Source organism: Lagenorhynchus albirostris, chromosome 13 (genome assembly GCF_949774975.1).
Source record: "Lagenorhynchus albirostris chromosome 13, mLagAlb1.1, whole genome shotgun sequence".
Classification (NCBI taxonomy): domain Eukaryota; kingdom Metazoa; phylum Chordata; class Mammalia; order Artiodactyla; family Delphinidae; genus Lagenorhynchus; species Lagenorhynchus albirostris.
Window position 1 is genome coordinate 11,684,226 of NC_083107.1, and position 112,206 is coordinate 11,796,431.

General features: G+C 45.1%; 3 protein-coding genes and 1 pseudogene across 8 annotated transcripts; all 4 read left to right on the top strand.

Moving 5' to 3' along the window:
- Nucleotides 1-3,461: 3,461 nt before the first annotated feature.
- Nucleotides 3,462-46,825, top strand: TTL (tubulin tyrosine ligase). 5 transcript variants are annotated; one of them, XR_009544034.1, is made up of 7 exons: nucleotides 3,462-3,737; nucleotides 7,094-7,172; nucleotides 13,707-13,939; nucleotides 22,788-22,923; nucleotides 23,919-24,188; nucleotides 29,613-29,808; nucleotides 46,371-46,825. XR_009544034.1 is itself a non-coding variant. In XM_060168796.1 (7 exons), exons 1-7 carry the CDS (start codon nucleotides 3,581-3,583, stop codon nucleotides 46,393-46,395), a joined length of 1,044 nt encoding a protein of 347 aa, XP_060024779.1. In that variant the 5' UTR covers nucleotides 3,462-3,580; the 3' UTR covers nucleotides 46,396-46,825. The 5 variants fall into 5 exon arrangements, 3 of the variants coding, with proteins under 3 accessions (XP_060024779.1, XP_060024778.1, XP_060024780.1); XR_009544033.1 differs by lacking the exon at nucleotides 46,371-46,825 and adding an exon at nucleotides 36,337-39,792; XM_060168796.1 differs by having other exon boundaries at nucleotides 29,665-29,808.
- An 804-nt stretch (nucleotides 46,826-47,629) lies between these two features.
- POLR1B (RNA polymerase I subunit B) lies at nucleotides 47,630-71,277 on the top strand. Its single transcript, XM_060170042.1, has 15 exons — nucleotides 47,630-47,842; nucleotides 51,033-51,200; nucleotides 51,450-51,596; nucleotides 53,835-53,967; nucleotides 56,492-56,628; nucleotides 57,501-57,724; nucleotides 58,304-58,475; nucleotides 61,413-61,584; nucleotides 62,351-62,632; nucleotides 63,752-63,885; nucleotides 65,155-65,325; nucleotides 66,115-66,271; nucleotides 68,570-68,766; nucleotides 69,182-69,435; nucleotides 70,327-71,277. The coding sequence occupies exons 1-15, from the start codon at nucleotides 47,666-47,668 to the stop codon at nucleotides 71,207-71,209; spliced, it is 3,408 nt and encodes a 1,135-aa protein (XP_060026025.1). The 5' UTR covers nucleotides 47,630-47,665; the 3' UTR covers nucleotides 71,210-71,277.
- A 9,993-nt stretch (nucleotides 71,278-81,270) lies between these two features.
- On the top strand, nucleotides 81,271-85,685 carry CHCHD5 (coiled-coil-helix-coiled-coil-helix domain containing 5). 2 transcript variants are annotated; one of them, XM_060170043.1, is made up of 4 exons: nucleotides 81,314-81,762; nucleotides 82,894-83,034; nucleotides 83,123-83,288; nucleotides 85,515-85,685. In XM_060170043.1, coding segments are annotated over exons 1-4 (366 nt in total). In that variant the 5' UTR covers nucleotides 81,314-81,760; the 3' UTR covers nucleotides 85,572-85,685. The 2 variants fall into 2 exon arrangements, with proteins under 2 accessions (XP_060026027.1, XP_060026026.1); XM_060170044.1 differs by lacking the exon at nucleotides 83,123-83,288 and having other exon boundaries at nucleotides 81,271-81,762.
- Nucleotides 85,686-89,278: 3,593 nt separating this feature from the next.
- On the top strand, nucleotides 89,279-90,844 carry LOC132531526 (axin interactor, dorsalization-associated protein-like; annotated as a pseudogene).
- Nucleotides 90,845-112,206: the final 21,362 nt, after the last annotated feature.

Here is a 112,206-nt window from a genome sequence, read left to right on the forward strand (position 1 = left end):
TCTTCTGATGAATAAAAGTTCATAATTTTAAGGTTGCCATTTTATCAGTTTTTTCCTTTATTTATAGAGATTTTTGTGTCTGCTTTGAGAAATCTTTATCTAGCGGAAGATCATAAATATTTTTCTTCTTTCTGTTTTCCTCAAGCAGGTTTATTGCTTCACTTTTCACATTTAGATGCATTATATCACAATGAATCTGCAACTAATATTTTTCTTTTTGCAACTGATTTTTGTGTGTGGTAGAGGTCAAGATTAATTTTGTTTTCCAAGTGCACATCCATTGACCCAGCTCCATTTATTGAAAAGTCCATCCTTTCTCCTATTGATGCGCAATGTTGCCTTTGTTATAAACAAAGTGACTATATATGCATAGGTTCTTTCCATTGGTCTACTTGTTTCTCCTTGTACCAAAATCATAGTTTCATAATTACTATAGCTTTGTACTTAAATATTATAATTTTACAGTTCTTGATATCTGGTAGTGTTAAGTCCTCCAACTTTCTTGGTCAAGATTGTCTTTGCTATTCTTGGTCCTTTGCATTACCGTGTAAATTTTAGAATTGCCTTGTCAATTCTCAAAGACTGTTCCGTTTTCTATTTCCTTGGTTTCTTCCCTTCCACTTACTTTGGATTTGATTTGATATTCTTTTCATAGATGAAACAGATGACAATAGAGATGAAAGCTTAGATAATTGATTTTCAGTCTTTCTTCTTTTTCTAACATATGTTCTGTAGAATGTAAATTTCCATTTAAGCACAGCTTCAGTCTGCGTTCTACCAGTTTTGATACACCACATCTTTATTACCATTCAGTTAAAAAATTTTTTTTCATACTGTTGCGATTTCTTCGTTGACTCATGGGCTACTGAAGGGTTTTACTTGATGTCCAAGCAGATTGATTCCACTGCAGTCAGAGAAAGCGCTCAAAATTATATCAGTCCTTTGAAATTTGTCGAGGCTTACCTTATAACGCAGCATATAATGAGTTTTGGTAAATGTCTTACAACGTTTTGTCCCACTATTGTTATTGACTGTGTATCCTGCCTCCAAGAGAAGAAGGAGAAGGCAAGTGCAAATTCTAAGGTCCAGACTAGGAAGAAATGCACAGTACTTCATTTACATGTAGTAAATGAAGATATTTATATATCCACATGACCAGGCCTAATGCAAAGGAGCATGGGAAGCTGAATTCTCAGACAGGGTGTTCCCTCTGTAAGATAGCAAGAGAGCTGCATGCTGTCCCACACAATCTTCCAGCTAAGCAACTCCAGTTGGGGAAAAAAAGAGAGTCTTTCTCCATAGCTCAGGTAGAAAAATCCCGGAGAGAATCAGATTCGCCAAATTTGGATCACTCTCCTATGTTTCTCCAATCACAATGGCAAACGGGGTGGAGTAGTCCTGTTGGGCCAAGATGTTCATTTTCCTGTGTCCAGAATGGACAGTGTCAATCCCAACAGAATCACATAAATGGACTCCAAGGGGAAAGATGGATTCTGTTCTTAAGAAAAGGGGTGCTGTACAAGAACTAAAACAAACAAAAAAGATGTTCACTGCAAAGTGTAGGTGAGAAAAAGGAGAGAAGTACTACTGGATTTGGAAATTCAGAGGTCGCTGATGTTCCTAATGACATCCGTGGCTGCGGAGTGGCAGAGAGAGAAGCCAGCTTGCCGGGGTGAGTGGGTGATGCAGGAGGATTGAGTGAGTGAAGAGGACGGGGGTGGGGGGCACGATGAAAGTGGGTGTCACTTCCGGGATGACTGGCTGTGAAGAGAAGCAGCTACAATGTCTGGGCCTGAGTTCCCCAAAAAGGGGGCCCTGGTACAGGGATTTGAGAGCAAGTAGTTTATTTGGGAAGTGATCCCAAGAGACGTGGTATAGTAAACCAGGAAAAGGAAGGACTCCAACAAGAGAAGGTGCGTGAATGAGCGGGTTACAAGCTGTGGACAACGGGAACGCTTCTGCAGATGACCTCGAAGTAGGGTGTAGGATATATGCCTCCCTGCCGGTTCGTTCACTGGAGGGGTGAGGAAGCTGGAGAACTATCTACCAACTTTTTTTTTTTTTTTTTTTTTTTTTGCGGTATGCGGGCCTCTCACCGTTGTGGCCTCTCCCGTGGCGGAGCACAGGCTCAGTGGCCATGGCTCACGGGCCCAGCCGCTCCGCGGCATGTGGGATCTTCCCGGATCGGGGCACGAACCCGTGTCCCCTGCATCGGCAGGAGGACTCTCAACCACTGCGCCACCAGGGAAACCCCCTACCAACTCTTATTCCTCCTGGATGTCTGAGTGCTGGGGGCGGGGTTGGGGGGGGGTGGGAAATGTAACCAACCCGGCACTCCTGAGTCTGCCGCATTCCTCCTCTGAGCGAGCTTCCCTCCAGCGGTTGCCGAGCTGGAGGCTTGGGCGTAGAATAAGCGAGTACTCGCCGCTGGGAACATGGGCAAAATGGGAGAGAGGAGAGCGCCTTTACGATATGCTAATTAGACACCATGAGCACAGGGAGAGCAGGACGGGGAGACGTCCCAGGATGCTCTTTCTCTAAAGAGTAAAAGATATGAGGCGTGTGGCTGATGCGGCTATCTCATGCGGAAGTGTAGGAAGTTTACGGGAAATCTGATAGAGTCCTTTCTCTGTCCCTCAAATGGACCAAAAATCGTTTCCTAAAAGGAAGTCAGAGTGAGATCAGGGCCGAAGGGGCTTTCAAGAACCCCGCCACGCACACACTCGAAAGGGGAAATCGTTCCGGAGAAGAGAAAGCGAGTGACCCAACGCCGGTAAACCGCAGGGCGGAGTCCAGGGCTCCCCAGAGCTTGTGTGCAAGCGCCCGGCGGAATCTGAAGTCACCCCCTGGCTGTGTGCCACGCAGGAGGTCTCAGCAGGTGAAAGGAGCATTCGACCCAAAGGGAAACCAACAGCCACCGGAACGCTTCTGGTTCTCCGCCGTCTTTAAGCAGGAAAGCCAAAGAAGCGCATCTTGGACGCAGGATGGGGTCGCAGAACTTTTTGGTTTTATCCATAAAACGTCCCTTTGAAACAGTGGGTGGGAAGCTACCGGAGCAAGCCCCCTAGAAAGGGATCTTCCGCTGGCACCGCCGCCCCCCTCCGCCCCCAGCAGTGACCCTGGGCTCGGGAGGACTGCCCCACCCTCCGGTCCCTCTGGGGACCGGCTCCCGAGGCTGCAGCTTAAGCCGCGCGCCCCTCCTCCAGCCCCCGCATCCTCCGCCGCCGGCAGCCGGCTCAGGGAGGGTGCGGGGCGCGCCCCGGGCGCACAGACTCCCCCCCCGCCCGCCGCCGGGCTGGCCGCGCGGAATCACGGGCCGGAGGCGGGGCTGCGCCGGCGGTGGGCGCGGCGTCCGGGCTGCGCTCGCCGCTCGGGCCGACGCGCGGGCACCCGGGCGCGGGCCGCCAGGGGAACCCTAGCTGCGCGGGGGCCGGGCGCGGCGGCGCGGCCGGAGCGTGCGGGCGGGGTCGGCGGGGCCAGATCCCGGCTGGCGCCCGGGCGGTTCCTACGCTGAGCCGCCGCCTGGCCGGCTGGTTCCTGCGGCGGCTGCCGGGGCGGCCCGGTCGCGCGGCCCTTCGCCATGTACACCTTCGTGGTGCGCGACGAGAACAGCAGCGTCTACGCCGAGGTCTCCCGGCTGCTGCTCGCCACCGGCCACTGGAAGAGGCTGCGGCGGGACAACCCCAGGTTCAACCTGATGCTGGGAGAAAGGAACCGGCTGCCCTTTGGGAGACTGGGTGAGCTTCCCCGTTTCGCGCCCTCCCGCTCCTCCCGGTAGAACGAGCGCTTTTGTCTTAAGGTCAGAAACCTTCCACTCTGTCGTTCCTCGGGCGGATAAAAAAATGCATCCCTAAAGGGCTAAGGCCGTCGTTTTTCATGCCTTCTCGGGTCCCAAATCGAATTCGGGGCGGGAGTGTCGGTGCGGGCCCCCGGGACGGCGGCTGCCTCCTGACAATGACCCAGCCCTGCAGCCCCGGGGGCGTCGGCCTCGGGAGCGGGGAGCCAATGCCGCGCGTTCCCCGGATTCCCCGGTCCTGACGCCCCCAAATCGGGCAGGTCGGCTGGGCAGATCGCCGGGCGGGGCGAGGCTCCGCGGAGCCGGCGGCTGACCATCTTGCAAATTTCCTCCACGGGGGATTCCGCCCTGTCTGTGTTGGCTCGGGAGGGGAGCTTGTGTGTGTTGAAAACCCTGAGGATTCAGCTCCCCGAAGGCTCAGATAAAGCGGCAGGGGATTTGGAAAAGACCTCTGGATTGCGAAAACGGGAGCTTCAGCAGTGAGCCCAGCCCGGGGAAGGGCGGAAGGGTGTCTGATTTTAGACCTTCCCTTAGTTTCACCAAAGAACACGTTTTCACACTTGCGCATTGAATGCAGATTTTACGTGACCCAGGTTTCTCTGCCCTACTGTCTCCGAGGGAGTTCCCTTCATTGACACGGTTGAAGCTGGCGCCCCCATGCCTACATCTTCCCCTGTAGGAAGAGGCAGGGGGAAGGAGAGGACCAACGGCTCCTTTTTACATGACGTAATCCAGAAGTTGTGCAGCTCATTGCCATTTACATCCCACTGACCTGCACATAGTCTCACGGCCTCTCCTCCCTGCATAGTCATCCGGAATTGCAGCCTCACTCAGGGTCGCCGTGTGCCCTGCCAAAATTCCCCTGGGGTGGGCACCCCATCGTACTGCCAAAGATAGAAGGGGAGAAAATAATGAGGAAAAGTCATCTCTGCCTTGGAGGGCATCCCAGAGAGAACAGTTGTATGTCCAGGAGAGGAGACAGTTTTTAGAAATAGGTGTGGTCAGCGGGTTGGAGAGGTTGAATAGGCAAAGACTGAAAATAGCCATTTGGAACTGACTAGCCCTTGGTGAGCTGACAGAGCACAGTTGGGTGGGAGCCTGTAGAATTGTAATGATTTGAGGAATGAAGGGGGTTTCAGCCTAGTCTTCCTGATATTTTTTCTTTGAAATGAGACCATGGACAACTTTTTATTGTTATACAAATTTATGATGTGTGTTGGGGACTCCATGGAAGGGCTGATTCCAACCCCCAGAAACCTTCGAATACAGAGAATGGGCCTGGAGATTGATTCCCTTTTGTTAAACTGTCTCCCCAGGAAGCCCTCAGCGAGAAGAATATCTTCCCTGAAAGAAGAAAACCTGCTTACAGTTGAGAACGTTTATTTCCTCCTTGCTCTGTCTGCTCCCCTGCCTGCCTGACTTTCCTCTTTGGACTGGTCAGTGCCCAGCTGAAAGAGCTTAGGTGGAATCCTAAAATTAAAAACTGACAAAAACGGCTCTTTGCAGGGGTGATCGGCGTTGCTGTGGGGCTCAGGACTAGGGTGTAGGATTAGGGTTAGGAGCAGAGTCCTAGAAGGTCCGAATCCTAAGCAGGTACCATGAAGTCAGCAACTGCTCAGGGAACATTTGCTTTTTATGGGAAAGAAAACAGCATCCGATTGGGAGTTTGGGATTAGCAGATGCAAACTATTACATATGTATAACCGGATCACTTTGCTGTATACCAGAAACTAACACAACAGTGTAACTCAACTATAGTCCAATATAAAATTTAAAAAAAGAAAAATTCTAAAAAGAATGTCAGCCAAACCCCCCCATACTTCAATAAAATAAACATTTTTTAAAAGGTTAGCATCTTAAAAAACAAAGAAGAAGAAAAAACAAAAAGAAAAACAAAACAAAAAAACCAGCATCCCACAACCAGATGGTTATAATATGCCTTCATTGTTAAGGATATTTACCTTTCACACAGTTCGAAACCCAAGGAGATGGTCCAGCGGATAAAGGCCAAGGAATGCTGCTGCCTTGGTGATGTGAAGGTGGGTAGTTCAGGTGTGAACCAGTCCATCTGTCCAGGGAGATGGTGAGAAGCTAGTTAGCGCCTGAAACTTTTTATTTGATTGTATGCTGTTCTCAGATGAATTATTCTTACCTCTGGCATCTTCAGTTCAAGCTCCCATTGTTGGGTTCTACTTTGTGTTGCTGAAAACTGCATTTTGTTAAGATGTTAAACATAAATTGAGGCTTTTATAGAGATTATCATACTCAGTGAAGTAAGTCAGACAGAGAAGGATAAATATATGATATCACTTATATGTTGAATCTAAAAAATAGTACAAATTAATTTATTTACAAAACAGAAACAGACACACACATAGAAAACAAACTTATGGTTGCCAAAGGGGAAGGGGGGGGAGGGATAAATTAGGAGTATGAGACTAACAGATGCACACTACTACATAAAAAATAAACAAAAAGGATTTACTGGATAGCACAGGGAACTATATTCAATATCTTGTGATAACCTATAATGGAAAAGAATCTGAAATACATATATGTATAACTGAATCACTTTGCTGTACATCTGAAACTAACACAGTATTGTAAGTCAACTATACTATAATAAATTGTTTTTTAATTGAGGCTTTTGTTTTTATTTGTATCCTTTTGCCCTAATTTTAAAGAGGAGGGGGCATGCGGTACAATCTATGGAAAATGGGTTTCCCTGTGAGAGGACGCACAGAACATCCTCAGGGCTTCTGAATTTACAGACACGGCCTCTTGGAGCATCTAGTGGCCCTCCTAGAAGCTTGCACAGGGAGACATGCTTGAGAACAGCAGGATCGTAGTTCTCCTACCTTCCTTGATGACTGTAGAAAGCAAGGGTAGCAACATCAAAAGCCTAACTGTTTAAGTCCTTACTGTACAGAGATGACTAACTCCATATGTGTTAAGCCATGTGTGCAGTGCAGTGGGGATCCAGGAGAGGCGAAATAGAAAATACTCTCCCACCCAAAGAAGAAAAAACAGAGGCAGCAGTGGTCTTTGGCAGACCTACGATGGCGGTATCATAATAGCCACTGTGGGGAGGGTGAGAATTGCCAGTGAGACGCTGAGCAAAGGGGCGTAGAGGGGCCGGGCCACTGAATCGCTCCCTTTCCAACACCCAGTCCTGAAAGGGGAGAAAGACAAGCTAAGCGTGACCCTGCTCTCCCTCCTGCGCGCTGGTGCTGACATTGTCATTTCCCACTTGAGAAATTGTCTGTTCCCCTTCTGAGCCTCTTCTTCCCTTCACAGGTCACGAGCCTGGCCTGATGCAGTTGGTGAATTACTACAGGGGAGCTGACAAACTGTGTCGCAAAGCTTCTTTAGTGAAGTAAGTGTTCTTTAAGACCCGTGTTTTCCACTTTTCACCTGAACCTTTTGGGCTTTCATCCTGAAGCACTTAAGCAAAAGTGTGAGGTCGTCTTTAAAGGGAGAAGACACTTTTATTTAAAAAGCCAGCAAAGATCAGCTTTTAGTCCCAGTCCAAACTTGGCCGTACGTGCCTGTCTGTCCCTTAAGTTGAGGCTCCCTAGAAGCAGAGCCTGAGACAGGGCTTCTGGCGGAAGTGATTTATAAGGGGAGGGCTTGCAGGAGAAACGCGCTGAGAACCAAGGGCAGGGCATCTGGGGAAGACGTGAAGCGAGGAGGTGATTTCAGCTGAAGTCTCGCCTCTGCCTGACTCCATGGAGCAGCAGTGAACAGCCCCTCCACGTTCTCTACTCTGACGTCGCCCAGCCACCGGCTTTGGGCGGGACACAGCTTCCCCAGCGCTTCTAGGCACGGGCTGGTCCCCGGAGAAGAGGCGCGCCTAAGCCCCTGGCAGCCAAAGCTCAGCAGCCAGGGGTCCCTCAGAAGGGACACCTGGGCAGAATATACCGGTGTCTACCGCACCACCCACCTCTGAGCAGTGGGCTTACAGCCAGGTGCCGAAAGAACCGTGTCATAAGGCGGAAGGAAGCAGCCTTATACAGTGATAAGATCTAGGATCAGCAGCTTGGGTTTTAATTTCAGCTCTTAGCAGCTTGGGCAAATGTTCTGATCCCTCTAAGCCTCGGTGCCTCCCTCCTAAAGAGGTTGTGATGGACGTAAAGCGTGTAGCACGGTGACACAGAGTGAGCGTTTGACGCTATGCCTTAGTTTCCTTTTCTGTGAAACGAGGATGATAATAGCAGCTACCTCAGGGTTGTTGTGAGGATTAGTTGAGTTACTTTACAGAAAGGCCCGGAATAATGCACGTGTCAGAGTTCACACTGTATAAATGAAAGGTGGGTGTGGCCCCCAAAATCAGGTCTCCAGCATTCCCTCCACAGTGGCTTGTGAACATGTGTGTGTAGCCAAACGAATCATTTAGGTAAGAAGACACTAGAAGACTTGACCCAAAGCAAACGCTCTTTTCCCCAGTCGCACAGCTTTCCGGGCTCTCTAGCTGTTTACTAGTTTGAGTGCTGGTAGGAATATTTCCACCTTTTTGTTCCGACTCACTGCCCCCACTAACTTATGTATCCACTTCTTCCTGTGACGGATTTTCATGATTTACCAGCTATCCTGAAGGAGAACGAGGCTTTCTGAAGTCTTCTTACATATTTACACATTTAGAGTGCAAACAGTTGTTTCAGCAGAACTAGAAGTAGCACACGATTATTCATCCAGATTGTCCATTTAGAAATTTTTTTTTTTTAATTTTATTTATTTTTGGCTGTGTTGGGTCTTCGTTTCTGTGCGAGGGCTTTCTCTAGTTGCGGCAAGTAGGGGCCACTCTTCATCGCGGTGCGCGGGCCTCTCACTATCGCGGCCTCTCTTGTTGCGGAGCACAGGCTCCAGACGCGCAGGCTCAGTAATTGTGGCTCACGGGCCTAGTTGCTCCGCGGCATGTGGGATCTTCCCAGACCAGGGCTCGAACCCGTGTCCCCTGCATTGGCAGGCAGGTTCTCAACCACTGCGCCACCGGAGAAGCCCCATTTGGAAATTTTTATAAAATGCTTACTCATTCTTTATTCTATGATGATTTTTTTTCCTAAAGATAGAGGTTGAATTCTGTTTTTGAAGTAGAAAGCAGAGGGTGCTGTAAAAAGTAATGTTCTCTATATTTGCATACTTGGCAGCTATAATAGGGTGAAGAGAGTACAGAGCTGGAGTCGTGAGCAGGTCTGAATAGGTATCTGGACCTCTGTGACCTTGGACGGTACCACTCAGAATCTGTGGGGAGGGAGGTGATCACACCTGCCCTTTGCTGTTCTGCAGCACGCGGCGTGGTCTGTCATGACACCTTATAAATGACGACGTGACTTATGCAGACTAGGGGTTGTCATCATTCTCATAAGCTTCCTTCGTTCTCTCAGGTGTCCTGCAAGGGACTGTAGTAATTCCAGGAGGGAATGATTACCTTTGTCATTTTGTCTCTCTCCCATAGTTTGTATGGCTCAAAAGAGCTCCAGAAAGTTAAAAAAATGTCATCTCAGGTGGCAGTCAGAGAAGACAGCCAGGTTGCCCGTGGCCGTAGCAGTTAGTGTCGAGCCAGGACGGTTCTCCTCTGTACAAATGGGCCCCGTGGGCAGTGTGCCTGGGCATCCCTCGAGGTTCCCAGGGCCTTGATGGGGTTCCATGCTGGACCCTGTACAGTCTGTCATGCCTGTCACTTCCAGGAGCTTTAGAAATTCATCAGGGCCCCATGGCCATAGTCTCAGAGTGCTCAAGGGCTGTCCTCCTGGCCCTGATTCGAGCTTTCTTTTCCTCTTGTTAGCGTTTCTCACATCTCGTGTGCGATGCGACTAAACCTCCACTTGTGGCTGCTTCCCAAATGGGCCTTTTTTGGAAAGGGAACAAACGCTAGAGATTTCCTGTAGAAACTGGACTGGGTTCTGTACAGGAAGTGAGGGCTTCAGATGAAGGGCATTCTACAGACCAGTGCTGGCCAACAGAAATAGAATGCTGGCCACATGTGGCATTTTAAATTGCTTAGTAGCCCCATTAAATTGAGTGCAAAGAAACCGGTACAATTTATTTTAATAATGTATTTTATTTAACCAAATAAATCCAAAATGTCATGTAATTAATATTAAAAACAACTAATGGGATATATTCTTTTTTTTTCCTGGTGTGTATATTTTACATTTATAGCACAACTAAGCTCAGATATTAAATTTTCATTGGAAGTCCTATGTTTAGATTTCATAAAAATGTGTGGTTGAAAAGGTAGATTTACATACACAAGTCATTCTGACAAACGTAAAAGTTTTTCAATAACTGTATTAAATACCAGAATATAATTTTCCTTTAATAGTCACATGTACATTGACAAAGCAGGTTCATAACATGAGAAGAATTGACTTGACTTTGAAGCAAAAGCATATCATTTTTAAAACTATGTCCAAGCTAAGTAAATTCACCAACTCATGTGTTAACTCAGTATTATGAATATTGAATTCAGAGGAGGTATTGAATACATTGAAAAGAAACTCTAAATTTATCATTATCAACAAAGTGTTCTTCAAATTTTTCTTTAGTTTTTGCAGCCAGTTTGCATAGTGTTGTCTATTACAAGGAAAATCTTATGCATACTGAGTCATAAAACTATGTAAAATCATTATTATTGACTTATATTATGAAGTTGGAACACAAATTCTCACACCTGTTGGTCTACATCACAAGTAAGATCTTTTTTTCCAACTTCCTTGGAGCTTGAAATTTAGCTTGTTCATATGCAGCGTGGTTATAGGTGAAAAAATGTAAACCACACTGCATTTTTTATCTTTGATTATTGAATGAGGGAATAGTTGCATGAAAAGAACGATTTGACAAGCATTCCTCTTATTTTAAGAAACTGGAGTTTACAGTACGGGGAAACCTTGTAAAACTCTTCCATCTCTCAGTCAGTGAGCATTGGCAAAGAACACAGAATCATTAAATTCATCATCTTGTGTTTCTTTCATGGTTCTATACCTGCGAACCATTGTAGCATTTGCAAGCATATACTGAACCATTTCAACAACTGTATCCATACTGAGTGCAAATGTTTTCAGTATGTATCATGCGGGCTTCCCTGGTGGCGCAGTGGTTGAGAGTTCGCCTGCCGATGCAGGGGACACGGGTTCGTGCCCCGGTCTGGGAAGATCCCACATGCTGCGGAGCAGCTAGGCCCGTGAGCCATGGCTGCTGAGCCTGCGCGTCCGGAGCCTGAGCTCCGCAACGGGAGAGAGGCCACAACAGTGAGAGGCCCGCGTACCGCAAAAAAAAAAAAAAAAAAAAAAAATGTATCATGCAATGAAGCAGATGTTTCCAATACGTATGGTACAACAAAATAAAGCAATAAAGCAAACGTCAGTCTATTAAAATCCCAGTAAATCCAGATTTTAACCCAACCTAGCTGAAGTAATGTCTGTCATGATAGAAGCTGACTTTTCACATGTAGATGAAATTCTTCTTGGACAAATGTAAAAGATTAGGAAATATCCTCACCACGAGTTTACATTTTAGGCTGCAATTTGACAATAATTTTTTCCCTATATTTGGAAATCTTTTGAGGCAAAACATACAAAGTATTAATTGGGCAGCATCTCTTATGTCACTCAACTCATCTAAAGCTAAGGAAAAATATTTCAAAATTTTCCGGTTTTGAATCAATCTTTAATATTGTTAGAAATGCTTTGTACTCTATGGGCAATTATTGATGGCTTAACTAAAGATTGTTCACTTTTTATAAAATATCTTTTTAGTCTTTTCCTCAAAATAATTTCTATTACCACATTTCCATCTAAAAGGATGTTCGTTTTGCGTGTGTATGTAAGAATCCAAGCCACTTTAGAGCTGACCAAAGTTACAAGCTCAGATCCTAAGAAAAATATGTTGAAAGTTTTTTTGTTGAGTTTTTAATTCTGATTTCAGCCGCTAATTCCATTGCTTCTCTTTAGACTATTGAGAGGAAAACACCTATCAAATTCATTATGTATTTGGTGAAAATGTCTCCTTACACAACAAACTTCATTTTTCCTGCCACAGCACATCGTAATTGCCGTTTGTTAGGAAATTTGCGACATGTCTTCTTCTAGTGCTTATTTTTTTCTTTATTGTCTGGTCATAGTTCTAGCTTCTGCCTCCCCACTCAATTCCGTGTCAGTAGAATGCCTTTGTTTTAAACTTAAAAGTTTGTCCATACTCATTTTTTTAACTAGAAGACTAATTATACGTTATTTACCAATTATGATTTACCTAGCAATCTCTGTAACTTGGCTGTGTGCATAATAAACACATTATAATGTTTCATCAGTGCCTGGAAAAAAATTCACATGAGCTGAATCCATCTGTTGTCCCCCAGTAGAACAGTGATGCATTTATGTCTAATTCCAGAAGTAGCACACGCGCCTGACATGCACGCCACCCTCTAACAACAACATCTGAGGTCACATGGTAGTTAAAGTGAAAACATCATCTACCGAAACAGTAACGTTGTACTTGGTGGAAACATATTTTACAGTGCTTCAGCTTTTAAATGAAAACTAAACAAAACGGAAAATTCAGTTTCCGAGTTGCATTGGCCACTTTTCAAGTGCTCAGAAGCACTTGGAAACTCCACGTGGCTAGTGGCTGCCGTATTGGACAATGCAGATAGAGCTGAATGGTCAGTGAGTTAGAAATGTATTGATTTTTTTGTTCCTTTGAGTTCTTTAAGTTAAATTCCATTGCCTCTAACGTAAAAATAGCTTTATTTAAAAATCTCAGTTTAAAGTTTCTTTTCATTATTTCTGCCATTGGCTCGTAGGCTGGGTTTTGCTGATGAATCATAACCCAGGCTTTAACAGTTCTGTTCTAGATAGAAGAGGGAGTGCAGCTCAGGGGAGGCCTGTGAATGTCTTTGGGCGGGTTTCTCCCTCCTCTGATTCCTGGGGAGCAAGGGTAGGTTTTTTTCTTTTTATTTTCTTTCTTTTTTTCTTTCTTTTTTGGCTGCACCTCGCGGTTTGAGGGATCTTAGTTTCCCAACCAGGGATTGAACCTGGGCCCTCGGCAGTGAGAGCCCGGAGTCCTAACCACTGGGCCACCAGGGAATTCCCAAGGATAGGTTTAGAATTAGGACATGGGAGTGATTCAGGGCTTATATCCTGCTTGTTTCTTACTACCTTTGTGATCTTGGGAAATTCACTTCTCTGTGACCCAGTGCCTCATCTGTGAAACGTGATGCTAGCGCCTCCCCCCAGGGGTCTGATTGGAGAGGAGATACAGTGTGAAGCCTCTGTGTTTATTAAGTGCCTGCCCAGGACCTTTCTTTATATTCCCTTATATTATGGGGTTTGTTTTTGAGGGGGAGCAGGAGGTGTGTTTAGTTATGACCACTGGAGTCCCAGGTTCCATTAGAAAGATTCTTCCTTTATTCTGTCACTGAAGCCAGGCTGAGCTAAAGGCAAGAAATGAAGAACGAAAATGTCTTTAGATAATTCCGATTCCTGAGTGTTAGCCTTTTCTCTCCAGAGTTGGGCCAAGGTGGTATTTTTTGCTAGTAATCCAAATGGTTTCCTCAGTTCTCCACTTTGATTTTTTAGGGTGGGTCTAGCTCAGCTACAGCATGTTCGGTGAAAAGATGTTGGTTCAGAATTACTTCAAGCTAAGTTTCCTTAGAGATGCATTTTAAAAGGAGCTGAAGTTCTGGACTTTAAGCCCCTTTTGAATTCACCAGAGCATGCCTATAAGGTCGCGGGTAACAGCTGTGAGCTGCCCCGTGGTGCCTTGGAGGTCTGCCCCGTGAGTGGGATAAAAAGGAGACCTAGCCCTGGTTGTGCCCGGCTTCCTTCAAGAGCTCTGGGGCAAAGCACTGGCTGTTCTGAATAGAGGGACGGAGGGTACTCAGAAGGGAGACTGACCCTCTGTCATCTGCCAGGCTTGTCAAGACCAGCCCAGAACTGGCTGAGTCCTGCGCATGGTTCCCCGAGTCCTATGTGATTTATCCAACTAACCTCAAGACCCCAGTTGCTCCGGCTCAGAACGGAATCCACCCGCCAATCCAGAGCTCAAGGACAGATGAGAGAGAATTTTTCCTGGCTTCTTATAATAGAAAGAAAGAAGATGGAGAGGGCAACGTTTGGATTGCAAAGTCATCAGCCGGAGCCAAAGGTGAGTCGGCACTGTTGCCCCTTCTCCCTTCCCTGTAGGTTCCCATTGTGTTTTGTTAGATTCAAACGATGTCTTTAGATGTGTGGCTATTCTAATCTGAATCCTCGGGGGTGGAGACCTCGTTTCATTACATAGTTTAAAATATCTGCGTGCTGGTGACTTAGAAACGTGTATCTCCAAATCAACTAAAATAGAATAAAATAAAATTTTATAAAAAAGTGAAATAAAGTAAAATAAAATAAAAAAAATAGAAGTATCTCTAAAATAGAATAAACTCGAGCTGAGGTCTTTCCCTTTAAGCTCCACATCCAACAGCAGGCATTTTCAGCATAACATGTCTGATATAGAACTCTTTACTTCCTTCCCAACTTCACCCGCCCCAGCCTACTCCTCTTTCCGTCTTCCCATGGAGTATATGATTCCACTTCTCACCCAGCCTCTCAATCCCCAAACCCAGGAGTCCTCTTTGGCTTTACAATCTACACCTAATGCATCAGTAGGTCTTGCTAACTGTACCTTCAAAATAAAGTCTGCAATGGACTTTTTCTTGCCATTCCCACTGCTCTCACTTAAACCAAAGCTCCTTTTCTCTCTATTCTGGGTAACTGCAGCACCTGCTCACAGCAGCTCTCCTGCTCTTGGACAGAGTGATGTTTCAAAAACAGAAACGTGATCATGTTACTCCCCGCTCAAGACTTACCAGCTGGCTTCCCAAGGCAACTAGAATAAACTCGAGTCCTGCTGGAAGTCTCCGTCACTTGATATTTGCCTGTGTCTCTGATCTCATCTCTTATTCTTGGCCTTGCTCCCTGTACTGTAGCCATAACACCTGCCTAGCATCCCTGAAATACTCTAAATTCATCTCTGTACCTGGAATGAGCTTTCATGGACTATTTTTCATTTCTCAGCTCAGATGTTGCCTTGTCAGAGAGGCTTTTCTTTTTTCTTTTCTTTCTTTTTTTTTTAGAGAGGCTTTTCTGATCTAAAATAACCTCTGTGCCCATTGCTTTCTATCCTTTCTCCTGCTTTATTTTCCATCCTTGCACTAACCTCTTCCCAGCACTCTATTACATATTAGTTTATCTGTTCATCTCCCCCATAATCCTGCACACTCCATATAAACACAGACGTTCTGTCTTGTTCATCTCTGTACCCTCCCCATAGGCACTTAATAGAGGTATGTTGAGTGAATGCAGGGAAGGCATAAGGTATGTCATACTAACTCAGGCTTAAAATGTAGGCAGCTGCCAATGTAATGATCACATAGACACGGTCCATCTCTGCAACTACCATCATATGCTCTCTTAAAACCCACTCCATGTTGAACTTACTTCTTCTTTCATTGCCTTGGAAGACCATCTGGCCATTGGTACTCATTTCTGTCCCCGGTCCAGTGGATCTCACCTTCTTTTCCACCAACCGTGAGACAGGAGGGCATCACCTGGAATCTCCTGAAAGTGGGAGAGTTGGACTCTTGCCACAAGCCAGGTACCTCACCTACTTCTCCCTCCCCTCCTGGGATTTCTTCTCCAGGAGAGTCCCTTAGCTTTGTTCTAATAGTAAGTGGGGGAATTGAAGGAGGAAATAGTCATCCACAGTATTCCAGATTCCTCCGTTGGATCGGGGCTGGAATCAGGATGGCCATTATGAGACTATCGTGTGTCCTTGTGTCAAGGACTTGACTGGTGCTGGAACCATGAGTGAGGCAGGGCCCTGGGTAGAAGGATCTGTCAAGTCGTGGCAGTGATCCCACCTAGGTGGTCCCTGGACCCTCACCAACACAAGATATAGAGTGATTCTCAGCAGCAGAGGGAGGTCATAAAGAGAGAATAAAATGCCAAACAAGACGTTTTGCTTTGGGAGTTGAGGAGATAAGTGGTGTGGATTTGTTTTGTTTAGGCTGAATGAATGACTTTTATTCTTGTTAAGCAAATACTTAGTGCCTACTACATGCTGGGTGTAGTTGGCTTAACTTCACCCTATATCCAGATCAAGCCACTGTTCACCACCTCCACCCCCGTCTCGGATCTGAGTCACCTTCACGTGTGACCTGGAGCATTGCTCCCTGTTCTGTTCTTGGCCATTCTGCAGAGTCTACACGAAATACAGCAGACAGAGATCCCGTTAGAGCACAATCAGACCATGTCACATCTGTCCTCAGCACTGTCTCTGGGGCCAGGACAGCACCTGGCATGCTGCAAAGGTTCAATATATGTATTGAGCGAATGAGTGAATGGATGGATGAATGAATAAGAGAAGTAATGAACGTTTGGAGGGAGATGAAGAGATAAATGAGACGGACATGGTTCTCTTGCCCTCAGGGACCCATAGTCTAGTCAGAAAGAAGGCTAATGATGCATTTATTTCCAGATTAGCTAAATGCTGAGATGGAAACAAAGAACCCGAAAAACCACTGTGACTGCGACCTTGAAGCTCCTAGAAGAACCCCAGCTTCATAACTTAGTGAGGATATAAACAGATATCCTCCAGGTATAGTTAGGATAGAAACGAACGGTATAAGAAACAGTTAAGAAACACATGGAAACATGCTACGCTGGTGTACAAAACTTACAAAATCAATGTGGATTTTACGTATCATTTTACATCTACAAAGTAAGAAAACAGAACCCTTCAGTGGTTGTGTTGCTGAGTTTGTTGTGAACTGCTCCCTCCCAGTGGCGATACACAGCCCTTTGAAGCAGCAATAGGATCACACAGAGCGAGGGTCAGAGTTCCTTTGCTTTCGGCTCACTCATCTCATTCCTGAAAATTTACTCCGGGGAGATAGTTAAAAAGTAACAAGGGTGATCTACAGCAAAGACCTTTACCATTGTGTTACCTGTAATAGCAAAATTGTATTTAGGAACAGCCCCGTTGTCCAGCAGTCAGTAAACGTGTCATTTTTTACATCCACACAATGGGATATTTCCTTGGCCACTAGCATTGGGAAGTTAATGCAGATACAGTGAAAATATTGACTGTATGAAGTGAAAAAAGAATATGAGGTGAGTTTGCTGTGATTGAACCTATCTTTGCCATATTACATAAAGGAAGGTAATATGAAAAAATGAAAAGCATTATGTTAGGAAATAAGATGATGGGTAGTTTCAGGGCACTTGTAGGAAAATGCTGTTTTCGGATGATGATTCTAAAAAGAGTGTGCAAGGTGCTGTGGAGCGGGAGAGACTGAAGTCTGATCTGAAGAACTGGCAAGTGAGAATGAAGAGGAACCAGCGAATCTGAGTGCGGTTCTTAAGGGAAATGAAACAGAATGAATTATGTTCATCCAAAAAGAGAGGAAGGGATGTTTCCCAAGTTGATTTGCTGCTTCTTGTTTAAGAGGCTAACCAGGTGGTGGAGGGAGTGATAGAAATGGGGTAGTTGAAAACGGGGCTGGCTTTTAGGAAAGATGAATCGTTAAATTAATTTGCCGTACAGCAGAAATTAACACAACATTGTAAATCAACTATACTTCAATTAAAAATATATTGGAGGGCTTCCCTGGTGGCGCAGTGGTTGAGTCCGCCTGCCGATGCAGGGGACACGGGTTCGCGGAGCGGCTGGGCCGTGAGCCATGGCCGCTGAGCCTGCGCGCCCGGAGCCTGTGCTCTGCAACGGGAGAGGCCACAACAGTGAGAGGCCCGCATACCGCAAAAAAAAAAAAAAATTTTTACTGAAAGCATGAGACCCAAGTAGAGATGAGCTGTGAATCTAAAGTGTAGGGGGGTGACTTCCCTGGTGGTCCAGTGGCTAAGACTCCGCACTCCCAATGCAAGCGGCCTCCAGTTTGATCCCTGTTCAGGGAACTAGATCCCGCATGCCACAACTAAGAGTCCACATGCCGCAACTAAAGATCCTGCACGCTGCAACTAAAAGATCCTGCGCGTCTCAATGAAGATCCCGCATTGCCACAACTAAGACCTGACGCAGCCAAGTAAATAAATAAATATAAAAAAAAAAAAAGTGTAGGTGGGAGGTCCTAGAACTAAAAAGTGAGTCCAGCAAGGTCGCAGGATATGAGATCAACACACAAAAATCAATTGCATTTCTACCTCTGTCACCTATTTATGCCTTGCTCTCCGCAATCTGGCCACATCCCATCTTGTATGCTCCAACCTTATTTTCTTTATGCAATTTCCTTACGGACTATTTCTTATTGAAAATTAATATCTCTAATGCTAGTAGATGGAAAAATAATGGGAAGAAAGTAAGGAGACAGGTACTTTTTAAAAATAAATTTATTTATTTATTATTTTTGGCTGCATTGGGTCTTCGTTGCTGTGCACAGGCTTTCTCTAGTTGCAGCGAGTGGGGCCTACTCTTTGTTGCAGTGCACGGGCTTCTCATTGTAGTGCCTTCTCCCATTGCAGAGCACGGGCTCTAGGCGTGTGGGCTCAACAATTGTGGCTCATGGGCTCTAGGGCGCAGGCTCAGTAGTTGTGGCGCACAGGCTTAGTTGCTCCATGGCATGTGGGATCTTCCCAGACCAGGGCTCGAACCCATGTCCCCTGCATTGGCAGGCAGATTCTTAACCACTGCGCCACTAGGGAAGCCCTATAACTTTTTTTTTAATAGGAGTATAATTGCTTTACAGTGTTAGTTTCTGCTGTACAATGAAGTGAATCAGCTATATGTATACATATATCCCCTCCTTCTTGGACCTCCCTCCTCCCCCCCACCCCATTCTACCCATCTAGGTCATCACAGAGCACCAAGCTGAGCTCCCTGTGCTATACAGCAGGTTGCCACTATCTATTTTACACATGGTAGTGTGTATATGTCAACCCTAAGCTCCCAATTCATTCCACCCTCCCCTTCCCCTCTGGGTCCACATGTCTGTTCTCTACGTCTGCGTTTCTATTCCTTCCCTGCAAATAGGTTCATCTGTACCATTTTTCTAGATTCCACATATACGCGTTAATATACAATATTTGTTTTTCTCTTTCTGGCTTCACTCTGTATGACAGACTCTAGGTCCATCCACATCTCTACAAATGACCCAGTTTCATTTCCTTTTAAAAAGTATTATCATTAAAGAAAACTTAACATTAAAAGGAAATGGAAAAGTTACCCGTAGCCTTACCCAGTTCCTAACATAATTATTTTTATTTTTTCATATTAGTTTCTTTTACATATGGGCAAAGACAGATTCAATCCCGGTGAACTCATTTCATATCTTTTTCATTTCATACTAACAATGAACATGTGGAAGCCAAAGTTAAAAATACAATACCAGTTACAGTCACCCTAAAGAAAATGAGATGCTTAGGTATAAACTTACCAAAACACGTACAGGGCCTATCTGCTCAAAATTACAAAACAACTATGAAAGAAGTCAAGGAGGACCTAAATAAACAGGTAGACATATCATGTTCATGGATTGCAAGATTCAACACAGTAAAGATGTCACTTCACCCCAAATTGCTCTATAGGCTTTAGGTGATTGGTGTCAAGACCTCAGCAAGGTTCTTGTGTAAACATAAAGCTTCTACTAAAATTCATATGGAAAGGCACAGGCCCTAGAATAGCTTACACAATATTGAAGAAGAAAAGTGGGAGGAAACACTGTCCCTGATCCCAAACTGTATTGTAGAGCTACAATAATCAGTACACTGTGGTATTCTTGGAGGGGATAGAAATATGAATCAGTGGGACAGAGATGTACCCACACATTTATGACCATCTGATTTTTGACAGAGGTGCAAAAGCAATTCAATAGAGGAAGGATAGAGTTTTCAACAAACGTTGGTGGAGCAGGTGGATAGCCACAGACCAAGAAAATGAACCTCAACATAAACCTCACCCCTTATACAGAACCGAACTCAAAATGGATTGTGGGCTTAAATGTAAAATATAAAGTTAGTTTTCAGAAAAAAATAAGAGATAAAGCTAGGCAAAGAATTCTTAAACTTGATACTGAAAGTATAATCCATAATAGTAAAAACTGATCAGTTGAACCTCATCAAAATGAAAAACTTTTGTTCTGTAAAGGACCCAACCACGAGGATGAAAAGACAAGCTACAGACTGGGAGAAAATACTTCCAAGCCTTATATCTGACAAAGGACTCATATGTAGACTATACAAACAATATTCAAAACTCAACAGTTAAAAAAGGGGGGGGATCCAATTAGAAAATGGGCAAAAGACAATGAAAACATATTCCATTGAAAAGGTTCTACAGATGAAAAATAAGTAAATGAAAAGATTTTCAATATCATTAACCATGAGGGAAATGCAGATTAAAACCACAACGAGCTATCACTGCACTCCTAAAATGGCTAAAATAGGAAACGGTAACAACAGCAAATGCTGGCAAGGGTCAGGAGAAACTAGATCACCCTCCCAGTGCTAGTGGGGATTTAAATTGGAAAGTTCTTATAAAACTAAACCTGAAATTATATGACCCAGCAACTCCACACGTGTGGGCATTTGTCCAGAGAAATGAAAACTTACATTCACAAAAAACTTGTACATGATTGTTCATAGCAGCCCTATTTGTAATAGCCCAAAATGGGAACAGCTCAACTGTCCTTCAACAAGTGAATGATTAAACAAAGCGGGATGAATTGATCCCATAGAATACTACCCAGTAATAAAAGAGAATGAACCGTTAATAAATACAACCCCTTGGAGGAATTTCCAGGGGAGTATCAGTGAAGAAAACAACTTCCAGGGATCACATATTTTATAATTCTATTTATGTAACATTTTTGAAATGACAAAATTGTAGAAATGGAAAACGGATTAGCGGCTACCAGGGGTTGGGGAGTGGGGTGGGGGGAGGTACTTGTGGCTTTGAAAGGGCAATATGGGGATTCTGTGCAATAATGGAACTGTTCAGAATTGGAGAAGATATTTGCAAATCATATAAGGTACCTGTATCCAGAATATATAAAGACCTCTTATAACTCAGTAATAAAGACAAATAACGCATTAAGAAATGAGCAAAGAATCTAAATAGACCTTCTCAAAACAAACAAATGACATAAATAGCCAATAAGCATGTGAAAACGTGCTCAACATTCCAAGTCATTAGAGAAATGCAAATCAAAACCATAACAACATACCACCTCCCTCACAGCCACTAGGATGGCTACAGTTAAGGCAGAATACAACATGTGTTGGCAAGGATGTGAAGAAACGGAGCTCTTGCCGCCCGTTGCTTATGGGAATGTAAAACGGTACAGCTATTACCAAACTATTTTGGAAAACAGTTTGGTAGTTCCTTAAAAAGTTAAACAGTTACCATATGACCAACAATTCCACTCCTAGGTATATTTCCAAAAGAGTTGAAAACATGTCATATGTTTTCATATGTTGAAAACATATGTTTTCCACACGAAAACTGCAGTACACATCTTCATAGCAGCATTATTCATGAGCCAAAGATATATGTATATGTATAACTGAATAACTTTGCTGTACACCTGAAACTAACACAACTTTGTAGATCAACTATACTCTAATATAAAATTTTAAAAAAAGAGCCAAACAACAGTGGAAACAACCCAAATGTCCATCAATTGATTGAACAAAATGTGATCTATCCATACAATGGAATATTTAGTGATAGGAAGGTGGAATGGCATATTGACACATGCTATAACATGGGTGAAGCTTAAAACGCTATGTTAATGAAAGAAGCCAGACCAGAAAGGGCCCCATATTGTGTGTTTCCATTTATATGAAGCATCTAGAATGGGCAAACCCATAGAGACAGAAAGTAGGTTAGTAGTCCTCAGGAGCTAGTGTGAGGAAGGAATGGGGAGTAACTGCTTGGTGGGTGTGGGGTTTGGGGGGAGGTGAAGAAAATGTCCTAAAATTAGATTGTAGTGATGGTTGCAAACCTCTTGAATATGCTAAACACCATTGAATTTTACACTTTACAAGGGTGAATTTTGTAGGATATGAACACTATCTCAGAGCTGATGCATCATTTATCTAATATTGATGGACACTTTATATTAGAGTAGAGTTGATTTACAATGTTGAGTTAGTTTCAGGTGTACAGCAAAGTGAATCAGTTATACATATACATATATCCACTCTTTTTTAGATTCTTTTCCCGTATAGGGCATTACAGAGTATTGAGCAGAGTTCCCTGCGCTCTACAGTAGGTCCTTATTATCTATTTTATATATAGCAGTGTGTATATGTCAATCCCAATCTCCCAATGTATCCCTCCCCCCGCCCTTTCATCCCTGGTAACCATAAGATTGTTTTCTACATCTGTGACTCTATTTCTCTTTTGTAAATAAGTTTATTTGTACCATTTTTTTAGATTCCACATGCAAGTGATATCATGATATTTCTCTTTCTCTGAAGTAAGTCTGACTTCCTTCACTCAGTATGACAATCTCTAGGTTGATGGACACTTTGAATGTATCCAGTTTTTTCTAATACAACGCTGCAGGAATGTTCTTGTACATTTGTCTTTCTGCTCTAACCACCTGATGTTTCTACTAGATATAGTGTTTCCAGTCGGTTTATTGGTCATAAGCAGCATACAGCCTTTACTGTGGTAGCCAGTGACCAAAAGTAGAGCAGCCTTTATTTATGGTGCTTAGACCCTTTGAATATCCATAAAAATGAAATTTCATGGAACCTGCCATGACAGTGTTTACAGTCCTACATGGAGAGAGGGTTGATAACCCTGGTGCTTTTGTGGGGAGAGGGGACAGTGAGAGAGATGGAAGGAGGGAAAGGATGGAGAATGAAAAGCGAGTCGGCCAGTAACAGCCTCCTGTCGGTTTTTACCTGCTGTCAGAATTTCCTTTCTGGCTTTGCAGAGAGCTTTTCCTCTTGGGGTGAACTGGACTGATTATGGTTTGCTTTTGCCCTGTTAGGTGAAGGCATCCTCATCTCCTCGGACGCTGCGGAGCTGCTGGATTTCATAGACAACCAGGGCCAGGTGCACGTGATCCAGAAATACCTTGAGCGCCCCCTGCTTCTGGAGCCAGGCCATCGCAAGTTTGACATCCGGTAATGCTTCCGCGTCTGGAGTTTTTGTTTTACAAATCTGGAAAAAATGCAGTGGTGTGTGATGCGGAGGGTGACATGGATTATAGGGAAGTATTGGACTTCGTTTAACGTTCCCCAAGTTGAGTGCAGCTGAACAGAACCGAGCTTCTGTTTTTCTTTCACTCTTTCTCTTGTCTTTCTAGAAAATGTTTTTAAGATGATGAATTTTCTTTTTTTTAAGTATTCTCTTTCATGAAGATGACTTGTGGATCCAAAGAAAGGATATCAGTGTGTGGGGCTTGCTTTATGAAAGCAGCAGAGAGATATGCATAGAACACCTAATACAGCCACAGCAGATCAGGTGATCCTGCCAAAGAGCGTGTCCTCACTCTATTATCCGTGTCCCACTTTTTAAGGTTTTCATGAACACACCTCAGGGGTTTGGACTTTACCTTTGCGAGCAAAGGGCCTGCAAGGAGAAGGAGGTTGCGTGGTGCTTTCAAAAGCTGAAAGCCCTGCCCCAGCTTGCCCTGAACCTTGCTGTCATCTCCCCATCCAGGACTCTTAGTCACTTAGGTGCCTTCACGTTGACTTGCTGCTTCTCGAACACCAGTGCTGTCAGATCAGCTTCAGCAGAAAGTCTTCTTAAGATAACTAAAAGAGCAGACATGGCAACTGGAGGTTTCATAGATTAACCGTAGAAACCAAGCCACTCAGATCTCTTCGAAATGCTGTATCTTTTGAATGGACCAAAGTCTCCTTGTCAGTTACGGTGAAATGTTTTCTTTGCCTCATCATGGTGGTAATCCACTATCTTGGCTAACTGGCATGACTTGCCTTGTATATATTTTTTTTATTAATTTTTTCTGGAGTATAGTTGCTTTACAATGTTGTTATGGCATGCCTCGTAGAACATACCTCCTTCCTCTGTTTCCTCCCAGAGAAATCAAGGTGTGGGGATGAAATATATAATATGCAGAAACTTTGGGTAACTTGAATATTTTGTTGACTTGCAGAAGCTGGGTCTTGGTGGATCATCAATATAATATCTACCTCTATAGAGAGGGTGTACTTCGGACTGCTTCAGAACCGTATCATGTGGATAATTTCCAAGATAAGACTTGCCATTTGACTAATCACTGCATTCAAAAGGAGTACTCGAAGAACTATGGGAAGTATGAAGAAGGGAACGAAATGTTCTTTGAGGAGTTCAATCGGTACCTAACAAGTGCTTTGAACATCACCCTGGAAAGTAGTATCTTACTACAAATCAAACATATAATAAGGTAACTTATTCCTATCTCTTTTGGTTAAATGTGTGTTAAAGGAGCTTTGGGAGTTTGTGCCTTTCAAGGAATGATTCCATTTACATTGTCTAAGAACAAAAATTATTTGTTATATCCCTTTATTATCCTTTTAATATCTATAGGATCTGTAATGCTGTCACTTTTTTTTCATCCTTATGTTGGTAATTACCTCATGTTGGTAGTTTATATCTTCTGTCTTTCACTTGGACAGATTGGTTAGAGGCTTATCAATTTTATTCATCTCTTGTAAAAGTCAGCTTTTGGCTTTATAGATTTTCTTTGTTGTTTCTGTTTTCAGTTTCTTTGATTTATGTTCTTAATTATTTTCATCCTTCCGCTTTTGGGAGGTTTGATTTGCTTTTCTTTTTCTAGTTTCCTTAAAGTGCAAGGTTAGATCATTGATTGGAGAGATTTATTTTTTTATAAAGTATAAGCATTTAAGGCCATCAGTTTTCTTATAAGTACTCGTTAGCTGCATCCCACAGATTTTGCTATGTCATGTTTTTGTTTTCATTTTATTTTTATTTTTAAAAATTTTCTTTATTTTTGGCTGCTTTGGGTCTTTGTTGCTACACATGGGCTTTCTCTAGTTGTGGCGAGTGGGGGCTACTCTTTTTTTTTGTTTTGTTTTGTTTTGTTTGCAGTATTCGGGCTTCTCACTGTTGAGGCCTCTCCCGTTGCGGAGCACAGGCTCAGAGGCCATGGCTCGTGGGCCCAGCCGCTCTGCGGCATGTGGGATCTTCCCGGACCGGCGCACAAACCCATGTCCCCTGCATCGGCAGGCGGACTCTCAACCACTGCGCCACCAGGGAAGCCCCTTTTTTTTTTTTTTTTTGTATTTTTGGGGGCTACTCTGTTGCGGTGAGCGGGCTTCACATTGTGGTGGCTTCTCTTGTTGTGGAGCACAGACTCTAGGTGCGCAGGCTCAGTAGTTGTGGCTCTCAGGCTCGAGCGCAGGCTCAGTAGTTGGGGTGCGCGGGCTTAGTTGCTCTGCGGCATGTGAGATCTTCCCAGACCGGGGCTCGAGCCCATGTCCTCTGCATTGGCAGGTGGATTCTTAACCACCGCGCCACCAGGGAAGACTGTTTTCATTTTATTAAAATATTTTCTAGTTTCCCTTGTGACTTCATCTTTGACTGGTGTTATTAAGAAATTTTTGCTTAATCGCCAAGTATTTGGGGATTTTCCAGGCATTTTAATTTCATTATGGTCAAAGAAAATACTTTGTATGGTTTTACATCTTTAAAATTTGTTAAAGTTTGTTTCATGGCCCAGAATATGGTCCATCTTAGTGAATGTTCCACATGCACTAAAAATAATGTTTATTCTGCTATAGCTGGGCAGAGTGTTCTATAAATGTGCTTTAGGCAAAGGTGGTTGGTAGTGTTGTTCAAGTCTTTCACATCCTCGATCATTTTCTGTTCTACTTGTTCTGTACATTATTGAAAGGTAAAATATTGACGTCTCCAAGTATAATTATGGATTTATCTATGTCTCCTTTTAGTTGTTTTTTTCTTTTTTAAATAAATTTATTTATTTTTTGGCTGCATTGGGTCTGCTCTGCTGCACGTGGGCTTTCTGGAGTGGTGAGTGGGGGCTGCTCTTCGTTGCAGTGTGCGGGCTTCTCGTTGCAGTGGCTTCTCTTGTTGTGGAGCACAGGCTCTAGGTGCACGGGCTTCAGTAGTTGTGGCACTCAGGCTCAGTAGTTGTGGTGCACGGGCTTAGTTGCTCCACAGCATGTGGGATCTTCCTGGACCAGGGCTCAAACCCATGTCCCCTTCATTGGCAGGTGGATTTTTAACCACTGTGCCACCAGGGAAGTCCCTCCTTTTAGTTTTATTAGGTTTTTGCTTCGTACATTTTGAAGATCTGTTGTCAGGTGCATATGCATTTAGAATTGTTATCTCTTTGAGGGCAATTGACCTCTTTATCATTATGTAGTTTCTGTCTTTATCTCTGGTAATATTTCTTATTTTGAAGTCTATTTTGTCTGATATTAATACAGCCACTCCAGCTTTCTTTTGATTAATGCTATGTCTCTTTCCATCCCTCTACCCTTCTTCTCTATTCTATTCTATATTTAAAATGGGCTTTTGGTAGACATCATATCATTGGATTTTGTTTTCTTTTGTTTTTAATCCAATATATCATCTCTGGTTTTTTTTTAATTTAATTTAATTTATTTTTTTATACAGCAGGTTCTTATTAGTCATCAATTTTATACACATCAGTATATACATGTCAATCCCAGTTGCCCAATTCATCATCATCTGTTTTTTAATTGTTGTGTTTATACCATTTAAATTTAAAGTAATTACTGACTTGATGGGATTTATGTCTACCATTGTATTATTCATTGTCTGTCCCTTCTTTTTTGTTTGTTGGTTTTTCATTTCCCTGTTTCCTGCCTTCTTTTGAATTAGTTGAACTTTTTTAGAGTTCCATTTTAATTTTTCCACTGAGTATTTGGCTGTATCTCTTTGTATTTTTGTTTGTCTGTTTGTTTTAGTGGTTACTCCAGCGTTTATTATACACATACTTAATATATGATAGATTGTCAGGTTGGATTAAAAAATAAAAAAAGACCAAACTATATGCTCTCTACAAGCAACGCACTTTCAATATAAAGGGAGAAAACTATGCTTTTCCATTTACCCAGATATTTGCAGTTTCCTTTGCTTTTCCTTCAGTCCTCAAGTGCCAAGTTTCATTTCCCTTCAGACTTCAGCATTTCTTCTAGAGCAGTTCTGCTGGTGATAAGTCCTCTTAATTTTCCGTCATCTGAGAATGTCTTTAGTTTACCTTATTCCTGAAGGATTTTTTTCACTGGAGTTATACAAATATAATGTCAAGCAAAAAATTACAAATTGGTCCTGTTCATATAAATTGAAAAACAAGCAAAATTAAGTAATACATTATTTGGAGGAATGTACACATGTGGTAAAAATCTAGAGAGAAACAAAGTAATGATAAACACAAAATTCAAAATAGTGGTTAACTCTGGAGGGGAAGCGGGAGGGCCCCAAGGAGGGGGTTTAAAGGTATTGAATTGTAAGTATATGGGTAGTCATTAGTGCTACATATATTTTAAAATCACAAGTCATTATTTTTGTTATTTGTATAGTTAATATCCTGTTAGATTTCCCCATACATTTTAACCCTTTATGACCCCAGGTCACTAGTACATATGACTGTCCTTTCCCCACTGCGTTTTGGTGTGCCTTTGTTATAAATCAGGTGGCCGTTTATGTGAGAGTCTGTTCCTGGGATCTCTGTTCCGTTCCGTGGTCTGTTTATCTGCCCTGTCGTTACCACCCTGTCATGATGACTGAGCCTTTTTCCTTAATGTATTCTTACACAGAGTCTAACAGAATAATTACGGGGCTCAGAGTTCCATCTCTTCAGGGATTATATGTGGTTAGAATTCTGACACCAGATAAGTCAAGTATACTGAAGAAAGAATTCATATTTTAGGCAGAAGATTTATTTGATATTTGATATACCCCCTCCTCCTCATTGTTCTGCACTTCAGAGAGTGTTGCTACATTCGTGCTATTAACGCTCCTCACGGCTCTCATGTTCCTTTTTTCCCCAGCTAGCTTCCCCCAAACTTCCCACTCCAGCTGAAAAAAAAGATGTACTATATAAAGTCTCTGATGATGAAAAAACATTCTTTAAAGTGAATTATTAACTTGAACTCCCAGCAGATAAAACAATATTTCGTTTTGATTTGGTTCTTGCTTTCAGTTTTTCCTGTAAGTGTTGGAGTGTAATGTTTCTTTCCATTTTTATCCTTCAATGTTGTTGGTTTTGTTTTGTTTTTTAATCATGAGCACCTATTAAATTAAAAATTTTTTCTAAATTATATTTTAAAGGGCATTTTAATAAAAACAAAAGTTAAGGGTATTCTCTCGTAGAATAGAGATGAAATATAGAAAAAAATGTGATATGTGGCTTGCAGGTTAGGGATGAATGGGAAAAGAAATTTTTATTCCAATTGGTTCTTAAGTGACTAACTGTCCAAAGTGATTTTGAAAGGTTTAAACACATCTATAGAAAGTTTTTCCTCTTCGAGAAAAAAAGGAGGAAACTGATGCTTGGGGTGGAGGGAGGTTGAGGGGAGCAAGACCCTGGTGCCAAGTTCACAGAAGCCTCAGTTCTTCTTTTAAAGTCATAAGCCAAAGCTACTTATAAGGACACGTCTTTTTTCTTTTTGGCCATACAGCACGTGGGATCTTAGTTCCCCGACCAGGGATCAAACCCGCGCCCTCTGCATTGGAGGTGCGGAGTCTTAACTACTGGACCGCCAGTGAAGTCCACTTCTATTTCTTCTTCCCCTTCTTCTTTTTCTTTCTTTTTTTTTTTTTTTTTAGGACACATCTTTTTTCTTCTAAATATACAGCTGTGTAGAAGGACAGCTATCTCTGGTAATCTTAGAGTCATCATAACATATATTGCATTTACTAAGAGAAATATTTTGCCCCAACATCTAGTTGAGGGAAAAATCAGTGAAGAGAGCTTCATAAAACAGAAATGGCCTAGGTTTTTTCTAGGATGGTTGTACTAGATAACAGTTCTTTATTATTCATAAACAATAGATTCATGATTATCGTAATTAATGATAAATTCATAAAATATGCTTACATTTATTAGATGCTTCCTAGCTACCAGAAGTCATGCCAAGTTCCTTATGTAATTATGTCATTGAACCATCTCAGCACTGGGAGTAAGTATTATTTTTACCCCAACTTTACGGACAATGAAGTCAACACTTGGCTTAAAGAGGTTAAAAAACTTGTCCGAGCTTCTGGCTTCAGCAGCCTGACCTCAGGCATCATGTACTTTTCCATTATGTCTCTGAGATTCACTTTCAGCTTTTCTGCGTCACTAAAATCCTCCATTTTTTGCGAACAGTAGTTGATCCTAATATTAAATCCTATTCTGTATGTCAGTATCTTGTTTCATTATATAAAGCTTTAAAAGCAACTATTTGACACTTGAACTGGAGCTAGTGAAAGAAATGAACGGAGTCAGCATTCTTTTTGCAAATTCTGCTCATCACTAAATGGTGGTCCATTCTTTTAATATAGCAAAAATACGTAGAAATGTTTTGCTTATTATTATTATTATTTTTTGGTTTGTTTTCCTTATTATAAACAAATGTGGCGGCAGTCCACCTGTTGGAGGAGTCCACATTTGCAGGGACCACGGTGACTCAGCGCTTGCTGGGAAAGCAGCCACTACTTGTAAGAACAAGAGTGATGGCAGAGTTTTCTAACAGATAACTCACATCATCTTGAATAATCTATTGGTAATGCATTTAAAAAAGAGAATTAAGCCAAAGCCTAATTTTCATCAGCCCATTCGACGTAAAACCATCCAAGCACCTCTCTCTCCCAGCAGTCTTTCTCCCTGGACCACCCCATCCTCAGTGAGCGCCCCCTCTGCCCTGCAGGAGCTGCCTCATGAGCGTGGAGCCCGCCATCAGCACCCGACACCTCCCTTACCAGAGCTTCCAGCTCTTCGGCTTCGACTTCATGGTGGATGAGGAGATGAAGGTCTGGCTCATTGAAGTCAACGGCGCCCCTGCTTGTGCTCAGTAAGCCCGAACACCACTGGGTTTTTGTCTGTTTGTTTGCTTTTATCTACAATGAGGTTTACTGCATTTCATGCAGTTTGAAGTCCGTGCAGCAAAGGAGACTAGCACGATTTTTAATGCATTTAAAAATAAGGGCTTCCCTGGTGGCACAGTGGTTGAGAGTCCGCCTGCCGGTGCAGGGGACACAGGTTCGTGCCCCGGTCCAGGAAGATCCCACATGCCGCGGAGCAACTAAGCCCGTGAGTCATGGCCGCTGAGCCTGTGCGTCCGGAGCCTGTGCTCCGCAACAGGAGAGGCCACAGCAGTGAGAGCCCCACGTACTGCAAATAAATAAATAAATAAATAAATTTTAAAAAATTAAATTAAATTAAAAACGTGGGGTGGGAGGCAAATACACAAAGTCCTAGTCCCCTTGAGTCCCTGGAAGAGAAGGGTTCGGGTTAAAATGCGTGGGAAGTTACTTCTGCAGGGGGAGTAGTCTGTCTTGGCAAGGTGGTGAGCTCCTGTTACCTGGGTGTCCAACCACTGACCCTTTGAGTGCCGTCAAGGAGGATGTACCAGCGACGGGAGGGCTTTGGGAGGACCCCGGCCAGCAGGGGGCTTTGCTGAGTCATTTCTTATCCCTTTTCCTCCCTGTATATGTTGAGCAGTTAGCACCTGTGGGTGGTGGATGCCGTGAGAGTTCTAAACAAAGCTAGTAATACCAGCAGCGACCCTGTCCCGTGACAAGGTGATGAGTCAGCCGCGTCCTGTGAGTCAGGGAGAAAGTGATGACCAAGCAGTTCAGAGGCTCCCTGGGCAGGAAGTGGTCTGAGAAGGTACCATGGACATCGTGGAGCTGAGGCTGGGGTGTAAGAGGAGAGTGTCATGTGTGCTAAGGGGGCGGGAACCCAGAATCCAGTGGGACCTTGCTCTGGGCCAGGCTCTAGGGGAGATGCACAGATGAACAGACCCTGCCCTCGGGGAACTTCTGTTCCTCCTGGGAGGAGCCTGGCTGCAGCATGGCATGAGTGTCGGGGGTGAGGAAAGTTGAGGGTCAAAAGGTGAGTTGGGGCCCCACTGTGGGAGGCCTTACGTGTAAGGGAGTCATTTGGACTTCATCCTCAAAGGCTGTTGGTTCCTCTGAGGATCCACATTCATTAGTGTCAAGACCCTTTCACGGTTCCCCACGTCCACATCTTGGAGAAATTGAGGTGTGATCTTCCGACGGCGTAGGAAAAAGCCCTGCACCTCCAAGGGGCAGCGTTAACACATAAGCAGTTCTCTCATTTGCCACCTGCTTCGTGGCTGTGACCTGGCAGCTGGGATTCCGTCTCATTCATCCTTGCCTGCCACTAATGAATACCTGTTAGATACCCCTAACCCGCCAGGCCCCGGACTGGGCTCTGGGTCACAGTCGTGAGCAGAGAGACCCGGGCCCCGCCCTCAGTGGAGGGAGACTGGGCGAGACAAAGGACAAGACAAATATAGATTACAAACTGGGACACACCCTTTCATAGGGTAAGAGATGTTAGAAGGTAATATAATTGAGCAAAAAGTCCCCCTGGGAGGTGATGTTTGGAACCGAGATCTGAAGGAGAAAGGAAAGTTAAGGAGACCAGCGGTGGAGGAGAGCAGAATGTTTCACATCCTCCCTTCCCCAGGTCCACAGGGGTGTCCATCTTCTCCCGTCCTTCCTGTCAGAGGTTTGTCCCTTCCTTGTGCTCTGGACCCGATCCCCTCCCTCCAGGCAAGAGGGCGGGTTGAGGATGCCTCCCTCATCTGCTTTCTCCCTCTTGGCTACATCGTTCCCACCAGCCTGTGGCGCTCAGCAGATTTCCCCAGCAATTAGGAAAAGCCCTCCTCTGAGGCCCCGCCCTGCTCCCGGGACCACCCCCTCCCAGCCCCCTCCACAGCCACACTTCTGGAGAAGCCACACGTGCACACGCTGTCTCCTTGTCCTCAGTCCGCATCCACGCTCTGGTCCACTCCGGGCTGCCTCGCATCCCGGCCGCTGCACAGAAACTGTTCTTTCCAGGTCCCCAGCCAAGCCCATATTGCACTCCAGGATTTTAAAACCAGCAAATGATGTCGCAGCCCGGAGTTGCAGGCCAGTATCTGCACCTGTCTTCCTGGCGTCCTGCAAGGATGTGTGTGGATGTCCAGTAGGCGCCCCACCCGGCCAGAGTCGCCCATCTCACTGAATGTCCAGCCCCCCCCCTCCGCCCCCTGCTTTCCAGGTGACCGAGACCCTGCCCCTGCCTTTCCATTACCCTCAGGTTCTGTCCATCGGGGCCTGGTCAGTTCTGCTTCCAGCCCTCTGCTCCCCCCGCCCACTGCCCTTGCTGTCCCAAACATCGTCCTCCAGCTTTGCTTTTGCAGAGAGCCTGCTAATTGGGTCTGTGCTCTTGCCCCAGTGGAGTCCGTTGTCCCCTGAGCAGCCAGAAACCAGGCCCTGCTGTTCTCTAGCCTTCCCCCTGCACCTGGGACCGAAACCCAACTCCCCTCCACCTGCAGGGCTACTGCCCCGCCTACCTCTCCAGCCTCACCCAGAGCCTCGTTTCCCTGATGACGCTTACCTGCTGCGGGGCCTTTGGCTTGCTCTTACTCTACCCACCCCCAGCCCAGTCTTACCAAGGCTGCTCCTAGTCTGTCGAAATGGCATCTCCAGGAAGCCACCCCTGAATAATCCCATCTTTTTTAAAAAATTTATTTTATTGACGTATAGTTGATTTACAGCGTTGTGTTCATTTCTGCTGTGCAGCAGAGTGATTCGGTGATACATATATAGACATTCTTTTTCATAGTCTTTTCCATTATGGTTTATCCCAGGACATTGAATAGAGTTCCCTGTGCTCTACAGTAGGACCTTGTTGTTTATGCATTCTGTATATACCAGTTTGCATCTGCTCACCCCAAACTCCCAATCCATCCCTCCCTCCCCCCTCCCCTTGGCAACCACAAGTCTTGAACAGTCCTATCTTTGACTTTCTCCAGCCAGAGCCTTGGTAGTTTACTTCATTACACTAATTGCTGTCAAATCAACCCATTTTTGTTTTCTTTACAGAATGTATGTACCGTGAGGGCAGTAGCCTTGTTTTTCTTGTTCTCCTTGGAGTCCCAGCACCTGGCACCGTGCCTCGCACATCCTAGTCTGCAAATAGTAGTTGGATGGACACGGTGTGTGTTACTGGTTAACACTCTTACTCACCTGAGTCAGTAATTGTTTAGGTTTTATTTACATAGAGACATCTTTCTATCTTCCTAATACTCCCTAATGACATTGGTGCTTCAATGCATAGAATTTCTTTATCATTAGGCCCAAACTTACACATCAGCCGGGATGGGGTGTCAGGGAGCAGGGAGGTTCTGTTTGCGCACTGTGAAGAGCTTTGGGAATGTTTAAATGGCAGCTTTAAGTGTTTAAAGACAAGGATGCCATCATGTCTTGATGGTGAGTCAAGGCCCAGAATCTAAAATGCAGTCAGGCATTCAAGTATACAAGGTAAGAAAGTGATAAAATAACCCCACTGTCTTGTGGGCAAAAGTGATTCTGTTTCAGTTTATTCCTGAAGCTTATGAGCTGTTCACTAAGTGTTTCTTCTCCAGGGTAGCTCTTTGATTCCAAGTGTAAATTATCCTAGGTCAAGATACAGATAATCTGGTGCAGGCCCTCATAACTGAACGCTTTCCGTAGACGTTGGACCCTTTATTTACCATTGGTCTTAAGGGCTTTGGCTCAAGGGTGGACCTCCAGTCTCTGGATTGGAAAAGGTGAATCTGCCTCTTTTGTTCTGCATAAGGATTGAAGGCTAGGGAGGGCAGAGAAATGGCAACTTCTTAGTTCATTTGGAGTGTCGAGTAATGGCTTTGACCTCTTTCCCCAACAGTAGCACCCCACAACCTGGTGGAAACTCACCTGCTCTCTGAGGTGCCTTGCAGGATCAGGTCATGCTGGGCCCCAACAGAGGCCTCTGGTGATGAACCCCTGGGCATCAGGGTTCACTGGCTTCTCTGGGCTCCATCTCACCAGCTCCCACACAGCCACTCACTGTCTGTTGGATTCCCTCCATTCAGAGTCCTGATGCGAGCAGTGGGGTCCAGGGAAACAGTGGGGATTTTAGGAACATGTAAAAATGAGCGTCCTCAAGGAGTCGACTGGAGGAGGGAGACAGACACTGCCCAGTTAATTATTATATGAATCATACTGTGTTACAGTTGCTGTAATAGAAAAGAAACAGATTCCATCTTTTTATTTTTTGGCCGAGCCTCATGGATTGTGGGATCTTAGTTCCCCGACCAGGGATTGAACCCGGGCCCTCGGCAGTGAAAGCGTGGAGTCCCAACCACTGGACCACTGGGAATGTCCCTCAGATTCTATCTTTTAGGTTCATGATTTTGAGTGGGGAGTGTTCTTGGGTCCTTGCTTCCAAAAGGACGAACAGTGGGGAGAGGGTCAATGGAGATGGTGACATGATGGCGTAGTCAAAGGAAAGTCTTTTTTTTTTAAATTAATTAATTAATTTATTTATTTATTTTTGGCTGAATTGGGTCTTCGTTGCGGTGCGCAGGCTTCTCATCGCAGTGGCTTGTCTCGTTGCGGAGCGCGGGCTCTAGGTGCGTGGGCTTCAGTAGTTGTAGCACGGGGGCTCAGTAGTTGTGGCTCGCGGGCTCTAGAGCGCAGACTCAGTAGTTGTGGCACACGGGCTTAGTTGCTCCGTGGCGTGTGGGATCCTCCCGGGCCAGGGCTCGAACCCGTGTCCCCTGCATTGGCAGGCGGATTCTTAACCACTGCGCCACCAGGGAAGTCCCGGGAAGCCTTTGTTCAGGAACCACAGTTTCCATTGTCGTGTACATGTTAAAATAGGACTTACTCCTCTTGCTGTATGAAAACCAGCAGGATGTTCAAAGGCCCACTCTTGCCTGTATGTCAGGTACTTCCTACACCAGAAATAGCGAAGATATGAGTTGACCAGGTTGAAGCTGTGTCCTCCCCTACCCCAGTATCCCCTTTGGAAAATGCCTTCCCGAGGTAGCCAATGACAAGCATCACGAAACACCAAACACGGTGTATTTTGATGGTTGTGGCTCTTGGGGACTTGCCGAGTCCCAAGTTTAGCAGCCGCTGTCACTCCCTTGCTGGCCCCCTGGTCACTATCCCTTCAGAAGTGGGAGGTTGAGTGGTGTGGCACACCAGACTGTTGAAAATGGGACTCGATTCATAGACAGAAGGGGCAGAGGCTGGGGGACTGGGGAGGGGGAGAGCGGGAAGAGCAGACATCCAGCAGGAACGATGAAGGTTAGCTGGCAGTTAGGACTTCCTGAGATGGACAACGGAAGCATGGCTTTGCGTGAGCTTTCTTCCCAGAGGGCCTTACCAGAGGTTAGAGCATACAGGTTCCAGCTGCAAGGGCAGTAGAAGGGGCTGGGAGGGGCGGGAGAAAGTCTCTGTGATGGGGTGGATGATAGCAGAGATTTGCCATGGCATCAGGAGGGATGGGAATTCGCTTGTGAAGATTTCCTACCTGGTGGAGGTTGGGACATAGCATCTTCCGGAAATCAGGGCAGTAAAGACCTCTGTTCCTCCAGGTCGCGCTGGCCTGGGCTCCTACCCTCGGCTGCAGCCACCTGGATTCCAGATGTGTCTTGAGTGAGTTGGGAAGGCACGTCAGGCCTGGAGCGCCACCCCAAATGTGGGTTTTCTCTTTGGACCACATGTCTCTGGTTTTCCCCTGTGTTAGAGACAGTCCTCCGAGAGCTGGCTCTGGGGCCTCACGTGCTGCCGTGTGAAACGGGCGAAAATCCTATAGACAATAAGTGAGTGGGGAGCTCGAGGGCCTCATCGCTTCTCTGAAGAGGCTGGATGGGAGGTTTTCCTCCTCAGCTTTTCTGCTATGGTGGTTCCAGACCCCTGCACATGGCCTCAGAACCCTGCATGGCTTGGCCCCTGCCTTGTCCCTAGCCTCGCACTGCAGTGGTCCAGTTCCCCAGGTGCCCTGAGTCCTCTCTCCTCAGTGGGTACCACTCCTTCCATTTGCACTGCCCCTCTTCTCTCTCCGCATCTCTCCCTCATTCTTTGTGTGTGGCTCCCCCTCCTTCATCCTGTTTCCCATCCCATCATCCATTCTCTGTCCGACGTGATTCCCTCTCCGGGTCTCAGCTGAGCTGTCACTCCGGGGAGTCTTTCCTAAAGGCCCCGTAGCCACACTGCGTGGGCACTTTCCCTGGGGAGAGCCTGCGCCTCCAGGTGTCCCCCCCCCCAGACAGGCAAGACGGCCCCCGTTCTCTTTGGAATTGCCTGTGTTCCCTGCAGTTCAAGTCAGAGCAGGAGTCGTCTTGTCTGTGCGCCTGCAAGACCTTCCAGAAATATCTGTCGAGTGGCTGCTTTCTCTTCCTGCAGTACCTCCTGCAGGATTTGCATGGTCAGCAGACACCAGTCTTAGAAACGTGAGGTGGAATTTCTAGGGCGGATCCTGGTGAAAAAAGCGTTGACTTTTCGCTCGCACTTTGATGAGCGTCCTCAGTAACAGCTCTTTGAACCCGTTGCAGGAAGCTCTATGCGGAGCTGTGCCAGGGCATTGTGGACATAGCCATCGCCAGCCTCTTCCCGCCCCCCGGCTCGGGGCAGCAGCCGCCCCAGCCAGCCGCCTTCATCAAGCTGTGACCGAGGGAGGCGCTCGAAGCTGCCTCGGAAGAAGCACGAGGGGGCGCTGCCCCGGGGGAAGGAGAAGTGTCCGAGTTGCTCGTCATCAAGCCAAACAGGAGGAAGAGAGACAACCCGCAGAGACGTGCTGGAAGAAGAAAAGGCAGCTTCCCCGAGGAGTGGTCGTTTGCCCAGGGGTTCCCAGGTGGAGCTCTTGGCACTGCTACTGAGATTCGAAAACTGCAGCAAATTTCGCCAATGGGAGAGCAGGCTGTTCTTCTGAGGGGCAAAACACAGGGATGTGCTTAACGTTCTCATCCTTTGAAAAATCTGATTTTTATCCTAAGGTAGTGCTGTGAGCAGCGCCTCTCCTGCCCGGGGTGGCAGCCGTTGGATCTGGTTGGTGTCTGTCCACCTGCTGCATTAGTGCCTTAGCTCTGTGCCCAGCTACAGCCTCCTGTCTGGGGCAGGGGCGGGATGCGAGAGCACTTGGGAGGTTGCCAAGGGTGTCCCCCGCTAGTCCCACGGGCATCTGCACAAGCGCGCACCGACTGTCCTGGGTGCTGGGCTCTGCGGACGCTGCCTTGCCATCAGGGGGCTTGCTCTTCTTGGTCCTGATGGCATCCGGCTGGTCACTGGCCAGGGATGGTGTGGGCTGGGCACCCAACAGCAAACGCTGCTCTCAGCCTGCTCTCTGCATGTTTTAGAAACCAAGCAGCAAGTTTGCTGCAAACCCGTAAGCATCCAATAAGCATGAGAGAGGAAACAACACAACGTCCTGCTTTACTTAATAGTTGCGTAGGGGAGAGTCTTTGAAATATGATTCTCAGTTCTCTTTGTTTTAACCAGAATTCTACATGCCCTTTGGCCAAGTTCCCTTTCGTTCTGTTTTTTTTTGGGGGGGGGGTTTAACTTTTGTAAAAACCCTTCTAGGGGTCGGGAGAGGGTAGAATTCCCCCCCTCCACCCCAGGGGGCTCCTCCCCACTTTGTTTTTCTTGCTCTTCTAGCACCTTCTGTGGGAGCTGGACAGGCAGGTTTTGTTCCAGGGAAGATTCTCCGTCTGCTGCGCCTCTCGACATCACGGAGAGGCTCTGAATCAGTGTGTGTCTCGCCTGAGTGGGAGAGTCTCTTAAAATGGGGAAGATGGGGTTTCAGAGCCGCGCTCAGCATCTCTTAAGTCAGCAGAGGTTAACGGCGTCCCGTTAGATGTAGTTTCTGCTCACAGGATGGACGAATTTTCTGCAGACTTTCCAGGAGGCCGTGTCACTAGCGAGAGGAAGCCCCGTATGCCATCTGTGTCCACCGTAAGATGAGTGAACGGTGCGCTGGGAATCGGAGCAGACGCACTGAACCGGCTCCCCCCTCCCCAGGGCGCGGCGGGGTCTTCCCTCTGGCGCGTGTGTGCTCCGTTATTCGTCCCTACTTGGCACAAGAAAACAGTTCTGCAGCCAGGGCAGACTTTTTTTTTTACAAAGAGAAGAAACGGCAACACCTCAAACATGATGAGATGTGGTGGGAGCTTAACAGTGAAAAAAGGAATCATGATGGAAATGATTCAATGGCTGCAGCAGTGTGTGTGGGATGTGAAAGTGTTATGTCCGGGCTGAAGTGGAGGAAGGGCCAGCTGGCTCGGCCCTCCCGGGTGTTTGGAATTACAAAATAAACGTGCGGGCGGTTACCCAGAATATATAGATAATGAAGTTTCCATCCAGAGCGAAATAAGACAGTGTTAAGGGAACTGTGAAGGCCCAGCACAGCTGATGGGTTAGTGCTGGGGGCTTCTGAGCAGATCGTGGTGAGGTGCACACCTACGTAGAAAGTGTAGGGTGATGGGGAAAGCGTGGAGGTTTTTGTAGTGCTGTCACATGCGAACGCAGATTTGTAATGATCTTTTGGATCTGAACTGCAGGGACGTTCGAGAATTTTCTCTTACGGTGTCTCTTACTGGTGACAGAGCTAAGAATCCAGGTGTAGGAAGTCTGTGGAACTTGATGGATTTTCTAAGAAACCTGAATCAATAGCAATATATGTGAGGGAAGGAAGGCTTTAAAGAGAAAATTCTGCTTCATTCCTCACGTGGTTTCGAATAAGTATCTATTTTATGCATTTATTTCTGACCAGGTGGAATGGCTGGCTCAGAACTGTTCCATATCCTTCCACGATGTCCTTGACACAGGTGGTCATGCCTCGCCCGCAGTCAGTCTTCATACCTGTGGTCTGTGTTCGTGTGTCCAGTTGCTGGGGAAGGAGGTGGTGTTTTGTGGAGGCGTTGATTCTGATCTTGACTCTGTCATTGGCTGCACGGCATCAGAGGAGCCCGTGAACCTCTCTGTGCCTTAGTTTCTTATCTCATGGAAGAGCTTGTTGCCTGACCCAGGGACTACTTCAAGGGCATTTAGTGAGGACACATGAGATTAGGAAGGCTGGAGAACCTCCAGCACCAAGGTTCTCAATGCTGGCTGTTTGCTGGAATCACTTGGGAAGCTTTTAAAGAATGTCGGTGTCCACACCTTCCCCCTCCCTCACCCCTGACCCATTAAGTCAGAACCTCAGGCATCAGCTTGCTTTGGGATGCCTTGAACCACTGACTGAGAAGGAAGGACAAACACATTATTACCTTGGAAGAATCAGCTAAGGTTTAGGGCTTTAAAAAAAATTCCTTCTAGAAGGCTAGGCGTTCCTTTAAGAATGACCGGATGCTGACGTGATACAGCGAGTGCCGTCCAAGCAGGTTTTCCTTTGCTCCCTGTCACAGCCTTTGGAAACTCAGCTGTGCTTTCATCTACTTAAACAGTTTGTGAAGCCTTGTCAGCAAATATAAACAGACATGAATTTATAAATATGCTAAATAGGTGTTAAGATTATAAACAAATTATGGAGAGAAAAATCCCCTTCCCTCCCTCTGGACTCCCGTGGTAACTATAGACTCCACTTCCCCAGGACGTGGAAGTGCCTCGGTGTCTGTCTGATACAGTGGAGTGGGTGCTGGTGGACTTACCAGCTGACGTGATGTGTCACGAGTGCCTCAGGGTGATCATCCCAGACTGGTGACATCTGGTAGTGCTGGAAATGGATGGGATCCGCAGGACCCGCAAGCAGCAGCGATGCTACAGAGGGTGTTGCCATTAAGAATTGAGGTCGCGTCAAGCAGGGGTGCATCCAGCCCTGCTGTGGGTGGTGGGGACTCTGCCAGAGGAGACTAGATGCCAGAGTGGGTCCCCACAACACATGGGTGCCATGGAGAAAACTGTCTCTGATCCTGGACACAGAATATGTACCTAAGAGGAAATGACTCCTGACACAAGGCGATTTTATGAATGTTTAAAATGCCTGGAGCATTAAAGGAATCATATTTCAAGCATTTCTCTGCCCTTTGGTTCTGTCATCTTATTGCGAGTGTTGACTGTCCTAGGATATCACTGGTTATTTGAATGCATGATTCTGTTACCCAGAGGTAGGCATACTTGTTCTATAAAGGGCCAGGTAGTAAATATTCTAGGCTTTGCAAGCCAAACTGGTTCTCCTTTGCATATTCTTCTTTTTTTCCCCCAACTCTTAAAAAATATTAAAACAAAGCCAAAAAAAACTTAGCACACAGGCCATACAAAAACAAGCACATATGCGGCCATTGTTTGCTGACCCCAGAATGCTACTCAATACGTAAGCCAACAGATTGGCCTTTGAAACTGTGATGAGCTGCTCCAGGGTGAAGCATTGAAACAGTTCCAGCTGCCAAAATCCAGCCCATCATGTCTCACATGTCATGTGTATTGTCTGAATCATGCTGCAGGTTGTGAGGTGAGACCCCTGGTTGTGAAGGAGTTATGTGTGCTTTAAACATGGGGGTAGAGGGGCTTCTGAAGTGAGGTTCGTTCCCCAAATAGCTAGAAGTTCAAGAAGTCCTTACTAAGACTTCACTAAGGACTTCTGTGTAAGTCCCCATCTTAGGGCTTATTTTATGTGACGTGTCTCAAGAGTGTGCCCAGTGTGAGCAGCCTTTTCCCCTAGGTGCATTTGTTAAAAATAATTAGCAGCCGTTGTTTAACATCTCAACTTCCTGAGATGGCTTTAGCAGCTGGAACAGAGAAGCCGCTGACAAAAAATTTAGAAGGGAAAGATGGGGAATAAGATGTCCATAAAACGTTTTGAAAAGTTTCAACATATTCCTAAAAATATGGAAGGACACACACAGGTGTAGGGCTGTGTCCATGCCCAGGGGAGACCTGAATTCCCTGGGCTTTCACCTCTGTCTGACTAGGAGGATCTGCACAAGCAGGACAAGCAGACTAAGGCAGAGCTGTAAACTGAAAGGAGACAGAACGATGTGTCACCAGAGAGACAATATCATTAAAGAGATAAATTGTTTTTGAAATCGAACAAAGAAATTTTGGCATTGAAAAGTATGATCATGCGAATGAAAAATTCAGTAGAGGTGTTCAGTAGAGGTGTCCAAAAGCAGGTTTGAGCTGGCAAAAGAAGGAATCAGTGAATCTGAATTCAGTTGAGATCATCCAGTCTGAGGAACAGAAAGAAAAATGAATGAATAAAAAAATGAACAGAACTCCAGAAACATGTATGTACACCAACATATACGTAACAGGAATCCTAAAAGAAAGGAGGGAGAGAGAAGGGGGCAGAAAACAAATTGGAAGGAGCAGTGGTCAAAAACTTTCCCACTTTGAGGAAAACCATTAAAATGCACCCAAGAGGTTCAATGAACTAAGTAGGATACATTCAAAGAGATCCGCGCCAAGACACATTGACCACTAAGAAAATAACTTTAAATATATAGTAAAAAGGACAAGGGAACTAGAATGTTACACTAGAAAATATATATTTAACAAGAAAAGGCAGTAGTGAAGGGATGAGGAGGTAATAAGGCATTTACAAAGCAAATAGCACCATGCAGACAGAAATCCTACCTTATCAGTAATTTCATTTAAATGTAAATGAGTTAAACACTCCAATCAAAAGGCAGAGATTGGCAACGTGGATCAAAAAAAAAAAACATGATCAAACTCTGCTATCTACAAGAGACACCTTTGATTCAAAGCCACAAACAGGTGAAAGTAAAAGGATGGGAAAAAATATACCATGCAAGCAGTAACTCAAAGAGAGCTTAGGTGGCCATACTACTATTAGACAAAATAGACTTTAAGAAAAAAAATTATTACAGGCAAAGAAAGACACTTTATAATGATAAATAGATCAATCCATCAGGAGATACAACAATTATAAACAAATGCACCTAGCAGCAGAATCCCAAGATACATGAAGCAAAAACTGGCAGAACTAAAGAGAGAAATAGACAATTCAACAGTAATAATTGGAGCTTTCAATTTTCCATTTTCAATAATGGATAGATGATCAACAAGAACATAGAAAACAACGTAAACCAACTAGATCTAACAAATATCTATAGAACACTCCACCCAACAATAGCAAAATATACATTTTCCTGAAGTGCACATGGAACTTTCTCAGGAATAAACCATATGCTACACCATAAAGCCTCAGTGAATTAAAAATGATTGGAATCAAACTACATATGTTCTGTGAACACAAATAAAACAAGAAATCATTAACAAATCTGGGAAAATCACAAGTGTGTGGAAGTTAAAAATGCCAAAGGAAAGAAGTCACAAGGGAAATTAGAAAGTACTTTGAGAGAGATGAAAATGAAAACACAACAGGGCTTCCCTGGTGGCACAGTGGTTAAGAATCCATCTGCCAACGCAGGGGACACAGGTTTGAGCCCTGGTCTGGAAAGATCCCACATGCCGTAGAGCAACTAAGCCCGTGCACCACAACTACTGAGCCTGCGCTCTAGAGCCTGCAACCCATAACTACTGAGCCCGCGTGCTGCAACTACTAGAGCCCGTGCTCTGCAACAAGAGAAGACACTGCAATGAGAAGCCCGCCCACTGCAATGAAGAGTAGCCCCCGCTCACCGCAACTAGAGAAAGCCTGCGTGCAGCAACGAAGACCTAACACAGCAAATAAACAAAAAAGAAAGAAAACACAACTTACCAAAACTTACGGAAAGCAGTTAAAGCCATGCCTAAAGGAAAACATATCTTTAAATGACTATATTGTGAAAAGATCTCAAATCAGTAACCTAACCTTCCACCTTAAGAAACTAGAAAAAGAAGAACAAGCTAAATCCAAAGTAAGTAGAAAGAAATAATACAGATTAGAGTGGAAATAAATGAAATAGAGAATAGAAAAACAATAGATAAGATCAATGAGACCAAAAGTTGGCGTTTTGAAAGATCAACAAAATTGACTAACCTTTAGCTAGACTGACCAAGAAAAAATAAGGAATGAAAGAGGGACATTACTACAGCACAAATAGAAAGGATTATGGGGGAACCTGATGAACGATAACATGCCAACAAGTTAGATAACTTATATGAAATGGGCACATTCCTAGAAAGACACAAAACTGATGAAACTAACTCAAGAAGATAAATTCTGAAGAGACCTAACAGGAGATTGAATTAATAATAAATAATATTTTCACAGGGAAAAGCCCAGGACCAGATAGCTTCACTCGTAAATTCTACCAAATGTTTAAAGAGGAATTAACACCAATCGTTCACAAACTCTTCCAAAATATAGAAGAGGAGGGGACACTTTCCAACTCATCCTATAAGGTCACTATTAATACTTTAATACCAAAACCAGACAAAGACATCACAAGAAAAGCAAGCAACAGACCAATATCTCTTAGGAATAGAAATGAAAAAATCTTCAACAAAATACTAACAAACCAAATCCAGCAACATATAAAAAGAATTATAGATCTTCCTTTACTTACGATGGGTTATGTCCCAGTAAACCCACTGTACGTTGAAAATACCATAAGTCAAAAATGCATTTAATACACCTTACCTAGCAAACATAGCTTAGCCTAGTCTACTTTAAATGCACTCAGAACACTTACATTGGCCTACAGTTGGGCAAAATCATCTAACACAAAGCCTATTTTATAATAAAGTGCTGACTATCTCATGTAATTTATTCAATACTGTAGTGAGAGTGAGACATGGAATGGCTGTCTGGGTATGGAATGGTTATAAGAGTATTGGTCGTTTACCCTTGTGATCGCTTGGCTGACTGAGAGCTTCAGCTCACTACTGCTCCCCGGTATCATGAGCGACTACCATACTTCATATCCCTATCCCGAGAAAAGATCAAAATTCAAAATTTGAAGTAAGTTTTCTAATGAATGTGTATCGTTTTGCACCACTGTAAAGTTGAAAAATCCTAAGTCGAACCATTGTAAGTTGGGGACTGTCTGTCTATACTGCTGTATACACCATGATCAAGTAGGATCTATCCTAAAAAGTCTACATTCATTTAACACACAAAATTCAATCAATATAATCATTTTTTATGGAACAAAAAATGATCATATCAATATACACAGAAAAAGTATTTGACAAAACAACACTTTCTTGGTAAAAAAACTAGGAATGAAATGGGAACTTCCTCAATTTGATCAAAGGCATCTTTGGAAAAACCCACAGCCTACATCATATTTAGTGGTGGAAGACTGAAAGCTTTCTCCCTAAAATCAAGCATAAAACAAAGATCTAATCTTGCCACTTCTATTCAACATTGGATTAAGGGTTCAAAAGGAAGGGAGGAAGGAAAGAAGGAAGGGCATCTAGATTGGAAAGGAAGAAATATAACTATCTCTTTTTGCATATGACAAGACCTAACATACAGAAAATCCTAAGAAATCCACAAAACCTATTAGATCTAATAAATGAGTTCACACAAGATCGCCAGAAACAAGATCAATATACAAAACTCAATTGTAGTTCTAGACCCTACAAATGAGCAATTTGAAAGTTAAATGAAGAAAACAATTCCATTTACATCAACATCAAAAAGGTTTAAATACTTAGGAGTAAATTCAACAAAAGAAGTTCATTTGTACACCAAAAACTACAAAACATCTTTGAAAGAAATTAACACCCAAATAAATGGTAAGACGTCCCATGTTCATAGGTTGGAAGATAATTATTGTTAAGATGAATATAGACCCTAGATTGATGTACAGATTGAATATAATCCCTATCAAATAGCTCAGCTGCCTTTTTTTGCAGAAATTGACAAGCCAACCCTAAAATTCATATGGAAATACAAAGGATCAGGAATAGCCGAAGCAACCTAGAAAAAGAAGAACAGAGTTGGAGGACTTACACTTCCTGTTTTCAAAATTTATTACAAAGCTATATTAACCAAGATTGTATGGTATTGGTATAAGAATAGACATACACATCAAGGCAATAGAACTGAGAGTCCAGAAATGAACCATCATATTTATGATCTTTTTTTTTTTTTTTTTTTTTTTTGCGGTACGCGGGTCTCTCACTGTTGTGGGCTCTCCCGTTGCGGAGCACAGGCTCCGGACGCGCAGGCTCAGCGGCCATGGCTCACGGGCCCAGCTGCTCCGCAGCATGTGGGATCTTCCCGGACCGGGGCACGAATCCGTGTCCCCTGCATCGGCAGGCGGACTCCCAACCACTGCGCCACCAGGGAAGCCCTGATCAATTGATTTTTGACAAGGTGCTAAGACAGTTCGATGGGAGAAAGAATAGTCTTTACAACGAATGGTGCTAGAACAAAATATTCACATGCAAAGGAATGAAGTTGGATGTCTCTCTCACACCATATACAAAAATTAACTCAAATGGGTCAAAGGCCTAAATGTAAGAGTTGCAGCTAAAAAAACAAACAAAAAGACACAACTCAGAAGACAGCATAGCTGTTAACCTTCATGATCTTGGATTAGGCAATGATTTCTTAGATATGATATCAAAAGCACAAGCAACAAAAGGAAAAAAATAAACTAGACTTCATCAATATGAAAAACTTCAAAGGACACAACCAGGGAAGTAAAAGATAACCCACAAAATGGGAAAAAATATTTGCAAATCATATATCTGATAAGTAGTATAGAAATAATACAAAGAAGTATGACAACTCAACCATAAAAAAGACGACCCAATTTTAAAATGGACCAAGTATCTAAACAGACATTTCTCCATTGAAAATATACAAATGGTCAATAAACACATGAAAATATGCTCAATATCACTAGTCATTAGAGAAATACAGAAATAATAATTAGATACTACTTCACATGTACGAGGGTGGATATAATTTTTTTTTTTTTTTTTTTTTTTTTCGCGGTACGCGGGCCTCTCACTGTTGTGGCCTCTCCCGTTGCGGAGCACAGGCTCCGGACGCGCAGGCTCAGCGGCCATGGCTCACGGGCCCAGCCACTCCGTGGCATGTGGGATCTTCCCGGACCGGGGCACGAACCCGTGTCCCCTGCATCGGCAGGCGGACTCTCAACCACTGCGCCACCAGGGAAGCCCTTGTACCGTTTTTGTTTTTTTTTTGTGTGGGGGGGGTGGATATAATTTTTAAAAAACAGAGAATAACAAATACTGGTGAGGACATGGAGAAACTGGGATCCTCATACATTGCTAGAGGGACTGTAAACGTGTACAGCTGCTTTTGGAATAATTTGGCAGCACCTCAAAAAGTTAAACATGGAGTTACCATATGTCCCAGAAATTCCACTCCTAGCTGTAATACCTAAGAGAATTGAAAACTTATGTCCATACAAAAACTTGTGCATGGATATTTCTAGCAGCATTACTCATAATAGCCAAAGGTGGAAACAACCGAAATGTCCATCAACCGGTGAATGGATAAATAAAATATGTATCCATACAATGGATTCTTATTCAGCAGTGAAAGGAATGAGATACTGATACATGCTAAAACATGGATGAACCTTAAAAGCAGTGGAGAGATAGTAAGGATGGTCGACGCTTTTTGTGTTCTGAAGGGGAGAATTCCTGTGGTAGCTGAAGTGGGACAAGAGATCAGTGAGCTGTTTTTTTGTTTTAACAGCTTTTCCAGCAGGTTTGTATGCTGATGGAAATGACTGCTCCTGCCATCATCCCTGCATTCTCCTGCCCTCCAGGAGACCCTGACCAAGGGAAAGGGAATGAAGGAAGTTTTCCTTAAAAGAAGCAGACGTTGTAAAGGGAGAGAAGGCAGAATTTAGGTCACAGCTGCACGGATCTTGGGAGATTTGATGATGTCAACATAAGACAGAAACAGAAGATAACTTTTTAAAAGTGATATAAGAGGAATTTCCTGGCGGTCCAGTGGTTAGGACTCAGGGCTTTCACTGCCAGGCCGTTTCAATTCCTGGTCCGGGAACTGAGATCCTGCGAGCCACACGGCATGGGATGGGGGTGGGGGAGCAATAGAGGAGTGAAAATTACCAGCTGACCCAGGTAAAGGTGAAACTGGGGAAGGAGGACACTTTTTGGAGTGGTGAATTAATTCATTAATTGTGGTGATGGCTTCATGGGTGTATAAATAGGTCAAAACTTATCAACGTGCACACTTTAAATGTGTGTAGTTTATTGCCTGTCAATTATACTTCAATACAGAAGAGAGCTGTGACACACACACACATACACACCAAAGATGAAAGACAGCTGCAGGCAGTCCCTGATAACGTCCGTATTCTGGGGAGATAAGTACTTCATAGGACTTACAGATCCTCAAAGGATCTTAAGGCTGCAAGGCCCCTCGGACACCCGCCTTCCCACCCCGCCGGCCCCGCCTGGCTCAAGACTTCAGTCCAGACGACGCGGGGAGTGGGTAGAGAGGGCGGACCACCGCTTGACCGTCCCAGTGATGAGCCTTCGACTTCAGAGTTGGGTAGAGAGCAGTCAGTTTGGTGCCCGACTGCTTTTTCCTTGAAGCCAAGACTCCGGCTGGGTGTCACCCCAAGGGTCTGCATCAGCACTGGATCGCAAAGCGGTCAAGGGAAGAGAGGGAAATCTTTGAACACCGCTCTCGGCCGGCCCTAATAGCACGAATGAGAGCCAAAGAGGTCACACGTGGAATTGCCCGTGGAGCGGATTCCCGCCTTTGGCGTCTCGCGGAAGGGGGATATGGGAGGGGGCGGTGGAAGAAAGGAGGCCGGGCGAGTCCCCCACTCTGCACAGGTTTCAACTGGCCCATTCGCTCCACGGTATTGGTTTCAAGTCGACCCCGTAAAATCGGAGGACCCAGGGCCGGAGGAAAAAGAGGAACTACATTTCCCAGCAAGCCGAAGGCGCCCGGCGCCGGCCATGCTTTCCGGCGCGTGTGAAGCTGTTGCCGGCATCCGGTGTGCAGGCGGACTCATGGATCCCGACGGCCGATGGCGGCACCTACCCAGCGGGCCCAGCCTAAAGCACTTGACCGACCCCTCTTACGGGATCCCGCGGGAGCAGCAACAGCCAGCGTTGCAGGAGCTGACGCGGGCGCATGTCGAGTCCTTCAACTACGCTGTGCGCGAGGGGCTCAGCCACGCGGTGCAGGTGAGCGCGGCGTCCTCAGGCGAACCCAGGCTCCCCTCAGCTCTGGGTTCGCCTGCGGCCCTAGCCCCTGCTCCAGGCGGGCGGAGGAGAGGGGGCCCGGCGAGGATAGGGGTGGGGGGCTTGTGAGGCGTTGGAGGAGGGCCGGGGGAGAGGTGATTGAGGCTCGGGGCCTGGGAGGGGGAGATCCAGGAGGCGGGGGGAATGGGGCACATGCCGCGGGCAGGGGTCCCAGAGAGAGGGCTGGGAGGTCGCAGTATAATTTCAAATAGTTGTAACTCCTTGACCGTGCTAGGTAGGCTCAGCGCGGGTCTGTGTTGAGGAGGGTATCAGTGAGGCATAAAAAAAAGGTTCCGTAGGAACCATTTGGTCCACGGGAAGTGATTGGTACCATCATTACACAGCATTTGCTCCACATTAAAGTGATTGGTCTAGAGGGTCACGGTGCCGGCGTTCAGGTGAAGATGGTGGGGGGAGGGTCTCATTAGTAAGCATCCCCTTGTCTCCAGGCACTGGGCTCTAAGGGTGAGGAGGTGGAACTGTGAAGGCAGTCGGTGCCGGTACACTTGAGCACTGCTCGGACAAGGGGCGGCCGCATGGTACTCGGGGAGCACAGGGGAGGTCCAGCTAGTCCAGGTGTACAAGAATTGAAGAGGAAAGTGCGTTCCCTCCAGGGGATGTGAAGGAGCAGCGCTCAAGGGAACTCTACCCTGTGCTTTTGTTGGGTAGGGCTTGCACGGTGGGAGGGGTGGAGAGAATGGGGAGAGCTGCGCCAGTCTCCGATGGTCCCAGGACCCCTTTCCACTCCTCAAGTTCTTGAGCGATTCCCAAAGAGCTTTTGTGTACTCTATTAGAAACTGAAATTGAGAAATCTTAAAAATACTAATTCATTGAAAAAGAGACCAATTTTATATTAACTTTTTATAAAAAATATTTGCTAAAGCAAAAATGAAATTAGTAGATGAATGATACTTTTGTGTATCTTTTTAATGTTTGGCTTATTAGAAGACAGCTGGATTCTCAACTCTGCTTGTATAGTCAGTCTCTTTTGATATGTTGTTTTGGTTGAAATACATGAAGAAAATCTGACCCAGATAACGACGCTGCAATTTAGTTTTTGAAAATGTTGTTCCATGAAGCACAGTAAGGTAAATGACTAATGTTTACAAAACCAAGGGGAAAATAGCCTTCACCGGATCTTGTTTTGCCCAGTTTCTTTGGAGTAGATTTCCTCCATCTGTGAGTGCAAGTTGATATGTCTGTCACGTTTGTGAATTGCCTACTTGCTAAAGTTTATTTGTAACCCCCAAACCAGTACTCGCCAACATCTGCAGGGACAAAAAATTTGAGTTGCCCATTGTACAGCCATCCCAACTCAGGTACGATAAGGCGACACTCCTGCTTTCTTGTTTCAAGTTCTTATACTAAAAATAATGAGATAGTAAGAGAGAGATGCTCATTTTTTTCCAGCAGATTCAAAGTGTTCTTTTCAAAGTTTCTTCCGTTTTTCACGTTCTTATTATGTTCTTTTTGTTGGTGATTTTGCTGTTTAAAACAGACATCATGTGTAGTGCTGAAGTGCTGTGTAATGTTGCTAAGTGTGAGAAGGCTGTGATGTGCCTTCAGAGAAAATGTATATTAGATAACCTTTGTTCAGCCATGAGCTAGTGCTGATGGCTGTGAGATCAGTGTGAATGAACCACGGTATGTATTAAATAAGATGTTCCTAAGTAGAAACACATAAAGGGAATTCCCTGGTGGTCCAGCGGGTAAGACTCTGTGCTCCCAATGCAGGGGGCCCAGGTTCAATCCCTGGTCAGGGAACTAGATCCCACATGCATGCTGCAACTAAAGATCCCGCGTGCTGCAACTAAACACGCTGCAACAAAGATCCCGGGTGCTGCAGCTAAGAGCCGGTGCAGCCAAAATAAATAAATGTTTTTTTTAGAAAAAAAAAAGAAAGAAAGAAACCCACATAAAGCAAGGTTATGTATTGATCAGTTAATGAAATGCTGTGATCAGAGACTGGCAGGAACCTAACTTTGTATTTCCCCTGAGAACAGAGGTTCAGAATTCACTGATTCAGCGCTTGCGGTGACTTGATGGGCCGTAACTATCTTGAATAATGAGAATTGGCTGCGTTGAGATATAGATAGTGCAGCAAATGGCTGGAGAAAGTGAATCTTCTAATCTCCTTTTGTAAACTATTGCTCTATCCTGAAATAGGAAATATGTTAAATTTTTATTTTAGAATAAAATACTGAATTCTAAAATAACAGCTTTAGATAAAATTTTAAAGTTTAGAAAAGGTCAGTTGAACTCACGTGAGGCGGAAGAACCTCCCTCGTATTCTTAGCTCCATTTTTGGCATTCTTGCTATTTCAGCACTAAGGCCAGGAGGTTGTTTAGAGTTAATACGTAGGAGAACTCAGTGATGCCCCTTCCTCAGTTCAGCAGCGCTCCCCCCGGGGAGTGGTACAAAGAAGCAACTGCTGTGGAAGGGGAAGAACCACCGTGACCACCACCAACCCCTTGCATGGCTCTGGCTTCAGTGTGAGGCCACCGTGGAATGAAATGTACAAAGATCAGCCTAAAGAATGGCATTATTAGAGTGTCTGTTGCTAAATCAGTAGGGTGTGTCTGTATCCTTGCTCTGTTGGCAGGAGTCCCATTTGTCTTGCATGCAGCGGGTACAAGGTACAAATGGGAGGGGTGGGGGAGAAATTAGGAGTTTGAGATTAACATATACACACTACTATATATAAAACAGGTAAACATCAAGGACCTACTGTATAGCACAGGGAACTAACTATACTCGATATCTTGTAATAAACTATAATGGAAAAGAAACTGAAAAAGAATAGATGTGTGTGTGTGTGTGTGTTTATTATATATAAGAATAGAGAAGTCAAGCACTTGGTTCAGAGAACAGCTTTGTTCTGTACACAGCTGTATCCCTAGAACCTGCTACAGAATCGGACATGTAGTAGACAGTCAAAAAAAATCTTGTTAATGCATTACAGTTTTAGGTACTTAGGATATGAGTAGACTGGATGTAGCTTTAGCTGTTTTTCAGATGTGTCACATTAGCATTATAGCCATCAATGCTTATAGAACACATGGGATTTGAAAGAGTCTTAGAGAAAAAATACCTTGGAAATGCAAGCAGCTAACAGTGTGAATTGTGTTTCAGGCCATCCCTCCCTTTGAATTTGCTTTCAAAGATGAGCGGATCTCTCTTACTATTGTGGATGCTGTCATCAGTCCACCCACAGTTCCAAAAGGGAGCATCTGTAAAGAGCTCAATGTTTATCCAGCAGAATGCCGGGGCCGAAGGAGCACCTACCGGGGAAAGCTGACGGTGAGTACAAGAGACAGTGTATGACTTGCACACTGTACATGTTTGAGAATAAGCCTGGTGCCTAACACAGTTTATACCAGAATTCTACTTTCTTAGTGCTGTCATCCAAGAGATGCCATCTTTTCAATCTGAAGCATAAAATCATTTAGTGTATGGTCTTCTGCCTAATCTCTTCAAATACTCATCTTGTAGATCTGGATATTTCCTTTTGTACGAAATAATTTTTTTCTCTCTCTTATTTTCATTTAGGCCGATATCAGCTGGGCAGTGAATGGAATCTCAAAAGGAATCATTAAACAGTTCCTTGGCTATGTTCCCATCATGGTGAAATCCAAGCTTTGCAACTTATACAACCTTCCTCCAAAAGCCCTCATCCAGCACCACGAGGAAGCAGAGGTACCTACAGGGGTCCCATGCAGTCAAAGGCCAGGTGACAGTAGAAAGCGCCGGAGCTGGGAGAGAGAGAACGGGAAGCTTGTCGGGAGTGGGGGAGGGGTGTCCGGATTTCTTTCTCTGCTTCAGTCTCTGGATAGGTAACGTGGGGCATTGATGTTTTGTCTGCACACTGCATAGGCCTCATAATGAGTCTCACATGAGACAATGTATGAAAAAAAAACCACTCCAGTTAGAGAATATGATTATTATGGGGAAAGAATTGGTAGGTTTTTCCTACCAACTGATACATATTTAGATATGTATTTGGTTTTTTTAAAGCTGTCTTAACCCACATATCTGTCTCAAATGTCTGCTTTACCCACAGTCAGATTCTGTGGACGTATTAAATGCTTCATATACCTTCCATTCAAGCCCTGTTAGGTGGCTTTGCAGTATTAAGTTGAAGTAATCAAGACATGCAAAAACTACAAATAGAACTACCATATGACCCAGCAATCCCACTACTGGGCATATACCCTGAGAAAACCATAATTCAAAAAGAGTCATGTAGGGCTTCCCTGGTGGCGCAGTGGTTGAGAGTCCGCCTGCCGATGCAGGGGACACGGGTTCGTGCCCCGGTCCGGGAAGATCCCACATGCCGCGGAGCGGCTGGGCCCGTGAGCCATGGCCGCTGAGCCTGTGCGTCCGGAGCCTGTGCTCCGCAACGGGAGAGCCCACAACAGTGAGAGGCCTGCGTACCGCCAAAAAAAAAAAAAAGAGTCATGTACCAAAATGTTCATTGCAGCTCTATTTAGAATAGCCAGGAGATGGAAACAACCTAAGTGTCCGTCATTGGATGAATGGCTAAAGAAGATGTGACACATATATACAATGGAATATTACTCAGCCATAAAAAGAAACGAAATTGAGCTATTTGTAATGAGGTGGATAGACCTAGAGTCTGTTATACAGAGTGAAGTAAGTCAGAAAGAGAAAGACAAATACCGTATGCTAACACATATATATGGAATTTAGGGGGAAAAAATGTCATGAAGAACCTAGGGGTAAGACAGGAAGAAAGACACAGACCTACTAGAGAATGGACTTGAGGATATGGGGAGCAGGAAGGGTAAGCTGTGACGAAGCGAGAGAGAGGCATGGACATACATACACTACCAAACATAAGGTAGATAGCTAGTGGGAAGCAGCTGCATAGCACAGGGAGATCAGCTCGGTGCTTTGTGACCGCCTGGAGAGGTGGGGTAGGGAGGGTGGGAGGGAAGGAGACGCAAGAGGGAAGAGATGTGGGAACATATGTGTATGTATAACTGATTCACTTTGTTATAAAGCAGGAACTAACACACCATTGTAAAGCAATTATACTCCAATAAAGATGTAAAAAAAAAAAAAAGACCAGCAGACTCTGCTTACAACAGGGGGCTGTGTTGTGTGGTGGGAAGAGGGTTTTGGTGGCAGATCTGGGTTTGACATCCAGCTGTTCCGCTTACCAGTCCCGCACCTTTGGGAAATTTAATCTCCCTGAGCCTCAGTTTTCTCTTCTGAAATGGGCGTATAGCTCTCTCTCATTATTATGGGATTAAATGTTATGCTGACAAAGAGCACTCAGCGTGATATGCCTGCTTCATAGTAGCTCCTTATTTATTACAGAAACGTTCTATTAACTTATTAAAAATTAAATAGTAAAAATATTTTCCTATTTAGCTAATCCAAATTTCTGGTTTCCAGAGCTTTCATACAGTCAAAAGCTTTTTAACTTATTCAAGAAGCCATACTTGTCTGGAAGCTAAACGATTACTGTTTTCATCTTTAGACTTCTCTTTGGAGTAACTTGTTTTTGTTTGTTTGTTTTGCGGTACGCGGGCCTCTCACTGCTGTGGCCTCTCCTGTTGCGGAGCACAGGCTCCGGACGCGCAGGCTCAGCGGCCACGGCTCACGGGTCCAGCCACTCCGCGGCATGTGGGATCTTCCTGGACCAGGGCTCAAACCCGTGTCCCCTGCATTGGCAGGCGGACTCTCAGCCACTGCGCCACCAGGGAAGCCCTCTACAGCCGTTTTAATGTGCTTAAGAAGACTTAATAAAGTCTGCAGTTTCCAAGGGATCCACAGTTCCTCTTGCCCGAGTGCACCTCTTCTGCGCATCTGTTTACGAATGACGGTGGTGATTGCAGTTGGTCAGTTTCATGTTTACGGGTGGTTATATATCTTTGTTTAACAGATTTTAATTCGTCTCTTTGGCAGGAAATGGGAGGCTATTTTATAATCAATGGCATCGAAAAAGTCATCCGAATGTTGATTATGCCTCGCAGAAATTTCCCCATCGCGATGGTAAGACCAAAATGGAAGAGCAGAGGGCCTGGCTATACTCAGTATGGTAAGTTGTAGTGATTTTTTGGAATGTTCTTTTAGAAAAATTTAAGCTATTTTATTGGGTCGGCCAAAAGGTTCGTTTGTTTTTTTCCGTAAGATGGCTCTAATAGCAGTTAGTTGTCTTAAACTTCATTCGAAACAATTCTGTTAGATTGTATTTGACAGCTGTCATATCAGCGTGCATTTAAAAAAAGACATCAAAATTAGTGAATTTTTGTGTAGCCATTTTAATATTCAAGATGAAAGAAAAAAATCAACATTTTTCAGCATATTATGTTTTATTATTTCAAGAAAGGTAAAAACGCAACTGAAACGCAAAAAAATATTTGTGCAGTGTGTGGAGAAGGTGCCATGACTGATTGAATGTGTCAGAAGTGGTTTGCAAAGTTTCGTGCTGGAGATTTCTCTGGACGATGCTCCACAGTCGGGTAGACCAGTTGAAGTTGATAGCGATCAAATCGAGACATTAATTGAGAAAAATTAACGTTATAGGACTTCCCTGGTGGCGCAGTGGTTAAGAATCCACCTGCCAATGCAGGGGACACGGGTTTGAGCCCTGGTCCAGGAAGATCCCACATGCCACGGAGCAACTAAGCCCGTGTGCCACAACTACTGAGCCTGTGCTCTGGACCCCGTGAGCCACAGCTACGGAGCCCACGTGCCACAACTACTGAAGCCCGCGCACCTAGAGTCCATGCTCTGCAACAAGAGAAGCCACCATAATAGGAAGTCTGCACACCACAACGAAGAGTAGCCCCCACTTGCCGCAACTAGAGAAAGCCTGCGCACAGCAACGAAGACCCAAGGCAGCCAAAAATTAATAAATAAAATAAATAAATTTTTAAAAATCAACATTATGCCACGCGGGAGATAGCTGACATACTCAAAATATCCAAATCAAGTGTTGAAAATCATTTGCATCAGCTTGGTTATGTGAATCGGTTTGATGTTTGGGTTCCACGTAAGTTAAGCGAAAAAAACTTTCTTGACCTTATTTCTGCATGCGATTCGCTACTGAAATGTAATGAAAACATTCCGTTTTTAAAACAAATTGTGATGGGCGATGAAAAGTGGATACTGTACAGTAATGTGGAACAGAAGAGATCATGGGGCAAGTGAAATCAACCACCACCAACCACACGAAAGGCCGGTCTTCATCCAATAAAGGTGATGTTGTGTATATGGTGGGATTGGAAGGGAGTCCTCTATTACGAGCTCCTTCCGGAAAACCAAACGATTGGTTCCAACAAGTACTGCTCCCAGTTAGACCACCTGAAAGCGGCACTCGACAAAAAGCGTCTGGAATTAGTCAACAGAAAACACATAGTCTTCCATCAGGATAATGCAAGACCGCATGTTTCTTTGATGACCACTCAAAACTGTTATAGCTTGGCTGGAAGTTCTGATTCACCCTCCGTATTCACCACACATTGCTCCTTCGGATTGCCATTTACTTTGGTCTTTACAAAATTCTCTCTCTTTTTTTTTTTTATAAATTTATTTTTGGCTGCGTTGGGACTTTGTTGCTGTGCGCGGGCTTTCTCTAGTTGCGGTGAGCAGGGGCTACTCTTCGTTGCAGCGCACGGGCTTCTCATTGCAGTGGCTTCTCTTGTTGCGGAGCATGGGCTCTAGGCACGCAGCCTTCAGTAGTTGTAGCACGTGGGCTCGGTAGTTGTGGCTCGCGGGCTCCAGAGCGTAGGCTCAGTAGTTGTGGCGCAGGGGCTTAGTTGCTCCGTGGCATGTGGGATCTTCCTGGACCAGGGCTCAAACCCGTGTTCCCTGCATTGGCAGGTGGATTCTTAACCACTGCGCCACCAGGGAAGCCCCAAAATTCTCTTAATGAAAAAAATTTCAGTTCCCTGGAAGACTGCAAAAGGCACCTGGAACAGTTCTTTGCTTAAAAAGATAAGTTTTGGGAAGATGGAATTATGAAGTTGCCTGAAAAATGGCAGAAGGTAGTGCAGCAAAAGGGTGAATACGTTGTTCAATAAAGTTCTTGGTGAAAACGAAAAATATGTCTTTTATTTTTACTTAAAAACCGAAGGCACGTTTTGGTCCACCCGATATTAAAAAGTAGATGCATCCAAACAGAGTCTTTGATATTTTTCTCCCATATATGTATAATTTTTTGTTTTTCTGTTAAGCATTTCTGTGTTATAATTTCATAGTGGGAAACCTTTCTACTGTGTTCAGTTTTTTTTCAAACTGAATGAACACATGTATTTATTTTACTGCTTACGGTGCTGAAGGATGCTGACTTGGCCAGGTGTAGGTACAGGCCTCGGAACTCTTCTGGTTCAGGGTATGTGGCACTCCCCTCGGTCTCTGGCTGACAGTGACCTGGCCTCTGTTTGATCACTCTCCGTGACAGTGGCTGGCTTCACAAGATAGCATTTTGCATTCACGAGCCCTGTAGTTAAACAATTTATTCTTATAATTGAGCTAAAAATCAGTCTCTAATTGTAGCCATGCATGCTAAGTGGTAGTGTTGCTGAGTTTCTGACCATTTGCTCTGTTTGTTTAAATAGGAGTTTCGATGCACTGTGTGAGGGAAGAACATTCCGCCGTCAATATGAACCTTCACTACTTGGAAAATGGCACGGTTATGTTGAACTTTATTTACCGGAAAGAACTGTTTTTTTTTCCTTTGGGATTTGCACTTAAGGTGTGACTTACTGAATATACTTCTCTCGTTAGGGAGTGAGTCATTGCAAGTGGTGTCCTGTGCAGGATGGATATAGGTTGTCCTCATCAGAGTTCATGCTGTGCTGGCATCTACTACTGCTCCATAATAAGTTACCTCAGGGAATTTCCCGGTGGTCCAATGGTTAGGACTCCTCGCTTTCATTGCCGAGGGCCTGGGTTCGATCATTGCTTGGGGAACTAAGATCCTGCAAGCCACGTGGCGCGGCCACCAACAAAAAAAGTTAACTTAAAAGGCAGTGGCTAAAACATCGCTAAACATTTCTCTCACAGTTTCTGCGGTCAGGAGTTTGGAAGTGGCTGCAGATTTGGGCAGCTCTGGCCGGGGTCTCCGGAGGTTGCCGTGAGATGTCAGCGGGGGCTACAGTTGTTTGGAAGGCTTGCCCGGGGCTGGAGGATCCCCTTCCGAGGCGGTTCCCTCATGGCTGGCAAGTCACTGTGGGCTGTTGGCAGGAGGTCTCAGTTCTTCTCCACGTGGGCCTTTGCACAGGCTGCTTTGAGGCAGCTGTCTTCCCCAGAGAGTTAGCCAGGAGAGCAAGGCGGGAGCTGGAGGGCCCTTGAGACCCTGCCTTGAGAGTCATGCTTCAGCTTTTCCACCATGTTCCATCGGTCACACTGGGTTGTGGATACCGGGAGGTGAGGATCGTGGGACCATCTTGGTGTCTGTCATACAAGCATCGCCCTGATTTTGAAGAGCTCACTTAGATTCAGCGATAGCGGAGTGCTAATTTTTCTCGGGTATTAAAAAAAAAAACAAAAACAGAATGGTTACTAAATGATTAAGATGGTTTAGTTATTAGCAATTTTAAAAAAGAACCTTTTTTTCTTTTCTAGGCACTTGTCAGCTTTTCCGATTATCAGATTTTTCAGGAGCTCATCAAAGGAAAGGAAGATGACTCTTTCTTTAGGAACTCTGTTTCTCAGATGTTAAGGATTGTAATGGAAGAGGGATGTTCCACACAAAAACAGGTCCTTAGCTATCTGGGGGAACGCTTCAGAGTAAAACTCAGTCTTCCTGACTGGTACCCAAATGAACACGCTGCAGAGTTTCTCTTCAGGTATGTGTGCTTTTGTTTATTGGGGGTGGAAGGTGTCCATGCTTCCTTGTATTGATGTAGCTGGGGCTGGTGAGTCATCTGGGAATCAGAATGGCCCTGGGGGTAGGGTTCTGGCTTAGAGCAAAGTAGGGCCCAGCTTTGTTTCTGCAGTCATCCTCGCCTTTTTTTTTTTCTGGTAGCTTCATACCTTGTGTTGTACTTTAAAACTTTTGAAATAACTTCAGACTTCCAGAATTGCTGCAAAAATAGTACATTGGACACTCTCGTTCACTAGTTCTTAATATTTTTACCACTTTGCTTTGTTGCTTTCTCTGCATATCATCAGCGTTTTTCTTTCTGCATCCTTGAAAGTTGCAGGCATCACGTCCCTTTATCTCCCCAAGGCTAGGACCTGGTCTTCTGTAACCACTGTGTAGTTATTAAAGGAGCCCTGCTCTAGACCAGCGCTGTCCCATCTGTATCCACGAGCCACACGCTGAGCATCTGAATGGCCAGTGCAGCTGAGAAGCTGAATTCAGTAGGACATCGAGTAGTATCGGCGGCTGAATCGTTCTAAGCTTTTTCTTTCTCTTTTGGCAGCCAGTGCATCTGTATCCACTTGAAATCCAACACTGAAAAGTTTTATGTGCTTTGTCTCATGACCCGGAAGCTCTTTGCTTTAGCCAAAGGAGAGTGCATGGAGGAGAATCCTGACAGTTTAGTGAATCAAGAGGTCCTGACCCCCGGGCAGCTCTTCCTCATGTTTCTGAAGGTAAATGCAGGCTGCTTCACCCCAGAGCAGTCGTACCTCTTGTGGGATGACGTGGCCATTTCCAGCAGTATTGTTTCCTGCACGTTTAAAATTTCTCGTTTGGCCATTTTATGTAGTCTTTTTTTTTTTCTTCTACTTTTTGTTTGTTTGTTTAGCAGTAACGGACTTACAGATCTTAGCTTGGCCAAGTTCAGAAATGTCTTTAATGTTTTTATAGAAGCTAAATAAAGACACTATCAAATCTTGGTCATAACATTAATGATAAAGTGTAACTGGCCTATATACACACATCCAGTCAGTCGCCATTATTCACAGAGTCTGTACTTGTGAATTCACCTACTCGCTAAAATTTATTTGGAACGCCAGCAGTGTCAGCACTCCTGTGATCATTTGCAGACATGCACAGGTGCTAAAGAACTGGAGTTTCCTGATGTTCATGGCCCCAGCTGAGGTCTGATGAGCTGTAAACAAGGATCTCTACTGCCACGCTTTTCACAGTTTTGTGCTTTCTGTTGGTGATTTTGCTGTTTAAAGTGACCCCCAGGCTCAGTGCTGAAGTACTGTCTAGTGTTCCTAAGTGTAAGAAGGCTGCGACGTTCCTTATGGAGAAAACACTTGACAGGCTTTGTTCAGGCATGAGTTACGGTGCTGTTTGCTCTGAGCCCAGTGGTAACGAATCAACAGAATAAACTAAGGTGTCTCTCAACAAACACAAAAAACGAGGTCATGTATCGATCAGTTGACGAAAACGTTGTCAATGACCAGAGACTCCCTGAAGTCTAACCCTGCATTTCCCCTAGGAGCAGTGCTTCTGTGCTCGCCAATGCAGTGCTCACAGAGACAGGATAGGACACAATTACTGTAAATAATGAGAACTCTGTGTGTGTTGGGAGAGAATGTTGGCATGACACAAAAATAATTGTATAAGCAAGTTGACTTGGTAGCATTTTATATTTTGAATATCATCCCTAAAAAAGATTTAATCTAAGAGATAACAAAACAACGGCAGGGAAGATGGAGAGGACTGAAGTAAAAATCTCCAAGTTCCTAATCTGGTCAATAATTAAATTCTTACTTGAAGGTAATAACTTTTGTTTCTGTCTGCTCTGTCTATAAAATTAGATTGAGAAATTTTGGTAGTCTAGCATTTCCCTGATAAAAATTCAAATCAGGCAGAAGTTTCAGTCACCTTTAAAGACTAATTTACATTTCCCTCCTTAAACTGAAGCATGTGGGTTCGTTGCGAGCTGGGCATGTTAGAAGTACCTTCACTTGCACGACATTACCAAGGTGACCTGTTTCAGCAACAGAGGAAAGGAAACTTGGGACTTTTTCAGAGAATTCATTGCTTAAAAGTGTCTGATTTCCTTACCTTTGCCTCCGTTATACTCAAGCTTTTAAACCTCTGAATTCGGGACATGAAAGCAATCTTCAGAAGGTTCACGACAGTGACCTGATACGAATGACAGGCTTGTATAACCATCTCAGTGAGTGTTGCCACAGAGACTGAGGTCCCTGTGATTGGGTCCGAGGCTGCTTAACAGGGTTGGGGAGTGAGGGATGCTGAAGCGATTCCGCTCTGAAGTGTGAGAGCAGATGGGGAGATGCTGTACCTCCTTCTCAGCGCTGCGTCGCTCTTCATAGGCTTGTCCGCCCATCTCTACCTTAGCCCTTTTCCCAGAGAGGCTGGTGAGCCTCATGGGAAGGCTTCCTGGAGGGCTCTCGCTTGCTTCTGCTTGTACTGAGTGTGCAGACCGCACAGACAGGTCCACAATCGCTCACCTGCAATTCCAGATCCAGAAAGTATGAGAACCAAAAAAAACAATAAGAGTTGGCATCAAAACCTGATCCGAACCAACAGGAGGCTGTTTGTAACTTGCATTTGCTCTACTTAGTATGACAGTTTGTGTTTCAGGGTAGAAACGTGTTCGATTATGAGCCCGTGCCTCAGTCTCCATCATGGGTATTAGGTAATAAAAGGTCTGTGTGCCTGTCACCTTTCGGAAGCCTAAAAAGTTCTTAATACTGAAGTACATTTGGCCCATGGGTTTTCAGAGGTCCTGTAATGCCGTGCTTCCTGAGGAAGAGTTTGTTGTGAGGCTGAAGTAACCATGCAGAGCGCCAGCTTGTTGTACGTGCCCAGTAAATGCTAGCTAACCTCGAAGAGACCACGGGCAGGCCTCTGACCCAGGAGGAAAGTTTAGCTCACTCTTTCCGCCTCCCCGTCTCCGGTTCCAGAGCATTTTACCCACATCTCTGTTCCTCATCTCTGACTTCTTTCCTCTTTTCTCTTTTGTTTTCTCTTCCTTTTCCATTATGTTTCAACTTTTATATGAGAAGAACGTGTCGGTCTTTCCTACTGGCTTGTCAGTCGGGTCCTGTGTGTTGGGTGTCATTTGGGGACTTCGGGCTGCTGCTTTGTCTCAGGGCTTTGTTGTTGTTGCCTGTTTCTGGGGTTGAAGGTCTTGCGATTGTTTGATAAGAGCATTTGAATTAAAAACTTTTCTAAGGCCCAGGCAAACCAGTTTCTGTTCTTTTCCATTAGTGTGGGTAATCTCGACTGGGAGCGATTTTGTTCCACCCCAAGGGACCTTTGAGAGTGTCTGGAGGCGTTTTTGTGGGTAAGGGCCAGGGATGCTGCGGTAACATCCCACAGCTCACAGAACAGCCCCTCGTCACAAAGAACTATCCAGCCAGCTGCCCACAGTGCCGAGGCGAACCTCAGCACTGCGGAAGTCTGTATCTTCTGTCTTAAGAAATGCCTGAGCTGCAATAGTACTTTGAAAAGCTGTTTTTTCAGGTTTATAGTTTAGAAGTTTTCCGTGTCAAACGTACGAATTAGTGGGCTGTTGTTATGGATGTGCAGGTTATGTAAGAGTAAATATCCAACTTGTGCTCATTAAAATACCTAAAAATTTAAAGTTTTTCTTATTTCAGGAAAAATTGGAAGCTTGGTTAGCATCTATTAAAATAGCTGTAGACAAGAAGGCCCAGAAGACCAATGTGTCCTTAAACACTGAAAATTTGATGAAGATTTTTACTCTGGGAACAGACCTTACAAAACCATTTGAATATCTTCTTGCTACTGGGAATCTACGTTCTAAAACAGGTGAAATTAAATAGAGAGGCTTCATTTAGTTATGATTTTCAAATTATTTGCTTAATGTAGATTTATATATTGCTGAGAGAGATTCTTTTCAAAAGTGAACTTCTTACTCGTTAAAGACAGATTTCATGTTGTAAATTTTGACAGGTGTATATTGGGCTGTAGACAGTCTGTCTGTATAGTTGAAATCTAATTTTAATGATCAAATGCATTTCCTGCGCCTCTTTCTAGAAAACTAAAGAAAGCTTAGATCTCTGAGGAAAGGTTAACTAGATGGGTTGTCTGGGAGGGTTGTCAGACGTGCGCATCCCTAAACCAGTTGTATTAGAATGACTGGAAAACTTTAAAAAGTGGTTATTGAGGGCCCGGAAATCTTTTTTTTTAAACAAATGATACTGGTGCAGATTCCTTAAGGGCTAACAAATGCTTGTGTGTTATCCAGCCCTCTTGGATGAATCCCATTTAATTACTTGCTGTTTTATTACTCATTTAATGTTTTCCCACAAAGGAGATAGCATAGAGGAGATGGAGAAACTGTCGAGGCTAATACAGTTTGTGAAATCTGGGGATTTTTACTATGTTTTTAAGCTCTTCCCCTCACCAGAGCTGAGTAAACTTTGTGATAACTGAGTAAACTTTGTGATAACCCACTCTGTGATCCCTAGTGTACTCTGAGGTTTTATCTTATCAGAGCCTCCAGTAAAAGATAGGCTTTTTTTTTTTTTTTCCTTAAGTTTAGCCCATTTTCAATGACATTTGTTTTATTAAGGTCTCGGCTTCCTGCAAGATTCCGGACTTTGTGTTGTGGCTGACAAGCTGAACTTCATACGCTATCTCTCCCATTTCCGCTGTGTGCACAGAGGGGCAGATTTTGCCAAGATGCGGACCACCACAGTACGCAGGCTGCTGCCGGAGTCCTGGGGTTTCCTTTGCCCCGTGCACACCCCCGACGGGGAGCCCTGTGGTCTGATGAACCACTTAACCACCATATGTGAGGTCGTCACACAGTTTGTGTACACAGCATCTATCCCAGCTTTGCTCTGCAACTTGGGTAGGTGGTGTACAGCAGTCTTGTCTTGTTTGCTTGTGTGGGTTTTAACAGGTGCAAAGCTATTAAGTTGTGCTTCTTTGGGGACTGAGCAGAGAATTCTTGTAAGGGCAATGGGTGAAACACTGTGGATAACCTGTGACATTTTGTAAAGCACTTGCTATCTCCAGAAGGTGTTGATGGCTCATGGAAGAGCATTCTTTATTTAATTAGAGTCGATTCTTGGTATTTGCAGTACTTCTGTAAAGTCACCACTGGCACTGAATTAGCAGATACTGAGCCGTTGTTCCTGGGGAAACAAAAGATTAGGTTCCCGTGAGCCTCTTGTCACAGCGTTTTCATCAGCTGGTACATAGTCTTGCTTTATGTGTGTTTCTGTTTAAAGACGCCTTATTTAATGTATATTGTTGATTCATTAATATTGAGCTCTCGGCCAACAGCACTGTAACGATGAGCTTATCTAACACGTTTTTCCATAAGGCGCAGCACGGCCTCATGCTTAGGAACCAGCACTTTCACACTGTGCTTGAAGGCCATTATAAACAGCAGAATCACCAACAAAAGCACAAAGATGCAAAAAACATGGCACTGAACAGAGTGCGGAAAGGACGCTTGTTTACAGTATGAGCTGAAACAGACAGCGCGTCACCTGGTTTGAGCTCAGCTGGGAACACATGTATCCGGCGATTCAAAATTTTCACTGCATGTCCTCAAATGATCAAAAAAGCGCCACTAGTATGGATATTGGGGTTACAAATAAAGTTTAGCTAGTAGGCAAATTTGTGATATGTGAACAATGAAGATCAAAGGTAATTAGATTTTGGGGAAAAAGTTAATATGTTTACATGGCTCAGAAAGCAAAATACAAAAGGTGCACAGGGAAAAGCCTCCCTTAAACCTCTGTCCCCCTGCTCCTCTCCTCACCGGCAATTAGAGACAGTAGATTTGGGGGGTCCTTGCTGAAATGATTTAGATATTTACTCAGGCAATACAAAAACATTCCGGTTTAGAGACAAGATGACTAGATAGCTAAAATGATGAAGCACTTGTTGAATGTGGAGGGAAAGTTAAATGTTGGGAAAAGCATCCTGATGTGATCATTCCGTTTCCTCGCTTCACCAGGCGTCACTCCAGTTGATGGAGCGCCACATCGGCCATACAGCGAGTGCTACCCTGTCCTGCTGGACGGTGTCATGGTTGGCTGGGCGGATAAGGAGCTTGCTCCTGGCATTGCCGATTCTCTCCGACATTTTAAGGTGATCTTGAGTCTCTGTGAATTGTTCTGTCCTTCCGTCTTAGGTTTTCAGTCATTTTCTAGTTGTTCAGGTAGCCCCAGGTCATTCTCGAGTGTCAAGGGGTCTGGAGGTCAGAAGCTAATTACAAAAGTGCCCATACATTCCCTCTGGTGGCAGCATCTTGCCTTGTACTGACGTCATCAGTTAGGGTCAGTGACAGGTATTTGACCTGTACTTTTTTTTTGGTGGTTTCATTGAGGCCCTAGTCTATTAATCTAACACACTTTTAACTTTTTTTTTCTTGGTAAATACTAGTGGCATATAGGGGACCTTGAAATATGGACTTTATATTTCAAGTAATATTGAAACTATACAAGATACAAGTCGTAACCTGTTGCCTTCTGGGTCCTGAGATACCTTTTTTTTTTTTTAAAGGCCGTTCCATGCAGCACGTCGTTCTTAGTTCCCCAACCAGGGATTGAATCCGTGCTCCCTGCATTGGGAGCGCAGAGTCTTAACCACTGGACCACCAGGGAAGTCCCTTGAAATACATTTTTTTTTAAGTAGAGGGCTTCCCTGGTGGTGCAGTGGTTGAGAGTCCGCCTGCCAATGCAGGGGACACGGGTTCGTGCCCCGGTTCGGGAAGATCCCCCGTGCCGCCTTTTCACTGAATACATTTTAAAATAACACCAGTCATCTGTACATTATTTATTTATTTATTGTTTCAGTATTTATTTATTTGGCTGTGCCAGTTCTTAGTCGAGGCACACGGGATCTTCGTTGCGGCATACAGGATCTTTTAGTTGCGGCATGTGACCTCTTACTTGTGGCATGTGGGATCTAGTTCCCTGACCAGGCATCGAACCTGAGCCCTCTGCAGTGGGAGCTCAGAGTCTTAGCCACTGGACCGCCATGAACGTCCCCAGTAATCTATGTTGTAGACATCAGAGGATAGAATTTCATTTAGTATGTCTACACACACATCCTTGGTTTACCTTTTCCCCAGTCTCAGTTGTACGCAGTTTGCCTGATACTGGGACTGAGCCCCCAAGAAAGTAGGGCCTTTGCCAACTCTGGATATGGGGCGAACGGCCATCTGTGTGGGGTTGAGACTGGCAGGGCACTAGGTTTGTTACCTGCAAAACTGATTTAATTCTAAAGATGTTGCTTTTCACATTTGATCTGCTTCTCCACTATACCCACCTCCTGGATGGCAGGGGAGATAGATGTAAAATACTTCATTTATTCTTAATTGAACTCTTTTTTTTTTTTTTTTTTTTTTGAGAACAGGTTTTGAGAGAAAAAAGAATTCCTCCCTGGATGGAGGTGGTCCTGGTCCCCATGACAGGAAAACCAAGTCTGTACCCAGGATTGTACCTTTTTACCACTCCTTGTAGACTGGTGCGGCCTGTGCAGAACTTGGAATTGGGCAAAGAAGAACTAATTGGAACTATGGAACAGGTACATAGACTATGTGTGATTGTATAGTATGCAACTTTCAGAGACTTAGTAACTATTTCTTTTTTAAAAGTGTTACTGGGGCTTCCCTGGTGGCGCAGTGGTTGAGAGTCCGCCTGCCGATGCAGGGGACGCGGGTTCGTGCCCCGGTCCGGGAAGCTCCCACATGCTGCGGAGCGGCTGGGCCCGTGAGCCATGGCCGCTGAGCCTGCGCGTCTGGAACCTGTGCTCCGCAGCGGAAGAGGCCACAGCAGTGAGAGGCCCGTGTATCGCAAAAAAAAAAGGTGTAACTGTTATAATTACAATTGGGGCATTTGAAAGAAAGTCAAAGCTTATTTTCTGCCTCTTCTGTGACCAGCATGAAGCAGTTTTCATGCTCATCAAACTTGAGAGAGGGTTGGCAGTCACATGACTTGCCTTTCCCATCCCGCTCAACTCCCCACGTTCCTTGGCAGCCAGCTCTGCCTCGGGTGGTGAGACTGAAACGTTCCGTTAGAACCGCTCTCAATCTTTGCCTACATTTCTGCAGTTGCAAACTCTGGGCTTTGTGCTACTTTAAAAAAAATGTTCCTCCTTCCTGTCTCCCTTCACGATTGGACCAGGGTAGATTTAGAATGAAGTGTGTAAGGCATGTGGTATTTCTAACTGTGGATCCCTTCAGTGTTCATGATACTGGGTGGGAAGTTTTTCTTTCAAGTCTGTGAGAACTAAACTCTGAGAGATAGAGCTAATACGTGTTAGCAGTCACAGTTATTTTGTATGTTGAACTTCCTCGTCCTTCCTCTTTTCCAGATCTTCATGAACGTTGCTGTCTTTGAGGATGAGGTTTTGGCTGGCGTTACCACCCACCAGGAGCTCTTCCCTCACAGCCTGCTGAGTGTGATCGCCAACTTCATCCCTTTCTCTGATCACAACCAAAGTCCAAGAAACATGTACCAGTGCCAGATGGGTAAGGTGGAGGGGAAGGTGGTGGTAGTCACAGAAGAAAAGGCCTTGTAGTTTCTTTTTAAAATTTATTTATTTTATTTACTTTTTATTTTTGGCTGGGTTGGGTCTTCGTTGCTGCACGCTGGCTTTCTCTAGTTGCGGTGAGCCGGGGCTACTCTTTGTTGCGGTGCGCGGGCTTCTCATTGTGGTGGTTTCTCTTGTTGTGGAGCACAGGCTCTAGGCGCTCGGGCTTCAGTAGTTGTGGCTTGCGGGCTCTAGAGCGCAGGCTCGGTAGTTGTGGCACACGGGCTTAGTTGCTCCACGGCATGTGGGATCTTCCTGGACCAGGGCTCGAACCCGTGTCCCCTGCGTTGGCAGGCAGATTCTTAACCACTGCGCCACCGGGGAAGTCCCTTAAATCTGTTTTAAAAAATTAAATCTGTATGGTTTTCTGCCATTATTTCTAAAAATATTGCTTCTGCCTCATTCTCTCATCTCCCGAGACTTCAGTTATGCATCATATATGTTATGCCTTTTAGTGTTGTCCCATAAGCCACTGGATTTTTGTTCTCTTTTTTCAATCTTTTTTTCTTCAGATTGGATCATTTTTATTGATCTATCATATTCACTGTCATCTAGTGCATTTTTATTTCAGAAAGTTAATTTTTTAGCTTAGAGCTTCCATTTGTTTCATTTTTATAGTTTCTGTTTTATCTGAGAGTCTGATCTTCATTCATCGTGAACATATTTTCCATTACATGAGCATAGTTATAACAGGTATTTTTAAATCATCGTCTGCCAATTCCAACATTTGGGTCATCTCAGGATCAGCTCCATTGATTGCATATTTCTTGAGTCTTGGGCACGTTTTCCTGTTTCTTTGTATGTCTAATAATATTGGATTGGATTGTGGACAGAAAATATGTTGTAAAGACTAGATTCTCTTCTGTTCCTTGGAAGAGGGCTGGTTTTTAGATTGCTGGAAGTCAGCTGAACAGCTGTTGAAGTGCACTCTTCAGCCTTAGGTAGGCTGCCCATGTCTGTCCCACCACACATAGTGCTGGACGGAGTCCACCAAAGATTTGGACTCAGTTTATATGCAGAATGTGAGGCTCTCCCTTTATGGTTCTCTCCTTTCTGAAATTTCCCCCCTTACGTTTCCAATTGCTGTCGTGCTCTGAACTCTGCTCCTTGATTCTTCAAGCCAATAAGACTGTGGGTTTCTGAGCTTTAGCCGCTACACTGACTGAGCCATCCGGTAAAAAATTAAAGAAGAAACAAGACATTAAAAACTGAAAAAACTGGAAATTCACTCTGAAGTTGCTTTTGTCCAAATGTTAATCCCTCTCTAATTTCTATTTTTTATTACATTTCAGTGCTTTCAGGTAGTGTGTATATGTATGTAGTTGATTCTCTTTTCTGGATTTTATACTTACATGTTGGGGGTGATATTGTAGGAATATCTCTCTATATACTGGAAACTAGAAGTCTCCCTTTTTAAAAAAATTCCCGTGTATATATTTATTTATTTTAGCTTTTAAAATCATTTTGGGTTTTTTTTGCGGAACGCGGGGCTCTCGCTGTTGTGGCCTCTCCTGTTGCGGAGCACAGGCTCCGGACGCGCAGGCTCAGCGGCCATGGCTCACGGGCCCAGCCGCTCCGCGGCATGTGGGATCTTCCCGGACCGGGGCACGAACCCGTGTCCCCTGCATCGGCAGGCGGACTCTCAACCACTGCGCCACCAGGGAAGCCCTAAAATCATTTTGTCTTGAATTGATTCTCTGTACTGTAAGGTAGTAGTACAAAGAAGCGTCTTACCTGCCCCCGTACCTACCTCACTATGCACAATTTACAAATACCAACATCTTACTCTGTGTGTGTGTGTGTGTGTGTGTGTGTGTGTGTGTGTGTGTGTGTGAAAGTAATCTACTTAGGTAGTAGTTACTGTCACTCCATCTCTCCCCCCAGTAGTAGTAATATCCTGTAGTTTGTATATATCCTTTACATCCCCTTTTTATGCTTTTATTACATGTGTATCCATAAACTAGGTCTAGAATTGGGATGTGTGGCAAATGTACATGAATGCATCATATTAAATGTCATTCTGTACTTTTTCTCATTCAGCATTGTTTTCACGGGTCATGTTGATACACACTTGTCTACTTCATTTTCACCCCAAGTATTAGTCTGTAGTAAACATAACCAGCATGATTAATTTATTTATTCATTCCCCTATGATGAATATTTAGTTTCCAATTTTATATGTCACCTTTATAATCAAGGAGGAAAAAACGAAATACTAATTTTTTTCCCTTTGTAGGTAAGCAGACTATGGGCTTTCCACTCCTCACTTTTCAAGACCGGTCAGATAATAAACTGTATCGTCTTCAGACTCCACAGAGCCCTTTAGTGCGACCATACATGTATGATTATTATGACATGGATAACTATCCGATTGGGACAAATGCCATTGTTGCTGTTATTTCTTACACTGGCTATGATATGGAAGATGCCATGGTAAGTTCTACCAGGAGACGTAGTTCCATCCTTCTTCGTTTTTAACTTCTTTGTTTACCATCAGATCACTGAAGGAGTATTTCTTGTGTGCCCGAGTGCCTAGTATTTGGTGCATGGCTATTCTGTTAAATAGTTAATTCCTGGTCTAAGTTAAAAGTGACAAGCCTTGAGGGATATCACTAGATATTCATATGCATATAGCCTGCCTGTTTGAGTGCATGGTATGAGTAGATGTCGAATGAATGTAGTCTTGGAAATATCTACCTTTATTGTGTCTGGATTTTAATAGCATAGGTGATTTAGGAAATGTGGATAGTTTTAAAATCAAATGCCTAAACCAGTTGTAATTCTAACCGGGTTTATTTTGAAAACTCTCATTTGGTCTCAGTCTCTTAATGATTCTTTGACTTCACAGATTGTGAATAAGGCCTCTTGGGAACGAGGCTTTGCCCACGGAAGTGTCTACAAGTCCGAGTGTATAGATCTGTCTGAAAAAATCAAACAAGGAGATGATAGTCTGGTCTTTGGAGTCAAACCTGGTGACCCACGGATTCTGCAGAAGTTGGATGATGATGGATTACCATTTATTGGAGCACAACTGCAGTATGGAGATCCATATTACAGCTACGTAAACCTCAACACCGGGGAAAGCTTTGTGATGTACTATAAGTAAGTTCGCATAACCAGTGCTGTTTTTTTTGTTTGTTTTTTGTTTTTTCGGCACACGGGCCTCTCACTGTTGTGGCCTCTCCCATCGTGGAGCACAGGCTCCGGACACGCAGGCTTAGCGGCCATGGCTCACAGGCCCAGCCGCTCCGCGGCATGTGGGATCTTCCTGGACCGGGGCATGAACCCATGTCCCCTGTGTCGGCAGGCGGACTCTCAACCACTGCGCCACCAGGGAAGCCCACCAGTGCTGTTTCTTAAAGGCTGTTTCTGAGTGAAATTGCTGGAGGTCAATGCAAGTTATTTTTCAACAGGAGAATTTTTGGAGGTAGCTTAGTTATTAACTGAATGGACATTCAGTTAAGCGGTAGCTTAGTTATTATAAGCGGTAGCTTAGTTATTAACTGAATGGACATTTCTTAAATGAGACAGAGTTCTGTGGTCTGTTGTACTGCCTTTGTTTTTCTACTTTTCTTGTCAGTCTACTACAATTGATCAGTTAATCTGTGATTTATTTTAAAACTATATTATTCAAACTTGAGCATCTCTCTTGGACATGTTGTTAGTAATGTTTCCCAGCTAAAATATTGAGTTCATTATACCTCTTAATAAAAATAAAATTTTTAAGCTTATTTTACAGCTGTAAAATTGGTTTCAGTAGTAGGTCTTCAGCTGCCTTTCTTGCTAGTATTCTTTCAGATGAACACAGTTCTCTAGTGAACATAATCAGTAGCCCTATTCATAAATATACTTTTAGGGATACCAGCTCTATCTGTATTGGAGAATAGAGGTGAGAATAAGTTCTGCAAATATCCTTTATGAAGCGCTAACTATATCAGTAAAACTTAGTATCTCTATACATTTTGACATTTTGTCCGGTTTATTTTTTCCTAGGAGTAAAGAAAATTGTATTGTGGATAACATCAAAGTGTGCAGTAATGACACTGGAAATGGCAAATTCAAGTGTGTTTGCATCACGATGAGAGTCCCTCGGAACCCAACTATCGGGGATAAATTTGCCAGTCGTCATGGGCAGAAGGGCATCTTGAGCAGACTGTGGCCAGTTGAGGACATGCCATTCACTGAGAGCGGGATGGTTCCAGACATTCTGTTCAATCCTCACGGTTTTCCATCCCGCATGACCATCGGTATGTTGATTGAGAGTATGGCAGGGAAGTCTGCAGCTTTACATGGTCTCTGCCATGATGCTACGCCCTTCATCTTCTCAGAGGAGAACTCGGCCCTGGAGTACTTTGGTGAGATGTTGAAGGCTGCTGGCTACAACTACTATGGCACTGAGAGGTTGTATAGTGGCATCAGTGGGCTAGAGCTGGATGCAGACATCTTCATAGGTGTGGTTTATTACCAACGCTTACGCCACATGGTCTCAGACAAATTCCAAGTTAGGACAACAGGAGCCAGAGACAAAGTCACTAACCAGCCTATCGGGGGAAGAAACGTCCAGGGTGGAATCCGTTTTGGGGAGATGGAGCGGGACGCCCTTTTAGCTCATGGTACATCTTTTCTCCTTCACGACCGGCTCTTCAACTGCTCGGATCGGTCTGTAGCCCACGTGTGTGTGAAGTGTGGTAGTTTGCTCTCCCCGCTGTTGGAGAAGCCACCCCCATCGTGGTCCACCATGCGCAACAGGAAGTACAACTGTACTCTGTGTAACCGCAGTGACACCATCGACACTGTTTCCGTGCCTTACGTCTTTCGGTATTTTGTAGCTGAACTGGCAGCTATGAACATCAAAGTGAAACTGGATATCGTTTAACTTGACGCTGGCCTTTTGGGTCAAGATTGCTATCAGATTAAAACAAAATGTAACTTTAGTTCATTGAAGCTGTTAATAGTTACTCGAGTTTTTCAAGGTTAAGAGTGCTCAACCAAGACCTGGCAACTAAGAATGCAGAGTTTCTGAGTTGCTCTGGTATAATAACTGCTGAAGATGACTTTCAGTGTATTTGTTGCTCTTTAAAAGTGATAACACTGATAAATAGAAGGATATTCAGGGGAAAGTCTTTCCACCCCCAGGTTCTTCATATCCTGCTTTCAGCAGGCAGTGACAGTCAAACATTTATTTGTCCATGTAGAGCAGAGCAGCCCAATAGAAATAAACAGTGTAAGCCATATATATGTAATTTTGTATTTTCTTAAAGTAAAAACAAAGGTAGAAAAATTTTTAGCAGCTTTTTTGAGGTGTAATGGTTATACCAAAAACTGCACATATTTAATGTATATAATTTGGTGCGTTTGAACATGTGCACACACTTGTGAACGATCACAATCATGGTAATAAGTGTCACCTCCAAAGGGTTCCTTGTTCTCCTGGGGGTGGTTGGTTTGGTTTTGTTTCTTGGTGTTTTTACGGTAAGAACACTGAACTTGATATCTACCCTATGGACTATGGATAGAACACAGATGAATATATCGCCCCATAAAAAACAGTTGTTCAAAAGATCGATAATGTGTCTCCAGAAACTGGGTCTTGGTGTAACAAAAAATAATGTATTTATTGAAGGAAAGAGCAATAAAACTGAATGGTGTGTGTAACATGTTTATGAGTGAATGGCTGCTAAAACACATAGAAAAATACAACTCAAGACTGAATTCTATATGTGACTAGAACAAAAATGTATCTAAAAAGAGCTATACTCAACACGGAATGATATGAAGTATATCTATGAATGGACAGTTTGTATAAAACAAAATTGTCTACTCAAAGGAAATACCTGAACATAAGAACGAATGACATTTTTTAGAATAAACTATTGTAGATTGGGAAAAACTATACACACAATTATATGCTGTGTATCTCTATGAATGGAATGTTGGCAGAACAATAATATATTAACATAAGACATTTCCATATACATACTTGAATTATACTTTTATATCTCCCTGAATGAAGAGTTTATGAATCTAAATGAATGTAACTACTGAAAGGATTTATACGCAAAAGAGAATGATGCAAAATATATCTATACATGGAACGTTGGTAGAAAACAGAAACAAGAGGAGGTGTCTACAGAGAGAAAACGCCTATGTACAATGCGTATTGTGGGTCCCTGGAATAAAATGTGGTTAGAATGGAAAGGAATATATCCACTCAAAGAAAAGCGGTGTACACAACACTGAATGATAGGTTACTTGTCTCTGAACTGAATGTTGGTATAACAACAACGAGTGTATCTAATGAGAATGAGTGATGTGTTTTTATCTATAAATGAAGTGTTTGTGAACACAAATGATGTGTCTGGAGTATGAGAATATAAGCAGTTGTACCTATTAAAAGGAAGGATTTAGAAATGAGCCTGAAAGGTTTTCCCCTGTGAATGGATTGCTGGCAGAACACATGGGTGTCTGCTGAGACAGACTGCCATATGCAGCACTGATGATTTGTATCTGTAAATGGGGGTTGGTGAACCCAGATGAATGTATTTGCTCAAGTAAGAATGGTATATACAAGATCTGTACGTGCGTGTGAAATTCATGTGTAAATATATATAGGTATATAATCTTAATAAATAGGAGAACAAGCAAAAAATCTACTTAAAGGAAAAATATACTCAAAAGATTGAATTAATGTTATGCAACTCTATGAAAAGCGGAGAAAAGTACCTTCAATGGGAAGACAGAGCTAAATGTAAAACTGAATAAGTTACTTATAACCATGAATGAAGTGTTGCATAATTAAAGAATTTATTATGAGTACCTTAAATGAAAGAAGTAAATACACAATTGAATGACAGATTTTGGTTCCTGGCAGTACCCGTCCCTGGGTCCTGCTAGAAGTCAGACCTCCAGGCCCAGCCCACTTGGAGACAAAGACAAATCTGTGGGGTAGATTCACAGCACTCAGTCCCTCTGGCAGTCAGGACACTAATGAGAAGCCACTTGTGACTCCTTCCCATCTGTCTTGTGGTAAAAGAGGCCACATCACAGGACTGCAGTGTGTCTACCAGCTGAGGAGGGCCAAGGACTGCTGGCAACCACCAGAAGCTGGAAACAGGCCTGGAACAGATTCTCCCCGTCTCCCGAAGGAATCAACCTGCCAGCACCTTGATTCTGGACTTCTGGCCTGAACTGTGAGAGAACACGTTTCTGCCTACCTAGTTTGTGGCAGACTGTTCAACAACCTCAGGAAACTTCCACAGCCGAAGCTCAGTGCCTGGTGGGGCACACCGTTGAATAGCATGGGCTCTAACTGTGACATTTAGGTCCCTCCATTGGGATCAGTGAGGGGGAGGTGAAGGGGCCCAGACTGGCTGTCAGAGAACCAAACCACCTAATTAACCCTTCCCATGCTTCCTTTTTCCTTCCCACGAGGTGCCAAGTTCTGTTGGAAACATCAAATGCACTTTAAAGGCTAAGCAGGGGGAATTCCCTGGCGGTCCAGTGGTTAGGACTCTGCACTTTCACCAGCAAGGGCCCAGGTTCAATCCCTGGTTAGGGAACTAAGACCTTGCAAGCCTTGCGGCACGGCCAAAAAAAAGAAAAAAAAATGCCCTGCATCTGTGACCGGTTTCTGTGCGCCTCCTTTGGCCTCCTTTTGGCCCACAGCTCTGGAGGACCTGGAGGAAGGAGTAGGGCACTGGGACCCATTCATCAGCTGCTGCTTATGAAACTAAGCCTCGCACCCCGTGAACCTGCAGCGGGTAAGGAAGGCTCGGGCAGTGCTGAGGAGGGGGCCAGGCCCACGGGAGCCCCAGCAGCCCAGTGCACGAGGAAAGGAGTTGCACTGGGTGGGCGGCGGAGGTCTTGTCTAAGACTGGTCCCCAGGAGGGAGCTGCTCCCCTGCTCCCAGGGAGCAGAAGAGTCTGAGTCCGCCCTCATGAGGGCACCGCGTCCTCCTCACCTGCAGCGTGCCTGCCATCACTCAGGAAGGCTGTTTCGGTAGCTTCTCTAGGACACAGCCACAGCTTCCACCTCTTCCCCAAAACCTCCTCTGCCCGGCACCTTAATACAGGCCTGAGAGCACGGCAGGAACCTGCAGGTATACCCTCCTCCAGGCCTCCCGGCCCTGCCTAGACTGGCAAACGGCTGGAATCCAGAAGCTGGAGTCGAGGATGGAGTTTTTTTTTGTCTGCGTTGGCTCTTCGTTGCGGCAACCGGGATCTTTTTGTTGCGGCGCTCGGGCTTCTCTCTAGTGGCGTGCAGGCTCCAGGGTGCGTAGGCTCTATAGTCTGCGGCACGCGGGCTCTAGTTGATGTGTGTGGGCTCTGTAGTTGCAGCGCACGGGCTCTCTAGTTGTGGCACGCAGGCTCAGCAGTTGCGGCGCGCAGGCTTAGTTGCCCCGCGGCATGTGGGATCTTAGTTCCCTGACCAGGAATCGAACCCACGTCCCCTGTATTGGAAGGTGGATTCTTTACGAATGGACCACCAGGGAAGTCCCCACTGAGGATAGAATTTATCACAGTTCCGATTTTAAACTAAAGGGCCTACGATGGAGAAAAGGGGGCAAGAGACCCCCTCAGAGTATGTGGTTTCCCCTAACAATTTCCTGTGCCACTCTTTCCACAGGAGGGGAGGCCCTGAAGTTCTACGTCACTGAGAAAAGGTGGAAGGTGGCTGGCAGGGTGTATCCGCTCACCGCTGTCCTCACACCGGGAGACTTTACGTGTGCGGGGCTCCTCAGGAGTTGCCTCCCCTCCAGCATGCCCTACAACCTAAGATCAGGAGTGTGGAGCTTCCAGAAAAGACAGAAGGAAGCCCAAGGGTTGAGGGTGGTGGGTGAAGCCACCCGAGAGGAGAGGAGCCTGTGGGGCCAAGAGACCCTCTCCTGGTCTACAGAGCCTTCTCGAAACACCCCGTCAGGAAACCACCTGTACGCCCAGGCACCATCACAGGCTGCCTCACAGCCCCTTCAAGGGATCAAGGGTCAGCACTCACTTTGCTGCCAGGTCGGAGATCATCTGGTCAAAGTCATGTCTGTGCTGCCATCCGTGACGGCCCTCAGTCTGGCCAGGGATCGAAGCCCTGAACTAAAACTCTCTCTGAGTCAGTCTACAAGTGCATCCTCCCATCATACAACACTGCCCCTCACCAACTCTGACACGCGCTCCCTGGAAGGCGCTATGTCTTCCTGTGTCTAGCTGATTTCACCGAGCAAACACTGCATGATCTACTTGATATGTGGAATCTAAACAAGTAAAACTTCCCTGGTGGCGCAGTGGTTACGAATCCGCCTGCCAATGCAGGGGACGTGGGTTCAAGCCCTGGTCCTAGAGGATCCCACATGCCGCGGAGCAACTAAGCCCGCGCGCCACAACTGCTGAAGCCCGTGTGCCCAGAGCCTGTGCTTCGCAACAAGAGAGGCCACTGCAGTCAGAGGCCCGCGCACTGCAATGAAGAGTGGCCCCCACTCGCTGCAACTAAAGAAAGCTGGTGCACAGCAACGAAGACCCAACGCAGCCAAAAATAAATGGATAAATAAATTAATAAAAACAAACTCTGTGGAGCTAAAACATAATTTAAATAAATAAATAAATAAAATTAAAAAGTCAAACTCATAGGAGCAGAGTAGCCAGGCCCAGGGAGTGGGGGAAATGGGGAGATGCTGGTCAAAGGGCACAAACTCAGTTATAGGATGAGTAAGTCCTAGAGACCTAATGTACAGCATGGTGACCACAGTTAGCAATAATGTATGATGTACCTGAAATCTGCTAAGAGAGTGGATCTCAAATGTTCTCATCACACACACACAATGGTAACTATGTGAGGTTGATAGGGATAGAGAAGGATAATTAAATGGTTAGTTTAGAAATCCCACTAGGGGATTAAAGAAAGGGAATTTTAAGAGTCTGGGAGACTCTTGTAAGCTAATGACACTCAAGAAAAGGATCCAGTAATCTAGCAACAATCTACTCTACCTTGAAGGAACACCAGGCACACTCAAGCCACAAACCCTGACAGCTAGGACACAAGACAATAGGGAACTCCCTGGCGGTCCAGTGGTTAGGGCTCTGCACTTTCACCGCTGAGGGCCCGGGGTTCAATCCCTGGTCGGGGAGCTAAGATCCCACAAGCCATGTGGCATGGCCAAAAAAACAACAAAAAACCCACAAGACTATAGATATGGGGTCTATGTCTTGTTACATGAAATCGGGGAGTTAGTGGTCCTCGAAAAGTATCATTTCTGCATGTAGCCAAGACAGGACTTTGTATAGGTGAAAGGGTAAAGAAACTAGGTGAAAGGGGACATTATACCGAAACCTGAGATGAATTACCATATTTTAGTATATGTCACCACCCTAATATACATAGGATTTAAATAGCACCATGACGGTCTCAGACCATATAGGGTTAAAGGAGGGACTAATGATGTAAGCCTTGATGTCTACCCAAGAATGAGGAAAAAGGTGGTCTTCGCCCCTCCCCATTTTCTTTGATTATAAAAATGGAGCCCTCTTTGCTCTTGCGGCTGTGCCTTGCCTGCCCGCTTGTCTCTCTCACAACTGTCCTATGCTAATAAACTCACTCTTTGAATGCCACTTTACCTCACGCTGAATTCTTTCTGCATCAAAACAAAAGAACCTGGGGCTTCCCTGGTGGCGCAGTGGTTGAGAGTCCGCTTGCCAATGCAGGGGACACGGGTTCGTGCCCCGGTCCGGGAGGATCCCACATGCCACGGAGCGGCTGGGCCCGTGAGCCATGGCCGCTGAGCCTGCGCGTCCGGAGCCTGTGCTCCGCAACGGGAAAGGCCACAGCAATGAGAGGCCCACGTACCGCAAAAAAAAAAAAAAAAAAAAACTTATCTGCCCTTTGGCCTCCCCTCTCCCCACCGCACTGTGCATTGTGCATCTGCATTATGCATTGACCAAACCTCCCCCCTCAGCAGAAATACCTACTCAACCATAAACAGCAATACTCTCCTAGCATAAATAAGACAACTCCTTAAAAAATTACATTCCTTCTTGATCTTATAAAGGGTCACAAGACCCACTGTGATGGTGCTCAAATCTGGAATTATGTAAACTGTCAATATTAAATCCTTTAATGTACAGCCCTCTGCCTCAAAAAACTTATATAAACTGTGTCTTGACTTCTAAAGGGTGGAACAGTTCTCAGAACTTTCTGAGATGCTCCTCCCAGGTTATTATCCTCAAATTTGGCTCGAATAAAAATTTCCAGGGACTTCCCTGGTGGCACAGTGGGTAAGACTCCATGCTCCCAATGCAGGGGGCCTGGGTTTGATACCTGGTCAGGGAACTAGATCCCTCCTGCATGCCACAACTAAGAGTTCACATGCCACAACTAAGGAGCCCGTCTGCCGCAACTAAGACCTGGCACAACCTAAATAAATATTTTTTAAGAATAAAATAAAAATTTCCAATTCTCTTTTAGATCAACTGATCAGTTTTTCGTCAACAGTGAATAACTGGATCTCATGTTACTGTCAACAAAAAATTAATCAGTGGTCAATCTAAGACATGGAAAATGTTACTGAAGCCAACCTGAGGGTTATAACCCAGGAGACAGTCTTTCAGGAAGTTCTGAGGACTGTTCTTCTTGTTAGAGGTCAAGGCACAGTTATATAAGTTTTTGAGACAAAGGCTTATACATCAAAGTAACATATTGACAGTTAACACAGTCCAACAAGGAGAGTAGTGGGTCATCGCGATTGCTTACAGGATTGAGAAAGGAATGTTATCTCCTAGGAGTTACTCTGCTGGTGCCAGGAGGAAATCGCTTTTTTTTTTTCTCTTTGTCAAGTAGGCATTTCTGTATCCTCTTAGGGGATCTAGTTGATGTATAATGCAGATGCCCAATGCACAATAAAAGGGAGGGAGTAGTGGCTCAAATGGGCAGAGAGAGAATTTTGTTTTCCTTTTTCTATTTTGAGAATTTTATGTTTAAATATTTTCTTGTACTGCCTTAAAAACAATTTTATTTCATCATTATCCTCATGCAATCCTATGAGCACACTGTTTCATTCATTCCACTATTACTCTGCCAGGCCCCATGCTGTGGGGTAGCCAGCAGTGACCATGATACAGATACAAAGTCCCTTCTCTCATGGGCTTCACAGGGCTTTGAAGTAGGCAGAAAATAAGCCAACAAATATATACAATAATAATTGTAAAAAGTAATAAACAGAACCAAAATTAAAACAGTCAGGAGGTCAGAAGGGGGCGCACTCACACCCTAACACATAACTGAACCCAACAGGAAGAGATTCCTCTTCTTCCCTAGCAAGAGCTCAGCCAATGAGACTGTCAGGACTTAGCCAATAAAAAGCCGCTAAACTTCAAACTCCCAATCCCTCCAATGGACTCTGTTTACTACGGTCCTCCCAATTTCCTTTTCTCCTCTTTAAAGGAGCTCTCCTCTCCCTGCTGTGCTGGGACTTGCACCTGGCTTGCTATGGTTGCAGACCTGTTAACTGTATTTCTTTACTGATCTCGAATAAACCCACTTTTGCTGGAGAAATAACTGGCAGCCTATTTGTTTTAGGTCAACATAACAAACTCTGATAAGGCTAGAAAGAAAGTACAAAGTGCTCCGTACCAGGTGCTTTGCATGTCATCTATGTTTCTACTCACAAGGAAATCCTGAAACATCTGTTACAAGGAAACTGAAACACAGAGAGAAGTACTCTGTCCGAGATCTCAGGTTCAAACCCAGATCTGCTTCACTCCAAACCCTAGGGTCACTTGGGTCCCCCTTTCCTTTGATTCCTAAAGAGGAAGTTAGTTACACTCTTGAGCCACGGGCCAAAAGGCAACTAGAAGTTTGGAGGCATGAGTGTCAGACGTTTGAAACCCTTCCCTGGAGGAAGCATATTACCTGGACTTTGGGATAAGACTCAGGGGGAGGCATGGGACAGGTTAAGATTTCACTCTCCCAGGAAGGGAAAACCTGAGAATTTAGTCTACATTTGAAGCCAAAGAGAAGAGATGCTGACGCTGTTCCCTTCCTCTCTTCCAGGCTCCATGCTAAAACGCTCACATATACTATATCTTGTGAAGAATTTCACTGTTATCATCCCCATTTTACAGACGAGCACACTTGCAACCAAGGAGGACCCTTTGGGGCCCTCCCAGAACACACTTCCTCCCCATGTCCTCTGCCTACCTTCTGTCTGTAGAAAAACTTTAGCCTCCTGGGTCTTCCCCGAGTTCCAAAGAGGAAATTTAATCAGAGAAGTGAGAAAACGCAGAAAGGAAAACCGTCAAACAAGACAAAATAATAATAGTTTAGCCATTAAACAAAGTCAAGGCCCTTTAGTTCCTCCTCAGGGGCTACAGATAATATTCTGAGCCGTGTCCTTTGAGCTGTTTTGCACATACTGAAACCCTCACCAGATGGAGGCACGTAGACCCCAGACTGGTTGGAACCAGAAAGTTGATGATACTAACTCCCACCAACCAATGAGAAGAATGTCTAGAGCTGATCACACACCTCACAACCCCGCTCCCTCACCCTTTTTTTTTTTTTTTTTTTTTTTTGCGGTACGCGGCCTTCTCACTGTTGTGGCCTCTCCCGTTGCGGAGCACAGGCTCGGGACGCGCAGGCCCAGCGGCCACGGCTCACGGGCCCAGCCGCTCTGCAGCATGTGGGATCCTCCCGGACCGGGGCATGAACCCGTGTCCCCTGCATCGGCAGGCGGACTCTCAACCACTGCGCCACCAGGGAAGCCCTCTCACCCTGTCTTTAAAAACCTCTCCCTGGGAACTCTCTGGCAGTCCAGTTGTTAGGACTTGGAGCTTTCAGTGCCCTGGGCCCGGGTTCAATCGCTGGTCAGGGAACTAAGATCCCTCAAGCTGTGTGTCGTGGCCAAAACAAACAAATAAAAAAAATAAAAGAATGACAGAGCCGTTGCAGGTATGACAAAAACTGGCTAGAACCGATTAGGCCCAAGATGGAGGAAGATTCAACTCCCAGAAGACCTTGAACCTCATTATACACTAACATATGCAAATGACATGCCCACAGGTGCCAGGACAGTTCTGAGGCTGACCACAGGAGGCCAAAAAGTGGGCAGGGACCCAATTCCTGGAAATCCCCGCCCCTTCCCCTAAGTAGTTAGAATACTCCTCCCACTTGCCTAAGAAGTTACCCAGCCCATAAAAACTAACCACCCCATGTTTCCGGGCCACTCTCCCCTTTTGAGATGGATTGCATTCTGCTTACAGAGTGTATTTCTCTGAATAAATCCACTTCTTTCCTATCACTTTGTGTCTCATTGAATTCTTTCGGCAACCAGACAGAAAAAACCTGAGCTTCTGTAAGTCCTGATACCAGGTGTGCGAGCTCAATGAAAAGACAGTGAGTTAGAGTCCCAGCCCCTGGGTTCCAGTCCCATCTGAGCTGTGCTGTTTCAGTTCGGTAACATACTGAGACTCCAAGCAATTGTCACGTGCTCACAAATGGCTCTTGTTCCTCTAAGCCACTATGATTAACTACATTTTACGTTCATTTTGGTTCACCCTGGGTCTGGAAAAAGCTCTGCACACAAGACAGCAGGCCTGGCGCTCAGTTCTCTGACCAAGGGATACTCACACGGAGCCTCATACCTGAAGACGGACGAGGAGGCGGAAACGTTGTCATATGATGAAGAATTACAGAGAACTAACTTCCCCAATGTGGCAGGGAGCCAAGACTAAAACTCACGTCCGCCTTGGCTTCATAATTTATGCCAAGGGGTAGGGGACACGGTCTGGGTAACCCAGGCTGAGTATACGAGAGGTCCAGGCCTCCTTCTCCTGCTCCCGGGGTGGCCTCCTTCTCCTGCTCCCGGGGTGACCCCCTTCCCGCCCGCTCCGCCTCACGCACAACCAGCGTCCCCAGAGGCTAGTGAGCGCACGCGCAGAGCAGAAGATGCAGAGGAGCATCAGGTATCAGGTTCCGTGTCCGGGCACCCAGCAGCCCGCAGCACGTTGAGGGGTCGCAGCAGCGGCAGCCGCTGGCCACCAGCTCCAGTAAGGCGGCTAAAGGCGCGTGCGGCTGCGGCCAAATACAGGAGCGGCGCACACCGCCGCCGCACTCGCGTTAGAGCGGAGGTACCGCGATTCTTCCCAGTACTTCCGGTGAATTCCCGGTGCCGCCACGGCCAGCCGGAAATTGAAGGGCACAAAGTACCGAGCCGGCTGGGGCCGGAAAGTGGCTACGCAAGGCTCCACCATTAGAGGTCGGGGCCGGAAGGACAAGTAGGGCGCTGCCATGACGGGTTGGGCCTAAAGGGAACTGGGCTGCCTGTCTGCTCTGCGACCGGGAAAATACGAGGCAAGGAGGGCTGGGCTGGGCGCCGCCATGACAACCTGATACCGGAAAAGGCGGGGCTATCCTCCCTCATTGATCCTCCTCCGGCATCGGCCTCAGGATGTGAGTAGCGGGAGCCCCTACCCCGTACTGCCCCCCTATTCTTCCTCTTCCCCAGTGATCTGGACTTAGGCCAGGACTCCGGGAAGAAGGATTGGCCACTCTGTTCCCTGGAGATCCCGAGCCTTAGGATTCAGCGCTGTCCTTCACGAGCCTCAGTTCGGCGCGTGTTCAGGCCCCGCCCTCTGAGCGTTTAGGCTCCGCCCCTCTTTCGGGTGATAACGGAGGACTTTCAGGTCCAGTCTCTCAACACCCCAAGCCTTGCCCCCCAAAACACCAGGTCTCGTCCCTCACCCTGCAACCCTACGACTCCAGACTTCTCCCAGGACCTCTAGGACTCTTAGAGCCGTCCTTTTAGAGCTCCAGGCTCCTCCCCCTGGATCATCTGACTTTACCTTTTGGAACTTCCGGGTCTGTCGAGTATCTCAGATCTCACCTATAGGGCCCACAGACTTGTTCTTAGACACCACTGATCTCACGCTGGAGTTCCAGACCTTGTTCCCAAGAACTTGAAGAGCCTATTTGTAGGACCCTCCAGATTTACCCTAGAGCCCCAGCCTCACCCAGGGCTTCCAGATCATGCCCCTAGGACCCTGAGACCCACCCCAGGACCCCCAAACCTGCCCCAGGGCCTCAAGTCTCCCTTTCAGTACCCCTGTTTTCAGGTCTCATCTCTAAGACCCTTTGGTCAAGAGACCCTTCCCCAGGACCCAAGACCTCAACCCTTGGACCTCTAACCCTCACTTTTAGGGCCTTTGAACTCATTTAGGGCTCCCAGGTTCTCTCGGAAAACTCTAGGTGTTACTTCTAAGGCCTTAAGCCTTCTCTTCATGATTCCCAAGCCTAAACTGGGGGATGCCCAGACTCCCAGACCCTTCTTCCAGGACCTCCACAGCCTGCCTTGGAATAATCAGACCTTTTTTTCAGGACCTCCACTATCTCCCCAGAAGCTTCCAGCCTGCTCCACAGCCCCCAAGGCTCATGCCTTACCTCTCTACCTCCCTGGCCCTATCCCAGGACCCTTCATACTCTGAGATTTGCCCAAGACCCCATGGGGTGCCACCCCAGACTCAGATCAGAATTCCCTTTCTTGCCTACTGCCTGGAATTATCCTCAGACTGTCACGTCCCACAGGCAGGCGGCCCTGGAGATCACTGCTCGCTACTGTGGCCGGGAGCTGGAGCAGTATGGCCAGTGTGTGGCAGCCAAGCCTGAGTCATGGCAACGAGACTGTCACCACCTTAAGATGAGCATTGCTCAGTGCACGTCCGCCCAGTGAGTGTGGGCAAGTACGGGGCAGGTGGAGGGGGGGTAGGCAGTGGGGTGGAAGTCTCCCCAGGCCTGAAATGCCCTGCCCCTGCAGCCCAGTCATCCGGCAGATCCGCCAAGCCTGTGCGGAGCCTTTTGAGGCCTTTGAGGAATGTCTTAGAAAGAACGAGGCAGCCGTGGGCAACTGTGCAGAACATGTGCACCGCTTCCTGCAGTGTGCTGAGCAGGTGCAGCCGACACACACCTCCTCTACCGCAGAGGTAAGACAGCAGCTCAGCACTGCATCCCACCCCTTCATCTTCGTAGCTGCTCAAAGTAACGACCTTGGAGTCAGCCTCAGCCCCACACAGACCTTTACCATGCATCCCGCTTCCAGAACATCAGCACGTGTTCCCCTCTTACCATTCCATAGTCCCTGCTTTAGTCCAGCCATCTCCTCCCCGCCTCCACAACCAAGGTACTTGCCCCAGCCTTCTCCCTGGTCTCCCTGAATCCCCTCTTACCTTGCCTCCATGCGGTGGCCAGAGAGAACATTTAGGAACTGAAAACTAGTCACATTACACCTTTGCTTAAAGCTCTTTGGTGACTTCTCATCCACACTGAGAACAAAATCCCAGGTTCCTGCTGCTTCTCTGTGTTCTTCCCCAGGCTGACCTGATCCACCTCCTCCCTTACCCACTCTCCCTTTCTTGTCCTCATTGCCTCTCAGCTGTATGGGCAATGGGGGTAAGGATGGGGCAAAAAATTCTTACCTGTTTTTAATGTATACAGTACCTAAACAGATATACACTATATCTATGGTATTAAAGTGTCATGGATGGGTTCAATTTTTTTAAAAATGTCTAAAAAGACTCCTTGGGGGGCAATAATTTTTTTTAAAAAAAGGTTGAGAAATGCTGGTTTAGATGTTTACTGTCTCTCCCACTGGCCTGCAAGCTCCAAAGGCAAAAGTCACATCTTTCACCAGCTCCCTCTCAAGCCCCTCCCATTTGCCCCTCTCTCGGTTCCTGGGGCCCCATCTTCTCTGTTCGCACCCAGAAGAGAAGCCTTCTCTTGGACCTCCATGCTGTCAGTCTTACCTCATTCAGTCCGTTCTCTGTGAAGGTCCCAGAGTGATCCCAAAGGAACTCTGACTGTGTACTGCTTCACGGCTCGCATTGACCAGGCCAGGTCTACACCCCGGCACAGCCTCTGGGGCCCTGCAGGACATGGCCTCTGGCCCTGCCTCTACCCGACATCCACCTCAAGCTCTGTGTTTCCTGCCCCAGTGAACATGCAGCTACTCGAATGCCAGTCTCTCCTGCTGCCAGGCTTTTATCTCACTTTTCCTCTGCCTGGACTGCCCTTCCCATTCCATCTGGCTAATTCGTATCCCAGCTTCGATGTCATCTCCCCCAGAAAATCCCGTCATGGCCCGTCTCCATCCTCCCAAGATCCCTGAGCTCCCTCCACTATGGCTTATACTTTACTGCCTTGTGGCTGCTTCCCTCCCATCGCCTGTTTCAGAGGAGTTCTTGCCTAAAGACTGGGGAAATGCCCTTCTACCAGGCCCTGTAGACATTGGGTTTTGTTTTTTTTTAATAAGGCACAGATAAGTGAAAGGTTCAGGTTCCAAGAGCAGACACCAGTGAGATGGACTTTTAATTCTTTTCAGAAAATATTCAGTAATGATTGCATACTGTTCACGCTAGTTTATTAATTATATTTTGGTGATACTTCTTTCAAGTTTTTTGAGCATCTGAGCAAAGACCCCACCTTTCTATCTTAGGGCCAGTTGCTCCGTCCCTCCCGGAATGAGCAACCAAGGCTCTCCCTGGTCTTCCTGGGGTCAGCCCTGCCCTGCCCCCCTGCTACTCTCTGTCTCCCCGCTGGTAGCCAAAGGAACTTTTAAAAACGGAAATGGGGTCACATCTGTCCCCTTTAAAGCCTGTGGCTTTCCAGCGCACTCAGAGTCATTAACCCCGCTCCCCGGTCCCCCTGACTGCCCTCCCCTTCCCGGTAATGGCACCCCAGCTGCAGCTTTCCCTCTCCGATTGGGGGCAGTGAAATTCAGGCCTCCTCTCTTCTCTGGTCTCCAAAATGGCAAACACACAGGCTCATCTCGTAAAACACGGCATAAAGACATGTCACGTTAGCGCGGCTGACGGCGTGAAGTGCTGCCTGTACCTCCCGCTCCACACACCTCTGCCCTTCACCCCGATGCAGTTTTCTTCATAGGATTTACCCGCTGACACGTTTTTGTTCATTTGTGTCTGTCGCTCCCTGGAGTCAGAGATGTGTGTCTGCTGCATGCACTGCCGGGTCCCTAGTACCTGTCACAGTGCTGGGCACGCAGCAGGTGCTGTGTAAACCCAGCAGAATGCTGCCTTCCCTGCTCCCAGTGATGGCTCGCTGCACCCGAGGGCATCACCTGACGCCCTCTCCCTCCAGGCTGTGAGCCAGCCCACAGAGGTGCTAGCAGATGTTGATGCGGCTTTTTCCTGCAGGCACAGCCACTTCCTGCCTCCCGAGGACCCTTCAGACCGCAGCAGAACTGGACGTGAGCGGCTGCGCTTGATGCCTCCACCCCTGAAGCATGGCCAGGTGGAGCCTGAGGGCTGTGGACATGGGCCTGGCTTCCCTGGACATCAAGGCTCACAATAAATAAAGACTCTACAGCCTTTGGCTCCTGCCTTCAGCGCCTGCGGGCCCTGTTCCCCAGCTTCACCTAGTGCGCCAAGGAGGGGCCTGGGGCCTGGGGCAAGCTGCTCTGTCTGTTCACCAGGGTTAAGGCGACCCCTCTTCCCCCTCAGCTCTGCCAACATCCATTTCCTGTCCCCTGCCGCACGGATACGGAGAAGGGCTCCTTCTCACCTTAACTGTAGCATTTACAAGTCTTCATTGAGTGTTTCCTTGAGGCTTAGGGGGCAATAAATAACACACCTCCTTCCCTCCTGAGTTCAGAACCAGTTGAGCAATAGACATGGCCATGAGGCAATGCAGGTGAAAACACTGGCTTTTGTATGGAAAACAGCTGCATTGACGGATGTGGCTTGGAGTTTGCTGCACTGGACTTCTCCTCTGTCTTGGTTTGCATCCTTCCAGAGTCCAACCCGGAGGGTTTGAGTGCAGGTAGTATCTGGGGGCATGATTCCAGGAATACTCGTAGGGAAGTGGAGAGGTGTGACAGAGACGAAGGCAGCCAATAAAAGGTGCATCATCGAGCCGGTCACTGCTGTGGGCAGCTGGGGCTCAGTCCCACCTGGGACTTCTGGGAGGCGGCACAGAACATACCTCAGTTCCCCCATCCCAGGGGCAAGGAAGTTGGGGTGTGTGTACACCAACTCCCCATCTGACACTGAGGGATGTTTTCATGGGCATTGACTGCCCTATGCGTGGCCGAGTGCCCTCCTGCCACCAGGAGAGGGCCCTGAGCAGAGAGCAGTGGGAAGTCACGTGAGCAGCCTTCAGCACCCAGGAGAGGGTGCTGAGTGGATCGGGTAGGTACCGGCAGTGGCTGCTGCAGCTTCTTAACGTCTCTCTGCAGGATTACAGGCTCCGTGGGCACAGCTGGTTGATCGTCTTCCTGCAGGGGAGGTCCTAAGCTGCAGAGGGTAGACAGGCAAGTATGCAGACAGCGAGCCCAGAGCCTGCGCCCAGCTTCACCATTCAGATAAGTTGCTCTTCCCTGGAGCGTAATCCAGACTTACAGAAACTGGAAGTGACTGGTCAGCGCTGACCGGACTGGCCATTTGAAATCTAAGGCTTGTGCTCTGGCTTGGAAAGATGAGCTGGGAGCCTCTCCTGGGGATTTGACACCTAAAACAAAGGAACTTGTTGGGTGGCTTCGCAGCCAGGGTGGGAGTCCTATGCAGTCAGGGTTGCAGGGGCCCTTGGATGCCATGTGGCCCGAACAAGAAAACCCAGGTTGTGGAGAGAGGGTTGTGATCAGTTCCTGTGGTCCCTGAAAGGGCTGCTTGGGCCCTGGTGGCTTTCTGTTCCCAGCTCGTTTCCTTGGGCTGTGGATTGAGCCCTCAGATTTCTGTGTATGTTTTCAGCCAACCTGTCTTTACTTGAGTAAGCTAGGGTGGGGTTCTCTCCACGTGACTGAAAGAAGTGATAAGAGCACAGACAAAATGGAGGTGGAGACTACGTTTTAGAACGTCTCTAACAGGCCTCTCTTCCACTAGGCTACACCCGCTTCCTTACATGGTGGGTCTCAGGGGTCCACGAGAGCAAAAATGGAAACAAAGTCACCGCATTCACCACATTCTACTAGCTGAAGTAAGTCATGAGGCCAACCCAGATTACAGGCCCTGGAGACGCTGCCTCTCTCTTGGCGGGGAAGGGACTCCACCCCTTGACGGCGTTTGCCTGCAAAGAAGTTTTGCCCATATTTACCCATAAAAACTTCATAGTTTCTATTCTTGTGTCTGTTTGGGTAAAATGTATTTTTCTAAGAATTTTTCACATGATCTGAATTTTTAAATTGCCATCAATTTGTTCTTCATATCCTCATATTATCTTAAGGGCTGTCAAACCTGTAACAAAGGCGCCTTTTTCATTTCTCTCTTTTCTTCTTTTGGCCGAGCCGTGTGGCTTGTGGGATCTTGGTTCCCACCTGGGCCCTCGGCAGTGAGGGTGTGGAGTCCTAACCACTGGACCGCCAGGGAATTCCCCCCGTTTTCATTTCTGACATTGGTTATTTGTGTCCTCTTCCTTTTTTTCTTGATGAGTCTTGACAGGAGTTTATCAGTATTATTAGTCTTTTCACAGAATCTGCTTTTGGCTTTGTTGGTGCTCTCTAGTTCATATATTTATTTTTAATTTAAATCTCTTCTTTATTATTACCTTCTTTCCTTGGATCTAATTTTCTGTTTTCTACCTTTTTGAATGTTTAGCTCACTGATTTTCAGCCTTTTCCCTTTTCTAATATATGCACTGTTTCCCCAAAGCATGGCTATTTTGCTTTTTTCATTGATCTCAGATTATTTAGACGTTTAAAATTGTATTTTTAAATTCTTAAACATATGGGGATTTTTCTAGTTATCTTGCCTAATTGCAATTGGGCTGAGAACATATTTTATGTGATCTCAGTCTTTGGAAATCTGTTTCGACTTTCTGGCTTGGCACATGGTCAGTTGTTGTTCATGTGCCGTATGTGCTTGAATGCTTGGCTTGTGACGCATCATCGTAGCTTGGATTCCCCCACAAACAGACTTCGAGACAAGGGTTTGGGAGATGATCCCAGACAGCACTGGTAGAGCTGTGGGAAGTGAGGCAGGGAAGGGAAGGCAGCACATCAGAGGTGCATTTTCAAGCAAGGTATCACTGTGGGCAATAGCTTCATTCTCTGGGCAACTCTGGGAAGCAGTGGAAATAGGCTTCCCACTCTCGGGGTGAGGGCATTTGTACACCCTTCATTTGGTTGAGGGCTACTTAAGGGGATGGGTTTTTTGTTTTTTGTGGGGTCTTTTGTTTTTTTTAGTTTGGCCCGCGGGATTTTGGTTCCCTGGCCAGGGGTCGAACCCGTGCCCCCTGCAGTGGAAGCGCAGAGTGTTAACCACTGGACCGCCAGGGGAGTCCCGAGGGGATGGACTTTTAATTCGCTGCCACTTCCCGCTTGCCACACACATGAGGCAGAGTGGGCTCTGGTGGAGAGGGATCTCTCCAGCACAGGTCAGCCGCCTCGCCTGATTCACCCTCTGGGCTCACGTCTGTGGCCGCCACCTGTGACCACAGCTGCCATTGCTCCCGTGTCGTGGCCGCCTCAGCAGCAGCCGGCGTCGTCCTGGCCACCGTCGCTGCCTGTCACCACTGATGCCATCACCACATCCCCCATACCCACCGTTGGTGGAGGTATTGAAATGACAAGAACGCCTCAAAATGCTTGACTCCGTTCGCAAAGAATGGCTGCATTCAACCCAGGAGGCCAGTGACAAGTGGTGGGCGTGAAGGCGGGGGGAAGCCCCGGGAAGTGTGTGGGGAGGGACGGACGGCAGTGTTGGGGGGACGCGTGTGCACGCTGAAGGGGCTGAGTGAGCGGATAACGCTCAGGGTTCTGAGGAGGCAGAGTTCCAGTCAAGGCTTCAGAGCCGCAAAGTTCGGCTCGGGCGGCAGATGGGCGTGGGCGGCTCCTTGGTGGGTGGTGGCGGTGGCCTGGCGGTTCCTCCTGGCCCTGTTAATGTCGGGGCCAGGCCCAGGGAGGATGGCGCCCTAGAGCCCAGCCTCGCTGGGGTAGGGGCGGGAGGGGACGCGGTGGGGACCGGCCATGTCGGAGGTGACCCGAAGTCTGCCGCAGCGCTGGGGTGCCAACTTTGGGAGAGGCTCCGACTTCGACTCTTGGGGCCAGCTGGTGGAGGCGATAGAGGAGCATCAGATATCAGCAAGACACCTACAAAAAGAGGCCCAAGCTCGGCACAGCAATTCTGAATTCACCGAAGAACAAAAGAAAACCATAGGCAAATGGCGACATGCTTGGAATTACGAAGTGCAGCTTCACAGCCCACACGGTCCCAAGAAGAATTTAAACTGGAGGATCTGAAGAAGCTAGAACCAATCCTAAAGAATGTTCTTACATATAATAAAGAATTCCCATTTGCTGTTCAGCCTGTCCCCTTAAGAAGAGTTTTAGCACCTGGTGAAGAAGAGAATTTGGAATTTGAAGAAGAGGGTGGTGCTAGAGCAGGGTCTCCTGATGCCTTTCCTGCTAAGAGTTCCCCGTACTTTATTACCAAGGTCGCCATCAGAACCAGGAGTGACGTTACTCATCCTCAGAATTGAGAAAATTGGCCTGAAAGATGCTGGGCAACGCATTGATCCCTATATCACGGTTAGCGTAGAAGATCTGAATGGCGTGGATTTAACTCCGGTGCGAGAGACTCCAGTGGCTTCAAGAGAAGAAGATACGTATGTTCATTTAATGTGGACGTGGAGCTCCAGAAGCATGTTGAAAAATTAACCAAAGGTGCAGCTATTTTCTTTGAATTCAAACACTATAAGCCCCCAGAAAAGGTTTACCAGCACCAAGTGTTTTGCTTTCATGGACGAGGATGAAATTAAACCTGGGCCAATTGTAATAGAACTATACAAGAAACCCACTGACTTTAAAAGAAAGAAATTGCAATTGCTGACCAAGAAACCACTTTGTCTTCATCTGCATCAAACTTTGCCCAAGGAATGATCGTGACATGAATACCCTGGAACTTCTGTGAATCTTACCACTCAGTAGAAACCATCCTAGCTCTGTGTAGCCTATTCACCCTTCAACAGGCAGGAAGCAAGCCATACCCAGGCCAGCAGGCCAGAGTGAGTCCATTACACAGCTGTAGCCCAGAATTCAAAGTCCAGCACGTCACTGATGTAAAAGACTCCTTTGGATACAGGCTTATTGTAGATCTTGAAACGTTTTCACTTTTAATTGTGCAATGAATAGCCTCTTTTCTAATGTGCCACTACTCCTGCCCTGCTTCCTGGAACGACACTGTTGTGGGTGGAATGTGCTCACCTGCACACTTAATACAGCAATAAGAGTGCTAGAGTTTACACACCTGTCCACTTCCGCTCCAATATGCTCTTCGGTTTTTCGAGTTAATGTCAAACTTTGGGTTGATGTGGGTAGGATAGTATGAAACTGTCTTTGAGAGGAATTGGACCAATTATGCTGCCCAAGGTCAGTCTGGAAATTTATAGGCTGCTCCTCGGAGACGGCCTTGATTCACCCTGATCTCATGGTTCTCCTGCTTAGAAATAGTGTGTCTTGGCCAAATCAGCATCCCATATGGGCGTTGTTCACAGGTTGTAGCTGTGATTTTTCCAGATGACCAGATCGTTCTTCTGAAAGATCATTTTTTTGTTTGTTTGTTTTGTTTTGTTTTTTTTGCGGTACGCGGGCCTTTCACTGTTGTGGCCTCTCCCGTTGCGGAGCACAGGCTCCGGATGCGCAGGCTCAGCGGCCATGGCTCATGGGCCCAGCCGCTCCACGGCATGTGGGATCTTCCCGGACCGGGGCACGAACCCGTGTCCCCTGCATCGGCAGGCGGACTCCCAACCACTGCGCCACCAGGGAAGCCCCTGAAAGAGCATATTTTTAGTCATGTTGATTAGCTTCTTTCTACACCACATCGTTACTCTTTCTGATAGTGATTCTGGGGTTAATGATGGAATAATTACGAATTCTTGGTGGGTTTATAATGTCTTCTAAATCATGTAATCTAAAAATAATTTTATTTTTAGATTGTTAGTCAGATGCTAACAAGATACTGCAGGAATAACTGCTGTTTTTCTGACAACTGATTGTGAAACCTTAAAACCTGCCTACCTCTTCTTATAGTGGTGAGTACGCAAATCTGGAGATATTCTATTTTTTTTTATATAGGTAGATAGGATTGCCATTTATTTCCTATGTAGATATATTGCCATTCACATATGGAAATATGCAGGTCATGAGCTTTTTATAATTTGACTATTTACATTGTTTCAACTTGATAATGGGGCATAAATAAAACTTTCATAGTACACACGAGGTGGATACTTGATACACAGAACATTAAGATTTGGGGTGGGCATTCTGTGGGTTAGGTGTGGAGCCCACATATTTAATATTCACTATTTTAAATGACCAATGCTAGCATGAGGGGAACGCAGTGCCGGTACTTGGCCTATTTTTAAACTAGTGTAATAGGCCTGGTCATACCGTTCAGTATGTTTGCTTTTTAAAGTAAGTAACCACAGTCAAGTTCTAGCCCTTGCACTTCAAGAGATCTAGTCTCCACTTTCAGTTGTCTGTTAGGTCAGTTCTGTTTACTATGATGGATGTTAAAAAACTATATGAGCCTGAAGAATTCTCAACCAAATTCAGTCTTGCCTCTCTCTTGATTAGCTTAATTCCAAAACGATTCCATCCACAGTAGCTTGAGGGGATGAGGAATTTGCCTTAATAAATTACTTTGTTGCTCACTCAACTCTTAGACTGTGAGGTGTCAGCCCCCCCGCCCCCCGCCGCCGACCCCCAGACTGTAAGCTCCTCAGGGGGCAAGAACCACATGTTCGCCACATCACGTACATTTTCTGAGGTGCTGGGCAGCGCTCTGTACCCTGTGGAGTACTCGGTACCTTCTGTTTGATGTTGCTGACAAGACCTAAAACTAATCCCTTAAAAAACCTACCATTTGGGTTGCCCTGGTGGCGCAGTGGTTGAGAATCTGCCTGCCAATGCAGGGGACACGGGTTCGAGCCCTGGTCTGGGAGGATCCCACATGCCGCGGAGCAACTAGGCCCGTGAGCCGCAACTACTGAGCACGCGCATCTGGAGCCTGTGCTCCGCAACGGGAGAGGCCACGACAGTGAGAGGCCCGCGCACCGCGATGAAGAGTGGCCCCCGCTTGCCGCAACTAGAGAAAGCCCTCGCACAGAAACGAAGACCCAACACAGCCAAAAATTAATTAATTAATTTAAAAAAATAGTAGTACTTAAAAAAAAAAAACTACCATTAAAATGTAGCAAAACTGGAAGAAAAAAAAAGCCAGTCAAAGGTGTGTGGAGGTTAGGAGGCGGGGTATGTGAACCAGAAAGCAGAGTCTTCGAGGGTCATCATTTTCACCTTTGATGGCTGAACTGAGGATTTTGTGCCTGTCACTGAACATACTGACTTTGATGATAAAGATTATCACTATGTTAATGGTAAGAAATATTTCAGTCAGCACTTACCTTCCAAGGGTAAGCACCTCATTTATACCATCAGAAACTTTCAGGCAGAATGTGTGCAAATAGAAGTCAGATCTCTAAAGAAATTAATAATCTTGAAAGAAAGTAAGCTAGCTTTTACCATAAAGTGTGCTGCTTTTCAAAAGTCCTGCTGCCACACCCTAGACCAATTAAATCAGAATCTCCTGGGGTAAGACCCACCCAGACATGGGTATTTTTTTTTAAATACCGATTTTAAATTTTATTTCAGTATGCAACCAAGAACCACTGCCCTGGCGGAATTCCTCATTTTTGGGTGACTGCGTTTTGTAATATTAACTTGTTTGGAAATAAAGTTCTGAAAGTTGTTGACCCTATTTCTGAAGCCCCTGATGATCTAGAATTTACAGAGTCTGGGAGCCTGTGAGTGTCACAATAGTATTTCTAACCCAATGAATATTTACCAGTGAGGTGGGGACATACGAAACAAGGTCAGATCCAAGTAATTTACATCCCCTCCTCCTTCTCTGATGGGCCAGAAATTATGGGATGCAAGGTGTGTCAGTTCAACTGGACAGAAGGAAAGGGTGTCACTCTAAAAAGCATTAAGCAGCAAAAGTGTCAAGGACATGGACAAGTTTGTGCAATAAGGGGACCTGCCCTCCTGAGTCTTCCAAGGCCAGAGGCCTGGACACTGCTGCTGGGACTGTGCTGGCTGCAGAGCATGCCCAAAGTCAAATCTCTTACTTCCCCAGAGAAGACATTGAAGATAACACGGTGACCTCGATGCAGCAGTGTGAGGTGCTGGCGAGAAAAAGGGGGGAAACGCAAATCGGTAAAATGGAGAAAGAGAACAAGTCCAAAGATTCTGTACCCAGCAGAGCGTGAGCCCCAGGGAACCAAGTCCAGGGAAGCATATTTACATATGTTCTTAAGACACGTAAAGGCAAGACTTTAAAAAAGAAGACGGCAAATAAAATAGTACTAATTTAAATGGATATAACCTATACAGAATAAAATGACAATGACCTGTTTCTTCCTGTCTGATGATACAGTAAAATAGTTTTGCTTTCTCTGTTTCCTTTTCCAGTAATAATTCTCTGAACTGCCTGCAGGCTTTAGGATGTCTTATTTTCTTTCATTTAGTGGTAAAACTGAGAATCCTAATGATGCCGTGTTCAATGCTTTTGTTGAGAGAATGTTTAGCTCGATGTCATCACGTTGGCCTGACACCAGAAATCAGTGTGATGTGTGCCTTCTGAGAGTAGAACTTCAAGGCAAAGTGAATTTTACATAATAGAGTAAAAGTGATAAAGTAAAACAAAACAAACAAAAAATCCTCATTTAATTCTTCTTTACATTTCGAGAAAAGGAAAAGTGACCAAACTGCACATTATAAAAGCCTCAATATCACAGGTAAGTAAATCACATCTCTTTTTAGCAAAACGTGTCCAGGACACTTAGCAAGTAAGATCTTTCCGTTTTCTTTGGTAAGGAGCTTATATGCTGAATGGGATTTGCCAAAATTTACATTTGCACTCTCTGCTGAATATGCAGATAAATAAGCAAAGTCTAGTTTGTATTTGTATAAGAGATCAGCAATTTTTTGTTTTATGTTTTCTGCAACTTCAAGGCAACCTTCATAGAAATTAAGAAATGATGTGAAGCTCCAGTTTTCATTGAAAAAGTACCTAAGAGCTAGGGGAAACATTTGTTGTGGCTGCCATGCCTCAGTTGAGTCACTGTAGAAAGTATGATCATTGGTGAGATACGATGGAGTCAGTTTCGCACTGTAAGGGGCCAACACATCTGTTACGCTCTAGAGTCTACCCTTCTGTTGGCCCACAAGACATTTTAGTTGTAATATCTGAATGAGGAAATGTAATTCTACTCCGTTTCATAGCGCGGTCAAGGGAACAGTACGCTGATCGTACGTGTTTGTGTCGATTCAATGGCTGCTGTTTTCAGCTGAGCTTTGGTGTCTTTTGGGGAGACAAACAAGCAAACGAACACACTGGCTTTTTTTTTAATATATAAATTTATTTTATTATTTATTTATTTATTTTTGGCTGCATTGGGTCTTTGTTGCTGTGCGTGGGCTTTCTCTAGTTGCGGTGAGCTGGGGGCTACTCTTCGTTGTGGTGCGCGGGCTTCTCGTTGCAGTGGTTTCACTTGTTGCAGAGCACGGGCTCTAGGCGCACGGGCTTCAGTAGTTGTGGCACGCAAGCTCATTAGTTGTGGCTCGCGGGCTCTAGAGCGCAGGCTCAGTAGTTGTGGAACACCGGCTTAGTTGCTCTGCGGCATGTAGGATCTTCCCGGACCAGGGCTCGAACCTGTGTCCCCTGCATTGGCAAGCAGATTCTTAACCACTGCGCCACCAGGGAAGTCCCAACACACTGGCTTTTGATAGATTTAGAAGTACTTGCCTGTCTCATCCTGAACTTGTGAGATTCAATCTCCACATGTGCTTTCATATACTCTTTTCCACCATGTGCAATCCCCAGTTTTTTCCTGCATAGTGTGCAGTATGATGTATTTTGGTTACTTACTTTCCTAATCCAGTTATATATGTCCTTCCATTTGTCATTAAAATAACATAAACATTTAGTCTGTGTTTTATGTGCTATCTGGGTCATGCTGGCATTGGTACTATAATTATTCTCATTTTCATTATCTGAACTCCTAGAAAACAAAGTCACGATATTCACAATGTTAAATATTAAACTATCACCGTCCCAGTCCAAAGTACAACAGTTAATCCACAGAGACAGAGTATTAACATACAACTACAATGTACTTGTTACACATTTAAGTTGCATCATTCAGAGTGATGCAGCGATGGAGGATTCAATACTCTGAGTCAAATTATACATTGGGAGGAAAACAACAACAACAATGGCAGGGAATTCCCTGCAGTCCAGTGGTTAGGACTTTGCGCTTCTACTGCAGGGGGCCCGGGTTCGATCCCTGGTCAGGGAACTAAGATTCCGCAAGCCGTGCTGCGCGGCCAAAAAGAAAAGGCAGGTGGTTAACTTCTGAAATTTAATCTCCACTCAGACTTCTCTGCCAAACTCCAGATTTGCATATCAATTGCCTACTCGACATTTTTTGTTTTTTTTTTAATTACTACACTTACTTTATTTTATTTAGTTATTTATTTTTTGGCTGCAGTGGGTCTTCGTTGCTGCTCACGGGCTTTCTCTAGTTGTGGTGAGCAGGGGCTACTCTTCATTGAGGTTCACAGGCTTCTCATTGCGGTGGCTTCTCTTGTGGAGCACGGGCTCTAGGAGCCCATGGGCTTCAGTAGTTGCAGCACATGGGCTCAGTAGTTGTGGCTCATGGGCTCTAGAGCGCAGGCTCAGTAGATAGGGCGCACCAGGTTAGTTGTTCCGTGGCATGTTGAATCTTCCCGTACCAGGGCTCGAACCCGTGTCCCCTGCATTGTCAGGCGGATTCTTAACTCCTGCACCACCAGGGAAGTCCCAACGTTTCTATTTTGATGTCTTGAAACATGTCAATATTACCATGTTCAGAGCTGAGCTTCTGATTCTCCTCCTAAAACTGTTCCACCTCTGCCTCCCCTAACTCAGGCAGATCCATTCTGCCCGCTGCTCAGGCCAAAGACCTTGGGAGCCTCCTTAACCCCACTTTTCTTTCACACCCAATATCCAGTGCATTTGGAAATCCCATTGGCTCCTTCTTCAAAATATATCCACCATCCTTCTACCTTTCAGTACCTCCTGTTACCAAATCCAGCGGGAACCACCATCCCTCACACCTGGGTTTCTGCACAGCCTCGTCCCTACTCTCCAAGTTTCTCCTTCCTCCCACCCTGAGTGTGTTCTCAATACAAAAGCTAGAGGGATCCTTTTAAACATGTAAGTCAGAATATCTGTCACTTCTCCATCTGAAACTGTGCAAAGGTATATCATCTCAGAGCAAAAGCCAAAGTCCGTAGAGTAGCCTGTGATGCCCTGCGCCCTCTGGGCACCCTCCTCCTCATGCCTTCTGACCTCATTTCCTTCCAAGTTCCCAGCCACGTGGACTCATTCCTGCTCTTCGAACACTCCAGGAGTGGCCCTGCCTCAGGGCCTTTGCTTAATTCTGCTGGGAGCCTTCTTCTCCCAGAGAAACATGTGACTGTCACCTCTAAGTCTTTTCTCAAATGTCACCTTCCTACCACCCTACTTAGCACAGATCCGTACCTCTTGCCCTGCACTTCGGATAACCTGCTCTTCTCCTTTTATCACCTCTTCGCCTACCTTATTTATTAGTATTATTGCTTACGGTCTGTCTCTTCCACTCGAATAGGCAGGAATCTTTGTCTCATCTGTTCATTGCTATATCCAAAGCCTTGAGGATAGTGTCTGATAGGTGCTCAATGAATATTTTATTATTTTATTTTATTTTATTTTTGGCCATGCTGCGTGGCCTGCAGGATCCTAATTCCCCCACCAGGGATCGAACCAGTGCCCCCTGCGGTGGAAGCTCAGAGCCCTAACCACTGGACCAGCAGGAACTCCCTCAATATATATTTTAGAATGAACGGAGGAGGTGATCACCATGCTCTGTTCAGGTCACAGCCTAGGAAGTGTGGCTGGAGCTGTCGTGGTGAGGTCCGGGGCCCCGGAGTGGTGGTGAAATGGTAAGGCTGAGGCCTCAGGGCCCAGGGGTTCACCATTGCACTCCCTCACCTCTGCCCTAAGTGGCTCTAGCCTATTTATCAAGGTTGCATCATCGTCTGGGGAAGAAGTTTCATTGGAAATGCAAGTATCATCTTATTTGAAAGACAGGCAGATCCCTCAAAGTTGCTCAGATCTGTAGGCAGGCTGTGCTAAATCAGGTGGTAGGGAATGCCCTCCGAGAAGATGACATTTGAGCAAAGACTTGCTGCTAGGTCCAGGGCATGCGATCGAATCTCAGTGCAGAGAGAGGGGAGGGGGCAGCAATGAGATATGGTAAAAATTTGTTTCTCTGCTCAACCTAGTAATGCTCTAGGGCTCAGAGACTTCCACTTGACTTTCTGCACATGTCAAGCAGATGAAGGAAGAGAGAGAGCTTGAGGATTATGGAGAGGTTTTTTAGGGGCCAGTTCTGGAAGTGCTGGTGTACATCACTACTGCCACCAACCAGAACTCAGCCCCACCTCACGGCAAGGGATGCTGAGAGATGTAGCGTACTTGTGTGCTCCGGAGGCAAAGCAAGTAAGCACTCAGCATCGTCTGTGCCACATAGGTACCCTGCGTAATTCGGGGACAATACTCAGGGCTGTAGAATAAGAGTACCAGGCACACACTGGTGTGGATGGGAGAGGTGTGTGGCCTGGAACAGCCTTTCGGGAAGGCAATGTGGAAGAATCTTCTTCCCTTTGTAGGAATTTATGCTACAGAATCATGAGTGTACAGATGTAAGTGTACAAGAACGCATCCAGCAATGCAGTTCACAGTAATAAAAATTGGAAACATTGGACAAAAAATGGGATGCAGATCATTTAAAAACAAAGACAGGGACTTCATCGGCAGTCCAGTGGTTAAGACTCCGCACTTCCATTGCAGGGGGCATGGGTTCGATCCCTGGTTGGGGAACTCACATCCCACGTGCCACGTGGCATGGCCACAAACAAATAAACAAACAAAGACAGATCTTCTTATATTGTCATCTGAACAGATGTCCAATAAAATGCAAATTGTACTGTAATTGTAGTGTGATCTCAGGAAGAATATTTATACATTAATTTTTTAAATACATAGTATTTGCACGTGGTACAAAAATTCGCAAGGCAGAAAAGGCTATCCACTGAAAAATCTCCCTGTCACCCCTGCTCCGGGTCATCAAGTTCATCTCCTTACAGGCAGCCTGTGCTACCAGTTTCTTGTATATCTTTCTAGAAGCATCTTATGTATACACCAGCAAAGGCATACATATGTGGACACATTCCCACATATATGTGTGTGTATCTCAATCCTCCTTTTTTATACAAATGCTAACTTACTATACATATATTGTTTTCAAAACAATTTTTTACTGAAGTATAGACTTACAATGTTGTATTAGTTTCAGGTGTACAGCAAACTGATTCCGTTATAAAAGAGTATTTCAGATTCTTTTCCATTTCAGGTCTTACCAGATACTGAATATAGTTCCCAATGCCACACAGCAGGTCCTTGCTGTTTATCCATTTTATACATAGTAGTGTGTATGTTAATCCCAAACTCTTAGTTTATCCCTCCCCCCAACTTTCCCTTTTGGTAACCATAAATTGGTTTTCTATGTCTGTGAGTCTATTTCTGTTTTGTAAATAAGTTCATTTGTATCATTTTTTTTCGATTCCACATATAAGTGATATGTGAGATTTGTCTTTCTCTGTCTGACTTACTTCACTCAGTATGATCATCTCTAGGTCTTTTGTCACCTAAAAATTTAACTTTGTGATCATTCCATTATGAGTACCTAAATAATTCTCTCGTTCTTTTTATGGCTACATAATATTTCCTTTTATGGATATAAAAAATGAGTTATATTTAAAATTAAGTGTTTCCAGCCCATATATACATAGAACTATATGCAGAATATCCTCAAACTCTTCACAGCTCTTGCTAAGGCCGCAGTGACCTCCACGTGCAGTGAGCACTTTTCAGTCCTCCTCTTGGCCGCTCTTGACGGGTTGCTTTCTGACAAAGACTCTCTCCTTGATCAAACTTGAGTCAATTTCCCCCAGGCCCTCTTTTTGATTAGGTCTCAGCCTTGGCCGCCATCCTGTGTCTGGTCTGCCCAACCCAGTCTCAGCAAAGAATCCTGCTAAGCTGGTTCATCTTTGACATCTGATCAAGTTCCTCATGCCCCGCCTTTGACATCTAAGTCCTTCACCTGCCTTAGCAAGAATTCTGTTAGGTCAGTTTCGCAAGAATTCCTTGAAGTCTCCCCTTAGTCATTTTCCATCCACTGAGCCCTTCGTGCTGCCCTTGGCTCTAAATCCCCCTTGTCCTTGTTGGAGTCAGTGTTGAGTCAGATCTCTGTGCCCTATTGCAGTACTCCTATTGCAACAGTCCTGAGGAAAGCCTTTTTTACCATTTTAACAAGTGTCAGTATTAACCTTTAACCTTGCTCTCTTAACCATTCCCTGAAACTCGTCTTCCCTTGTCTTTCTGTACACACTCTGCAGGCCTCCTCCTGCCTCTCTGGCCATCCCTCCACCTACTCCCACCCCTGGCGGTATTCTTCAAGCCTTGAACCAGGCCTCTTCTATTCTCTACTCTCTGCAGTGACATTTCTTATAGAGAATTGCAAACAATTCATTGGGCCACAGATGGTTTCCTTCAGCCCAGGCCTCTGCCACAGGCTTCCCCCGACTACATGGATTTTTCTCAGATTTTCCAAGGGAACACTCACCATCCAGAACTAAAGGCATCATCTTCCCAAGCTTGTCTGTCATTTCCTTTGGCCCCCTCACCCTTTCTCATGGCCACGTCATTGCACCTGGGCCTGGAGGGCTGTTGCTCGCCATGGCCAGTGTGCTTAGTTAATTCCTTCTCATCATTCAGACCTGAGCTCAGCCCAGAATCCCTTAGAGAGTCTGCTCTGTCCCCGCCCTCCTCAGAGGCCAGATTCCACTTCTGTATGTTTTCACAGCAGTGCCATAAGCACCTCACTTGTGGCCCCACTTGAAAGAGGGAACCTCAGGCTGATCCGGACCGAGAGACAGTCTGCAAAATGACTGTCTTGGACTCTTCAAAAACATCAGTGTCATGAAAGACAGAAAAAGTCCAGGGACTGGTGCTGAAGAGACATTGTTTGGGCCATCCATCTCTAAGCCATTATTGGGATAATTGGGATATTTGAATATGGACTGTATATTAGACAATAAATGTTAAGTGCCTTGGGTTTGATAATGATATTGAGTTAGTATATGAGAATTATAGGGAATTCCCTGCCAGTCCAGTGGTTAGGACTCTGAGCTCTCACTGCCTTGGGCCCGGGTTTGATCCCTGGTTGGGGTAGGAGCCCACAAGCCATGCAGTGTGGCCAAAAAAAAAAAGTTGCTTAATATATGAGAATTATATAATATATAAGAATTCTTTAGGAGATACATGTCTAGGGATGAAGTCTCATAATAAATGCAACTTATTCTCAAACAGTTCAGAAAAGAAATGTGAGTGTATATATGTATATACCTATAACTATAGGTATATACATATACACCTATACCTATCATTCATATATGTATATTTATACATATGTACACATATATACACACTATATATAAACATATCTATCTAGAGAGAACAAATGTGTCAAAAGGTTAATAATTGGTACATCAAGGTAAGGGATATACTGTATTATTTTTGCAACATTTTGTAGGTTTGAAGTTTATTATTTTGAAGTTTATTTTGAAGTTTATTATTTTGAAGTTTTCCAAAATAAAAAATTGGAGGAAAATCAGTGAACATGTAAAGTATAAAAAGCTTTGGGGAAGAACTTCTTGATAACAGTCATTCAGGCCATGTTGTCATCCTTTTGTTTTCAACTACAGTCCAAAAAGATTGACTTTTCTGGGCTTCCCTGGTGGCACAGTGGTTAAGAATCCGCCTGCCAATGCAGGGGACACAGGTTCGATCCCTGGTCCAGGAAGATCCCACATGCCACAGAGCAACTAAGTCCACGTGCCACAACTACTGAGCCTGCGCTCTAGAGCCCACGAGCCACAACTACTGAAGCCCGTGTGCCTAGAGCCTGTGCTCTGCAACAACAGAAGCCACCACAATGAGAAGCCCACGCACGGCAATGAAGAGTAGCCCTCTTTGCTCACTGCAACTAGAGAAGTCCCGCGCGCAGCAACGAAGACCTAACGCGGCCAAAAATAAATAAATTAAATAAATAACTTAAAAAAAAAAGATTGACTTTTCTAAAAAAAAAAAAATCTGAGACACAACTTAATGATTTAAAGTACAATCCAGTTGATAACACCTTAACTTAAACGGCTCAAGATCATAGAGATATAGTTTATTCTTTCTAGTTTTGAAGTTGGACACAGACTGTGCATGGGTTTATTCTATTATATTTTAAATAACAAAATAAATAAAGCAGGCCATGCATAGAATAGTGATGACAGTATTATGGAAAAAACATTTTGCTTGGTCCAAGTCTGAGCTCTTGAGGTACAAAAAGCAGAAAGGAGGAATAAATAAAATTAAAATCTGATGTTAATGAAACAGGAAATAAAAAAGCAAAAAAAAAAAAAAGGCTTAAAAAGATGAATTCCAAGTTGCTTCTTCAGGAGCCTGATTAAGGAAAAAGAAAGGAAAAAGTTAAAAGAGATGCATTAAAAATTAGAAAGGAAATGTAACCAGAAATTGTCTGGAAACTACTGTGTGCCGCTCTATTACAAAAATTTCCTGGGCTTCCCTGGTTGCACAGTGGTTAAGAATCCGCCTGCTAATGCAGGGTACACGGGTTCGAGCCCTGATTGGGGAACTAAGATCCTGCATACCAAAAAGTAAAACAAAACAAAACAAACACCCGTATATCCTTTACTCAGATTTACTTATTGCTAACATTTTGCCTCATTTGCTTTGTTGCTTGTTCTCTCTCTCTCTCTCTCTCTCTCTCTCTCTCTGTATGTTCTTAACTTTTTTTTTCCCTGAACAATTTGAGAATAAGTTGCAAACATCATGGCCTTTAACTCCTGGTGTAATACAAAGCACAGTGGTGAGGGAGCTTCTGGTAGCAATGAGAAATTCAGTGGTAGGGTCCTCCACAGGCTGGGGTGGCGGTAAGACATGGTACCACTGAACTGGGCTGCCTTGTGTTACTGGGAATAACAGGATTCTGAAAAAGCAGAGGCAGGTGGGGTTACTTAACTGTCAGAAATGTGGACATAATTACTGGAATGGGCAGCAAGCTTGAGGTAGCAACCAGGGTACCTTGATACACAGAGATCTGTGGCAATAACTGATGATCCATAGTGTCTTTGGGAAAGAGATATGACAGCATCTGAATAGAGTATTGTTTGGTTGTATAACCAGAAAACATGGAGATCTGGGGAGCTGAAGCCCGATGGCTTTCACTACAGTGGAAAATCACAAGTTCTCACCCAGTTTCTAGATCTGAGTCAGTTCTCAGACTGACAGATGGGCAGTCCAGTTCCCTGTGGGGAAGGACTTGGTAAGGCCACTGCAAGTATGCACAGTATTCCTCTAGTTCCTCCTTAAAGGGACTCGTGGCCATTTTCTAGAGAAACCGTCCACTACGGAAAAGGGGATTCCTAGATTTCTCGAGGGCTGTGGAATACTGGGTTCTGAGGTGACACCAATACCAGGGGATCTGAAATGCCATTGTGGTTCCCCCAGCTGGAATGAGGCTGAGAGATGAAAGGTAATAAATGAAATCCTGATTCATGTTTGCCTCACTGTGGGTCTAGTGGGCCCACAGATCCATCCTGCAGTTACATCTCCTAACGGTAATGGATTAACAGGTAGCAGACCTCACATATTGGTTCCCTCACCAATTATGTTAGGGAAAGCCTAGGATGTAGCGACAAGACAGTACATAAAGGATAATATCCTATCAGGGGTGGAATTGCAGAGATTAGCACCTATATCAGACTAAAAGATGCACGACTCCCTATCATATACCTATTTGGTTCTCATGAATATAAAAAAACAGACAGATTATGGTGGATGGCTGTGGATTTCCATCCACTTAACCAAGTGATAGTCCCAATTGTAGTTGCTGAGCTGGATCTTTTCTTTTTTTATTTATTTATTTGGCTGTGCTGGGTCTTAGTTGTGGCATGTGGGGTCTTTAGTTGTGTCATGTGAACTCTTAGTTGCAGCATGTGGGATCTAGTTTCCTGACTAGGGATCGAACCCAGGCCCCCTGCATTGGGAGCGTGGAGTCTTAGCCACTGGACCACCAGGGAAGTCTCGCTGAGCTGGATCTTTACCTGAACAGATCAATACAGATTTTGGCACCTGGTACGAAGCTATTGATCTGGTAAATGCATTCTTTTCAATCTCCATCATTAAAAAGGCTCAAAGGCATTTTGTTTATATGTGGGAAGGCCAGCAGAATACATTGACTTGCCCCAGTGCTTGCCCCAGTGCTACATTAACTCTCCTGCTTCCTGCTACAGTATTATCCACAGAGACCTTGATCATCTTGATATTCTACAGAACATGATACTAACTGAACTTTGTTGAACAAAATATGATAAGTACTCTGGATGCCCAGATGCCAACTAGTGGGAAAAAAAGACTCCCTCAAAATTCAAAGTCTTTGCCACATTGGTGAAATCTTTAGAGATCCACTGGTTTGGGACAAGATGCTGCACCTTATGTACCCCCCATCACTATGAAAGGGACAAATAGGATAAAAAAAAGAAAAATAGTATTTTTTGGAGCTCTTTGGATTTGAGGCATCGTGCACCACGTTGGCAATACAGCACTGATTCATCTATTTCCTAGTTCAAATAATGTCCAGAGCAAGAGGAGATTTGCAGTAGATCCAGGACGTAGGGCAAATTACCTGCTCCGTGGCCACTGCAACTCAGCAGGACCTGTGGTGCCCAGATATCCTTGATAGGTAAAGATGCCATGCGGAGTCTCAGGAATGTCTAGTAGGAGGTCTACAGCACAGACCTCTAGGGATCTGGAACGAGGTTCTACCTTCTGTAACAAAGAACTATTTGCCATTCATTTGAGAAGCAGCTCCTGTAATGCCACTGAGCCCTAAAAGGGACTTTGAAATTGATCATGGGGCATCCGATGACTTTGCAACTGGAGCTGCCTTTCAAGTTGCAGCAACAGTTCATCATATAAGGGAAATGAACAGGTCCAGAGAACACAAGTAAGTTAAATGGATAAATGGTCCAGATCCCTATGTCATCCACCTCTGTTGCACTGACACCATTCTCTCAGCTCATGCATATAACCTCAGGGGATCTGTATGATCAACTAACGAAAGAAAATCTTGGGCCTTCTTAGTGTGAGCTGAAATGGAGTGCTACCACATTACAGCTCTACTCAAGGCGGCCATAAAAATAGCAATGAGGGGGGACAAGGGGAAGAAAAAAAAAAAAAGCAATGAGGAGAAATCTTCCCAGCAATCAGAGCTGTGAGTAGTGTATATTGACTGAAAAACAACAAAAAACAAAACATACAACCTGAAATTATGTTTTATTCGGGGGCCATACTGAGGTCTATAGCACAGGAGACAGCCTCTCAGATAGCTCTGAGCAACTGTTCCAATGAGGTAAGAGAGGAGCCAGGATATTTAGGAGTTTTTGTTGGAGAAAAAAAAGAAAACCAAACCCATATAGTTGAACATCAAAAAATTACTGCTAATCACAAAAAAACAGACAAGTTAATGAATTTCGTGCTTTTCTATGTATGGGAAGATGCAAGAGTCTGCATCATTGAAATCATTCGTTTTATATGTATCTTAACTATATAAAGGCAGTGTCTATTTTTCTCCATCCTGAAGAATTCCCCTCAGGGAGCACCGTGCAGAGGCTGATGGTCTGATGGCAGGCAACGTTCATAGTTTACTGGAATGGCAGGAAACAAGTTTTGTCCACATATACTTTGTATTTCAAGAGACGAGGTCTAAAGTAGGAATGTGTATGGACTCCTGAGCTGTGATGAGTAGTTTGTCTAGTAGGTCAGGGACCTAGAAGGAGTAAGATGGGAAGATTAGAGACAAAGGGGTCTGAGGAGGGTGAACCTGTGTGCATGAGCACACGTGTGTGTACCTCCGTGTTTCAAGTCAGGGCCCACCAAAAGCATCCACATCAGAAGATGCACTCAGCAGCCATGTGGACAGGATGATGTATCTGGTGGATATCAGCTAGGCTCTGTCTCTTATAACTCCATTGCTTGTGTGATTGACAGCATGGGCTCCGTCTGTCCAAGGCTGATCTAACTTAACTTTTACCATGTCACCAACTGTGCCACGTGGTACCATCCCTTGGAGGAAAACAGCCAGCCTCGTGGTGGCAAATTGATTACATCTGATCTCTTCTATTCTGGAGGGGACAGTGATTCATTCTTACTATAGTTTATGCCTATTGCACACGTGGTTGTAATTCACTGCCTGAAGTGTCTCTGCCAGCACCACTGTGAAGGCTCACTGAATGCCTGATTTTCCGTGAGTTTGAATGACACATAACCATGGGTACCTAATAACGGAATCCACTAGTCCTACCATATACCAGACCATCCAAAAGTAGTCAGCCAGGTAAATGTTTGGAATGCCCCATTAAAACCTCAGCCCTGGTACCATCTTTGGAACAACATTCAGGGATAGGACATTCTTCTTCCTCCGGGGATGCAGTCTATGCATTGTACCAATAACGAGAATATACAGGTTCTGGAATCAAGGGGTAGAATGAAGAGTGCCTTTTCTCACATTGACTCACAATGAGCAGGTTGCCAACTTGCAACCTGAGGCTCTACTGGGTCCAAGGGCCTGGTTCACGGAAAATGAATGCTTGTTCCAGCGGATGAAGTAAGGTTTCAGCTTCTTTGGATTTCTTTTGTCCTTTTTGCAACTTCTCAAGTAGGATACTTACATGGATCTTTAATCTTCAGCCTTTATTTCTCTCTAACACGAGCATTTAAGGCTATAAATATCTAAAGAGTGTTTGTGATATGGTAGTATGTTGTCATTATTTTTCATTTCTGCATACTAAGTGATTTCCACAAGAGTTTCTTCTTTAACACATCAGTTACTTAGATGTTATTTCATGAATTTCCAAATATGGTATTTTTCTAATTTTCTTCTGGTTAATTCTTTTCTCTTCTTTCTTAAGAAAGAAGTCCACTTTCTTTAATGTTGTACAGAAAGTATGTGTAGAACCAAAAATAAAGTAAACATTATCACATTTGTTTACATCACAATCTAGTTTTTCATATTAACTTTGCTATTCAAACAACAGAAAGTAGGTGGTCATTTAGGGATTGGGAAAGAGATAAAACCCAAAAAACTTTTCTAGCATGTTTATTCTACACTGTGTACAGCTGTGCTCACAAAGACAGCTTCTCTTTTTTTTAATTTCTTTATTTTTATTGGAGTATAGTTGATTTACAATGTTGTGTTAGTTTCTGCTGTACAGCAAAGTGAATCAGTTATACATATACATATATCTACTCTTCTTTAGATTCTTTTCCCATATAGGTTATTACAGAGTATTGAGAAGAGTTCCCTAAGGAGCCCACCTGCCACAACTAAGACCTGGCGCAAACAAACAAACAAATAAATATATAAGTTCCCTGTGCTATACAGTAGGTCCTTATTAGTTATCTTTTTTTGTTTTGGCTGCTTTGGGTCTTCCTTGTGGTGTGTAGGCTTCTCATTGTGGTGGCTTGTCTTGTTGCGGAGCACGGGCTCTAGGTGCGTGAGTTTCAGTAGTTGTGGCGCACGGGCTCAGTAGTTGTGGCGCACGGGCTTAGTTGCTCCGCAGCATGTGGGATCTTCCCGGACCAGGGATCAAACCCGTGTCCCCTGCATTGGCAGCCAGATTCTTAACCACTGCGCCACCAGGGAAACCCAGTTATCTATTTTATATACAATAATGTGTATATGTCAATCTCAATCTCCCAGTTTATCCCTCCCCACCAAGACGGCTTCTCTTACTTCTCTGCTGCGCAGGAATTCAGTTGTGTATAAAATTGAACCTGCTCAAAAACTGGGGGAGACTAGATACGATGGGTCCATATCTGGGTGCATTGTCATACAGTTCAAACAGTGGTGCAGCTACCAGCTCGCAATTTTTAAGGACTGCAAACAAGGCTTTCTCTTGAAGTTGAACCAAAAACAACTTCTTATGTTCCTTAGGTTTTGTAATATGTGCAGGAATATATGGATACTGAGAAGGTTCAAAATTTGGTCTCCACCAGTTACCATTGCAGTCATCAATGTCCCAGTCTTGCAGGACTCCATCTTGACGACCCAATAGCTCTGTCATTAAGCATTTTTTTTTTGTTAAATTTATTATTTATTTTATTTATTTATTTTTGGCTTGCATTGTGTCCCCGTTGCTGCGCACGGGCTTTCTCCAGCTGCGGCTTGTGGGCTGTAGGCACGCGGGCTTCAGTAGTTGTGGCACACGGGCTTCGTTGCTCCGCGGCATGTGGGATCCTCCCAGACAGGGCTTGAACCCGTGTCCCCTGCATTGGCAGGCGGATTCCCAACCACTGCGCCACCAGGGAAGCCCCATTAAGCATTTTTGTCCGTCGACTTCATCTTCTCCTATGTTAAGCTACCACCAGGTAATTTGAAGAAAGTTGTTCCCAGCTGTAGCAGCAACACATGGGGTAGCTGGTGCTCAGGAACAGTCAAAACCCCTTCTACAGTCCTCCTCCTGCCAATTTTATCAAGTTCCTCACTCATGCGCTGAAATCTGGCTGCAACAGAGCTGTACTTCTTTTTTTAATTATTATTATTTTATTTTATAAATAATATCTGGCCGTTTATTAACCAATGGAGTTATTGCACAACAAACTACCTCACATCTTTCAGGAAGCAAAACCACTACATTTGAAAAATAAAGACGTCACCCACTGAATTTGAACACAATTAAAATGTGATTTAAATATTTCTTTGGGGGAGGGGACACAACATTTCCAGTCAATTAAGAGAAGCATTGTAGAGTCCAAGTCTTTTATTTTCTTTACACCCATCATGCCATGAATTCATAGGGAATGGGCTCCAACAGTTCAGACTCCTTTCCATTGGTTCTCACGACGTGTGCTTCTCTGGGTGGAGCAGGCTGGCGCTTCTGTTGAACACAAGTACCCTTCTATCTGGCTTCCTTCTTTTTCTTATCATTTTCCTTCACACATTTCAGGAAGCAATCTCGGCTCTTAGAGTGCTTAATATACTTGCTAGGCACATTAATTCTCTTGGCAAGAATCTTGCCCTTGTTCGTCTGTGGCACCACGGACATGCTGGCAAGCTCGGGCACTGGAGGCAAGGGGAAAGGGAGAGGCAGGGAGATGTTCCCTGTGCCGGCAGAGGTTATCTGCATTCCACGGAACAGCCGCCGCCCTTCACTAACAGGAGAGTGCAAGAGCTGGTTAATACTTTCTAATTCAATTGAATCAGAGAGTGAATCAGTCTTTTGAGATCTGATGAAAATAACACTGTGGGATCTTTTTTCATAAACGCTCCCTATGAGATTCACTGTTGTTCTATTTCTGCCCAAAAGTTAAGCTTCTTGGTTGCAGAGTTTAGTCAATAGAGTAACGTCTTGATCTGAATATTGCAGAAAGTAATGTGTTAAATATCCCATGGAGGGAATTCCCTGGAAGTCCAATGGTTAGGACTCCCGCTTTCACTGCCCAGGGCACAGGTTCAATCCCTGGTCGGGGAACTAAGATCTCACAAGCCACGCAGGGCAGCCAAATTAAAAAAAAAAAAAAATTCATGGAGAGTAGCATTGTGAATTTCTCTTTGTAGTTCTGTCCATTTTCATTTATATACAGTATTTTGACTATTTAGTTAGGTTCATACAAGTTTGTATTTGCTTTATTTTCCTGGCGTAATAAACCTTTTATCGTAATGGAGTGATCCTCTTTATCTGTAGTAATGCTTTTTGCATTAAATTCTATTTTGCCTGATAATAACATGGCTACATCTGCTTTCTTTCCCTTAGTTTGTCTAAATACAAGTGTATCCTTTTGCATTCCTCTACTTTAGATCTTTCTGAAAATTAAACCTTTAGATATTTCTTGTCAGCAGTATAACGATTTCTATAATCCATTCTGACAATCTGTTTTTTGTTTGTTTTTTGGCCAAGTGGCTTGTGGGAACTTAGTTGCCTGACCAGGGATCGAACCCGGTCCCTGCAGTGAGAGCACCGAGTCCTAACCACTGGACCGCCAAGGAGTTCCCTCTTGTCCTTTTTAAATTAATGTTTTTAGTTATTTGTATTTTATATACTCTTTTACAATTTATATGGTAATCAGCGCTCTCTTTGGATTATTTTGTCCATCTTATTTTGTGCTTTCTTTGCTATTTTTATTCCTCTCTGGCTTTTTTTGGATCAATTAAATATTCTTTCTAATTACTTTCTTAATTTTTACAAGTATGGGACATATTTTCAGCTTAATAATTTTTACCCTGATATTTTGACATTCCTATTTAACTTAGTAAAATCTACAATGAATAGCTTTACGGTCCTTCAAACCACACAAGGATATTTGAATATATGAACCTCACTTCCTCTCCCTCTTACGTGTTCATCTTGCTCTTTTAAGCCCAGCGGACAGTATTATTGTTTTACACTGTCAATGTTCTTCATTCTTTCCGGCATCTCCGATCTTTTTTCTGGATTGCTTTCCTCCTGTCCAAAGTACATTCTTTAGAATCTCCTTAAGTTCTGTTGGGGGCACACCCTCTGTAGTCCTTTCCTGGGGGGACTGGTTCTAGGAGCCCCTGGGGATGTTCAAGCCACTTATATAAAATGGTGTAGTATGAGGAATACAGTCGACTCCCCTATGGGCAGACTTAACTGCCGATCGAAGTACTTGTGCACAAACGATGGAGAAAGAGAATACACAGTAAGAGGAGACCTTAGGTTGTTAAATAACCAGAGACTTTCCTGCTTATTAGAACTCATGACTTGACTGCCTGAAAGATTACTCACGCCCGAAAATAAGCAAGAAGCTGTCTCCAGGAAGAAAAGTGAAAATATTCTTTAGAGGAAATTGGGCAGCTCTGAAGCATCTGCCTGTGTCTGCTGGACTCACATTAATGCCTCAGGGCGGGTTAAATGTGCGCGGCACAGGCTAAATCTCAGAGGCTGAGGGTCAAGGACTCCTGGAATGCTGGCGGTGGTGGGAGGAGAGCTTAAGGGCCAACAGGTGGGGAGACAGGAAAAGGCTGGAGGTCCCAGCTTCATTTTAGGCTGGAAGGAACAGGTTTCCTGTTTAGAAAGGCTGGGGAGGAAGTTTTACATGATAAATGCAAATATCTACAGGATGTGATCAGGCCCCAGGGCAGGAGAGAAAGCTGGGTCTTGGGAGATAGACTAAAAGACCTGCAGAATTAACCCCTTTCATTGTTGTTGTTATGGTCTCTTGCCCAGTCCATCCTGAGGGAGGAGAAGGGGTACCAGAAGTGAACACAAATTCGTAGAGTTTGTGTTCCAAAAGCGTTGCATGTGAATGCAATTCCTTGTAAACACTTTTGGTTGTTCTACCCCTGCTCGTGACACTGCATGATTTTTTTTTTTTAACCTAACCCTGATGTGCTCTCAGGGACCCTAATTCCACCCCAAGCCCTCTTTGACCAGAACCAGAAGGTGGGAGATTTATGCCTTGGGGCAAGGCTGCAAATGGCTCTGATAAGGATGCAGAAGAGCAATTTGCCAGATCACTGACCCATACTGCATCCCTGATATGCTGTTCCTCTGCCTGAGAAAGACACCTGGGTACCTCTCCCGTGAGGCAGCTGTAAACACTGGGGCTGTTCTTTGGCTGCCTTTGCGGTTGTCCACCGTCTTCTGCTAGGATACATCTGGTTTGTGCTTGAAGTGGATGTGATTAAAGAGGGGTCTGAGAGGCACCTTCACCTCTACATTCCTTCATCTTTATGGGTGGCACAACTCCCCTCCCCCCCAGGATGTGGGATTATTTGTGAGTTATGATTTTGGTCAGGGGAAGCAGGTTCAGAGGTTTCCACTTGACCTTGCCCACTGCCATAGCTCTTCCCCACAGGCTAAGGACCATGTAGGGGTTCTTCCGACTGTCAAGCATGTCCATTGCAATTCTGTATTTGTGGATTGGGGAAATGACCATCAGGTGGCTCCATGGACATGGTAGACTCACTAAGGAGGCCTGGTCCAGGACTCCGTTATTACCTGGCCCCTGGAATGATGATGCTTCAAGCCTCGGGATTTTTTTTTTTTTTTTTTTTTTTTTTTGGCAGCAACTCGAGGCTTGTGGGATCTTAGTTCCCCAACCAGGGATTGAACCTGGGCCCACGGCAGTGAAAGCGCCAAGTCCTAATGATTGGACCACCAGGGAACTCCTAAACCTCAGGATTTCTTTCTTTCTTTCTTTCTTTTATAGTTTAGTGTTTTATTTTGAAATTTTTTTTAAGTACAAAAAAACCAGAATAAGGGGCTTCCCTGGTGGCGCAGTGGTTGAGAGTCTGCCTGCCGATGCAGGGGACACGGGTTCGAGCCCCAGTCCGGGAAGATCCCACATGCCGCGGAGCAGCTGGGCATGGTGAGCCATGGCTGCTGAGCCTGCGCGTCCGGAGCCTGTGCTCCGCAACGGGAGAGGCCACAACAGTGAGGCACGTGTACCACAAAAAAAAAAAAAAAAGAAAGAAAGAATGAGCCCATTTTCAGATTAGGCAGTTTATTACTCACACAGAGAGTGAAAGTGAAAAGTCAGAGGTGCCAGATCCTTGTGGCCCTTGTGCAGGCGACACCAAGACAAAAGGGGTCCAGCGTGGTACCATGGATGACGCCCAGGCTGTGACGCAGCTAAACAGCTTAGAGCTGGCAGC

Coding starts and splice junctions, on each gene's coding strand:
- TTL (XM_060168795.1), top strand. CDS start 3,581: ATGTACACCTTCGTGGTGCGCGACGAGAACAGCAGCGTCTACGCCGAG. Junction 24,189..29,664: donor CAAATCAAACATATAATAAG/GTAACTTATTCC, acceptor TCTGCCCTGCAG/GAGCTGCCTCATGAGCGTGG. Junction 29,809..36,336: donor GGCGCCCCTGCTTGTGCTCA/GTAAGCCCGAAC, acceptor AACCCGTTGCAG/GAAGCTCTATGCGGAGCTGT.
- POLR1B (XM_060170042.1), top strand. CDS start 47,666: ATGGATCCCGACGGCCGATGGCGGCACCTACCCAGCGGGCCCAGCCTA. Junction 61,585..62,350: donor GAATCTACGTTCTAAAACAG/GTGAAATTAAAT, acceptor TGTTTTATTAAG/GTCTCGGCTTCCTGCAAGAT. Junction 69,436..70,326: donor AGCTTTGTGATGTACTATAA/GTAAGTTCGCAT, acceptor ATTTTTTCCTAG/GAGTAAAGAAAATTGTATTG.
- CHCHD5 (XM_060170043.1), top strand. Junction 83,035..83,122: donor GCTCAGTGCACGTCCGCCCA/GTGAGTGTGGGC, acceptor CTGCCCCTGCAG/CCCAGTCATCCGGCAGATCC. Junction 83,289..85,514: donor ACACCTCCTCTACCGCAGAG/GTAAGACAGCAG, acceptor TTTTTCCTGCAG/GCACAGCCACTTCCTGCCTC.